General features: G+C 37.1%; 1 protein-coding gene across 5 annotated transcripts; it reads right to left on the bottom strand.

Annotated features, from left to right (window-relative positions):
- Positions 1–4,114: 4,114 nt before the first annotated feature.
- On the bottom strand, positions 4,115–87,270 carry Itgb8 (integrin subunit beta 8). 5 transcript variants are annotated; one of them, XM_069996125.1, is made up of 15 exons: positions 86,644–87,269; positions 58,782–58,864; positions 52,063–52,237; positions 39,650–39,896; positions 37,841–38,006; positions 37,148–37,306; positions 27,865–27,960; positions 24,303–24,392; positions 21,033–21,167; positions 17,265–17,670; positions 14,387–14,612; positions 13,152–13,261; positions 9,821–9,984; positions 9,602–9,711; positions 4,115–8,543 (listed from the first exon to the last, which is right to left on the bottom strand). In XM_069996125.1, exons 1-15 carry the CDS (start codon positions 86,771–86,773, stop codon positions 8,447–8,449), a joined length of 2,394 nt encoding a protein of 797 aa, XP_069852226.1. In that variant the 5' UTR covers positions 86,774–87,269; the 3' UTR covers positions 4,115–8,446. The 5 variants fall into 5 exon arrangements, 4 of the variants coding, with proteins under 4 accessions (XP_069852226.1, XP_069852224.1, XP_069852228.1 ...); XM_069996123.1 differs by having other exon boundaries at positions 58,782–58,867; XM_069996127.1 differs by lacking the exon at positions 86,644–87,269 and adding an exon at positions 65,361–65,411 and having other exon boundaries at positions 58,782–58,867.
- Positions 87,271–144,179: the final 56,909 nt, after the last annotated feature.

The raw sequence follows: 144,179 nt of genomic DNA on the forward strand, positions 1-144,179 counted from the left end.
AATGCTCAATAGGAAATGTACTCATTACCTTACTCATGCAACTGTAACCCCTCTGTACAGTATCTTTTCAATAAAAATATTTAAGAAATTGAATGCATTCTCACAGAACGATGTTTTCCCCTGGTGCAGTGACTTTTGGAATGGGCTTTAGTATTTCTTAACTATTTTCTTTAATATCCTTTGTAGAGCAAGTTCTCAAGTTCTCTAAACTTCTCTATACCTATAGTCTGGTGGTACAATTTTCATTCTTTAGGAAATGGTTTTTAAACTTTGATGGGCATTAGAACCAGTCAGAGAATTTGTTAAATTATAGCACATTTCTGGGCCTCATTCCCAGAGTTTCTGATTCAGAAAGTCTGGGCTGGAGGCCAAAAATCTACATTTCTAAGTTTTCAGGTGATGTTGATAATGTGGGCTGAGAAGTTACCCTTTACAAACCATGGACTCAGGGTATCCTATCGTTAAGTAGGACAAAATGTAGAAAAATACATTATTGATAAATTGAGATTTTCTTATGTAGATTATTATTTCTTACAGTTTAATAATGGCTAAAGTGAGTTTTGTAAGGAAGTTTTTTTTTTTCTGAAAGAAAAGTTTTCTTAAAGGGTTTTTTTCTGAAAGAAGTACTGAGCATATTAAAACTCCACCAAAGCAAGAGTATTTCTATCACAAATCTAGTCTGAACATTTTTTTCAGATTGGAATACAATTCACTGGGAGTCTGAACAATGCTGAACCCTCAATTCTAAATAATGCACCAGCCTAAGCCAGTGTTGAAGGATGAAAATTGTTGCGACACAAGGTGCCATTTACTTTTCTTCGATAGTTCATCTGCTTCTAGTTATGGGCATGACAATCATATATAAGAAATTACATTAAAAGAGATATCACTTATCTTTCAATTAAGTTTATTTTAACAATATTCAAAAGCGTGATCATTGACATGATTTTAAAAGTCCCAGATTTAGTTTTGTCTAGCCAAATATTTTGATAAAGTGAGAATTTAGTCTAAAAGTCATTGGCAAGAACAATTGGTTTGCAAGGCCAGACAGGAGTTTTATCCAGTTTGGAGAGAAGCCTGTAGTGACTTTTGGAGTTGGCCTTCTAATTCTCTTTGACTGGCTCCTTTGTTTCTAACCTTTGTGGAGCCAGTTCCTGAGTTCTCTCAAGTCCTTCTTGCAGCAGTAACTCAAGATCACTCCCTTCCTACTTCCAGATCTTTTCTTGCTTATGGAAAGTCCTCATGCTCATGTCACTGACTCTGACATGTTACAATTTGAAATGTCCTATTCCCTAGGGCGATCTTTTATTTATTCAGACCTTCCCAGGACCAACATTCGTTTCTCTGTACTTGTTCAAATCTATTCCATTCAGACTATTTAATCAATCTTCCTATATTGACTATTGAGATTGTTACCAGTATTTGGTACTTGGTATCATATCTTGCTTATTCTTTTCTCAATTGTATATTGAGAAGTTGTATGTAAGGATAGAAAGCTATCCACCTATTACAAATTTTACATCTTGGCATACAAAAATATTTGGTACTTTTTTTTTCCCAAAGAAAACGAACTCTTTTACAAGGTAGAAGCCAAACAAACTAATGAACTGTATGGTTAGATTAATGTTTACTTTAATTTTAATGTCCAAATATTTTTTATTTTTAAAAAAATAAACATGCACTCTGAATAACATCAATCAAAAAGTACACAGAAAAAAAGACAAAAAATAAGTCTACACATGAAAATGATTGTCACTAGGTAAATGTTATTTTCAATATTTTCCCACACTAGTCTTAAGTAGTATTTAATTTCAAATTAAAGTAATTTAATAATATTAAGTACTTCAGAGCACCTAATAAAATTTACAGAAGGTATTAGAAAGCATGAATCAATATTTAAAAATTATAGTTTACACAGTAAGTACATATCAATCAGATTAAATTCTAGTACTATCTCTTTGCTGTGTAAAATCTTAAAAAATTTTCCTTCCTAGCCATGGAAACTTGATATTCTTGGTCTAGAAATAAAGGTCTGAATAACCTAGGACCTTTGAGTTACTGCCTTTCATTGTCCCACATTGTATCTCAACGAGATTTTTAACATTGATGGATGAAGTCTAGACTCTGTTGCCTTTGGTTATGCTTTACTATTTACTATTTCTGCAAATCAATGCTGCCAGTCTTTCCTGTAAAACCAGCACTGTCTTCCATGATTTTTTTTTTTGTCATGGGGCTTGAACTCAGGGCTTGGGTGCTACTCTGAGTTCTTTTTGCTCAAGGGAATCACTCTACCAGGTTGAGCCACACCTCCACTTCCAGTTTGAGATAGGGTCTCATGGACTTTTCTGTTTGGGCTGACTTTGAACAGTGATCCGCAGATCTCAGCCTCTTGAGTAGCTAGGTTTAGCGGTGTGAGCAACCAGTGCTCAGATCTTCCATGGACTTTTAAAACTCTTCTAATCCTGGCATCAAAGTGCCCTTCCAATTTCATTTTTCAGGCTCAATCACTTCACTTTTCCTTTGTAGTATTTAGGCATATATATTAACTCTACTTTATTATCACATATGCTTTTGGTGGCATGAGGACAACTGTTAACCTATGGTAACTAGTAAAACCTATGTGCACAATGTATGGTCAGTTATTTATGGAAACACAATGAATCCTGCCACTTACTTAGACTCTTAGATATATTTATGTGAGATCCTAATTTCTTTACATCTCCCTTTTCTTATTTAGAAAATCAAGGATAAATGTATTTCTGTTGCTGCTGATTCAGTGAGACAATTGTATACATTGACTACTGCCGCGAGTGTGCAGATTTTCTGCAAGAAGGTCAAATGCAGCGATTTTATGAAGAAGGATAACCTTCCAAGGATTTGCCCTGACATGAACATTAGAGGTAAATGGGGAAATTCTGACAGCTTCAGGACAAGACGTCCTTTACTCTGGTCGTCTTAGATAGAAGGAAAAAGAAAGTGAGGACTGCAGGTGGTGGCACTATAGCCATGCTTAGGTACTATTTTTAGATACTGATTGGCAGTACCTATATTTAGTTGCAAAGGAATCTTGGATTTCAGTCTCAATTTTATACTTTGCTGAGCTTCAGGAGGTAGAGTCTCCTGAAGAGTCAGGGGAGAAATGGGGCTAATAACAGTCACAACAAAACCCGGACTGCAAGCCTTGAAAGACTGCAGTTCAAACCCAACTGGGTGGATTTCCAACGAAGGCCTGTGAGACTGATTTTCTCATAGATTCTTTCTGATCTCTCTAGCACAATCCTTCTGTTATTCTTTAGCTTAAATAAAGCAAAACTCACAACATAGAGATTTTAACACATTTGTTTAAATATGGCTTTAGAAATTACAATCGACGCTTATAAATATGTTAGATTTGTACTAAGGCTTAAACTATACATTTAATAGCAGAAGTCCATTGTAGGTAGAAAAGGTCTGTTTTATAAGTGTATATATGTATATATATACATATATATGTATAGATAGATTTATCTAAATCTATCTATATAGTTGTATATTTTACGCCCCCAAATTCAGAGTGCTCTACTCATTGACACAAGGACAGACATCCCAACAAAGATCAATATATAGCTTCTCTCAGAAGCAGCTCCTGTGTTCACCCTAGCATCAAGGGCGGTCTTCTCCTCTCTCTCTGTCCACAGCCACAGAACTGATTTCCCCCGCCCACCCCCAACTTCTTGGAAAGCTGAGGAGTGTATTGGAGCTCAGGATGCAAATGGCAAAGTAGAGCACTCAGAATTTGGGGGCCTTAAAAGATAAATCGATATAGATAGATAAAGATCTAAGTATAGAGATATATCTATAGAAAGATATATAGATCTCTCTCCATATATATGTATATATGTATATATTTAGTTCTTTGCCATTCTCTATGTTTCTAGAATTATGTTGTTACCAAAAGAGAAAATGACAATTAGCATCATTCCTTCCTCTTCATGCTTGGCTCTGCAATATTTTAGGTTTTATACTATGCAATGCACCCTGCCAACGATAGTACATGAGGATTACCACATTTTCTCGTGTGACAATGTGATGTTTGTCTGGCAGTTTTGAAGGTCATGAAACACATGATAAAGAAGCATTCTGTGTATTCTTAGGTTCTTGCATTTTTATTTTAAAACAAATTTCACATAGATTAAGATCTACTATTAAACAACATGGTACATTAATTAAATGCCTTGTCATAACTATTTTAAGCTCTGTTAGAAAAATAAACATCTCACAACAATCTACAGTGTCAGCTCTTTAATAAATACATAAAACAGAAGTTAGTAGTCAATCAGTTATGTGAACAGGTTCATAGTACATTATGTGAAATTATCATATTCTCAATCTCCATTGTCATGTAAGGCAATTTAACTTTATGTGTAGTCCAAAGCCAGAAATAATACAAAACATCTCCAGTAAGAATTTGTTTCCTCCTTATAGCTTTTGTATATTCAAATATTTTAATTTAAAAATACATTCTATATTAAAATTTTTTTACAAAGGCAGTACCTGTTAAATGAAACAAAATAAAGTTATGTCACTGATAATTTAAGAACATTTCTAATTATTTTTGCAGAGGTTTATAAAAACCTTAGCAAAGCAGCTGGCAAATGTAAAATAGTTTTAAAGATTTAAATATACACAAACTGAATTTCTATATTAATATGTACAAATTTGCACTTTTCATAATTTAGAGTTAAAATATCTTGCACTCCATATTTTCAATAGCATCTCTGTACCAGACTTGTCTCACAGTCACATTTGTCCGTGGGGCAATGCAAATTCAGTAAAGGATCTTCAGGCAGGTCCTATTTCCACCCTGATGGTCACAGTGGTTTTGTTATTCTGTCCTGTTTGGCAATTTTAACTGAAATGAGCGAGAGAAGCTAGAAACCCAATCAAAAGAGTTAGCTTACAAAAGTAAATTTTATTCAGAAAAGTATGTCAGGTAGATATAAGAGTAGTGTTGTTACTCTGTTATTTCATTAAAAGCTGCCCAGAGAGTTGAACAATTGTTTCACATGATTAAAATAACTTAAATATGCAGTTTTACAATCATCATTACATGGGGTTGGCAGGAAATTTATCCGAGCTGAGGAACATCTCAAATGAACAGAAAGGATTAAGACAAATAAGAAAAGCAAAGATCAAAGACAAGAGTTGTTTTCCACAAACTGAAAGTTGCATCATATTTTTCTCCTGTCATTGACATAAGACATACAAAATGCTGTAAAATCTATTGTGATGGTTTTCATGTAATATTTTTCCAGTTGATTAAAAAAGGGAGATGATTTTTACAAAAGAAAGGAATAGAAGGAATTTTGTTAAGAAAATTGTGAGAAAACCACCCATTCTTGTTAATTAAGATAGCTAGATAGCTTTGCTGAAATGACAAGTACTACTACAAAACATAAACAGAAGTTTGAAGCTTTCAAAAGTTCGGGATACACAGGATTTTAGCCTATATTCATTTAGGCTCCAAATGGAGTTGCATGTGATTCAGTTACACTGAAAATTAGCCTCCCACATTATCATGAACGAATTCACAAACATTGATAAGAAAAAGAATATCCCTACATCCATGACTGATTAGTTAAAATTGAATTAGTGTAATACTACCCAAGCTATACCTAAGTTGCCAACAAGTTCAAGAGACATCACAGCTATAGAAATGTTACATTTAAAATATGAGTGCCCTAGAATTACTGAGACACATATAGGGATATATATAACCAGCTGCACATAAGAAAGTTGCTATGGAAGAGTTATGAAAGAAAAGAAAAAGGAAATGATTTGAGAGAATGCTAGTTCTATATTCATTTGAAGAGGTTTGAATGGCATGAAATGGAGCTCTTTAGCCAATATATGTGATGATAGTTATAAATTAAATATCAAGAGTAAGAAAAATAAGAGTATGCACAATGATTGAGCTGTGTAATTGCATTTCATTTGCTGTTTTAATGAAAATGTATAGGTCTCAAATCCTTCAGAATGGAAAGCATTATGAAAACTTACAATTCTTAGCTTTTAATTGGTCTCTCAGATTCGAATGTATGTTAAAATCAATAAAGTATTTGGAGATGAAGGACATATTTATACCATTAAATGATGTTCATTTGTTTCACATTTGTTTCACAATGAGTGTTAGTAAGCTTGAAGCATTTGAGCAATTCCTTGGGCAAAGTAATCAAAGAAAACAAGAGTAAAGAAAAGAAGGAAAGGCTAGAAAAGTATAATTGACTTTACCAGGTTAGCAGGAGCAATAAGATTCTATAATTTTCATAGCTTATCATAAGATATTTCAGTGTTTTATGGATGCCCATTTCTATTCACAAGAATCGTTTCCAGAGAGATTAAATAGATATTACAAATACCTGTGATTTTATTCTTTGGTGAAGTATTGCATCTGATGCATCCACTATCTTTGATTTTTAAAAAATTTAATCCCCAGATATACTTATGGTTAATTTTTTTTAAACAAAAGTTAAATTGAACATTTGGGACAGATTTTCAGTGAATTCCTAAGTCTGCCAAAGAATGTAGAGGGCTTTATAAATAGTAGAAAATTCCAAACTTATAGCAAATTTCTATAAACATTTTTGCACTGCAATATAAAGATGTCTCAGAGAAAGAAGTTGCATGCAGCTTTGTTTGTGTGTGTGTGTGTGTGTGTGTGTGTGTGTGTGTGTGTGTGTGGTGTGTGTGTGTGTGTGTGTGTGTGTGTGTGTATAATATGGCACTTTTTAAATTGTTACCTACTTTAGGACCTAAAATATGCTTCTGAACCAAAAATGTTGTTCAAGTTCTTAATTTTTTCTAATAATTTAAGATTAGATTAGTCATGTTTAATATCAATAAATCTCAAAAGGCTCCTGTGTTCATAGTAGTTGAAAGTGAGCTCTATTTACATGTTATTAAATCTAAGGATACCCTGTATCACCTTTTAATTAATTCTAACTAGTCAAATAATAAGTCTCTCCTCACAATGCACTACATAATTATTCAAGTAAAATATAATCTCTAAACTCATTAAGAATTAGCTCTTTAAGAAAGGTTAAAAGGAAGCATTAAGAAATCCCAAGTTTAACTACATATCATCACCTAGCTCTGAAATTACTTCCTGTGGTACCAGTATTGGTCCATTTTAAGTTAGTGCAAACAATAATGGTTTGGAAAATATAAACCTTTGATTTTTTATGATTTCATTTTATTATGCTCTTTTGCTCATTACACAGGGAAGTAAGATTATTTTGTATAAACACTGTTATGTTCATTTTTAAATGATCAACATATTATTTCTACTTTTTCCTCTTAGTGACTTGTCAAGTATCCCTTTGTGTTTACCACAGAATACTATAGGTGACAGAGGATAAAATGCAATTTTTATTTTATCTTCAGTGACCAAAGCTTTCATTACACTTTCTTCTTCTTTTTTGCTTTTACTAGGGCTTAAATTCAAGTCCTTGCAACTTTGGAGATGCGTTTCTTTCTCATCACTGTTATGCTTCACTGCATGGACCAAACCTCCAGCCTGGACCTTTACTAGACAATTGGAGATGAAGTCACTTAGCCTTTATGCCCCAGGGGTTGGCTTCAAATTGAGGTCTTCCAGGTCTCAAGTCCCTGAGTAACTATGATTATAGCCATTCGTGCCTGATATATTAGCGACCAAAGTATTTTCTTACATAAGTGAATCACAGTACTAAACTAGGAAAACACCCCTAATCTTTTTCTCTTAGCGAAAGAAATGTAATTCAGTTTAACATCCTAATTGCTTTGTTGCAGTCTGGATCTATTGCATGTAGAACAATCTATGTGTTTTCAGTTCTCTTTAGAGGAGAATGGAAGTAAATCTTCATTATAATGCAAATATCTAGAATTTCACTGAGGTTCTGGAAGACAGCAAATACAGGAGGTTAGTTATTAGATCATATTTTTAAGTGAATTCTTCAGAACTACACACAGGACAGTTGGAAGTTAGAATTCATGGGTCTCTGTATCAGGGCTTCGAGATGAGCAGTGTACTACTCCAGGGAGCACTGGAGGTTAGAAGGGAGCCATGCGGGCTAGGATGTGAAGGAAGGATTCTCCTGTTGTTATGCCATGCTGCAGTCTCTTATCAGGAGGGGATGGGCAGAGAAACCTGGAAACCCATTATGAACCATTCAGTTTAACTTAATGTGCTGTGAAATTTTCTCATTCTCATATACTTAAGACATCAGTAAATCATACTTGCCAATTGAATGTTTAAAACTTCAGGAGGTAGCATTATATTGTGCAAAGGACCTTGTAATGAGAAGGCAGCTAATTTCTAATGTGGTCACTTTACTGCTTGGGTAGTTTTTTTGAGGGTTTTTTTTTTTGAGAAATCATTTAAAATTTCTAAACTCAGTTCTATGGCTAACTGCAAGGAGGAATTAGCTTATTCTGAATCCCTTACCTTATCACCTACCTTCCTCCAATTTTGTACTTTTAAGAACTCTGGTGAGTAGGGCTCAGTAGATTCAGGGCAAGAAGGTCTTTTGGTGCATGGAAGAGCAAAAAAGAATAGTTTTGCATTTGAGAAATGTTGATATCTACTTGAAATCAAGACCTAAGAAACCCTATTTAAAATATGGTATTTGACTAGAAGCAGAATTTCTAAATATCTTGTGCATTTCAGTTTACCAATTTCAATTCACTGTTAGATCAAATGAAATGGTGAAATCATCCAGTTTACCAGGTAAGAAGATATGAAACTCCTCATCTTCAAACAACAAACCCCTTTAGATTTAGAAGATACTTTACAGTGTCTTATTAACATTCAGCTTTTACAACTAGTATTCTAATAAAGTGACAATGTATTACAGGTTTTTATGGCAGTAGTAACTTAGCACTTATTAAATCCAGTCATCTGTGACATAAACATCCTGAAAGGAAGAAAAACAAAACATAAATGGCAAAAGAAGAGAAGGTTGGATTCAGCATCCATTTTCGAAAAGTGGCAAACATAAATACACATGCAACAAACTATACAGTTTCAAAAGCAAAACCCATTACAATTAAGACTCTGTCCACCTCTTGAAGGGGTGAAACTCTAACCATTTATTCATCTGACTGTTCTTGTCTAGCCTCTTCCAATTGTTGAAGTGTGCAGTCACTTCAGAATGGAACTGCCAGATTAGATACTTCTCACCTGCATGCTCGGTGCAGGGCTCACTGCATCCTTGCAAAGACACAGTGCTAATTTGCCTGTGAACATTGTGTCTCTCAAGGAAGCAGAAGAAGGGCAGGTATCTGTAAAGTGTAATCAGTGCTCTTCAGAATACCTACATTCTATGCTGCTCTAAATAAGTTATATATTACAGTAAAGTGCTACAATGACACTAGTCTTTAAACAGTAGTAAGACACATTTTTCTCTGAAAAATTCAGCAGCTAGGTGAGTCACATGACGATGATGATGCTTGCCAGCACTCAACCAGGAAGGGACACAATCTTGAACAACTTGTTTTCTCCTGTGACTATTTTTTAGTAGCAATTATTGTAAAAATCCAGTTTCCCATAGAATACTATTTTATCTTTGCTTAGAAGTTGCACCTGAAAGTCTCATGAGCATTTAGTTTGCTGATATCCAGTTTTATTTCTTCAGGTTTCTCACGTCGGTAGGTTACTGTTCTTGTGCAAACACTTTGTAGAAGCAATTTATCCTTGATGGAGAAGAAATAGTATTATTAATTAATTAGTAATTAAGGGCCTAAATATTGTAACTAGATCATAATGTACTGACTGCTCCTTTTTTAAAAAAAATTCACTAACCTTTTTTGAGGTGGGTGCTCTGTAATCTGATGAAGACTTGATTTTATTACTATTCCATTGTAGTATCACCTGTCTAACAATAAGGACTTTAAGCAACCCAATCAAGAATGTAACTATGAATATGATGAAAAATATTCTTAAGTAACTTGGAGTAGATAAGCATTCTGCAAGAGAGCAAACAAATAAACATGTTTAAAACACATCAAGGGGATAAATCAAACATTTCTATCAAGTCCAGGCTGCTTACACCTCAATGAATAGACTCAGAGATATTCACAAATCTGAATTTCTGAAAAAAACAAGGGACTGAAATTACTGTTGATTCAAAATAGTCAACTTTAATTTTTATTGCATATTTGTTATTAAGATGTTTCCAACAGAAAACCTTCCTTTGGAGAATAATCACAAATTATTGCATTATTTCTTTACAACTTGATTCTGTAATTACATTAGATGGGCTATGCCCAAGTCCTTTACCCAAAGGGGGAGTTTCTGTGTGTGTGTATGTGTGTGTGTGTGTGTGTGTGTGTGTGTGTGTGTGTGTGTTGTTGATGTTGGGCATTATGTCAAAAATAGCATTTTAAAAAGTTATTTCATGGTTCAGGGCTTTAGCATATGTTTCCTTTGTTACTCTTCTTCTTCATTTGCTGAATACCAGCAATGGAAACTACAGCAAATATCTATAGAAGCTAAATTCAGTACTCTTCTAATTGAAGCATAAATATTCCCTCTGAAAGCTCAGTGTAAGATTTCATTATTCTTACACATGGCTTCACCAGGAAATAGGAGTGTCCAATTTGGGAAAATACACAAAGCTCTTGCCTCACTTTTTTATTAATTGAATTTTTACTTGTCTGTTCACTGAATCTATTCTGCTTGCTTCCAAAATTTCATTACGTGTTTCTTTTCTGACCACAAATAAATACAAGAGAAAGCAATACCAATGCCATGGTGGGAATTGCAGCATGCTGAGACCTCTCTCTCTTTCAGCAACAGACCTTTGGCAAAACTCTCACTGGAAAATCTGCAGGCTCTGTTGTTGCCAGAGGTATCACCCTAATCTTAGAGGAACAAGGTTGCACAATACTGGGTATTTCACAGGAGTCATCAGCGGCTCCAGATTCATAAATGACTTCCTGGCCTAAAAAGGTATTGGTTCCTCTGCCCACTTCTGCAGACTTTGGGGACCTCATCTAAAAGTTGAAGTCATCCTTGACTCTAGAGAGCTTGAGAATAGCACTGGGTGACTTAGGTCCCAATTTTGAGTGATAACCAGCTATGCTCTTGAATAACGCAAAAGCCCACATGACAAAGACAAATGATCCTCTCCATAAATGAAGACTGAATAGAGATGGATTTCTTTTAATTACTTCAAAGGGAACTTGAGAAGAAGGTCAAAGACAGACCCCAGGGTTACTCACTGGAGTGAAAACACCAGGTGCTTGGCGTAAGACTTTTATGTTTATAGATTGTATGGCAGTGGAATCTGAGCTGGAGTGTTTGAAGGGTGATGGCCTTTGAACTCCCACAGCCACCTTCAGGTTAATGGCCCTCTTGCCTTTTGTCCTGATGGACTGTCAGGTTCCTTGGCTGATTGAGGCCACTAGACAGCTAGTGCAGATCTGATCCCATTTCCTGGCTTTTTGCCTGGTAGACTTAGCCAGAGAGACTGAAGGAAGGCTCTTTAAGTGTGATTGAGTGGATAGATAATAAGAGGTGCCTAACCAATGCCCTTTCCCCCTCTTGGCACAAAAGTTGTCAATGGGAAGGGAGCCCGCTAGCTACTAAATACATTTCAGAGATATTTCTAGCAGGTTAATACAGAGGACATTATTGTGAGTTCAAATTTGCATGAATTTTGAAATGCTGTAGAGGGTCAAACATTTAGCTCTGGCCTATGCTTTTCTTATTTTAGGACAGGCCAGGGCTTTTCTTAAGGAGCTTTAAGGAAATTCTGTTTGTAGCAACACTTAAGGGAGTATAGTGTTTACTTCATGTAATAAATGATATGTTGACAGTAAGGGCCCTATTTGTTATAAAGACTACTTGGCTTTCTACAGTGGTATTACAGTCCCAGCTGGCAGCATATGGGGCTGTTTCAGAACCAAATTCATTATGGGTTAAGATGAGGGTGGATACGAGGAAAAAGGAAACAAATCTCAAGACAAAGTTTATTCTGCTTTGACATCTCCCTAAGAGCTGGGATTTTTCTTCCAGTATGGAGGAGAGACTTGCAACAGTAAAAGTAGTTTCAATGAAGACAGTAGGAGAAATTTCAGTGACACCCTCATTTCAAGATTAATTTCTAATTCCTTCTATTTCTTACCTCTGTCCAAAGTTGGGTTCTGACTTTTGAGACTTAATAATTTCATGTATGTGTGTGCATGTTGGTAATGGGGTTTGAATTCAGAGCCTGGGTACTGTCCCTAGCTTTTCAGAGCTAACACTCTGCCACTTGAGCCATACCTCCACTTCTGGTGGTGGTTAATTAGAGGTAACAGTCTCACAGACTTTTCTGCCTGGGCTGGCTTCAAACTTGAACCTCAGATCACAGCCTCCTGAGTAGCTGGGAATACAGGCATTAGTCTCTGGTGCCCAATGAGTTCTAATAAAATTTTGTTTCTGAATAGTCTTAGCTTCTTCTCAGCCTACCTTGTGGTTATTAAGTGTAGTATTACTTTTTTAAATTTAATTTTATCATCAAGGTGATGTACAGAGGGGTTACTGTTAAATATATAAGGTAGTGAGTACATTTCTGGCCGAACTTGTGTAATATTTCTTACAGCTTAAAAAAACTCTTCCGCCTTGTCTTTCCCCATGTATGTATAGGTATATATGCATAGGTTATTTTAGATACTTTTTTCATCTTCAGTGGTTCATTTAATATCATATTTTCAAGAATGGTATTACCATCACCAGGAGCTGTGATAGAGTAGTAGTCTTGATGGAAAAACAAACAAACCAACCAACCTCAGGGTCAATGGCCAGGCCCTGAGTTCAGGTCCCAGTGTGTGTATGGTGGTCTTAGGGTTTGAACTTGACAGCTGGACACTATCCTTGAGTTTCTCTGGCTCCAGGCTAGTGCTCTACCACTTGAGTCACAACTCTAGTTCTGGCTTTTTTTGGTGCTTAATTGGAGATAAGAGTTTCATAGACTTTCCTGCCTAGGCTGGCTTCAAAGCATGATCCTCAGATCTCAGCCTCCTGAGTACTAGTGTGAGCCACTAACTTCCAGGTTTTCCTTTAACTTTTTTTTTTTAATTTTTAATTTTTTCCCTCTGATCCTTTCTATTGCTTGGTTAAGTGATTTGAGGATGAGCTTGTGGTTTACCTGGTATCTGGTCTGCATAGAGCTGCTGCTCTGCAAGAGCACATGAGGTTTTACACTGGTCACGTAGCGCTTGAGACAAATTGTGAGGGTGAAGGCATTGCAGACAGTTCCTGTGAGGGGAATTGAAAACAGTTATTGCTCTAACATGGTGGTAGAATACAGTGTTTTAAAGGACAAATAAAATAACAAAATAGTGAGGAGATATTTGAAATTTTAATGAGGTGCATCAGGAAAAAAGATAGCATTAGGATGTTGACATACTGCTTTTCCAAATGATTTAAACAAATTATTATGTATAATTTTAAAAAGTCCACTTGAGTTAATGATCTGATAAAAGTAAATATTTAAAAAAATCAGAATAAATCAAATAGGAAAATGAAGTAATATTTAGCTTTGTAATCTTAGAGCAGGTCTTGAATTTCACAGGAAAATTAATTATTAATTATCTAAAACTATTAATTTTACCTTATTTAACATTATCTTCCATTTATGTACTGTTGATTTATAAAGTGCTTCATAGCCATTTTATTATCATTAAAATATTAAAATTAAAATGCAATATCAATAGCTAACATTATTCTGTGATTACTATGCACCAAATATATTCTGTCATATATAAATTATTTAATTGTTTCACAGAACTCTTGTAAGGTATTATGATTACCATTCTTCTTTCAAACTAAGGCCCACTTTGACAACTTGTAGTGTATCAAACAAGTACCTAGGAAGGGGTTCCTATTTTCAGAAATTATTTCTGAAAATAACCTATGGGAGTGAATATGCAGATTTATTCTGAATACAGCTACCTAGTGGGCCAAAGATTAGGATCTAAGTTTCTAGCTCTTAAATTTCCCTATTCCATTTTATTTGTACCAGTTTTGGGGCTTGAACTCAGGGCCTGGGTTCTATCCCTGAGATCTTTTGCTAAAGGCTGGCACTCTACCACTGCAGCCACAGCTCCACTTCTGTTATTTTTGGTACTTAACTGTAGGTAAGAGTCTTACTGACTTTTCTGGCCAGGCTGGCTTCGAATCAAGATATTTGGATATCATCCTCCTGAGTAGCTAGGATTACAGGCATGAGCCACTGGTACCTCATTCTAATATTATCATTATTATTATCATTATCATTATCATTATTATTTGCAACTACTGAGATTAAGGAAGATAGACTAATGAAGAACCAAAGGCAGCCAGCCTAAAGGACTGCTTTGCTTGTGCTGGCATCAGTCATACCAGTTGTCACTGCAGGCTGTGGGACAGGTGGGGCAGTGTTCACAGAAGCGCCCGATGCTCCTGGGATCCGTGCATTCACACTTGCCACACACACAGGTGCCTCTCCCACTGCACACCTGGCCCTGGGAGTTGACACACTGCTGGGCTGATGCTGATGGGCACTGGCACCGATCCCCTTCCCAGCCAACGAAGCACTGGCATCTTCCTGCTTCACATTCTCCATGCCCTGCAACGAGGTCACCCCAGGACCTAAGTTACCATCACCATTGACTTTGCCACAAGTCCCCAAACCAGATTCCTATCTCTCCGGCAACAGTCTCAGTTGAATGAATAAAGGACGCTTTCTACAAGGTTAGACTAAACAATGCCAGGATTTAGGAGTATCTACATTTAAAGTTGTTTAAATGTAGATAATGTCTCCATACTAATATATTGTGCCAACAAATATGGAGGGAGTACTTTGATGTTATTCAGCACTTGATTTTATATTAAAGAATAACACTATGAAGAAGTTGAAGTAACATGTTACTTGAAGTTTTAAATTGATGACTTTTGGGTGTATGAAGGTGTGGGTATGCTGGTATTAGGGCTTGAACCCAGGGCTTCAACATTCAACTTCTGGCTTTTAGACTTGATGTTGGTGCTCTCTCAATTGAGTCACACCTCTACTCTTGGTTTATTGCTGATAATTGGAGATAGAGGTCTCACTGACTTTTCTGAATAGTCTGCCTTAGAATCACAATCCTCAGATCTCAGCCACCTGAGTAGTTAGGCTGACAGGAGGGAGTCATCAGTGCCCAGCTTTCAATGAATGACTTCTATAGTCTATTCCATTAGTCTTTCTATTGCTAATGGTAAGTTTAGGAGAGGATGGAACAAAGCCTCAGTGTTGGTCGTAGTATGTCTCATGAGAAGTTGAAAAATCCTTTCATATCCTCCAGATGTGACATGAGCTGTTCTTAGGTAGTAAATGAAAAAGAGGAAGATGACATGTGGGAGATAAGGATGGATGGGGGAAAGGATGGGGAAGAGCACTTATGTGAGCAAATTCCCTGTAGAAATGTTGGTTAAGCCTAATTAAATGAATTTTACACTGCAGAAAGTGCCAAAAATTTCATATGCCAATATGAAATAAAAATTTCCAAAAGAGGTACATTTTATAGGGTTACATAGTTTTTCCCAAGCTTATTTGACTACAGACAAAACAACTTTCTGTTTTCTTCTCTCCCTTCTTCGCTTCACCCTATCTCTCTCTTATTTCTGAATATCACACAGATTAGCTATCTCATACACTGTGATGGATGGCTCAATTTGCTACATGTAAAGCTAGTAAGTCCAGGCTGAATGAGCATCTGCCAAATTTTGCTCCCCTGGGCAGCCTGCATGCTAAATTCCAGCCAGCTGACTAGTGAACATGGTTTTTTTTTTAATTTCCAAAAGGGAGTGGTGGAGAACAGCATATCATCTCTAAAATTTTCACTCATATACAACATTCTACAACATCTCAAAGTGGATGCTCAGTTGCCTATGGGTCAGTAGTATTGTAAGCACATACATAGGTAGGGTCAACACATTTAGATTTTCTATTTCCCTGTAAGGACTGCGATTCTCAGTGAATTTGAAACTTTGCTCACAGATTGATTGCTATGCAGAATGATCACAGATCTCTTCCCAGTACAATAATATTTCCTTTCCTATTCAAATAAGTAGACAGGAACTGGAAATGTGGCTCAAGTGGTAAAATACGGATGTGAGCAAAAACAAAACAAAGCAGCAACAAGAACAAAAGACAACCAAGCCAGAGTGAGGCCTCAAGTTAAAGCCCCATGAAAAGAAAACATAAGTAGATAATTTCTAGTTCACTCTAAAGTCAAATACCTAAATTCTAGTCACAGCTGAATAAGTGCTTAGAATATAAGACATTCTATCTATATAATAAAATGGAAAGACAATTTGTCATAAATTTAGGTAATATAGACCAAGTTTAGCTTATACAAGAGTAGAAAATGTATTTTTACAGGTGTGTTATGACAGTGTTATGCTAATATTGAAATATTTTTTTTACTAAAAGTAAAATGTATTATATTGTCCTGGAAATACCCAAGAAGGAATGCAAATAACAGGTATTTTATTGTTAAACAGTATTTTGTTTTAATCTTCAAAAGTTGTCCAGAAAATCTGGACACTAGCCTGTAGGTGGCAGTAAGCTCAATTAAGCAAACAATAATAATAATAATCTTGTTTTTTTCTTTTTTTATGTCATTTGAAAACTTGATCCGTGTGAGGGTCAGGAAAACTGCTCTTCTAGATCACTAGATTCCTTACTATTTTCTTGAATTCTGTCCTTTGGCAATTTTGTTATTGATGGTGGTCTAAAAATAAACTGGAGAGGTTTAAATGATGGCACACTCACAATATCATCTATAATGATGCATTTAGAATTTTCTAGTGAATGGAAAGCATATTTGTGTAGCTCACTTCCTTTCATACTGACAGAAATAAAATTCTCTGAGCAAGCTAAAGGGAGGGACCACTGGACAGAATGAATCAGATGCATGTAGAAGAATACCCTCATTCTTCTAGAAAACATGACAACTCTCATCACTAGTTTCCTTTCCTGGTATAAAAATTTCCATAGCCAAGGCATCTATGAAGATCATAGCTTATTTTAGGTTTTGATATAGAATGATATTTGATGCACTCCAACTATAAAGTTATGCACTGTAGATCAGTTGCTGTGACTTCCCCGAAGAGCCTGTGAAACCCTGAGCCTTCCATTCAGATTGAGCGATGGCAATTTTTAAGACGGGAGCTAAAGACCCATGAGCACATAGGCAAGTGTGACAGTGATTAGTGAAAAACTGTGCATTGTACTCACCGGCGCAGAGACTGCCGTGGTGATATGGACAAGAAAAGTCGTCCTTCTCGCAGAACTGTCCATACACTTTGCCAAGTTTCATTTTGTGACATAGACACTTCCCACATACACAGACTCCGCGGCCACTGCAAACTGGTTGGTCCTTGTGTGACTGGCAGCTCTCAGACGGAAGCCGGTGTTCACTCAAGTGACATTTACTCTCATCACAGTGCAAGCACTTGGGATCCAGGAAGGCCTCATCCACACACTGCCTCTCAGGCCTTCTGCTGTCCTCACACTGGCAGCGGCAGCTTCTGTGTATGTGAATTTTAGTGGTTTCATTGAAACCAATGGGTTTTAGAATTGCAAAGCTTTTTCCTCCTGTGACCTCACAGTTTTTCATTGTGACTGTTACATTGAAAAGAACCTGTATTTGGGAGGGAAAGGAAATATATTTACATTTTTCTATATTGCTATCACTTATATCTGTTTAAGAGAGGGATGGGGAGAGAGACAGACAGACAGAGGCAGGAAGAGAGAGAAAGAGAGAGAGTGAAGGGGGGAGGGAGGAGGGACAGAGAGAATTGGGGCTTGAACTCAGGGCCTGGGCACTGTCACTGAGCTTTATTCTTTTTTTTTTTTTTTTTGGCTTAAGGCTGGCACTTTACCACTTGAGCCCACTTGAGCCACAGCCTCACTTCTGGCTTTTGGGAGTAATTGGTGGTAAGAGTTTCATGTACTTTACTGGCCAGGCTGGTGTTAAATCTTCATCCTCAGATCTTAACATTCTGGGTGGCTAGAATTATAGGAATGAGCCAATCAGCACCTGATATTGTTTAATATTCGAATCAATTATATACCATCTTGGAGATAAAATTTTCTTATGGAGATGAAATTTCTCCTTTTTCACGTAATTTATTTCCTAATTAGTAAATTTGAGAATTAGAAGAACTAATGATTGGAAGTTAACGCTAACCCAGCATTAAATAGACCTGATGTACCTGTTTATACCATTTTTGGTGGCTACTGTATTACAGAAATTGGGAAAGAACATACTACTTTCTGGATTCATCCTTAAAATGTGAGCTTATTGAGTATTTGGCACTAGGGACAGATAAAGCAAAGTAATAGGCGTCTGATCTATTGGTTTAATATCTGGAGGTGTTAAAAAATGAGTTTTCTTTTATTTTCCTTCTATTTTCCAGGCATCTGAGTAGATTTCACAGTCAAATTCAAATTTTAATTGATAAAAGCCATAAATGGAACAAATCAGAGGCTTTATGAGATATTACTCAAGAGAAAGAGGCTTAGATCTCCATTTCTTTGTTTGTTTTTGTTTTTGTTTTTGTTTTTGTTTTTTTTGTCCAGTCGTGGGGCCTGAACTCTGGGCCTGGGCGCTGTCCCTCAGCTCTTCAGCTCAAGGCTAGCGCTCTACCACTTGAGCCACAGTGCCACTTTCGGCTTTTTTCTTTTTGCTTATGTGGGCTGAGGAATCGAACTCAGGGCCTCAGGCATGCAAGGCAAGCGCTCTACCACTGAGCTACCTTCCCAGCCACTCTTAGTTTTTTTAAATAATTTTTATTTTTATTGTAAAGATGCTGAACAGAGGGGCTGCCTCTGTTAAGTAAGGTAATGAGCACATTTCTTGTTGACCATTGTTACCCTCTCCTTTGTTTTCTCCTATAATCTCTTCCCTCCCTGACCTCAACAAACAGACATTAAGATGTTTCAGTTGGAGAAAGTCAGTCAGAAATAAAGGCCTGCTAGGCTATCAAGACTTGCTTTTTTTATGACAGTATGGAGGTTTTTTTCTCCTGCCGATATTTCCTTTTTTGACTTTTTTATTTTGCATAAAATGATTGATTTAATATGTCTGTTTATTGACTCACTTTACTCTCTTTGTGTGTTTTGGCAAACAAGTCATTTATAACTTTGTTCACACTGAGCCAAATTTCATGGCAATTTTAAACTCCTGATAGCTAGGCATTTTGTTTAGAATTATATTGTACTAAATCATATTACACATGATTTAAATTATTTACAGCTAAACTTTCACATGTATTAGGAAATTGAATGATTTTATATAAAAATACAATTGGTGTTGAGGTTGAATTAGAAAAATAAAAATGTTTTTCATTTTAAGAAGGTTTAAGTACAGGATAATATGATCATTGCTACTAGAACAAAACTTGGGGGCATACACATTTAGGGGTCAGATGTCTTTTTCTGTGAGTCAAACTATATAGCTGACTTATTTGAAAGAAAGAAAAACATATGACAAGTAAAGGAAACCTAAGAAAGATTTTTTTGAAAGAAATTACTTAATTTTTTGTGTGCTAGAATTTTTTTGCGATTTAGTGGAAATTCAACATACCTTTTATAAACTGGTATAATCTGCCTTTCGAACAAAATCTAAGGAGAACCTACAGAATGAGATACTTGCAATAATTAAAGTGTACAGCTTGTGGGCAAAATCACACTGCCTACATATTCTAAAATTCCCAAGAGGGGAAATAAGAGGGGAAAATACATTCTAACTAAAGAGAAAGGAAAATTCTCTTTTATTCAATGTTAGAATCTTCGCACATTCTCTTTCAATCTCTGTTCTTTTTTTCCCACCAGCACGGCATTAAAATAATTACTAACATATGGAACCTTAGAGTGGAATAGGGACTAGAAATCTAGTTAAGCCATTCACTTAAAAATCAGGTAACTGAGTCAGACTCTGATGGCTCAGGTCTATAAATCCTAGCCATTCAGGAGTCTGAGAGCTGAGAATTACATTTTAAGTCAGCACAGACAGGAAAATCTTGAGACTCTTATCAAAAATTAATCAGCCAAAAGCTGCTAGTGAAGGTGTGATGTAAGTGGTAAGGTCCCAGCTTTGAATACAAATAGTTAAGGAAGAGCTTGAGGCCCTGAGATTAAGCCCCAGTATTGGTATATGCATTCACACATATATATATGTGTGTATGTGCGCACACGTGTGTGTGCGCACACATGCTCACGTGCACGCACGCATACACACACACACACACACACACACACACACACACACACACACACACACACACACACACACACACCAGGTAATAGGGAGCTCAACAGGTCAGCAACTCTCTGAGAATAGCTTCACCTACAAGACCTACAAGGACTCTTGTTAAAAGCCAGTTCTATATGCTACCCTCTATTGGACCAGTTTTGGGGAATCCCTGTTGCCCTGGGCTATTCCAGATGCTGCTCTAATCCAGGCCTCTCTTCTCTAGATCTCAACCCTTTCTAGCTAAATGACGTTACTTTTCCTTTTTGATTGCTCTAAGCACATTTCCTACCTCTTTATGAGTGCAGCAAGGCCATCACAAAGCAGAAGATTTTGGGTTCTTAGCCTTTCTCAACTGTTCTGTAGCTTATCATTTCACAGTTGCTCTGAGAATTAGTAGACTGGAACTGGATAGACTTATCATCATAATTATGGACACCAATTGCCTGAAGAGATGTGATTATTGCATCTATGCAAGTTGTTCCACCTAAGTTTTAAGTTAAAACTCAAACATTTAGTAAAACACATATTTATTTTTAACTTAGAAGTTTGAAGAGACCAGTCAATTGAGTTAAAGCACAAAGAAACTTTGGGGAGAGGCAATGCAAGTCACTTTGAAATATAAATAAGGTTCTTGCCATCCATAGTAAGAAAGCTTTTCAGAATGGTTGATTTTTTTTTCCTGGAAGAAAGCATTCATTCTAGACAACTTAATTTATTTTAAATGAGAAAAACACACAGCCACATACTTCATCATTGCTGGTCACATTTCCACAGCCAACAGCTCCTGGCTTTCTGGCCCCATCTGGACAGATGGCAGTCACGTTGAAAAGAACGCCATGTACCTGGTTTTCCACCTGAACTTTTACCTCTGAGATGAGTTTCTGCCGAGACAACATTTTTAAATTACAGATCCAAGTAGTTTCAAATGTAAGCCACAAAGTAGAGTCAAGCTTATTAAATCACTTCAGGTTTATTTTTTAACTAAATCAAAGTCTGTCTCTACAAAGGGATAAATAAAAACAGCATTTGCACACAACCACCTGATTATATTTGAAAATGTAAGAATTACTAAATTGTTAGATTACTTCCATTTAAATGGTTTTATTTTGTTCCATGCATACTGTATACTATGACTGCATTTGACTGTTTCAAAAATAATTCTCACCTAGCCTGTTTTGTAAAAATATTCCTTTAAAACCCACTGCTTTGTATATGTTATGATAATATCCAAATAAAACATTGGGAACATACATGATCACAAAGAGTACATTTTGACAGCTAAAAGATAAGATACTGCAATCCTAGCTATTTTGGAAGCTGAGAGGAAGAGGATCATAGTTCTAGGCCAGTCTGACAATTAAGTTCCTATGACTCCATCTCAATAGATGAAACCAAATATGGTGAATGGCACCTGTTAATCCAGTCAGCTATGGTGGGAGTAATTGGTCCAGGATGGCTTAGGGAAAAAGTAAACATCTCAGAAATAACCAGAGATGAAGAGCAAATATGACTGATGTGGTAGAGTATTCCTCTGCACACAAAAACCTCAAGTTCAAGGTTTGTGTTCAAGGTTTGAGGTATGGTACTCATGTATGGTACTACCATATATAAAAGGAACATACTTCTAACATACAGTTACTAAAGTAACATTTTAACTTCAAACACTGACTAAGGCAGAGTGCTTATGGATTTACAGTTGAAAGCTCCATTTTTGAGAAGTCACATCTACACTGTCAGCACAAGAATTACCTGACAGACACTGATTCATAAGATTCTCCAAGAATGGCCTACATCCCTACTGATTGCTTCTATCAATCATTTGTTCTAAGCTTTAATTCCAAAATAAGGCCTCCTACTATGATGAAACCAATCACGCAATTACTCACTCAGCAAACATCTATTTAATGTCTATCATGTATCAGGCACATGCTCATTTTTTCCAACACAATCTCTGAGTTCCAATGGATCTAGTTACTTAGATAAATTCTTCCATTTTATGCATATTTTGTCCTCCAAATCATTAACTTGTAAACAGGAAAAGAGGGAGTAGGGGTGGGATTTAAAATCCATGGAAACAACCCATGGAGACATTTAGCATGTGACAAAACAGACATGTATGGTTCTCATCAGCTGCCTGTGGCCATCTGCCTATACTGATAATTTTGTTTAGCTCTGGAATAATGTTCTAAGTATCCAAATGGCTCTTGACAGAGCAAAGATTCCCCAACCCAGAAGGAAAAAGTATGTGGCAATGTCAGAAGCAAAGTTTCCAGCAGCTTTTAATTTTTTACTTAGGTGATTTTACTGCTTTTAACAGCAATCATAAGAGACGTACTTACTGATTAATAATCAATCATGAAATTCTGAGGGTATATCCTTAGAACCAAATATTCATTAACGGCATTTGCATTAGGCAATACTGTCCCAATCATATGCTCATTTATCACCTAATAATTGAATCATTTTGATGAACTAATAGAAACAGATGTTGATATGAAATAATTCCTCTGAGGAGAAAGAAATATTTTAATGAATATTCTCAGCTTGTCCTTCTGAAATCCTGCTTCTGTTAAGATGGAAGCCAGTTAGGCCAATGTTTACGAGCAGTGTGTAAAGAAATATCTCTTAAGTTTTTCAGTTTGGGGATTTAGAAATGAAACTTTGCATATGAAGTTTAGCTTAAAAGTATTTAGACAGACTAAATTTTTCCTGATGTGTAATTCTCCAATGAATATTGAATTGTTTCAGTTGAACTGTGAAGACAAAATGAAAATTTGAAACTACGAACCCACAAAAATAAAGGAAACTCATATTGAGGAGACGGAGTTTTGTTGAATTTACTAATATTTACTGTAAGGCTAATCAGTGGGCTAACACACCCCATACCTGTCCTTCACACATATAAGGAATTCTGTTCTCTGTTTTCCATTGGTACATATAGTCTTCTGCAGAGAACACAAATGTCCAGAGACTCAAATCTAACCAGGTTTATATTGAAGACGATTAGAGAAGAGAGCTGGAGCTTTTCTAAATGCTTTGGCTACTCTTTTACTCTATTAAATTCTGCATGTGGGAAAAGGAGACTTTACTATAACTGGCCCCATCAATCAAGAAAGAATAAGGCATATTTTTCAAAACCATGCTAAAAAGTAAGAAAAGAAAAACAAGTGATATCACACAGCAGGAGCACTTGGGCATGGAATGAACACCTCTTACTTGTGACGTGTGTGACCATTGGGTAATTGGCTGCACTTTTGTGTTCCTACAAATACTCAATGGGAGTAGTAGCACCTGCCTTATAGGTCATCTGTGAGGTTAAATGAAGGCATGTATAGAAAGTGACTAGCTGTTAGCATGAAAGAATAGTCACATTGTTATAGCATTTATCATAGCCAGGCATGCCCCAGTTCTGAGAGCATATTATCTCCTTCTATTCTTTTCTCTGTCAGCCACTCTTCAAAGGACTCATGATAACAACATATGGCCATCTATTCAATAAAATACTGAATCTACTAAGGTGATTCTTTCAGTCAAAGAGTTTTGATGAAATTGCTAGGACAATCACATGATGGAACACAGTGTCCTTCACAGTCTTGTCAGTAATTATATCCCAAGGCAATGCATTATTCCCTGACATATTTCAACTTTTTAAAAACTGTGCATATCTTATTTTATGACATAGGAAACTCTGCTTTGTGGTACTAAAGAGCTTCCTGCAGTCATGATTTGGTGACTCATTGAGCATTAGATTTGGAAGGCCAAGTGGAAAACCTTTGATCTGAACAATTCACGGTCAGTGGCAATAGCCAGGTACGGAGAGAGCTGAAATGACTCTCCAAAACACTTTACTAGATCATGGCAAAGGCAGGGATGAGGGCTTAGGTCCAAGTTTTGAGTCCTATGTTCTTTCTACTACTCCTCTCAAAATAATACACCACCACTAGTTTGTATTTCCTCTAGAAGTGGGGGTTAAGAGATTATTTGGAGAAAAAATACCACATATGATATATACGTACCTTGTAGGCTTCGACTACCAAATTATTGAGATTTGCAGCCTTTGACTCTATTTCACCAGCAATGGTGCCAGGTAAAAGGGGTAGAAGATCCTAGAATACATATAAGTAATATTTACACAATGATAACAATAGGCGAAGGTCCAGTAATCAGCAAAGATTCAACATGTGGCAGGTAGTTATCATGGAAAGTGAGTCATTATATAAATGAAAAACATGATGGAAAATACAAGTAACCTAACAGGGTGGCCAACTGGTATACCTGGGATGTAGTGGTGTGTGGCTGCATGAGTGCATGTGTGAATGTGTGTGCATGATGATCTACAAATGTGATAGACATCAGTGGTCCCCCAAAGCCTTTACAAGTTTTTGAAAAGGCTTCAGAAGGCAAAAAATGGTGAAGTTTGGCAAATTTTTCTTCCACACAGAGGCTCACAATGTATATTTTCCAATTAAAATGTTCAAGATAGGCCAGCGATTTGGAAATTTCCCCAGCTTTCCCCCTCATAATTTAACTTAGACAAGGGTTTTATAGAAATGCTGTTCCATGGAATAACCTTCAGGTCATTGGAAGCCAGACAGGAGGAAAAGTGACCGTGGGGACAGCTCAATAATTCTGGAGGGGATCTTGGTATTTCTAGGAGAGCATGAGAGTGAGCAAAGGCTTAAATGTCTAGCTGAGAGGAAACTGGTGTGACTGTGGTACTCACCATAATGGAATCAGATTGGGAAAACCATGAAATCTACTTCTTGTGCCTCTACTCATAAGCATCACTAAGTTCCTGCTGTATGCCAGCTATACTCTACACATGAAGTATTTGGCATCTCCAGTCAGAGAGCTCACGTAGAGGGTTTTCTGATTCATTTCTTGAACTTTGATTGAGCACTAATTATATGCGACTTTAGATACGCTAACCTGCAAAGCCAAGTAGTTCCTATCCTTACATTCTCACAGATATTGTAATGTCTAGTTCATAAAACATTTGTATGACTCAACAGAGACATGCCAGGTCTGTTAGGAGAGATGTCCACCAAGCACTTCAGAGGTGGGAAAGCACTCACTGTTTCCTTGGGGAGGTTACTATGGGATCTGCCTTAACAGGTGAGTAAGAGCTTGCTGAATAAGAGAAAAATGGCTGCCAGAGATGTGTAGGAAGGAGAGTAGCAAGAATAAAGGAGGAGAATGTCTGGTGAGCACTTATACAGAGGCTGGTTAGAAGCAGGACTGGCAGGACAAGCGCAGGGCAGGGAACATTCAGGGAATGCAGCCAGAGTGTCAAGTTGAGGCCACATGCTCTTACTTGCCCACATGAGAGATTTAGTCCCCTCAATCAAAGCCTGCCCTCGGCATATTTTACTTAAGGGAGGTCTGCAGACATACTTGTGATTTCAATGGTTCATCCTGGTAGCCAGGTACAGAATGGATTGAGAGAAGGGGTACAAGACTGTTAAAATCCAGGGGAAAGATGGGTGAGAAAATTGCTGGGCAGTCTTTCTGGCTGTAAAACAGGCACAGGACTCTCAGTGGGGCTGCTCAGGCATGGAACATGCTGATCCTTACTTCTGTGCACAGTCTGGTTAATAATGGACCTGATTGTACAGTTTACAAAGGATTGAAGAGAACCAGCTAGAACTACTAACATTATTTTTTAAAAGTAAGTCATAGAGAAAGAGGAGGCAAGGCTATAAAAAGTCTCATCATGTTTGAAAGTCAACCATGAAGTTTAGAGGTAAAGAGAGCACATCATCTCCCTTAAAATGTCTTCATGTTAAAATGGGCATAATAAATACACTGACCTCATTGTTATAAATAACTAAGAGAATAGAAGTATTAGTGTTTCTAAACCCAATGTCTGATAATAGCTAACTACTCAGTGGGTGGCATCTATTCCTGCTATTATTAAGGTGCTTTTGGGCCATTTAGTGTGGACCAAGTAGACATTAATTTGTTGTTAAATTAAAATGTAATTTATTGTGACACTGGAAAATGCTTCCATAGGTTGTGCATTTGAAAGACAAGGGAATTAACTTCATTATGAATTTCCAAGAGAAGAAATGATATAAGTAAAATCGTGCTCTGGGATGGTAAATACAAGGTTAATTATGAGGTTGAACTGGTGAAAGGCACAGCAGCTTTGTGCAAATGCAAATGAGTTCACATATTTGTTGAGGCAAGATAATGAGTTTCCTTAACAAAGCTTTACAAAATAAAAATTAAAGGGCACTAGTCAGGTGCTGGTGGCCCAAGCCTGTTATCTTAGCTAATCAGGATCTGGAGGATTGTATTTTGAGGTTGGACCCAGCAAACCACACACACACACACACACACACACACACACACACACACACACACACACACACACACACACAACTAGCTAGAGCCCATCTCCAAAAAGCCTGTCAAAAAATAGGACTAGAGACCTGTGTGGCCAGGAGTTCAAATCTCAGTACTGAAAGTAAACAAATAAAAATAAACAGTACTGGAGCCTAGCCATTAAGAGGGATATAGAAGGTAGAAGTAAAGATAGTAAAGGAGATAAAGCTTCCATGTTTACAGTGATGCACAATAAATGTGAGGGCATCATGTTGCCATGGAAACTAAGAAAATGGAATTTCATGGGAGATACTAAAGAAACAATAGAAAACGCATGGGGAACCACTCTCTGTTGGGAGTATCATGGCACCCCACAGTGATCCCTCAGCACACATCTACTGTGCTGAGTCTCATCTGCCACAAAAGATTCTGCACACCACCGACATTCTACACAAAGGCTTTGGGCAGCCTAGACCAAAGCTAGATGTACAAACAGTATTGAAGACTGACACTGTCCAGCTTTAACCCACTGTAAGGACAGGCCCATACACCCCAGTAAAAGCAGCCTATAGACATAAAAGGTACAGACAAAAGTTGGGTATGGCAGCAGCTAATGCCTGTAAAGTCAGCTATCCAGGAGGCAGAGAGCAAGAGGACTGCAATTCAGGCTAACAGTTACCAAGATCTTATCTCAACTAATAAGCCAGGCCCGGTGGTATAGTAGGCACCTGTAATCCCAGCTACTTAGGAGGGATAGGTAAGAGGATTGTGTTTTGAGCCTAAGGCAGCACAAAACCCTATCTGAACAATAACCAAAGAAAAAACAGATGGGAGTGTGGTAAAGTGGTTGAACATTTAGTATGGGGCCCTAAGGTTAAACTGAAAACAAACAAACAAAAACAAACAGCACAGTGATGGAATGTGGACTTGGTGAAAAGCTTGCCTATTATCAACATATTGTCACCATATCAAACTGTGCTCGTGTGTATTGGCTGTAATTCTCAAGTAGCATTTAGTGTCTACCCTTTGCTCTTGGTCCTCCATTTACAAACATACAAAGAATTTATATCTAAATGGTAACAAGTTACTGTGAAGTATACTTTAGGTAATATAGCAATAAGCTTTGATTATACAATGTGTAATACTTCCAGAATGCTTACCTCTAGTTCTCATAACTATCCTAATAAAATCCCAACAACCCCCCCCACCAAATTAAATATTCCAATTTTTTAGCTTTTGGAATGAACATACCTTATACCAATGAAACTGCTTTCCTTGAACTGCAAAAATGACATTAATGTTGTTGTCTATTAGTTTGGCTGAAAGTTGGCCCAGTGAGGGATGTTCCTGTAATATATAATGAAATAAAGAAAGAAATGAAATGTATATCCAAACATTTATGAAGAAAATCATATGACTTAGATAATAATGTACTTAATTTGGAAGGGTTTTGGTTTAACTAGAGACTTTTAAATTCTTCTGCAGAACAACATCATAATCAATCAAATCTCTGCAAAAATCTATAACTTAGAAAAATGCAGCAGGATAGATTCTGCACAGTGCATTAGGCATCAAGACCTCTTCAAGATTAATACTGGATTCACAATAACATAATCAAAAGGTAATTTAATGCACTGATAATACAGGAATTTATTTCAACCAACAGACAGATTATTATTTCATTTTTCCAAGTACAAGTCCTACTAACTAATGACTTCCATTTAAAATAACAATGGTAATTTTATCTCTTTCCACTTGCCAAATTTTTAGCACCTATTTCTTTTTTTCTTACAGCTTCTAAGTGCTGTTTTGTTGCTTTCTTTTTTATGTTTTTACTGTAAAAATAGTATACAGAGGTGTAACAGTTACATGAGTAAGGTAATGAGTACATTTCCTATCAAGCATTGTTACATACTCCTTTGTTTTTCCTCTACTATCCCTTCCCACCCCATCTCCTCACCTCCCCCACCCCAAGTTGTAAAGTTTGTTTTCAACATAGTGTCTTGTACATCTCATTGTTACAATGGGTCAACCTGTATCCTTGTTTCAGCATTTTGTTATTGCCTTTCCCATCCCCAAATTAGAAAAATGTATATACAAGATGCATGGCACTGATGACAAATACAGTGAAAACAGGGGTTATACTGTGGGGGAAGAACATACAAGAGAAATTAAAAAATCACACAGTACATTTTAGATACATTAAAAACAATAGCAAGAAAGAAAAATCATGTCGTGTCCCTATCTTGGAGTTAATTCTATGCCTCCATCAGAAAGACTGACATTGCCCCATTTGTTAGGAAATGGAAAGACTTGAAAAATTACATTAAGTGAAGTAAGTCAGGCCCAAAGAAACATAGGTCCCATGGTTTCTCTTATTTGCAATAACTAGTATAAGTTTAGGACAAGAAGAAAAGGTCAAAAGCTATGTATACATGAGCATATAAGATGATGTTCATCAACTATATTTCTATAGTCTGTGATGGAAACATGTAAGGAACTTTGTTTTTAAAGTGACAAACCAGTTGTTTGCGGTTGGGAATCTGTAAATTTTCTAGATACTAGTGTGTTTTGCTTTATAGTTGTTTGGCCTTAAATTTAAGTGGGTTATTAAGGAAATAAAGAAAATTGGGAGTGATTTTAAGGCAGAATCAAAAGAAATAGTTTTATAAAAAGAATCAAAAGAAATAGCTTTACAAAAAGAAAAAAGATGAAAAAACTTGAAATACATTAGTGTCAATAATATTCTGAGGCAAAATTCATAAGGAATATTGAAGTGAAAATATGTTTGTGTATAAGTAACTATAAATGTATATCTCTATATTCCTGGACCCCTACATATATATACATATGTGCATATGCACATGTGCACATACACACCTGTTTGATTTATAATATGATATAATAAAACTCCTTAGCAGTAAAGCTTGTGCTCAGATCCCAGGTTTATTACTTCATGACAGTAGTGCTCAGTTCCATCCTCTGTAATGTGTGAATAATATCTACCTTTCTTTTCTTTTTTTTTAGTTTCTTTTATTTTATTATGATAATAATGTACAGAGAGGTTACAATTACATGGGCAAGATAATGAGTACATTTCTTATCAAGCATTATAGCCTCCTCCTTTGTTTTCCCTTCCCATCCCTTCCCATCCTCCCCCCTCTGCCACCCCCCCCAACCAATCCTCCCCGGTCCCCCCCCCCCCCACCAAAGTTGTAAAGTTTGTTTTCGACTTGTACTTCTCATTGTTGCAATGGGACCACCTGTATTCCTATTTAAACGACTTGTTTTTCCCCTTCTCCTCCACAAATTATACCGACATCAAATACAGTGAAAGAAGGGGTTATGCTGTGGGGGAGGGACATACAAAGCAACAAAAAAATAATCGTATAAATGCATTAGAAACAATTGCATGAAAGAAAAAAAAACCATTTGAATACATATCTAAGGGTTCATTTCCCTAACATCACCTTATCTGACCTTTTCTGCTTGACTCAGACATACACTAGATATTGCAAATAAGGGAAACCATGGGACCTATGTTTCTTTGGGCCTGGCTTACTTCACTTAATATAATTTTTTCCAATCCTTTCCATTTCCTAACAAATGGGGCAATGTCATTCTTTCTGATGGAGGCATAGAATTCCATTGTGTATATATACCACATTTTCTTGATCCATTCATCTACTGAGGGGCATCTGGGTTGGTTCCATATCTTAGCTATAGTAAATAATGCTGCAATAAACATAGTTGTGCTGGTAGCTTTAGTGTGGTCTTGTTTGTAAACATTTGGGTAAATGCCCAAAAGTGGGATTGCTGGGTCATAGAGGAGCTCTATGTGGAGTCTTTTGAGGAACCTCCATACTACTTTCCAAAGTGGTTGAACAAGTTTACACTCCCACCAACAATGCAGTAAGGTTCCCTTCTGTCCACATCCCCTCCAGCACCTGTTGTTATTAGAGTTCTTGATTTTAGCCATTCTAACTGGGGTGAGGTGGTATCTCAATGTTGTTTTGATTTGCATTTCTTTATGGCTAGGGAGGTTGAGCATTTCTTCATGTGTCTATTGGCCATCCTTCTTTCTTCTTCAGAGAAGTTTCTCTTTAAGTCTTTAGCCCACTTATTTATTGGGCAGTTGTTTCTTTGAGGATTTGCTGTTGGGGGATTTAATTTTTTGAGTTCCAAGTATAATATCTACTTTTCAAGACAAACTAACAGCAATAATTATTTTCATTTCCAACTGTGTGTGTGTATGTGAGAGGGAGAGACAGAAAGAGAGAGGAGAGAGAGAGAGAGAGAGAGAGAGAGAGAGAGAGAGAGAGAGAGAGAGAGAGAGAGAGAGAGAGAGAGAGAGAGAGAGTGTACTGGGACAAGAATTGAGGAGAAAGGTGCTCTCCCTTGGCTTATCTGCTCAAAGCTGGCACTTTTTACCACTTAAGTCACTGCTCTATTTCTGTTTTTATTTTGCTAGTAAATTGGAGACCTTTCTGCCTAGGCTGGCTTTGAATGGCAATCCCCCCTTCTATCCCCCCTGCCCCCCCAGTCCCTCAAGTAGCTAGGATTATAGTTGTGAATCACCAGCTCCCAATCTCTTTCTAACTTCGGGTTCAAAGTACAGATGAAAGATCCATCACTTTGTTACCATTTTTCTTGATCTTTTCTCACATATTCACTCTATTCATATTTTTCTTTGATACATGGAACGTATACAGACCTAATTCTCTTATGCTCTGTGCCAGTGGGAAGGCTAAGTGTAAGAAGGGAAACTTAGTTTGGAGCTGGGATGCAATTTACTGGTGGAGTACTGGCTAACATGTAGGAGATCTTGTGTTCAATCACTAGTATAACTCTTCTCCTTCCCCATACAAAGAAGTGAGACAGGGGAAGGGAGGGAGAGAGAGAAAGAGAGAAAGAGAGAGAGAGAAGTTACATAGTGGGACATGTTACAGGTACTTCTCTTTCTAGAAATGCTCTTCTAGTAATAAATGTGATTGTATAGAACAAAAAGATCATACCTGGACATCTCACAGTGATAATACCAAACCATTTGCAGTAGTCTCTGCCTGTTCTTTGGTGCCTAAATATGTAGGTCCAGGGTAATGTGACTGAGCTTAACTATTCTCCTGTGATTCAAGATCAAATTATTCCCTAGATTTTGCTCTTTTGGTCAGTTGTGGTTTTTTGAAGAGAAAATATTGATAAATTAAGTTGGTTAACCTCCCAGTATTGTGGCAACTCAGGAAAGCATTAATTAATAAATTAATTAGTAATAACTAATTACTAATAACTAATTAATAAATTAATTAGTTTTACTATATCCAAAGTTCTATGACCCACATTTTACATTTACATATGCAGACCCAAAATCGAAAGTGTTCTATTGAAAGAAATACTACCAGAGCTGAGGGTAGGGCTCAGAGTAGAATATGTGCTTACCATACATAAGGCTCTGGTTTCACCCCCAGGAAAATTATAGTCCATGTTCTTTTATTTAGAAATAAAATGATAGAGATACTGTCTGTATTTGTTATCATAGAAATAACAATTTTCTCCAGTTGCATGTAAGTGTGATGTGAAACCCAACCTATAAAAAAGTTTGGAAAACCTTATCACATGGGTTTGTAAAAGACACATTCTGCCCAAAGCAATTCTTAAGAGTCTAAGTTTAAAGTAATGGAAAGATTCTTATTCATTTCCATTTCCTGTGTGTGGAGAGCAGGACATGTTTCCTCTTCCTTTCCTACTTCTCTCTACTTCATTCTGTTTTACTAAACTAGATCCTTACTAGAGAAGAAGAAGAAAGTAGCAGAAGAAAAATAGAAATAGAAATTCTGCAAGCTACAATCTGATTCCTGTTCCTGCTAAAATACATAATCTGGCCAAGTGCCTGTGGTTTATTCCCTTAAATCCTAGCCACTTGGAATGCTGAGATCTGAGAATCAAGGCTTGAAGCCAGGCAGACAAATCTGGAAATGTTTGTCTCTGATTAGCAAAAAGCTGGAAGTGGAGATGTGGTTTAAGTGGTGGATTACCAGCTTTGAGTGCAAAAGCCAAGAAGTGTGAGATAACCTCATTTCAAGACCCAGTATAGGCACAAACAAGACAAAAATCCCAATCCAAAAGACTCACATAATCTTAAAAGACTTATGGCAGTTCATATATTACTAGTAAATTAAAGAGAATAAAAATATAAATCTAGCAATCTGGAAACATTGTTTTAATTTCAAAACCTGATTTTCAAATACTTTTGCTTTAACAACAAATAATTACAGTTTTCCTAGCACTTAAATCTTCTTAATTTTCAAACCCATTTATATTTCAAGAACATTGGGTTTTTTTGGGGAGGGGGCTGGCTGTGATTGGTCCTGGTGCTTGGTCTCAGAGTCTGGAACCTGTCCCAGGACTTTTTCGCTCGTGGCTAGAGTTCTACCACTTAATCCACAATTTCACTTCCTGCTTTTTTGGCTAATTGGAGATCTCACAGACTTTCTTGTCCAGACTGACTTCAAACCTGAGTAGTTAGTACTACAGACATAGGCTACTGGCGGCTGGCTATCCCATGTATTTTAAACTATCTGACGCTTACACAAAATTAATATGTAAAACATTCAAAAACCAATGTTTAATATGCAACAGCAGACACTGAAAAATAGGAGTCTTTTTCTTTAATTTCTTTTTCCTTTCATAAATAGGAAGTCATATTGACCAAAAATATATACAATGTGAATCTAGAATGCTCTAATTTGTTCAGAAGTGCATTAAAAAGTATAGTCGGGAATTTTAGGCTCAAAAGAACACATTTTTGAACCCCAGAAAAAAATCTGTTTTCAAAGAAAATTCCAAGTACCTTGAGGCTAATTTTTTAAAATTATAAATGTACAACAGATGTTGAGCATACCACTGTTGACAAGAAGCTTATGGATTAATAGCTCTTTCAGAAGCCCCTTCCCCTTTCCTCCATGAAGCATGTTATCTTCTAAGTATTTTATCTTTCATGCCTTTTATTCTGCTAGCAGAACACTTTCCCTCTCAGGCAGCTGTCCTGGGCTGGTGATGTCACTATCCCTTAAATATACCTCCCCCTTCCATCTACCCTATTAAACATTGCTGCCCTAGACTCTGAAAATCATTATTAGAGATAACACACATTTCAGGGCAAAAGGGAGAAGGAAAAACAGTATGCGGGGACAGCTGCTGAGTAATTAAGGCTGTGGGAAGTAACTTATAAATGTCTGAATGAGGAGGAGTTAGAAAGATTCTTTGGGAGCAATTTCGGTTTAAGAGATAATCCATAAAAAGAGGGATGGTAGAATTTGATGTAGACAGAATATTAATGTCTTTCTAGATGGACTGAAGGGAAGAGTACAAGATTCTCGTCATCTCCAGTAAAATTTGCAATAGAATTCTCTAAGATAATTTGGAACATTTAGTGTTGAACAATAAAGTATTTTAGAATGAGCAACAACTTGAGTTGGCAGCAGAGGTGAAAACCACAAGGTATATGCTGTCCATATGTACACATCCCAACAGCCTATTTTCTGAGTACATGACACTACAATGGTAACTGCAGTCCAGGGCTCCTCAATGGTGGACATTTTGTGCAGGATATCCTTTGTCCTGTGTGGTGGTCAGTGACATCCCTGGACTCTACCCACTAGAGGGTAGCAGCTCCTTTCGTCAACTCTAACAGCCAAACTGTCCTTACACATGAAACTCTGCCCTCATTCATGAAACTCTGTCCTCAGGAAGGTAAAACAGCATTAGCTGAGAATCACACTGGAAACAGAACATTTCTGGGCTCTGCAATTGCTAGCTATGTGCTGTCATTTGAATCTTAAAAGTGCACCAATGACCTCTTGTGTGTGTGGCTTGGTCCTCAACCTGTGAAGTTATTGACGGTGGTGGAACCTCTCAAAGGTGGAGCCTAAAGGAAGGACTTTAGGTCATTGGGACTGTGCCCTTAGAGGAGATGATGGAACCCTGGTGTATTTTTTTCTCTCTTGCCACAAGATGAATGACTTTCTTCACCCTGGGCTCCCATCATGATGAGATGCCAGAATCACAAAGCAACAGTGGCATCCAGCCACAGATTAGGATTTCCAAAGTTGTAAATCAGAGTAACCTTTTTCCTCTTTACAAGTTGGTTGTCTCGGGTATGTTTTTAAATGGTGATGGAAAGTTGACTAACATATTATGTGACTGTGATCCAGCCTCCATACCCATACAACAATCATGAAGATGATTATTTACCCTTTCGGACTTAATAGTGCACCAAGTGTAAAATCTGTCCACCATCATTCTGGTGGACATAGGAAAGCCAAATTAATGGTAAGTATAGGCCCATGTTATGATGTCACACTATTCGGTGTGTACTTCAGGTCCTGCTCTGGAAGAAAACATGACCGGAGCAAGGTACTGAGGCTTTAATTAAACTTTGTCTCTTATTAACACTGGTCTCTGTTCAGACAGTATAAATTGTGGATGTCAAACTACTTGTTGAAAGAAGGCATGAGCTAACAATGAGGCTATAGGGAGAGAATTAACAGGAGGCAAGATACCATTGGCATAGACCCAAATTCTAGCTTTTAAATAACCATGGGTTAAAATTGCTGTACATGGTAAAACAATTGCCTACCTTGACTATGAAAGTCTGCTGGAGTACTTTAGATCAGTTGGTGATCTATTTGAATTTTACACATGGAAACCATAGCAACTTCAGCATACTATAGATGCTTCTAATACTCTCATTTCCAAACCACGGGCAAGATAGCTTTGGGAACCACATACACTCACAAAGGTGGCACAGCACAGTTTAAATATTTTCTTTTTGTATGAGTACTGGAGCTTGAACTTGGGGTTTGGGTGCTGTCCTTTGGCTTTATCACTCAAGGCTGGGCCCCAACTTCATTTCTGGCTTTTTGCTGGTTAACTGGAACATCAAACCTCAGATCTCAACCCCCTCAACAGCTGAAGTCTTGAGCCACCAGTGCCCAGCAGAAATAGTTTAAATTTTGAAGAGAAGCAACACAAATGATATTTGCCAGGTAACTAGAAATGACAAGTTAGATGCAGCTTGCATGTTTAAAATGTTCTCATTTGGCTCTATTCCTCTAAATGAAAGTATAACTTTGCCACACTGGTGAATGTGAAAAATCAATGTGGGGAAGGAATATCTCTGACTAGTCTGATTATAAGATTTGAGAAGTTCTTGTTAAAAAGTAATTTGTTTGGGAGACATGGGGTGGGGGAAAGGGATGGTAGGGGAAAAACAAAGGAGGGGGTAACAATGCTCGATAGGAAATGGACTCATTACCTTGCTCATGCAATTGTAACCCCTCTGTACAGTAACTTTATAATAAAAATATTTAAAATAAAAAAGTAATTTACTAAAAATGACATGAAGGCATATCTAAATATTCACTTGTATTATTTCTTAACTAGTTAGAGTTGCTAGTCAAAAATCAAATAAGTTATTTGGACTTTGCAACTTTCAGTATTTCTTTGTCCCCAGGAATACCTTGGAAAGAACCTCTAAGACAAGCAGGAGCCACAAACTGAGAAAGTCTGATGTGTTCTAACATTGGGAGAATGTATAAATAGGTGCCAACTTCAGAAACAAGTGACGTTTTGTTGTTCATTTTCATATCTAGCATGAGCTAATGCTTCGGAAGATGGAGTTCTAAAAGACTGCCTTTAAAAATATGACCCAGAGCTTTTGTTAACCCTCGGGCAGCAATTCAGTTATCCCTCAGCTAAAGCAGAGACCCCCACAAAGGTACACTCCAGAGGAGGGAAAGAGAAACAAAGCCCCTTGTTTTGGTCCCCTCTCCTTCCCTATTTAGGTTTTAGCTATTAGACTGGAAAGATATCTAAAGATATCTGTTAGACTGCCAGACCAATTGCTATTTTTCAATCACTCCTTAACATGGTTATAGAGATCAACCTGTAGAACTAGTCTATTTGTACAAAGTGAAGGCATACTTTTGTTTCTTTTCTAGCTGCATGAATTACATAAAAATAAGCTATTTTTAGTTTTAAAAAATTGTACAGTGTCCTGTAGGTCATCAAAGAGTTATTTAGCTAGGCATTTGTGACTCACACCTGTAATCCAAGCTACTAAGGAAGCTGAGGATCTTGATATGAAGCCAGCCAAGGAAGGAAAAGTTCAGGAGACTCTTTGTCTATCATTAACTAGCCAAAAATCAAAAGTGGAGGTGTGGCTCAAGTTGTAGAGTACCAGTCTTGAGCAAAATGTTAAGTGAGAACATGAAGCCCAGAATCAAGTCCTAGTTCCAGCACAAAAGAAAATAAAAGAGTCATCTACTAAATTATCAAAGTCTTTTAGCCATCAATTTTGTTGAATATAATTTACAGACTGTATTGCTTCATACATTTCCATCCATGATTTATCCTGGCTTTCTGTATGTGTGGCTTCTCTCCGTAAGTTACTGGGACAAGAATAACTAGATTGCCAATTCAAGCTTGTGGATTTCACCGAGAGTCATCATTATGAAAGGAATCATTGCTACATTACCATGGTTGTTGACTTGATGTAGACATTGTTTTTCAGGTGGCAGTTTCCGTCATTGGGCACCACGATGCCTGCCAACTTGCTATCAAGAGCAAGATGAGATGTCTGATCTGTCATCACCAGCAGCAATCTTTTAGCTTCTTTTCGCCATCCAATGTGACTCTTGAAATAAACATGTATAATTAGACCTTGTACAATCACATAGATCTGTACTGTGTTCTTTGCCTCAAGAAAACAATGTTTGAATTGACAAACATGAAGCGAGGATATTCGAGGATAAGAGTTCAAAGCGGCTTGCTCAACAGGGTCCACAATTAACTGTACATGCTCTATTTCACCACTGTCATTGAGCCCACAGACTGCCAGTGTTGTACTGGAGGAAGCATCAGGACTCAAGAAGGAACATACGTGATGCATCGTGGGATAGCGTGGTTCTCCCGTGGGATGAACAGTCCTTTTGGATAGTTATGTCCATGTGCTCAAGTTGCTCTTGCCTTTTGTAAAAAATATTTTCCCAGTTTCATCCCTCCCATCTGTACAAAGTGAGTCATATGTGTGATGAGTTCATGGTCAGAGGGGTACATATTCTTCCAAGCTATGTTTCACCTCACAGACCAGAGAGAAAATAAAATCTCTTCATTCTTTCAGAGCATTGCATCTGAGCGCTCAAACCTTTATTGACCTGACACATCTTACCTCACACACAGCTGCCTGAAGCATGGCATCAAACCCTCCTTCAGGGGTATCTATGTTTCCGGAGATCTTTTGTCTGTGCACTGCTTTTTCAAACTCCGTGATGTTTTCTGTCAAGGATAGGACATGGATGTAGCCATGGGGAGGCATACAGTCTAAATTGTAGTCACTGTATGGGAAAAGAAATGCAAAGTGTGTTTTTCTATGTAAACTTGAGAGTTTCAGAACATAGCTATAATTATTCAGTTAAACTGAGAAAGAAGTAGGTATTGTTTTGGGGGGATAGGGAAATTTAATAACACAAAAATCTGAAAAATTAGAGGATGAATTTAATCTTGCTGAATACTTCTTTGGAGTAAGATATAAAGCCATAATGTTTAATGTTTCAAAAATGAAGATTAAATATATTTCATTAAATGAGACAACTAGGGATATTCAATGTGCAAATAAGGAGGAATGTAAGAATTTGGAGTAATTTCCTGTTACAGTTGGCCAAAAAACCATCTGAAAATCACATTTTGGGAAATATTTGTGAGAATTAACTGAACTATATTATTGTTTCTTACTGTTTTTGTTTGTTTGTTTGTTTGTTTTTCCAGTCCTGGGGCTCAAACTCTGGGCCTAGGCACTGTCCTTGAGCTCACTTTTGCTCGAGGCTAGCTTTCTACCACATGAGCCACAGTGCCACTTGTTGCTTTTTCTATGATTAATTAGAAATAAGAACCATGATCTTCAGACCTCAGCCTCCAGAGTAGCTAGGATTACAGGCATGAGCCACCAGCACCTAGCTCTCACTGTTTTTTTTTTTTTTTTAAAAACGATGTTTAGACTAGACTTACAGTGAGCTATTAAAATTCATGAAAACTGCTTTCCTGACAGCTCAAAATGAAGTGAGATCACCTTCAAGGGAAGGTTCAAGCTGGGCATGATGACACAGATTTGTAATCCCAGCAGTTGGGAGCCTGTAGCAGGAGACCACAGCTCAAGGTCAGCCTTGGTTACATAGTGAGAAAAAAAAAATGAGAGCAGAGGAAGTTGATAAAGTTGCCACTAGGAGATAAATCAGGTCTCTTCTGGTAAGATAGGTAGTTTTAGTAAGTTGGAATGTGTAGTAGAAGATGACCTGAGCAATTTATGGTAGCAGAAAATATGTTAAATTAACATGATTTATATAACAATAACTACACAGATTCATTTCTCTGAAAATTCAATATGCTAAAGGTGGTATCATGAGAGAACTTGTATATCTAGGATTTGTTCTCTTCCTGGTAGGACAAGTGCTATTTGGAGTCAGAATTGCAACATGGTAGGAAAAAAGGGCTCTTTGTAAATGATCAGTTTCTCCTCTTTTGATTCCCTCCATGAGATAGCCAGGCTTTCTTCATGATCATATCATAAAAATTTAATTGTGACAGAGATGGAGAGATAGATAATTAACATGATAAATATGTTAATTTTTGTCAGGCTTGAAGTCAATAATTTTGAAGCAAACCAAAAGGAGAAATTAGTAATTTCCACAAAGGTATTTGTAAACATAATAGCATGGTCAGTAGATGTTTATCTAGAGTTTATACCAATATTATTTAGGTTTTGTGTTCTGTGACAAAAAGTGAAGAAATAACATTTGAAGAAATAGAATATATGAAACCCGGGCTATAAAGAAAAGTTTTCAGATAGAAACAATTTTCTTGCTCGCATGCTTTGGATTCCAATTTATAAAACGAAATTCCATACTCTGGTAAATTTGTTATAGAAAAACTAGATGTAACAAAAAATAGTGATCTACTAGTATCCACATCAAGTAGCAGATACCTGCATTGATTATGAATCCTTTCTGGGTGGATGCTAATGTATGGTGAAACAGTTTTATCAACATATGACCCAAATCCAAGGCGGAAGTCATGGGAGAAAAATGCCATTTTTCTAGATAAGTCATTTCCAACAGAATTTAATTTTTCTATATTATTATGCATTGATGCTGATACATCAACAAGATAATAAAGATCCACAGGATATTTCTTCAAAGGGTGAATTTTCAGCATAAAATTAGCTTCAGCTCCTGGTTCAAAGAAAGAAAAGCATCACATAGTTTTTATTTTATGTATCTCAGCATGAACTGTTAATAAGTCACATTTCAGCATCTAGAGAAATTTACACATTATGAGACTTGGAACATTCTGAAATAATTAATTATCTATTTTTCAAAATCAGTTTCTTAGTTTCGAGTTCTATGATGGATTTCCCATAATCCTGCAGACTAGCTAGACTTAATAATAAATGCACTAGCTCCATACAAATCTAAGTATCGTCACATACACCTGCATTGCCCATGGCCGTCAGTAGTTAGAAAAGCTGAATGTAAAGCATCTGTTGTCTCCAGAAGGTATAAGGGGCTATGGGATGGGATGGTTTTATGCAAACCAGAAAAATTAAATTTTATCAAAGGCCTATATATACATATATATGTATATATTCATTCTTTTGGTTTAAGGTGTATTTACAGATGATGTGAAAACTCTGGTTCTGACCAGTACAGTAAACTTTAAAAATAGTGAATATATCATTATATCCAAATGATGTGGTAATTTCCTCAGGACAACTGTCTACAGTTTCCTATTTCAGTTCTCTGTCACATAATGGTTTCACACAAGGACCTCACTATGCCTTTAGGAGCCCAAAGCATTGGTATGTTTACTTTTATTTTTAATATATGTTGAAAAATGTCACTTATAGTTTGTGAATTTCACTTTAAAACTCTAAATCAAATGATTTTATGTCATTAGCTATTTTTGTCCATGGAAAATATTTTGAATGGGAAGTATTTAAAAGAAATAAATGAGTTGTATATGTAATTGGTAGGCCAATTTCCTTATTAAGAGAAACTTCTAATTTATCAACTCTTATTGTAGCAGTATTTTCCCTTAATTCATTCCACAAATTGTTTTTCTACTGAATTACTTAACCTATCAAAATACTAGGGGTTTACTGGCCTATAATACAACTATGGAAGGAAGAATGCGCTTCATGTGTAGGGAATCCCTTTAAGGTAATGCTCATCATTTTGTAGCTCAAGGATTTAGAAGGAGAAATTCAGCGTGCATAGCCCAGCTAAGCCTATTTTCTTTTCTCAATCTTTCCCTTTTGAAACCATAAATTCTGCTCCGTTTTGAGCCCCTGTGAAAAGTTCAGTTCCTTTGGAAGTGTTCTGCAACATAGGAAGGGAAACTAAATTTGTGAGAATGTTAGAAAATGGCACAGAAATAGGCTAGATTCATGAGAAATATACATACAGCACAGTTGAGGAGTGCAATTCACTTGAAGGGGCTTGAATTTCAATGTATTGGTCAACATTTAAAAATAAATATATAGTATATATGACAATACATTTTATATTTGGTATATATATGGTATATATAATATGTAAAATGTTATATAATAAGCATAATATACATATGAACTGTTACCTCAGTGCCTTCTGCACTGACCACATGGTATTTTTATTTTGGTTAATCATTGCCATGTATTGTGACTCTGTGTAAAGACAAGAGGTTATCTGCTTTCATAGAAGCCTTGCTAGATGCACCCCTTATTCAGCATACTGTGCTGGAATCTCAGCAAAAGTATGAGTTGGTGAGTTCAGCAAAAAGGCACAGTCTATGTAGCATCAGCAAAGGTAGAGTCCTTGGAGGTCTAAGCTATTCAGGGTGCTCTAACCAAATGCTGGTCACACAGGGAATGTCAGCAGACATCAGCTGTTCTTCACAGCCAAGTCAGCATTTTCTAATGTCATTGGCGTCAGCAAAGAGGAAGAAGCTGGGAGGAAGCCCTGTGAAAAGGTCAGGTATGAGACTGTCTATGCTGCTGTGGCCTAGCTTTGAATTTCCTAGGTGCTGGCCTTAGCACAGGCACCTGGGGCAGCTGAAGTTCTGAGTCTGAGCTGAGACATTGGAAGGACAAGCTGTCAATAAAAGGAGACAGGGAGCTTTTCCATACACTGGCCTTTTAGTACTTGCTGGAGAGAAGAGTAATTGCTAGACTTAACTTGTGAAGCCCCTAATATCCCATTAAGTTCTAGCTTTAAGTTGCCCATTCAAGGTAGATAGAGACAGGGTGCTTTTTAGATACCACCTGCTTTGTTTGTTAAAGGAGGAAACGGAAGGGTTCAAGCACAAATTACTAGGTCTTGTCCACGTAAGCTAGAGACATAGTCCACAATGTGCTTGCAAGCTGACTTTAGAGTGGGTTATTATATACAAGGGACTTAAAAATTTAAATATATATTTTTTATTGTAAAGATATTGTACAGATGGGTTACAGTTACATGAGGTAATGAGTACCTTTCCTATCGAGCATTGTTACCCCTCCTTTGTTTTTTCCCTACCATCCCTTCCCTCCCCACCTCCCCAACTCCTGCCCCCCCCAAAAAGCTGTAAAGTTCATTTTCAACATAGTGTCTTATACATATCATTGTTACAATGGGTCAACTTCTATCGTTATTTCAGCATTTTGTTATTTCCCTTCCCCTCCCCAAATTAGAAAAATGTATATACAAGATGCAAGGCACAGGAATCAAATACACTGAAAACAGGGGGAGGAGCATACAAGAAAAACAAAAAAAATCACATAGTACATTATAAGTACATTAAAAATAACAGCAACAAAGATAAAACCTCTTGTGTAAGGGAGAAAAATCTTAAAGACAGGCTTTATAGACAATTGGTATTACATAGTAACAGGTAGTAGAAATACTTTCTCATGGCAATATGGATAAGGATAAGGCTTCACTACATAAAACTTCTGCTTTCCTCATACTGGGGTGTAATCAATATAGAGCTAAAGGCTGGATGATATTAAAGAGGGCTTCATTACATTAGTAACCATTATGAGGTCATTATTGACTGGGTAATGACCAGTGTGAGGCAATTGGTGAAACAAATATCGTGGATGCTAAAGAAAGAAAGGAAGGCAAAGTTTGGTTGTGCCCATAGATTTTACAAAACTGGACTAAACTGATAAAAGCAAGAAAAAATAAACCTTGAATATTCTCCTAAAATATCACCCATTCTCTGCGAAGGTTTGGAAACTGCCTTTACAGGAACCCAGTACTGTGTAGTATTCGTATTCCTACTTTTTAAAGAGTAGCATACATTAAAAAACAAAAGTAGCATACACTCAGCCTTGCAATCAAATTGAAATCTTGTCAGAATCTTGAGGGAAGTCTACTAGTCTAGTCAAATAAAACACAAATGTTTAGCTGAAGAGAGAGCCCAGATTCACTGAGTCCTGGTGGCTCATATCTATAATCCTAGCTACTCAGCAGATTGAGGTTTGAGCATAAAGATTCAGAGCAATCCAAGGCAGATAAATCCACTCGACTCATAATCAGTTAACCAGCAAAAAGCTGGAAGTAAAGGTATAGCTCAAGTGATGGAACACTGGCCAGGAGTAGAAAAAGCCAAATGGGATTGAGAGGCCCTGAGTTTAAGTTCCAAAAGATCTCAGTTCCACCCTTATACTGAGAGTCTGAGATAAAGTAAATCCAAAAGTTGAGGATGATAAAAACTTTATATTTCCATTAAAAATTTCACACATACAATCAAGTAATTTGAGGCTAGACAAGCATCCAATGCATATCCTACAGAATTAAGAAAACTGAGGGATGACTAGGTAGGGGAGAAATGTTGAAAGAGATGACACTGATCAAAATGCACTGTATTTATAACTTTTGGTTAAATGGCAATTCCTTTGTACATTGACTGAAAGGTAATAATAATAATAATTTTGGGTGTTGGGTATGTTTGCATTCTGATTTAAGGAGCAAATTTAGTTTTTGAACTCCATTTTCAGTAATGATGTAAGGTTTATTTGCTATAATCTGGGATATTTTAGAGTTTATTATTCAATACGTTAGTTTTTTATGTAAACTCATTATACAACCACTTAGAAACTATATTGGACAAGGTGCAGAGACATGTTTCAGAAAGAGTGTAAACATGAGCTCAGCGTGGCACTGGGCATTATTTGAAGAAGTGTTATTATCCATTTTGAGGTCTTTGCTCTCCATTAACGGTCCCAGGGTTGTTTCCAAAGAAACTAGAGTGGCCACATGAAAATGAGATCAGAGCTGTCCTAACACACCACTAAACACTGCCTGCATTTAGGACTATTTCCAGGAATTTAGACCGAAGAAAGGAAAGGGAATGAATACATGAGTACTCTCCATTCTTGATCATTCTTCCGGCAAGAATAATCTTTTTTCTCCACACTTGTCCTTTCCAGTGATAACTTGATTGATTGATAAGGCAAATTTTAATCTGATGAATTACATTACTTTTCATTATAGATATGAGCCACCAGGACCCAGTGAAGCTGGGCTTCTTCTTCAGCTAAACTTTGAGCGTTATTTGACTGGACTGGTAGACCTACGTCCAATACATTTTGATCACTTTAAAGCTATCTATACTCCTCAAAGTATCAGCCATTATTCAAGATATATTCAATTGTATTTTCTCTGTAAATAAAGATAAACTTGGCCTGTGCATTCTATCTCACTGCTTTCAGTTGTAAGCCTGTAATGGGTTAACTTTTAGAGTTAATTTTAATGGAAGATCTAAGTCAATGTGCCCTTTTTATCTTACATAACTTTAATTAAAGATACTTCTGTTAACTTTAGGAGTTTGAAGATAAAGGGAAATGATTCCCTAGTTGTGTTTCTAGTATCTTGTTTCTTTTATTTTTATTTTTGTGCCAGGACTAGGGCCTAAATTAGGGGCCTGGGAACTGTCATTTAGCGATTTCTCTCAAGGCTGCTGCTCTACATCTTGAGCCACTTTCAGCTTTTTGCAGGTTAACTGAAGGTAAGAGTCTCATGGACTTTTCTGCTTTGAACTATAACCCTCAGATCACAGTGTCCTGAATTACAGGTGTGAGCCATCAGCCTCTTTTCCTTTCTGCTTTCTTTACTAAGCCCTGAAACCCACAAGTGATTTTCTAGAATAACAAATGAAGTGGTTTAAAGTTTTTCTTTTTAGAAAAAATTCATTTTTTTGTATCCTTGATTGTCATGATGAAAATGCATCTTCTTTTTGATAGCATTCAGGTAATGTGAATATCTTTAAAACATCATCAGGTTCTCCTAGTTGCAGGAACACCTGATTTTCCTTTGTTTTCATGGGATTTAAATTTCATCGTCTTAGCAATTTTAGGTCTTTTTCATCCCCACATTGAACAGGCCATTCTTACCATGAAACATAGATGATGACTAGTATATACCAACTATGAGGAAATAGTTACAATACACTATAATTTGAGGTTGACCATAACATTTCCTCCTTGATATTTATACATCTTGCTTTTCCCCCCTCCTTCCTTTTTCCTTCCTTCCTTTTTTCCTTCCTTCCTTCCTTCCTTCCAGCCACCTAAGAGCTAGGATTGCAGCCATACAGTGCAACTACAATACCCAGCTGGATCTAGAATTTCTGAACAGAAGACAGAATCAATATAATTTTAATCGTGTAGCCGTACTATTGACACATTAAAAGTTAAAGAGTTAAGAATCTGATAGATTAAATTTTTATTCATTTTTTTCCTTTTCTTTTGCCAGTCTTGGAACTTGAACTCAGTGCCTGGGCACTGATCCTGAGCCTCTTCGTGCTCAAGGCTATCACTCTACCACTTAAGCCACCAGGCTACTTTCAGCTTTTTCTGAGTGGTTTACTGGAGATAAAACTAAAACTAAACTACAGACTTTCCTCAGCCTCCTAAGTAGCTAGGATTACAGGTTTCACTACGCAATTTCTTTTTTTTTCTTTTTTTTTTGGGGGGGGGAGGTCCAGTCGTGAGGCCTGAACTCTGGTCCTGGGCGCTGTCCCTCAGCTCTTCAGCTCAAGGCTAGTGCTCTACTGCTTGAGCCACAGTGCCACTTCCGGCTTTTTTCTTTTTGCTTATGTGGTGCTGAGGAATCGAACCCAGGGCCTCATGCATGCAAGGCAAGCACTCTACCACTGAGTCACCTTCCCAGCCCCTCAATTTCTTATGTTTGATTAAGTTACAACATTTCAAATGAACTTTCTGTTATGCCACATCATCAACATGCATCTTTTCCCTTTCCAGCCCTCTTCGGCTTTTGCCTGGATCATTTCCATAGTCTCTCAATCTGTTTTCAACTCTTACTTCCCTGCAATCATTCTACCACTGTGTGTGTGTGTGTGTGTGTGTGTGTGTGTGTGTGTGTGTGTGTGTGTGTGAATATACATATATATATACATATATGTGCTAAATTATTTATGTTTTTCTCTGCTTTAGATTTGTCATCAGCTCTCTGTCAGGTGGCTAATGCTCAAGTTGAATCCAGATGGGTACATATGGCAGATAAAAGTTACTCATCATGTTGACTCTCTCTAAGCTCTAGCAAAACATGCTGCTTGTAATTCCCCATGTAACACTCCACACATGCTTTGCTTATATTCTGTTCTCTGCCTGTGGTATCCTAACCTCCCTTCCTTGGTGTAATTACTACTTCAACACACTGCTCAGTATTCTGCTCCTCCCTGGACGAGGCTGAGTAGCCTCCCTGTGTTGCCATAGCAGCTAGATCATACTAGCATTATGATGTTTACCATGTAATTACAAGATTCCAGACAGGGCATCTTTATCTGCTTTTTGTAGCTGAAAGCTACTACAGGCGATAGTTTATGTGGAATATTTAGCACAGTACTTGGTACAAAGTAAATATATAATGGGTTAGATATTATTCCCATCACTACTGGTAGATTGTAAAGCAATATTAGGGTAAAGAGCTGTGTTTTCACCTCTGAAGCTTCTGTGTTGGGCACATGTAGTTACTCACAAATGCTTTAAACACATTTTGATTCAGCATTTCAAAAAGCCCAGAAAGTACAACTTCCTCACAGTGTAGGGAGAATGTGGAAGCTCTTGAAGAGATTGGGGGTGTGGCCCAAGTGGCAGCGTACCAGTGGAGGCTTTGAGTTCAATGGAGGGGGTCAGGAAAGAGCATCATCTGGCCCTACAATGTTTACAATGTCAACTTGTGTTAACTCTAGAAAAGCTGTCTTTTCATGTCTATTGTAATTATAAAGGGTCAAGTCCTTATTTCCTTCAATTAACTTCAAAGGAAAAAAATGAGTCTGTGACACAGAATGAGGAAAAGGATTTGGAGGACAGTTAATGATGCTATCTTTGATGCTCTGGCTACAGCAAATGTTAGGTCAGTAAGAAAATTGAAAAAAATGTTCTACATTCATTAAGAAAGAAGCCAATTTATATTCCTTTTTGTTTGTTTGTTTTGTCAGTCGTGGGGCTTAAACTCGGCTTGGGCGCTGTCCCTGGGCTCTTCAGCTCAAGGCAAGTGCTCTATCACTTCAGCCACAGCACCACTTGCGATTTTCTAGTGGTTTATTGGAGATAAGAGTCTCACAGACTTCCCTGTCCGGGCTGGCTTTGAACCTCGATCCTCAGATCTCAGCCACCTCAGTAGTTAGGATTACAGATGTGAGCATTGGCACCCGGCTTACATTCCTTATATTTGGTTATGAGGAAAGTCCCCAACCCCTTGGCTTGAGATTGATTTAAAGTACAGATCCATCATATTTCTGAAATTTGGAGAAAGTTGAATGGCAGTGTACCATGTGTTGGAGGGAATTCAAGTTTCCATTTTTTAATTAAAAATTAAGGGAGAATAGGCATACTTGAATTTAAATTCAATTATACTATATTAAAGAAATTTTCCCTTGAAAGATTGAAATGAATCAAATGTGCAATATTTTCTTATATTAGTAAAGTATAGGCTATTCTAATCTTTATGTGGCATATGTATTTTGAGTCAAAATTAGAGAATTATCTTCTCTCTTCTATCATCCCTCAAACTTAATTTCATTATTCTTAGAGAATATTAATAGAATTAGTATTTATTATGAGATGGATAATTACTTTTTTAAAGGGACAAATTTAAGAAGTGAAAAGTAGAAGAAAGTATCTTTTCAACCTCATTTAGTGTTAAATTTCCAGCATAGTCTTACGAGCTTTCTTTAATGAATCTTGCCAACATGTGGTATAAAAATATCCATGAAAAATTAACAATTCTTCCTGAATACTTTGTTAAAAGTCATGGATTTTTATCAAAGAATAATGAAGTGACAATTTACAAATAAATCAAAGTTAATATTAAGGGCTAAACACATTTTACCCCTAGCTATTCTCTATAAGATTCTCTTAATTCTTGTATATTTGACACTAAAATTCATTGATTTTTGACTATTGCAAAAATAATAATGCCACAGTGAAAGAAAATTCGGTAGTTAATGTTAGTTACTTTGCTTGGGTTTTTCAGGTAGGTAAAGAATGATAATCCTATTTAGTCTTTTCATAATGTTTATAATCTATTTTTGTATCTGTCATGTTTATATAGGATTTTAATAAATATATTAAGAAAATATTCTGTAATATTAGTGCCAGTAATGAGCATTAAATTTTATTGAATGATTTTCAATGTCTATCTGTCTCCTAATGTGTCCTACCTAATTTGGTAAATAGATATTTTTTTAAATAAGTTAATTCCCCCAAATCAGTTACCTTTGGTATACTAGCTTAAACTCATCTGTTTGGTAGTACTGTTCTTAGCATAAGAAACCTAATTTGATTTGCTAAAATTTTATTAAGGATTTGGTAGTAGAATGATACCAACTTTGCAACAATTAGCAGTTACTAGGATTCCCCTAAACCTCTGAAAGAGTCTTTATAACATGAGGAAAACTTGTTCCTTGGCTACTTGAACAAGAATTGATTCTTGCCATGAAAGCATTTAGGCCTAATATCTTTAAAGAGTATCTTTTATTTTGTTAGTTTATTATTTTACTACAATAAACATTTTAGCCTTTTCTTAAGTCAATTTTAGACTTGCAATTTTTTTTTTACAGAAAAGTATCTAGGATAATCATAGATTTTTTAGGCTTAATAGTTTCTTGATGTTCTCTTTTTAAAGATTTGTTTCTATGATTATAGTTTACATAACTAGAGTTTGTTTGTATCTTCTTTTAATTAGATTTGCTAACAATTTATTTTCTTGAGCTTTATGGAGAACCAGCTTTTCATAGTGAAAGATAAATCTTGGATTTATACGTCTATTTTGCATTTTCATTTTGTATTTCAATAATGATGCTGTCCTTTTTAAAAAAAATACCAACTGCTCCCCCTTGTATTCTTGATAATTATTTTGTTTTGATGTTCCTTTGTATTGGTTTGATGTTATTTCATCTTTATCCATGCTATTTTAATAGTTAATGTGAAGTTTAGAATTTTTGTAAGAACACCTTCAATCATATTCTATATATTTTGATGTCTTCTGATAGTGTTACTACTAGCTTATGACTAGAATTTTGAGGGTTTTTAAAAAATTAAAATAGTGTTACTTATGGGAAACTTCTTAGTTTTGCTTTCATTTGGTATTTTTATTTATTTATTATATTGATTTTGAATAGCAATGCACTGCTCAAAGACGTTTACCTACAAAATGATTTCCATTATTTGGAACAGAATTTAGCTGTCTAAATTATGATTCACTTCTAGAAATATTTCATGCACTTGGAAAAATAATCTTTCACAATCAAATGATATGGACTATTGGTATCCCGTTTGTGGGCCGAAGCCTTGCCCCTAACATGACAGTGTTTGAGATCAGGCCTTTGAGAGACAATTAGTTTTGATGAATTCATGAGGGCAAGGTTCTCAGGATGGAATTTATAGTCTGCTTAGAACTGACACTGAAGATTATCTCCTCCCTCTCTCCCATGTGAGGACACATCAGAAAGATGGCCAAGCTCGCTGCTGGTGGCTCATGCCTGTAATCCTAGTGACTCAGGGGGCTGAGAGCTAAGGATCATAGCTTGAAGCCAGCCCAGGCAACAAAGTTTGTGAGACTCTTCTCACCACCAAGATGCCAGAAGTGGAGTTGTGCTTCAAGGATAGAGTGCTAGCCTTGAGCAAAAGCAACTCAAGAATGAGTCTAGGACCTGAGTTCAAGCCCCAACAACAGCAACAAAAACATAGCTTGTCATCTGCAAAAGAGAAGAGCCCCCACCAGGAGCCAAATTTTCTCATCATTTCAATCTTGGATTCCCCGGCCTTCTAGACTGGAATGGTTAGAACAAACTTTCTAGAACAGTGAGGAAATAAATGCTTTTTCCATTGTTTGTGCACCCAGTGTATGGTATGTTGTTATGATAGCCAGAGAGCCAAAAATATTGTGTACTGATTATTTCTAATTGCTCTATTATTTCATTCCTATTTGTTTCCTCTGCAAATTAAGAGCTGTGTTCTTCAAGTCCTAATATGAAGAATCTGTTGGAAGAAAATAAAGAGTGGAAAGGCCTCTGACATTCTGCTAGATTCTAGATCCCTATCTGGAAAGCTGGAAGAAGCATTTATGCTGACAATGGTTGCACTGGATAAGCACCAACTGTACTAGTCACAAGTCCAAGTATAACTGAGTTACATGCATGTTACCAAGTTTATACTGTTAAGGGGTGCTGGCCTAATTAAGACCCAAAGATTCTCCTGGACAAACAGTAGACAAGGAAACTAGACAAAAGCAGTGCTGGAAACATGCAAATGAATTAAAAAATAAGGACTTTTAGATATGGTCTAGGAGGAGACCCAGGTAAATTCATGAAGGCTGAAAAACTGGGAGTAATTTGCCTATTGACTAAGCCAGAAGTGGAGATGTAGTTCAAATGATGGAGCACCAACCTTGAGTGAAAATGCTCAGGGATAGTGCTCAGACTCTTACTTCAAGCTCTAGGACTAGCATACATTCACAAGAAAAAATTTCATAAAGAGATAAAGAAATAATTAAATGTGGTAGACAATCATAACAATAGGCTGCAAATTCAAATGCCATCCATGTGCAATTTATAGTCAGATTGTAGTTATAATTTCTCTCTCTTAAAAAACCTCAACTAACAAATTTTGTCCTCTTATTGTTTAAACGTTTTGCAATAGAAAGTGGCAAGAACTACACTCTTATCAACCTAATTACTTTGACTTCTGTGTCTCCTTTTCCAACTGTTGTTCATACCTGTCTATACCAGGCTGGGTCATTATTTCATTTGGTGAAAAACACAGTTTTAATATATCTAGAGCCAAGAAAAAAAGTGTATTTTGTTATTTATGTATTTATTTATTTGTTTTTGTAGGTCATGGTACCTTAACTCTGGGCCTGGGTCCTGTCCCTCAGCTCTTCAGCTCAAGGCTAGCACTCTACCACTTGATGCAGAGTGCCATATCTGGCTTTTTCTGCTTATGTGGTGCTGAGGAATCAAACCCAAGGCCTCATGCATGCAAGGCAAGCACTCTACCACTGAGCCACCTTCTCAGCCCCTGGATTTTGTCTTTCTAATAATCAAGAATCTTGGAGAATCAGTCCAGCACTTGGAATTCAATGAGGAGAATGGTTATTTAAACAACAACAACAACAACAACAACAAATGACAAATCAAGACCATTTACAATGAAGTAAAGGAAACTTTGGAACAATTTCATACTGCTTCAAACAATCTAGCTGAAAGTAGATATGTGTCTATCTTTACTTCCATTGTTTTATTTAGTTAAAAAAATGGAATTCTTTAGACCAGGAGAAAATAAATTCTTTCCAAATAAATGCTATAATATTTCAAGCTATGTAACATACTATGACAAAGGGGACTATTATGTAAGTATTAGAGGAAAGGTATATATTGATCTCAAAGGACAAAAGAGAATTTGCCTAAAATGCTCATAATAGTCATGAATTACAATTTTATGTTTGAAAAATTATTTACAAAGTCTCTATGTAGTTAGCTTAATTCCTATGTCCAATCCATCCAATAAATATTCATAGTGTTCTTCATAAATGCCCCTTTGGTTTGGAGAAAGTGTAATAAAACATGATTTTTTTTCTCTCATAACTATAATAAAGGAGGAAACAGCAATATTACAGTATAATCAGCTTTGTGATCAGAACGCTTAATTATAATGTCAGGTGGCCCTGTTTGAAGCCTGTCTGAAGTCACACAGCCAGCTATGAGCAAGAATTCTGATTTCTTGATTCTGTGTTCACTCTGATTTCTACTACAACAATACTTCCTGTCACATCCCATTAAATCCAAGCAAATTAATAGGAGCTCTGCTTTCAAAGTAAGAGTCATCACAGATTCATTTGAAAGTGGCCAAACCTGGTCGCAGTTGGATGGATACTTCTTCTGGAGTCACTTGAGTGTTAATTTCATTTTCACTTTCTACTATTACATGCACAGACGGGTTCTCTATAGAATCAGCTGAGCAGCCTTTGCGTATTAAATTGGAAACCGTATCACAACGTTCACTTCTTGATTCACCTGAAATGAAATCCTGTTTAAAAAAAAAGGAGGATCTTGATGTTTTTAGTGCATATTATCTGATAGTACCAAAAAAAAGACACACAAAGTAAATATTGCAAAGCAGCCATTTGTAGTACAGAACAAATTATGAGACTGTTTAAAATAGTTGCATGTTCCTAATAAGAATACTGGCAAATCTGTCATAAACAAAACTTTAATTTCTAAACCTCATTTAAAAAGAAGAAAATGAATTATTAAAGAGGAAATTCAAACCAAGCACTTTAAATGCTGTTAACTGATCACTGTAAAATTACACCAATGTGATACTTTCTAACTATTTGACTTGAGAATGACAGAGCCAAAAGAAAATTTTGCCAAAGTAGACCATTCATTGGCTCCAAATGTGAGACTCATATCTCAAAGGACTTCATTGGTATATTTATTATATCCTGTTTTGTTTGTAATATGAGAGGGACTCCTTGGAAATCATATGCTTAATTAAACACTGAAAGTTCATGAAATTGAAAATTGGATATCGAATTTCCTAGAACATAAAAGCACCTAACTTCATAGATGCCAAATTGCCTGTCAATAATTTCATAAAACAAAGAAGTTGTGTGTGTGTGTGTGTGTGTGTGTGTGTGTGTGTGTGTGTGTGCGCGCTATGAGTTGGAGATATGAAGGCTCCAGCTCAAATTCTCCTGACTTTGAACTCAATCTAAAATTTCAATATCATTTAACTTGGAATTAATGGAATAAGCTTAAAATTTCAATTTATTTTGGCTGAAAATAAAATAATACTTCTAGTTTTCATTTAACTATTCAAGGTTTTTTCCTAAGGGTAGAAAACTATTGAAAAGTAGCCAGGCACTGGTGGCTCATGCCTGAAATCTTACCTACTCAAGAAGCTATTAACTGAGGATAGAGGCTCAAAGTCAGCTCTTTCTGACATATCTCTGGGACTTGTATCTCCAATTTCCCACCAAAAAATCAGAAGTGGGGCTGGGAAAGTGGCTCAGTGGTAGCATGTTGCCTTGCATGCATGCGGCTCTGGGTTCTATTCCTCAGCGCCACATAAGCAGAAAAAGCCGGAAGTGGCACTGTGGCTCAAGTGGTAGAGCGCTAGCCTTGAGCTGAAGAGCTGAGGGACAGCGCCCAGGCACAGAGTTCAGGCCCCACGATTGACAAAAAAATTCAGAAGTGGAGGTGTGGCTCAAGTGGTAGAGTGCCAGGCTTGAGTAGAAAAGCTAAGGTAGAGCTCCTTGGTTCTGAGTTCAAACTCTAGTATAGGCACATGATAAAAGGAAAATCATTGAAAAGTTTGAGAATGTATCTTATCATGTGTAATGCTGGTCTAAAACATATGGGATAATTATTTATAAATACACTAAGTATTTTCTGAATGACTTTCTTGACAGTGGCAGTTTTTATTTAACCAATTTAACCAATCTTCCTTTTGTTCAAGTGATTCAGCGAATTGGAAACTAATTAATTAACTTCAACTAAAGAATATTGATTGAATATTTACTCGGGGACAATAGTTACACACTGAAGATATGAAATGGTATGGGTTGACTAGTGACCTTAAAAGCAATCAACAAACCATTGAGGAATTCATCCAGTAAGCAAGCAAACGTAATTATCGTGGGAATTAAGCATAGGAGAAGGATATATTGTCTTTAGGTTAAGGAGTAAGGAGATCATCAAGTTTAACTGGACATGAAAGCTAAAGATGAGGTCACTGACTAATTACAAATAAGGACATCTCTGGCACCGATGAGCTGTTAGATGAGATGATGGGGGGGGGATGACATAAAAAATTCATACAAAAATTTTGTTCTTTCCTCAGTTTAAAACAGGCTTTGCAAACAAGGGTCAAATCAAACAAATGGAGCCCTAGGCCTGTTTTTATATGGTCTGAGCATCAAAAAATGCTTCAATATCTTTAAAAGATGTATAAAGAAAAATGTGCCATCCAGACAATATGTGACCGTGATGACTGAAAGTATACTTTTCTTTGTGTCCATCTCCAAGTGAGAGGTCAGGTCATATGTGAACTTAAGGTCACAACAAATATTATTGTACTACATCATTTCATATGTTACTATGTAAGTTTAGAAGCTTTTTAGCTTTCTATTTCCAATCAATTGGATATGATAAACTGGAGTTCATGGTGGAGATGCCTAATGTCATGGTCAAACTGGACATTGTTCTTAAATTTCAAATATAGTTCTGCTTGAATACTTAATTACAAGCATACTTAAAAGGTGAAAGGGAATGTGTCATTCTTCCCAATCAAAATTTTCAGGTGTCATTGGAGCACTATAGAGACAGAAACATTATAGGTGCTTTGTGGTTAACTATGGGAGACCATGGTAAGACGAGGAGATACAGAAGGTGAGGTACATTGTATCCAGTTCCTCAGAGAAAAGTGGCTAATAATTTTAGGGCATAATACCTGTCATGTTCTCCCAGTATACCCTAGGCTAGGTGAAAACTCCTGCTTTTTCTATGTATGAGTGTCACCGAACGTGTCTGGCAGTATATAATTCATGTTTGTTCTTATTTGCTCATTCTTGTCTAGCATGACATGTCACACAAGGCCATATGCATTTTACAGATGTTAAAAAACACAAGATTTTTGAATCATAGAAAGAAAATAAGGGTCAGATAGCTCCCTATTTTTTCCCAGCCAGCTAGGGAGTCTGTTATTTGTGTAACAAATGAAGAAAAAGGAACGATGGTTAATTTTACCGTAAGTGTACATCAAGCTATAATGCCACGTGACCTTTAAATGTCAATTGGTTTTGCTGAAATCAGCAAAATATTCTCAATTATTTTGTAATGTCTGAATCAGCATGGCTGTTTTTACCCCACTGTGAAACAAAGGCAGGAAAACACTGCCAATTGGCCAATTAGGTTTGAAAAGGGAAGAAAAGAGCAAGGCATCAAAATCAAGAATGGAATGTTGTCTCTGCCCAATGTGGCCTACTTTCCACTTCATATAAAAGAAAGCAATTTGAAACCGCACCCTTTTAATTTGGGGTATTTTGTGTCATTTTAATTTCTTATAATCCTTGTATTTCACTTTTTTTTACAAGGAAAAACACCAGCAAATTTATATTCCAACTTTGTGCATCTAAAACCAATTGAGAATGAAAACCTTGGGCTGAAGTTACTTTGGCTGGCTGTTCACCAGTTGTTATTTTCATCCCTTTAAGATAATAATCTGAGTATAAAAATAAAACAAATGGTTTTTGTTGTTGTTTCATTTTGTTTTGTTTTCCCCTCCACTTGTCTTTTTTTTTTTTTTTTGGTCCGGTCGTGGGGCCTGAACTCTGGGCCTGGACACTGTCCCTCAGCTCTTCATCTCAAGGCTAGTGCTCTACCACTTGAGCCACGGCGCCACTTCCAGTTTTTGCTTTTTTTGCTTATGTGGTGCTGAGGAATCGAACCCAGGGCCTCATGCATGCAAGGCAAGCGCTCTACCACTGAGCCACCTTCCCAGCCCCCCCTCCACTTGTCTTTAAAAAATATTTTGTTGTAAAGATGCTGTATAGAGGGGTTACCGTTACATGAGTATGGTAATGAGTACATTTCTTGTCGAACATTGTTACCACCTCCTTTGTTTTTCATCCCTTTAAGATAATACTATGGGCATAAAAATAAAAGAAAGTTTTTGTGTGTGTGTGTTTCCTCCCCTACTTGTCTCTTATGTCTGAGCCTTTTTTTTGGGGGGGGGGTGCTGGTACTGGGGATTGGTCTCTTGATCTTGCTTGTTTTTTGTTGTTGTTTTGCTTTGTTTTATTTTTTATACTCAGGGCTGACATTCTAGCACTTGAGCAACATCTCTACTTCAGGTTTTCAACTGGTTAATTGGGAATAAGAGTCACAGATTTGTCTTCCCAAGATGCCTTTGAACCATGATTTTCAGATCTCAATCTCTTGTGTAGCTAGGATTGAAGGCATGAGCTACTGCCTGATTGCTTGAGTATTTTTTACTTCTATAATAGCAACTTGCTTTGAAGTGGAAGAATTCTATCACATTCCTTTGGACAATGAATGCCCTTCATGTTATGTTTTAGGATAACTGTGCTCTGAGACTCCCTTTGAAACTACAAAAAAAAAATTTTTTTTGAAACGACAAAATTTTTAATTGACTTTTTACTTCTGGTCAACTTTCAAAATTATATAAACAGGATTATTTCATGGCTACTTTTTTCTCATTATGAAGATTAAAAAATTCTTTTTCCTAGGAAGTGGCGCTGTAGCTCAAGTGGTAGAGCGCTTGCCTTGAGCTGAAGAGCTGAGGGACAGCACCCAGGCCCAGAGTTCAAGCCCCGCGACCGACAAAAAAAAAAAAAAATTCTTTTTCCGTCCTTCCTTTTCCCTCCAGCCATGCTGCCTAAGAAACCAGAGACATTTGTCATATCTTAGAATGAATGACAGGTGATCTTCTAACACTTTCTAACACAGCTTGCTTTCCAGTGGTGTCTAGTCAGCCACAGGGAGAGAGTGGACAGCTCCTTCTGTTAACAATGTGGACAGTGACCGGCACCTAGCACTGTGTGCTTCCTCTGAAGTTGTGTTATTAACACTACCTAAGTTCTTTACAGTTAAAAGTCCCACATTTTAAACAATGCCTGTGTATCACACCCTTCCCACATTATATCTCCCCAATAGTGTGGGGCAAGTGTCACGAATATTTTCCTCTTAGCAAAAACAGGAATCAAAAATTATGTTCAAGGTTTACCAAGTTAGAAACTGATGGAATTGGGATTTGAATCCCATTTTGTTTCTCTTTAAAGCCTGATTTTTCAAACTCTCAAGCCTACTACACTGAGTATGTATAGTAACAGTAGCATTTTGAGACAAGAGCAGCTAGGTGAGTTTTTCAGTGTTTTCCCTGAGATCCACTATGAAGGAAATGGCCTTCAGTTGACACAGGTTGCTATCTACTCTGCCAGCAGCTACCTTCCACACCCCCTTCTTCCACAGTAACCTATCCCTCTGAATACCCCAAATCACTCCTTTTGGGCAGGATTAACACTTATTCTCAGACCTATGAATTTTCTGACTTTTGGTATAGATTACAAAGATGGAGAAAGAGTCCCTTTGTACCCAGATGTAACAACTGATTGCTAAATGTGCTTCTGTGCTATCTGTTCAAAGTTTCTCCTAAACTTCTGTCATTAAGGCATGCAGCAGCCAAGGCTGGGTTAGCACAAGCCTCAGGGCCAAGTGGCCCATTAAACCAGCAATGGAGTAGTGGTTTAGGATCAGGAAATAGCAAGTCATGAAACATTTCTTTCATAGTAAAACCTATATGCCAACCCCAAATTCAAGATTTGTAATAAAAAGATGCTCAAAGAATGGAGTTGATTTTGTCTTGTCTTTGGAACTGATGTGATGGGATCCAGAAACTGGGATCTTCTCTGTGGTGCTGTCTGGCCATGAGGGCTGATATCTGATCACTGGTGCAGCCAGAGGCATTTCTAGGGGGTTTCAGACTTCCCATTATCCAGATTGACTTTTAGTCATAGCTGCTGTTTGGTGAATTTCTCCCTTACTTTAACCTTGACTTGCTTCCTTTAAAAAAAAAAGTTTCCCTTCCTTGACTACTTTTAGGTTTCTTTCTCTACCTTGAGTAGACAATGGACAAACAGGAACAAGGGAGGGTGGAAATATGATGGTGAGTGCAATCACTGAGCTAAATCAAAAAAAGACAAAACCTAGAGATTTATGTCCATGTCAAAGGGCCTTTAAAAGCCTGTCTGATCCAATTTCCAGGAGCTACACACTTATGCAAAATTACATAGGAAATCTTATAAAGAAGAAAATCCAGTTTAGTAGATGGCTCTTTGGTAAAACTTATGAAATATAGCTATCTGTGATTGAAGGTCTTTTTTTTTTTTAAAGAACTCATAAATAAATAAAAGTCAAGAATGCTTTACTTAGAATGTTTTCATTAAGGTTTGTTTCTCTTCAAAAACACAAATCCTGAATCATAAACACTTTCTGAGAATTTCCCAGAATTTAATTGTATACTTTCTTATGGCCAAGATCAGCCCAAATTGATGCAAAGTGTTAAGAAATGGAAATTACTTAACTTCAAGTGTTTTAAATAAAAGCATATGAAATGCACCAATGAATTGTCTTGCTTATCTTTACTAAACAAGTATAAGGGACAAGCCCAATTTGGGTGTATGCCTCAAGCTACAGCAAGAATTTTACAGCAAAGTCTATCAAACTGTGAAAAGTTACTACTTGCATTTGCCAATTTTCTCTATAGCCAGACAGAAAACATAAACTGGTTTCTATTTTATTTCAAAATTTTCAAAAGTATAAACTGGCTTGTAGTGTATTTCCAAGTTTTCCTTATAAAAAAGTTACTCGATTATATATTCAGCCAGATGTGCTGTTTGCAAGCATCAAGCCAAATAATTTCCTGATGCTCACTCAGGATTATCTTTCCTTTTCCTGATGCACCATTAAGGCACAGAATATTAGTGCAGTGAAATCATGCTAGAGAGACAGTCACGCATAAGGAAATAAGAAAGAAAGGAAAGGCACACCTTCTGAACACACCATCCACATTCTGGACCCAAGGCAAGGCACCTTGCACACGATGCTGCATTTGAAGATACACATCTACTGTCTTCTGAAACAGAGGATAAGAGGAACCATTATGGTTTATTTTGAAATTAGGCTGTGCATGCAATTCTTAGCACATCTTGTAAATGAAATAATATGACCTTTTATTTCAGTACCTGTCATCACATAATGTATAATTTCTTAAGAAATAGTTAACTTGCACTCAAATAGATACCTAAATAATGACTGGTTCTGTGAAGTTGGGAAAATGATTAAAAATGTGATTTTAGTCAGATTTTTGGGGCTTTGGCTTAATTTTTTTCTGCAATAGTAAAGGATCTTCCTTATTCTTTAGTGCACTGAAGTCTAGTATTTCATTTTCCCTGAGCCATGTTGGTGTTTCTCTGGTTCTAAGGTTTTCTTATAAAAATGAGCATATACAGATATAAAGTCAATTCTCTATGTTGATTCATAATAAACAAAGCTTCTGAGAAGTAGTCTTGATGGACTTCAGGTAGAAGTGATTATGTTTCTGTTGGTTATTTTGATGTGAACAGAACCAGACATAATGGCATTATTCAGTATTTTAGGAGTATAGTAGTTAAACAGAACTGAATAAGTTAAGTTAATCCAATTTAATTTTTTCCAATTGGATCACATGAGGAACATGAATAATAATTTACTTTTCCGTGGAATCCTGTGCTGGACTATCTTCTTTTTCTTTTTCTTTTCTTTTGTCAGTCATGGGGCTTGGACTCAGGGCCTGGACACTGTCCCTGAGCTCTTTTGTTCAAGGATAGTGCTCTACCACTTTGAGCCACAGCACCACTTCCAGTTTTCTGGTGGTAAATTAGAGATTAAGAGTTTGCTGGACTTTCCTGTCTAGGCTGGCTTTGAACCACAACCTTCAGGTCTCAACCTCCTGTAGCTAGGATTACAAGTGTGAGCCACTGATACCCAGCTTGAATATCTTTTAATACTGTAGTTATACTTGGAAACTACTTGCATTTTTCATCTACTAACTACTTAAACTATTAAAACAAAGTTCAGTATAGATTTATATACACAAACTACAATCTAGAAAGAGTCACGCAACATTTTATGTCAGGTTTTAATGGATTGACCCCATGTGTGCTAGAGTTTATCGTTTAACAATAGGTATATGAAGGCCACTGGCAACCCCAGGCTGATTCTATCACTCAGATTCACAGTATATGAGGCAAGCATCCAGGTTCTAAGTCATTCACAGTCCAGGTGAGGAGAGAACCCAGTGAGGAGCACAGAGTGACTTTTGAAGTTGCCATGGGAACATGGCAGCAGTTGCTTGGCACTCTGCTTCAGAGAGGTGCAGAGGAGTGAGGGAGGAGGGTATCTTTAAAGATGGTACCCTAGAGGCAGTGACATCTGGGAACTCTCTTCACCATTTCATTTTGGGTTTTTAGACCTGTGTTTATCTCTTTAACAGTGTAGCAGTCATTCAAGAAAAGTGTGTACATCTGTGTATGCAACCACATATGGACAATGGCAATTGAAAGGGATAGGGATCATAAAACTCCCATTCCTTCGTTTCTCTTTTTCTTCTTCTCTTTCAATTTTCCCAAACAATCTGGAACCCAGGATAAAAGCAGTTCTGACTTGGATGTGTCATACCAGGGTGTTGGCAGTGGGCCCAGAGGACAGAACCACAGAAAATGGTGCTAAATACAAGAGAGGCCTGGCAGTGAGTCCCCTGCTCTGCATTTCCCCAGGTATGGTTTAGATTAATTGGAACACATTCTTCCTCAACCGCTCTGGTGATCTATTATTTACACTCTATCCCCTGTATTCTGTCTTTTTGTCCTCAGCTTTTTGACAATGTTCTTATACATTTTTTTTTGAAAGTTCTTCATTTGTGTTTCCAGATCTGGCCTAAAATTCCAACAACTAAAAATAACTTATATTATGGGCTTTCTTTACTACCAGCTTGGCCATCTACATCTGAAGAATCTCTAGCCTAAAAAAAAAAATCTTCCATCTGGCTTAGTCTTCAAAAACATAAAAACTGCTTATTCCTAAAATATTCAGAAGAGTGAGTGACCTTTGCAATTTTGTTCCCAGAAAGGAAACCAATATAGGTCTAGAAATCAAGCAGGCTGGAAAAATGCTATGGTATGAATGATTCCCTGAAAAACATTTGCTGAAAACTAGTCTCCAATGCAATAATAGTATTAAAAGGCATGACCTTCAGGAAGTGGTTGGGTTGGAGGCTCCTCCTTTGTGAACAAGATTGGGCTTTTAGAAAAGAGGCAACCACACAGTGGTTGGCCCCATTTGACCTTATGCTTATTTGCCATGTGAAGGCAGAAGGTACTCAGAAAATATTGAGTGCCAGCACCTTTATCTTATATTTCCCATCCTCCAGCACTGTAAGAAATATATTTCTTTAAATAATACATAAATTACCTAGAGCCAGATAATTAGTTGAAGCAAACATGATGGAACCTAACTTGACCTTTACAGTCCACTAACTTTGACTCCACCAGAATATGGAGTGAATTCTATTTCAGTTCAGAACTTGAACAAGCCTCTCATTCATGGATAGGATTTTTGCATTGACAGTTACAAATGTAGAATTGTGGAAGGAAAGCTGCAGAACCTAGGACTTTGGTCTTGGTTTGTGATGGTTATTGGATCCTGTCTTGTTACCCCAAACTCAAGATCTTGCTTCTTTAGCACACCTGAGCTATAACAAATTCCCAGATACTGCTTTCTTTCCTGTATATTATCTTTACTTTAGAAAGTGCTGGTGTTAGGCTTTATTCTCAACTTCAGAAATCCAAGGATGATAACTGAGATGCATAGAGACTTGGTTCTGTCCAATATATACCACTTTTCAGGGTTGGCATTTCTCAATCAGCACTACCGGACTAAAGATCCTATAAGTGGATGTGGAGGAGGTAGCCTTCCTATTCCACAGAACTGCAGGAAGGCCATAAATTGAACTCCAGGGGAGCAGTGTCAGGCTTTATTTCTGGAGAGTGTCATGGTTACATTTCACAGAAGGCATGCCAGATACACTCTGACATGCATGGTTTTGAGGAGTTTCTTTTTTTATTTTAAAATATATAAAAGATTGAAAGATTCAACATGTAAATATGACACCAATTATGGCAATTCTTGTTACTGGATAGACAAATTATTAACAGTATTATTAACATGTATTGAGAATCCTCTTCCTTCTCCCTCCTTTTATACCCCTCCCTCCACACACACATACAATGTATCCTTCTGTGGGAGTAGAAATCTCTAACCTGACCACATATCAGTGCACCACTGCTGTTTACAGACACTGGCATTTGTCATCAGCTTCTGGAGTCGCTCAGCTCATTTGCCTCCCATCCCTAAGCAGGGAAGTGTTTTTCCTGGGATGGTTTCTTAGCAGCCCGTAACCTTACCCTGACAACTCATTGAGTGTAAGTCTCAGTGGCTCTTCTTTCCACACTGAGGCTATAATTGCTGCTTGTTCACCCATTTATCCAGAGACCTTGTACTAAGAATCCTGATCTTTGTATTTTAGCACTGCATGCTACGACAAATGGATATTTATTGACTCTAGTAAAAGTTTTTAACAAAAAACTAGAAGGATAGTATTTTAAACTACAAAACTTTAGAGATTTTGTGTGTGTGAGAGAGAGTTATAGGGCTTGAACTCAGGGTCTGGGTGCTGTCCTTTAGCTCTTTCACTCAAGCTACCACTCTACCACTTTAAGCCCCAGGTCCACTTCTGGCTTTCTGGTGGTTAATTAGAAATAAGTTTCATGAACTTTACTGCCTGAGTTGGCTTTGAAGTGCAATCCTCAGATCTCAGCTTCCTGAGTAGCTAAGATTACAGGCATGAGCCACCTGCACATGGCTGGCGTTTTTGATTTTTTGTTTTTTTTTAAATTTTTTTGTTTTATGTCTTTTTGAATCCTGTGCCATTAAAAATGTGATTCCTTGCCAGGCACTGCTGACTCCTGCCTGTAATCCTAGCTATACAGGGGGCTGAGATTTGAGGACTGTGGTTGGAAGCCAGCCCAGGCATGAAAGTCCATAAGACTTTTATTTCCAATTAACCACCAAAAACATGAAGTGGAGCTGTGGCTCAAGTGGTAGATTGCTATTCTTGAACTAAAACACTCAGGGATAGCACCCAGGCCCTGAGTTCAAGCCTTAGGACTGTCACTCACATACATACATACACAGAATGATTCCATCATAGAAATCAGTAAAGGACTTAGCCTGCTGCCAATTAGTACACATATACTAAATGATCCAATTCCTTGCCCTATGAGCAGAAGCTGAGCTGGAGTCTTACTTTTTCTCATTATGTTATGTAACAGAGATGACCAGGTAGTATCATGGTTACTAAATGGTTCCTGGCAAAGAAACTTCCAAGCATCCATGGTGTTTCCAATTACTAGGCTAATTATTTAACATTTCTAGTTGGGCACAGGTGGTTCACACCTGTAATCCTATCTACTCAGGAGGCCGAGGTCTGAGGATCATGGTTCAAAGCTAAATCAGGAAGAAAAGTCCATGAGACTCATCTCCAACTAACCACCAAAAACCCAGAAGTGGAGCTGTGGCTCAAGTGGTGAAGCACTACCCTTGCACCCAGTCATAATTCTGAAAAGTAAATAAGTTAAATAAATACATCTCTTAGAATAACTTCCTTTTCTTCACATTTTGCAATGTAAACATTGACTGAAGTTGACTAATTTTGGTTTCCCAGAATTAGTTGTCTGTAATACATGAAAAAATGACCTGTACAGCTGCTTGTCATAAAAAGATAGTAAATAACCATCAACAGCAGGAAACAGCACACAACTACCAGGAAATGTCATATTCGGGACACACACTTCCCTATTTTTGTTTCAGATGTTACCATTGATTTAGCTCATTTTGAGTACATTTAGTCAATAGTAGTGAGGAGAAATAAATGTACAAAAATACCCAAACAAAAGAGAAGAGCAACATAAAAAAACAAAAAAACACCCCTTCAAAATTAAAACAAGGCAGCAGAAGTTTCTGTGTTCTGAGGGGAGGGAAAGGGAAAAAACAAAATGCTTAAATAAGGATACAGGTTGACCCATTGTAACAATGAGAGGTACAAAACACTATGTTGAAAACTAACTTTACAACTTTGGTGGGTGGGGGGTGTAGTTGTGGAGGTGAGAGGGAAGGGATGGTAGAGGGAAATCAGAGGAGGCAACAATGCTCAATAGGAAATGTACTCATGACCTTGCTCATGTAACTGCAACCCCTCTGTACAGCATTTTTACAGTAAAAAATGTACAAAAAAAGTTCTATAAAAGTTTTCACCACAAACCTTCAATATAATTTAATTAATCCATGTAGTTTTTATCTGGCAGAAGGTACAAATAAGATCAATAAAAAAGATAGGCTCCGCTGGGCACTGGTGGCTCACGCTTGTAATCCTACCTACTCAGGAGGCTGAGATCTAAGGATTGAGGTTCAAAGCCAGCCCGGGTAGGAAAGTCCATGAGACTCTTATCTCCAATAAACCACCAGAAAAACCAGAAGTGGTGCTGAGAGCTTGCCTTTAGCTGAAGAGCTGAGGTACAGCACCCAGGCCCAGAATTCAAGGTCCACTACCAAAAAAAAACAAACCAAAAAGATAGGCTCTGATATTCACAAGGTTATCCTAGATTTTCCTATGACTCAGTAGGAATGATTTGTGAAGTACACTGTTTTTATCTAGGCAGTATTTCTTCCCTAGTTGAATTTAGTATACAAATTAAGTAAAGCTTGAATAATTGTATAAAGCTACTTCCTTAAAAAAATCAAAGTCCACACTGGAATCACAAATACATATTCTACTGTGATAATACGTTGTCAAAAGCTAGACACATTGCTTACATGTAATTTTAGAATATAATTTTGGAATTATTAATTTATATAAAGTATATATCTTATCAATTCTACAGCTACTTTCAAAGTAGAGAATTCAGATTACTGAAGCTATTACACAAAAATTTAGTATACAGTATCATTTAATATAAAACTTAAGAAAAATTAAACTTAATGTGTTCTAATCACTTGCAATTAGCTAGTTATGCCAAGCTTTTATTTGAAAGTTGATAAAGATGCCTACAGAAATAAAAGGAAGGGTAGGGCATTGGTGGCTCATGTTTGTAATCTTTTCTATGCAATTAGGCTGAGAACTAAGATCTAGGAGAAGTCCATAGAATCTTATCTCCAACTAAATAGCAAAAATCCAAGTGAAGATGTGGCTCACGTGGTAGAGCACTAGTCTTGAGCAAAAAAAGTCAAGCACATGAGACTCTTGGTTCAAGCCACAGTACTGGCATTAAAAAAAAATAAAACTAAACAAACAACAAAATCTTCTTTCTTTGGATAAGGGGATCTGAAGAATGAAAAAATACTAGCTGGTTAGTATTTCAGAATGATAGCAAAATAAGGAGAGTGAGAAAATGGTACAGCTATATCCATCTCTTTTTGTCCTTAGGTCTACCTTGGCCTTCATAACTAAATATGATAGAAATCACAGTACTTACTAGCATTTCTCATTTGCTGTTTTACTTAGTGTTTTCAATAGAGGAAATGTGACCTCAGTGTTGAACTATACAAAGAAGTATAAAGAAGTGTTAAAATGATGATAATACAGCTGTGTTCTGGCTTTATGCAGACAGGCATTGGCTGGAGGCAACTTATTGGAAGTGGAGTAGATGGGAATGGGCTGGAATGGGTTGGCCTCTCAGACCTTTCTGACTTAGGTAATTCCTTGGGTTGGAGACTCATTCTTCTAAGAAGGTGACAGCAAACTGTTAACTATAAACAGTCAGAACTCAGATGCCCAGGGGATGAGGACTCTGGTCCTGTAAAAGAAGTGTGAGTAGGAGGCTATCCATAGACTACAAAAGCTATCCAATACTACTAAAATTGCTATTTGTCTATCTGCTTTTACTGACCATATCTTAGATTTGTTAAAGGTAGCATTGAAAGGACCTGGAATGCCACACATTTCAGTCTGCCTTGTAATGCTACTAGTTTATGACTAATTGTGATAGCTAAGATAAAGCCAAAGTTGGTTAACAGGGTTTCTGCTACAGATTCTTGAAATAGAAGTTAATTTGCTCTTTGCTTGCCTTGCTTCTTCCAGCCTGATACATGGATGTGATGTATTAATCTACAGCATCTATATTTGGACCTGAGAGAACTTGTCTCATAGACACCAATGGTAAGGACACATAGATAAAGGGACCCAAGCCTTTCATACTATCTCGGTGTACCTGTGCAGAATGACCCTCAAAACAGCACTTAAACTACAGCAATCTTATTCAATTCATTTTTAAGAACCTTTCTTACTAGAAGACTATACAATTATAAACTAACAAAATTTCAATCTCGTTTTGGAAGATAAATGAGGAGAAAGACACCAGGCAGGTGCTGGTGGCTCACGTCTGTGATTGTAGCTACACAGAGGCTGAGATCTGAAGATCAAGGTTCAAAAATCAACCTGGGAAGAGTCCATGAGACTCTTGTCTCAAATTAACCAGAAAAAAAAAACCCAGAAGTTCAGGTGTGCCTCAAATGGTAGAATGGCTGCCTTTAAGAAGTAGAGCATTCACAAAGAAAAGATGAGCTTTTTCATACTGATTTGGTTTCCTTTCTACTGGGAAAGTAAGAATCACTAGGCTGTCAGTTTATGTGAGGATAGATACTTAAACATATTTTATGAGTCTAATACTTGGTACATCTCAGCATCTAAGTTGAAGACAGTTTGGGAACTTAATTACTAAGGTTCTTGTAGACCTTAATTGCTTATACTTTTAAGTAATCTTCATTTCCAAAACCTATTGATTTCGAAAAGTAATATAATGTTTGCTTAGTGAGATACCTTCATATTAATCTTGCTGTTTCAAAAGTGTAAAACAAACATAGCCACAGTGATATTATATTTTTGTAATCAGGTTTTCTGATATTGCATAGTCCTACTGATTTATTTGAAAGAAAATCAAGTGTCTTTCTTGAAAACTGGATGTAGATAAGAAGATACAGAGTTAATACTTTATAGTGGCGGGGGGGGGGGAGGTGCTGGGGATTAAATTCAAGTCCTCATGCACTGAACATTCCTGTTCATGTCTAGTGCTCTACAACTTGAGCCATGACTTCAGCACAGCTTTTTGCTGGAGTCTCAAGGATTTTTCTGCCCAGGCTGGCTTCAAACTGCAATCCTTTGATTGAAGCTTTTTGAGTAGCTAAGATTCCAGGTGTGAGCCTTAGGCATACAATGGAAATAACATTACTCTTATCAGATTCAGAATCACTGTATTCGTTTACATTCTCTTGCTCATGTCTAAACCAACTTTCAATTCAGCACATATTCCTTTTGCATCTAAGTCTGAGTAGTTCCTTACTGAGTAGAACTTCCTTATTGTGACAGTATTAGGAAATAACACTAATCTGTTTTTGCTTGTTTAAACCAATTCCCTCCCCCCAGTCTGCTTTTATTATTAGTAACCTTTAGGTTTCATAGACAAATTTCAACCTTCTCTTTATGTAGCAAATAATTCATGTAGTTATAATAGGGTTTTACTGGCATAAAGATTTTTGGAGAACAAGGGGGGAAAAATAATACCTTTCTACTCTGGGCAGGTTAGGAAGTGTCTGGGCAATGCTTACACATTCCCCTGGTCTGTCCTGCCCTCTTTGGGGCAGTTCCAGCATGAGTCAGACTTTAAATGGGTTGGAATGGCATAAATCAGAACTTTATTTCATGATGGGATTTGCAAGAAGAACCACCGGGCAGCCACAAATGACATTCATTTGTGTTGAAATTGGTCACCACAAGAAAGTCAGATGGGATCATATCAGAATTTTTCATTGTAATCCATTTATCCAGTTTTCCTTTTTAAAAAAATCTCTGGTTGTAACATGTGTTGCATGCCTGCATAATTTATGTTTGACCCTGGGTCATGTACCTTGAAAGGGGAACTATTCATGGTTATTCTAAATGCACAGAGTTTTGATGGTGTTTAATAAGTGGTATTAAACAACAAGGCAATTTATGTGGTGGTTAGAAAAAATTCTGAGAGGAGAAAGAACCCCATATGTTACCATTAAAGACATCTCTCCATATACAGATTGGCCCAGATTTGGTTTGAAGGAGAATTAAGTATAAAAACATAATGGCACATTGTTTATTTTTAATTCACACCCCTTGTATCCTTGTATGTCTTGATGTCTTGATATATGCCATTTGAAGTATCAAGCAGATAAAAGGGCATAAAAATTATTTGTCCTCTAGGTATCAATGGCTTATTCCTGTAAGCCTAGCTACTCAAGAGGCTGAGATATGAGGAATATGGTTTGAAGTCAGTCTGAGCAGAAAAAGTCCATGAGACTCTTCTCTCCAATTAACCCCGCCCGCCCCCCCCCACAAAGGCAGTCATGGAAGTATAGTGCTAGCCTAGAGTGAAAAAGCTCAAGGACAATGCCCAGGCCCTGTGTTCAAACCCCAATAATGACACCAAAAAAGGGGGGGGTATTTTTCTAGGCTATGAAATTTCTTGGGTGGGCCAAATGGTCATACAATGTACAGCCTGAATAGTGGCTGAAGGGGTCCAGTTCTGTGCTCACCTGAGCACATCAGTTTGTCTTCTGATACTTCCCTGGTGGAAATGTATAAGAACGTCAGAGACATTCAGGAAGCTATATGGCTTTTCTCTCCATAGCTGCCCTACTTCATACTTAGGACTTCAACATCTCAAGACTCAAGGAGAGTTCCTGAGGCCCCTCTGAGGTAAATGCTGGTTAATGCTACATTTGTCTAACTTGGAAAAGCAATATTAGGCATGTGCTTTGTTTCTTGTTTTGACTGGAACCTTTCCATACATTCCAACTGTCCTGTTTATGAGGCACACTCCCTTTCTATAAAAGCCAAAATATTCACCAGTTTCCCACTCTGTTCCTCTAAATAATGTTTTCAATTCAACACACAAGATCCAGACTTCTGCGGGGCTCTTCCTCCTTTCCCCTCTTATTCTGGGCAGGTATGGATTTTCTTTCTTCTATTTGAATAAAAACAAGTTTTTTTAATAATAGTCTTTTTCATGCCAAAAAATTAAATATGTTGATTTTTAAAATGCCCCAGGATAAACTGAAGTTTTTTCTTACACTGTATCTTTTAAATCTTGAAAGTTACACTGCAGGTATGCGCTTGATTAATGATAAGGTACATGGCAAGAAATTTAGCTTTAAGTAAAATAAATATATAAATAAAAGCCAAAGTAATTTTTAGCTCACTTAGAATTTGACTTTCTTCCTATTACATTTCAAAGTTTGAATAGCTGAAAAAATACTGATACTACCACTTGAAAAATCAAATGCATCTATACAATAGAATAAAATTAGGGAAAATAAAAAAAACTAATGAATATTTGCCACATGATCATTCTGTGTTGGGTGCCTTATCAAGCACTTTATATGTATTATCTCATTGAAATTTATAAAGAACACAAAGAAGAAAGCACTGTCTTGCAGAAAGCCCATTTTAAGAGATTAGGAGCTAAAAAGTCCAGAGAGGCTAAATCTCACCCCATAAGTAAATGGCTAGTAAATCCAGGGATCAAGTTTGAACCCAGTTCTGACTACAGAGCCCTGTATTCACAATGACATAGAAACAATTTTTGCAAAATATAGCTAAAAACTCTTTAGTGTTACTATTTTGGTCCTCTTATTCATCCCTAAGTGATGACTCAGTAATAATCCCGAGTCCGCCAAGGCGTGTGTATGTGTGTGTGTGTGTGTGTGTGTGTGTGTGTGTGTGTGTGTGTGTGTGTGTTACTAGAGATTGAACCCAGGATGTCACACATGGTAACAAGTACCTCACTACTTGAACCCCAGGAAGATAATTCTTCAATACAAGTAGTCTGTCATTACTTTCACTATCATCCAAATAATCTCATTTTCTCACTGTAAAAGCAAGGAAATCCTTGCTTTTTTTCCTCCCCAGCATAAGATCTGCCAGGGAAGGCCCTTGTGCCAGTCTTGCTGAAGTCTCTGGGATCTTACACCCAGTAGGGTTATTCTGTACCTCTCTGTTTAAATATCTCAGTACCCCTTTCAAAATGCATTTCATTTACATGCACAAGGAACTGGAGTTTTAGCGTGGAAGTCCTAGCCTGGGCTTTCCACTGAGCTTATGGAGCAGATTGGCTGGCAATTGGTCAACAAGAGGGATGGGGGAGGAGGAGCAGCTCTTTCACAACTGTGCTTCTCCAATGTCTTGCCAAGGAACCTAGGGAACAGCACTGAGCTGCATGCTAATTAAGAAGAGCCACCTAAAGTGGTGTTCCAAGTTGCTGTTTCTATTTGTGAGTTTCCAGTTATGCCTTGGAAGCCAAGCCTGGAAGGTAACTTGTTCTTGTCCTAATCCTGCTTAGTTCACTGACCTTGGCTCTAACCTTGACTTGGTCGTGGAGTTCTGGGCAGGTTCCGCTTCCTGGCAGATGAGGTAGAGAAATTGTATTGGCTCTTTAGGCCTGTGATCATTCACTGAGCTGTGACAATCATCCAGAAAGCAGAGTGTGTGTTAAAATGACCTGATTGGCGGACAACATTTGATTTATAGACACAATTCTGTTCACTTATGGGACTATTTTAATTGATAATAGGCTAGGTTTAGTTTAAAATGCCACCCCCTCAAATCCATTGTGCATGATATAGAATGATTATTCAATTTTACATTTAAAATGTTAGCAAAGCGATCAATCAAACTAGGGGGGATGGGAGAGAATCTCTGGTACTACAGCAGTTATTTCACAGATGTGTGTATGTCTATCAACACCTTCACCTTAAAACAGATAGTTGATTATAACAATACAATTTGCTTATGAGTAACATTGAAAATTAACTTAGATGGAGCACTACTCGTCAAATAATCAGTGCATTTGTGAAAAAAATTTCCTCCTGATGGTATACAGAAAAGCACTAAATTGAATTACATAGTTTTCAAAAACAAGCCACATATTATGTAAGGCTTTTGGCTTAGAGATCACTTAGTAATTAATTTCTAACTAATTTACATGTCATCTTTCATTCAGATTAAGAGGTAAATTACTCAGATGCTCTTTCCTATGGACTGATATTAGTTGATGAGATGACTTGAAAATAATAACTTTTTAAATTAAAAAAAGAATTTATAATTGACTTGGAATTTCTTTCAGAGTCTCAGCAGCTTGGAAAATTGAACCACTGGTAGTAATCCTAATGTAAGTTATCTTAGCAATTAGTATTATCACTAATGATACTAGTCTGGCTTAAACAGAACTGTCTTTATTTTATTTATTTTCATTTATTTTTTTCATTTCATTTATTTTATTTATTTGCTTATTTATTTGCATTGTGTTTATTTGTAAACCCAGGGATAACTTCTATTATTTGCTGGTGTTTTTTTAAAATTTACTAACAAATGTTAATTTTATATTTTGTTCTCTAAATTATGTATCCTCAAGCCCAAGAATAAGTCTAAATATTTATTTTTGTCTAAAATTTATATGATTTGGATGCTCAGGCAAAAGGAAATTCTGAATTGAAATTAAAAGATGTTAACATTACTGTATTTCATACAATGTACATAATCTTCTAATACTGAATTCCAGGTTGTCTACTTGCTAAGTAAGTGCTCTACCACCTAAGCCTAAGCCATGCCTCTGGCAGTTGAACTTTTTCAATTATTCTTTGTCCAATTTTATTTGATTGGCTGGTATTTGAAAAAGAGATATATATGATATATATACATATATGTACATAGATGTAACATATATGTGACAGCAGAATTCATCATTTTTATGATTTAACATTGATACTCTATTTTCAATACTCTATTTCCAGATTTCCCATGCACTTCCCAAGTAGTCCAACTACTGTTTTCCCTTTATTATAACTCAGCTATACTCAGAGATCCTTGACTCTTGGGGAAAAAAAAAATATCAAACAGGGCTTTATTGTTCTCCTGGCTCTCACTGGCTCTAGCATTAGGCCTCCGTCACACCTGCCATCAACACTCTTCTATCCTTCTATTCCTCACTCCTCTACTCTCCTCTATTCCATGTTTACAGTTGGGATTGATATGCCTATCTCTCTTCATTCTTATCAACTATAGGTGCTTTCCTAAAATTCACAATGTATCATCACCTTGTTTAAAGTTGTTCTGCCTTTGCCACCATGCCCAGGACTCTGCCTCTATCATACAATCTCTGAGTACAGCAGACACCATGGTATTCTCACAGGTCATGAGGGCCACAGGTGAAGAAATCATGCCAAGTTCTTAGACTTGAAAAACTGAAGAGAAGCAGAGTAAGTGACAAATTCAAGAGGAGGCAGAGAATGGTGAAGAAGGCAGGAGACTAAGCAAGGATTCTAAAACATAACACTGAAAGTTAAAAGATGCAGATTAGACACAAATAGTGAAGCCTAAACAACAGGCTGAATCTTAGTGTCTGCAGCTGCCTTGTGGATCTTTAAGTTTACAAAAAGACTGAGTCTTGTCCACATTTCTTTCTCACTTCACCTAGGTCCTATACCTTAGTCTTTTTTTTTTAATCTCTGATTGAATTACCATTATATTTTTGTCACACTTATTATTATTTATTATGTATTATATTATATATTATATATTATTATATTTATTCTTCTTCTTAAACTTTCAAAAGTTTTTATCAAATCTTCCCACTTAAGATATGACCATAATGTGGCTTTGACTTCATCTGCATGCATTTTATAGAAGTCACTAAAAAATAGACTATATGGATTGTAAAACTGAAGTACTAAGAATCCTCCATTAACAAGGCTCTAAACTCTAAAATTTTATGAAAGGAGAAGGAAAACAAAAACTAAGTCTTAACAATGATAAGACTGAGGTTCTTCAATGTATCAGAAAATATTAGTCCATCTGTCTGATTCAGAAATCTATAGTACTATAGCTCTAAGATTCAAAGAGGCCTCCCAGCCTCCCATCACTACTTGGTACCTGGGATTCAGATGGACCCTCAGGGGTAGTTATCTTGCTACATAGAACCTTCTCTGATCCCAGAGCAGCTAACCTGGTGCCATATACACTGAAGATGTGCTGAAATATTTCCAACATTGATTAATACATCCATGAGGCTTTGCAATTCTCATCCAATGATAACTATGGAACTTCTCTAAATACCAAATGAAAGACAGAAAAGAATACATATACATCTGAAAAGAGAAGGAATAGAATGCAAATGGCCACAAAATTTAATGAAATAAAATGTTAACATTCATATGTACTCTGGGTAACCAGAATTCTTCTTATAACTGTCCTTCACCTCCTCAAGGGCAGCTCTGTTAGTATTACGAAAAGCTCATTGGTTAGAAGGAAGAATTGGAAAAGGGTTTAGTCAAAAGAGGAATAACATCATCATTTGGGGGTAGAGAGCAGAATTTCCACTTCCTTAGGAACTTTGAAGTGTAAGGATATTGATGGCATTTCTCCATCCATATATGTTCTGGCAATTATTTAATACCTGTCATTAAATCATAGCATTGTGTAAGATTTCAAGGACACAGTCTCTGTCTGTGTAAAACTTACAGGGGAACAGCGCAACCCCATATAAGACAAAACCTTAAGAGGTGTACCATGAAAAGGAACAGGCAGGGCATTATGGCTCAGATTACAGGAAAATGTCACCTCCAGGAGAGATAAGGAGGGTCAGAGAAAACTTCCTTGAGGAATTTCCTGCATCCTTTTATTACATGATTGCATCCTTGTTCTGCCTGGCTTCCAAATATACCTTGTCTGTGAAAAATCACACCATACTGTTAGGATGCTGTGGAGGGTCAGTCTGTTCAGGTGAAACAGTAAATTGACAGATAGCAGCAATCTGTTCCTACATCCTTCCTACATCCAACAGTTTTAGGTTTAAGCTTTGCTGCCTGAGCCCATTTCATTCTTATTCAGCTCCCTTGTCTCAGATCTTTTCTTTTCCAACACTTAAGGTCCCTTTTAAGATGCAGCCCTATTGCTTCTGCTAAAGACTCCCAGTTGGCTTTAAAGCTATGCAATCAAGTCATCTTAGAATCTGCAATGCAGGAGCTTCTGTATCACCATCTACACTGTCTCCCTGCCTTCTCAGACTGGTGCTGTAGATCCACTGATTCATGCAGCGATAGATGTATTTATCTATCCTATCAGGGTTTTTGGAGGCTCCCCTTTACTCTCAAATAAATGACCTCCCAACCCTAAATGGAGTTTTTCTAGGTTTCTGTGCTGTGACCATTGATTCCTTGCCTTCCAGACACTCCTGAAGCATCCAGATCTCCACCACGCTTCCCTTTTGCTAGCTAACACATTAGAAAAGACGTGGATAAGAGATCTCTTATCAAACCGGGCACCAGGGACTCATGCCTGTAATCCTAGCTATTTAGGAGGCTGAGATCAGAGGACTGTAGTCCCATGAGATTTCTACCTCCGATAACCACTCAAAATCCAGCAGTGGTGCTGTGGCTCAAAGTTGTAGAACACTAGCCTTAAGGAAAAATAGCTCACAGGCAGAACCCTGGCCTTGAGGTCAAGCCTCATGACTGACAAACAAAGAAGATATCATATATGCCAGGGGAATGTGTGTGATTGGCAATGTTCTCTCAGATTCTTGAGTTTCCTGACAGTCTTCCAGTGTTCATGCTACATCTCTTGTGATCTTTTGGATAGAAGAGATTACAGTATATCTGGGCACAATCCAATAACCTGGATTCCTATGACTAACTCATTTGGACCCTCTTGGACCACTTGCTATACAGTAGTCTCATTCTCAAGGCTCTGGAGAGATTAGTTAGCATGGCTGAAGGTAAAATTCTTGGGAACACAAAGTATTCCAAGGAAAGCCAAATCGCAGAGCAACACTATGCTGGAAAAGCAAGCTTACAAAAGTTAAGTTAATTTAGTATTCTTTGGGAATTTTTTTTTAGAGCATACAGTTTCTTGCTTGTCAGTCAGCTCCCTTCATGAAGATGTTCAAGTGGAAAGTCTAGTTAGTAGGTCCTCTGTCACCACAGCAGCATTACAGAACTTGAAGACCCAGTTCTGGAGGTTTATGTAGCTGAATAGTCCTTTGAGTTAGAAGTATCTAGTTTGTTCAAAGGACCAGGAACACTTACATTCCTCGTATGTGATTTCTTTTTAATTGAGAGGAGAGGATGGAAAACCATGCCAAGCACTGATAGATCACATCTGTAATCCTGGCAACTCAGGAGGTTGAGATGATGAAGATCTTGGTTTGAAGCCAGTAAGCAGGAAAGTCTGTGAGACTCACCTCCAATTAAACACACACACACACACACACACACACACACACACACACACACACAGCTGAACGTGGAGCTGTGGCTCAAGTGGTAGAGAGCTAGCCTTGAGCAAAAGTGCTCAAGAACAGCACCCAGGGCTCTGTATTCAAGCCCTAGGAGCTGGCACATTTAAAAAAGGAATTATAGGACTGGGAAGGTGGCTCTGTGGTAGAGTGCTTGCCTTGCATGCCTGAGGCCCTGGGTTTGATTCCTCAGCACTACATAAGCAAAAAGAAAAAAAGCCGGAAGTGGCGCTGTGGCTCAAGTGGTAGAGCACTAGCCTTGAGCTGAAGAGCTGAGGGACAGCGCCCAAGCCCAGAGTTCAGGCCCACAACTGGCAAAAAAAAAAAAAAAAAAAGGAATTATAATTACCTAATGTAAGAGAAAAAAAAGTTCTTGGAACTTTATGCATGAAATAAGAAGGAAAACAGTGATGTCTCTGAGATGAGGCATTTAGTCAGAAATGGCACTTTTCAGCTTTTGCCTTCAAAATCAAACACATCTCTGGGAGGCAGAAGGTCTCTGACTTTTCATTAGTGGTCCTAAATCAGTTTTGACTTGAACAGTTTGTCATCGGATAATCTATCTTTAGGGAGCAGTGAGAGTTGAGATCAATGCTGCATTGACCTCCAGGTATTCAAGGTCAGCCCTGGATACTTACATTACCAGTCCTATTTAATCCAGTATGGCATGTGGGGCAGCATTCTCCATCCCTAGGAATGCAATGCCATGCTACCTGCAGACAAGCCTGCCCCTCCCTCCTCCTCCAACATCTCAGTCCAGCAGATGTCACCAAGTATCATGTGGTTTGAAAGTCTCTCCTATGGCATCAATATGCTACGTCCTCTAAAGTAAGGTTGATGCTAATTCCATTTAGTCTTTCTATGTCTATTATCAATCACTAAAGTCCAGCTCTGCGATTTATAGGTCTGTCTGCTTCAGAGCTCTTATTGTAGCACTTTGCAATAAAAACCTTGACTGAAACACTTAGGACATCTGAAACGGTAGCTTCCTTTTTGAAGTTTGTCGATTTGTTTGTCTTCAATGTTACCACCTTCCGGATGGTTCCAGACCTTGGGTTCCATCCATGATTTGTTGAGAGTTCTCTATTCGCAAATTATGATCCACTGGTATTCAGTTCACTAAAAATTCAAACCAAATACATAGGAAGACAATGGAGCAGTACCTTGGGAGATGTGCCTTGTGCCTTGGACTAAGAGACCAGCTCCATCCTTTTTCTGCCAACAATACAAGTCTGTTACAATGAGTTCTTTGTTTCCAACTAGAACATCCAGTTCTACAGCAGTTCCTGGCCACCCCACAACTTTCCTGCCTTCTTTGTTCTACAGCAGTCAGTGAATACCTTACATGATTAGGCATAGCCAGCCTGGCCTTTTAGCTTCCCTTACAGGCAAATAAGAAAGATACTCCCCCTTGTTTGGCACTTTTTAAGGTACATTCTGTCAACTCAGTTCTTATAAAGGAATTTTGACTTCTGAAATCCCTTAATGGTATAGTGGTTACTCTTTATTCTATAAGAATCAAGTGTCCTACCCAGATCCTTTCCCTACTTAGGACATATAACAATTATCTAATGAATTAAACTGAATATATGACACTCCCTGAAATCAGGAGAAATGCATGTATCTAGGAAAATACTTGCAGTTCTGTTTCCAAGGAGATGATCTTGGAACTTCATACATGTGTGCACCAGCTGTGGCTCCATTTAACATTGACATATCTTGGAATATCTATGGATAGGGGTGCTCCATTGATTCCTGACACCTGTTTGAGACCATGGTCAGAAGAGGGCTGGAGCTGGACCAGTGAAAGCCAGGATAGAAGGCAGTCCATGAAGGTGATTCAGAACGCTGAGTCAAACCCACATAATTATGAATTTGGGATCCATTACTTATTAGCTAAGAGAACTTGAAGTTTTTTAACCTTTCTATAATTAGCTTACCTATAACACGGCAGTGATGGTGTATAGCTGAGAGGGCTAGAACACTAAGGGACACACTATTTCATATTGCATGTCTAAGAAGAGGCTTGGCCTAAAGAAGTCCTTTGAAACATTTGCATATTGTTATTCTTTCAACTCTAGTACAGTGTGGTCATAAAACTGTAGATACTTTAAGTCTGAGCTAATAGTGACTAGCTGAATTAGATGTCTTTTTCTTTGTTTCTTTCCTTCTACATTTTTTTTGTTTCCTCTCCTCCCACCAACTGTTGCATTTGTTTTTAAATGACTACAAATTCCAGTTTGTATAATTTAAATAGAAATCAAGTTAAAATCAACACTGTGATTACCTGATCAGGATTACTTCTCATACTTACTTACCAACAATGAAAACAAGATTACAGAAATATTTGAAGCAAAGAAAACTTCACAAGATAAGATACAAATATACAATGTCTCTGCCAAATAATGATGGTTAAATGTTTTGAAGGATTTATATAGGCTGGGCATCCTCAGGGACACACAATATGAGAGAGACAGACAGAGAGAGACAGAGAGAGAGAATCTTAAAGTTCCAACTCTCTGAGCTATATACTGTTTGTACCATGTAATAGGGAAACTAACGATAGAGAATAACTTCATCAAGTTCTTTTAGCTATGAAGTAATGGACCCAGAATTTACAACTGTGTGCATTTGTCTCAGCATTTGAATCACCATCATGAACAGGTGACTGGAGTTTCTTCCCTGGCCTTTCAGGATCCAGCTCTAGCCCCCAACTATAGGTCTCATTAAGGGTAAGGAGTGAGTGGAGCACATCCATCCACTGATATTTCAAGATTTATCAATGTTAAATGGAAAGCACTGCTGACCACATGTGCATGAGGTCTCAAGGTGCCAAAGATTTGCCTGGAAGGATCAAGGTACTGCTTTATTGAGTGGACTGAACAAGCAAAAACAACAGTCTTTCATGGTGCAGCCCAGTTTTAAAAGAAAATGCTATTTCCCTGAGTTCAAATTCTGGTAAGGCTTGGAGCTGATCAGACTTATTTGCTTAGCTATGCAATTTTAAGCTACTCTCAATGGTCCTCACATCATTCAAGGATCATTTGCTCCAAATGATTTATTAGGGCCTACTGTGTGCCAGACATTTGAAAACAATGCAGACAACAGTCCCAGTGTCTCTCCACAGGCAGGTCACTGAGGGGTTGGAGGCAGGGAATGAACAAAGCACAGAGAGATAAGCATGCAGTGCTTTGGGAGGTAGCTAAATGTCCTATGGAAGATACCACAGGTAATGGGAGCCATGGGCAGATTCTGAGTACAGAAGGGAGATGTGGCCAGTGGTTTAAAATAAAGGGATTGTATAAGAAACTTATATAATAATGGTGCTTTCAAGCTTTCTCCAACTAATGGCTTCGTAATAAAAGACAGGAGCATATCTAAAAAACTGTTGCAGTTAAGAGACCTGTTAAAACTGTTTACTTTTTTATCTAGTATTAGCCCCTTATTTATTGCTTTATCACCCCTTTGCTGAGTTATAACTCTTTTTCTACCTAGCCCTACAGGAGAATTTGATTATCTTCAGTAGAAAATGAAGAGGATATCTCAATGCAGTGATTAGCTTGAAACCCTGGATGTATATTTACTTCTCTGCTTTCCCAGAAGTTAAACTGTAGAAAAGATTGTGGACCATGGAGACAAAGAGTTAAAGAAGTTTAAAGTCATCTTATTGGAACAGTCTCTGACTCCTGTATGCAAAATAGCAGCCTGCCCTTGGTCTATTCCATCACACACACACATGTACACACACAAGCATGTGCATATACATGTGTCCTTCTTAATTAGAACATAAATCCCACCAGAGGAGTACTTTGTCCTGGCCTCTTCTGTGTTCTGAGTGCTTGGAACTTAGCATCTGATATCTCAGCATCAGGTGGCTGCCTGATGTCATTAAGAATGTCATGTCATTAAGCCTAGGATAATACTGGAAATGCTAAGGTTCCGTGGGATACCTCCTGCTACATGTGGCTAATCACTGCAAACTCTTACAGCCTAAAGAATACTTAAGTTAAAAAAGTTGTTTGGGGTAAAAACAGTAAGCATTAAAAAATATAATGTATGATACAGTGTATGATGTAGTGGCTCCATTCATTTAGGAACTTGATTAGTCCTGTGTGATTGCTGGCCTGATTAGAACATGAATCTGTCCTTCTGAATATTTTTGACTGAACTAGTAATAGGCTCCTTAATTGAGAGTCTCCTTTTTATTTTATTTTTTCTCTCACAAGTCATACACATCGTTGACACATGGGAAATCCAATGTGCTACAGGGAGGCAAAGTTTTACCCCCGTGTGCTCCCCACAAAGCCACATGTTTTCTCTTCCTTTCTCACTCATATAGAGACATACTTTGAAAGTGAGCTGAGAGTATCTGGGAGCTTCCATGGAAAGTATGTGGTGACCAAGCTGATAACTAGAAATCAGAATCTTCCCCTCTGGTTTCTCTGAGGTGGAGGTGAGGGGTAGGGGGACGAGGACAAAGTTTCTACAATTATCCACATTACAGTGGGGAGCCCAAGGAATAATCAGGCAAGGCCTGTGTGGCTAGTTCTGTGTCATCTGACAGGTCATGCTGACTATGTGACATCCAGTAGTTTCTCAAAGAAATTGCAAGGCAGTACAATGAGTGTAAATCCTACCTCTTCTCACTAGCTATGCATGAGTCGGCAAGACATTGTATCTCCTCTGGCCTTCAGTTTCCTTGCTTCTAAAACAGCAATTTGAATTCCAATTTTATCACAGAGTTATCGTGAAGATTAAATGAATATGGGTAGTAATTTTAGCCGCTGTAGGGTATAGAAAGAGAATTAAGAAGTACTATGTACATCTTTAGGGGTTATAAATCCTAAAATCTCCATGGAAAGGTTATACTTTTGATGATTTACAATTAGGTAACTTACTTAAGAAGTTTAGTTTGTAATCATTCAGTATAATACAATGTACCACAAATTAGCATGAGTGTTATTTTTCTATAGATTATTTTTAATAGCCAAGGTGTAGTTGATAGAATGTTATTTCAGATGTAGTTTTGGAACTTGCAAACAGCCTCATAGCTTTCTGACGACAAACTTGACACGTGCAGACTTGATAGAGCAACAGGGACTAGAGTTGTGAGGACAAGAAGGATCGAGCAATACAAACAGTATCAAATACATAGTTGTCAGGTTATTCAATTAATGTATATAAACCACAGATTTTATATCAGTTACTTATTTGTCAGCCTCAACAATACTCAAAGGAAAGCATCACAATGGCAGAAGATATTGTTTCACCAGGACTTTTAAGGTGATCTGAGCGCATCTTTACTTAACACAAAGAAGACTTCATCAAAGGCAAATAGCTTACTGCTTTTTTATTTAAGAAAAGTGGATGGTGTTTCCATAAGGCCAGGGCCTATTTATTAAAGTTTAAAGAAACTTAGATCAAAATAGCAGCCACTGTCATCTAGTTAAATGTTCAATAAAAAAGCCTAAAGAATATTATAGAGCTAGACTAGGAACTAAACTATTTATACCTGTATATACCCAATTTACTTAGTGGAAGCAGAACATATCTAAACTCTTAAGCGACAAACATGAGATTATCTTAAATGCTCTATTTTTCATATGGCAATATCATTTAAAAGTGAGCACAGGAAAACTGGAAGGACAATATATTGTTCTATCATGATATTTCTCAGATCTCATGGAACATCCAGAGACAAAATTTATCTGCTTAATAGCCTGCCTTAGATCTTAAAAAAATTCACCCTCTTTTCTGTGCAATATCTTTTGACATCCATTGCCTTGTTATAATGCTAACTTATTTTGTTTTCAGTCTCTAATCAAGGCATAATTAACTTGACAGGCATATAAATGCATGAGTAAATGATATAAAACTTGCACATATATTTAAAAAGTATCAGTTGGTAAAAACCGTTTTGAGCACTTTATCTATCTTGTTAGACCTCCTTTTTAGGGATTATACAATTACATCCCTGAAAAATATTCTATACTGTTTATAATTTTCCAACAAAACATGGATTTAAAAATGACTCAGTTTTGATTTTAAGTGGACAAGAAAAGTGGACACATTTAAGTGGACAAGAAAATCACAGCAAAATTGACATTATTAGAAAGCATTTTTAAGTTAATGTTTGAACTAATGTAGAAATATTTTAATTATTTTTTCCTTTAAAATATAATACATCTTGGCTCTCAAGTTTATCTGTTAGAAAGAGAGACCTGTCTTGATAAGAACAGAGAATCATTCTGAAACTTGAATAAGAAGAGATGCCCTAATTTGTTCTTTTATTCTTCAACAAGTGTGTATTGGAAGTCGATATTTTTCAAAGAAAGAGAATGAAGTACATCTCCTCATGCTGACTTCTAGTTTGGGGGTTGGGAGGAAGGAGGGACAGTAAGAGAATCTAAGAGATGCTAAGGGTTATGAAAGAAAGAGATACTCAGGGCTGACAGGAAGACAGAGAAGCTCTCACTTATAAGGCAATATTTGAATAGGTGCTAGGACGAAATATAGAAGGAGTCAGCAACAAACCTTAGAAAAGAATACTCCTGGAACAAGGCACAACATATTCAAACTGGAAGTATAGGGTCAGTTATAGTGGTGCATGCTTATAATCCCAAATCAGGCCAAACCAATCAAAAAGCTAGTGAGATCACACTTCATCAAGTAATCACAGTGTGGAAGTATGTGTTTGTCAGTCCTATAACAATACAGGCATGGATATGAGGATCACTGTTTATGGTTGGCCCAGGGCAAAAATGAAAGACTAGCTGAAAAATAACCAAAGCAGAAAAGAATTGAGAACTTGGCTTATGTGGTAGAATGCCAGTTTACCAAGCACTGAGGCCCTGAGTTCAATACCAGTATTGCATAAATGTGTCTATACATGCATATGTATATTTACGTATGTATACATCGGTGTACATACATGTTATATATACATATGTATATGTACATATAAAATAAGATCATGTCTTTTGAATCCAAGATCTAGAAAGTTACTGGAACATAAGGAGAAAAGGAAGAAAAGGAGGAAGATAAGAAAATAAGGCCATTGAGCCAGCAGGAAATAACTTATGTGGGATATTGAAGGGTATGGAAGGGTAATCTCAATTTGAGATAGATTTTTAAAAAAACTATGTGGAAGATAACTAAGTGGAAGAGCAGCAGAATAGACCTGATGCACAGCAGAAACCAGCTGTTCTGCATCAAGGAAGCCATCTAATAGGTTTTTCAAGGTTTGGGGAAAAAATGGTTTCATAGACCTGAGCCATGGCTGATATATAAGGCATAAGGGCTGTGAAATGTATCGAGACACAAGAACTAAGAAAGCCACCAAAGTTTTAGTGAACTACCAAGAGGTTGACAAAAGTGGGCCTGTAGCAAGCCTGAAGGAAAAAAATTGACATTTAGTTTTGAATACATGGGAATCATTTTTTCTTTAGACACACAGTGGGGACATTGGAAAGGTAGTTTTCAATGTTCTCTGGAGATCCAATAAGAGATCAGTGAGGTGTCAGCATAGAAATGGTGTTTCAATCTCAAGACTGATCAATTTATGTGAGAACTCAGTGTAGTGAAGAGAAATTGAAAGGACTGAAGTCGTGGGCAGTTCCTCCTCTTCTGTGTACATGGCATGAAGAGGAAAGCAACATCAGAGATGAAGAAAGAGCTAAATCAAGAGATGGTTTGAGGAGTGTTTCAAAGGAGGGCTCAGTCTACATTGTCAATTGAGAAATAGGCCAAACAGGATAAAGATGAAGAACTGGCCATTAGATATGCCAACAGCAAAGTTATCAGATCTGGACAGAATGGAACTGTGGAGGTGGTATGGAAATCCTGGCTGCAAAGACTCAAGGACTCTGTTCAGGACTTACCACAAAGGGAGAGGGAAAAATAGAGAGATTCTGTAGCATATATGAGTCATATATGAATCTTTCTAATTGAAACTTTAACAAGTATACCTGTTAAGATTCCACTGGAGGGGCTGGGAAGGTGGCTCAGTGGTAGAGCGCTTGCCTTGCATGCTCAAGGCCCTGGGTTCGATTCCTCAGCACCACATAAGCAAAAAGAAAAAAGCCGGAAGTGGCGCTGTGGCTCAAGTGGTAGAGCGCTAGCCTTGAGCTGAAGAGCTGAGGGACAGTGCCCAGGCCCAGAGTTCAGGCCCCACGACCGGACCCAAAAAAAAAAAAAAAAAGATTCCACTGGATTAAAGTAATTAATGCTTCTCTTGGGAAGTAGATTTATTTATGTAATTATTTTTCTTCTTCATTCAACACATATAGCATAAGAAATTGTTGCATATACCTATTTTTAAGAAAAAAAAATCTTTCCCTCATCTTGCACAATTCCTTCTTCTGAAGATTGTAACATTTGTGTGGCCTTCAATTTCACTTAAAAATTAATGCTTTGAGATTAATGACAGTGTATTTTTCCTTCCAGGAGTGCTTCTGGGAGACATTTATTGAAATGTTTCTTAATAAACTTGCATAAGGGATTTTCTTGAAAAGAGTTTAATTGGAGGAAGGACACGAGCTGGATAGGAGTAGTAATAGGAGGTAAGAAACTGGTCTTGAGAGTGGATAAGGGAGAAAGCCAGGTAATGGTATATTCTCTCTGCTTCTGTTTGTGTTCAAAATGCCTATTATGTAGTATTAAAAATGAAGAGACACAAGGATCATTACCGTGATTAACCTGAAAGAATCCATTGAGTGATAACATTTTAGATAATATGTTCTAAGGATAAGAAGACATTAGGGGACACAGAAACTTTTCTAGCACTTTTCAAATCACATCAGCTACTTGTTTCCATAAACAGGGCAAACATAAATTACTTTTATTTTGTACTGATTCTAAAAGTGTCCTTCTTGCTTTAGGATAGGCTTAATAGTGATTTTTGATATTTTAACTGTAATATCAGTCTATGGAAATTTAGATAACAAAAGTCTTCCTTATGGTTAAAAATAAACCAATGTAGAATGGTGGCACTATTACATTACTTTTCAAATATTAGCCCTACGTATTCTTTGTTTTCTAGTTACTCAATAACCATTTTATAACATTTTTGTCATTAACACTAATTGTATTTAATTGTTGACCCTTTCTTCCAGGAATAGTTACAAAAAAGGCTGCAATCTTCTTTTTGTACATGAGAAATATTTACATTTTATTCACAACACCTGCCACTCACTATACTAAAAGTCTATATATTTGAGACCTATAAATTCTAGTTAAAAAATCAAATCCAGCAATATATTTTTCTTGGGAAGCTTATGGTCTCTTTTGTTGGGATTTACTTCTTTTAACATTTTCTTGGTGTAAACTATGGTGCATGGGAGCAAGATTTTCTTTGTAATTGATACCTCAATGTCTATTCTGCTGTAAGCATCTAATTTGTACTGTGAAAACATATAATTTAAGATTTGTAGCTATATAACAAAAGTATAACAGTTTGCCCTGATCTCTAATTTTCTGAGTTATATTTACTATAATTAAAATTTTTTGCATGTTTTAAACTGCCATGCAAATCAGTATGCATCAGAAACCTTTGTATATTGACAGAGACTGGGAAAAGGATGCCTTGTTCTGATTTCAGATAAACATTCTTTTTCAGATCTGCAGGTGCAAGGCAGGCCATTCATAATCCTTGTTTTAAGTCAGTTAGAGTTACAGATGGAATACAGCACTACTACACAAGAACTCAATTCATTTTTACAAGCACAATGCAGGTTTTTAATAAAATGATTGTTGTTAGTAAATTCTAAAGGCAAGTGGGACGTTTTACTTTGAGTATTAGGAACAAAGTATGCTCTGTTGACATAGTGTATGTTTACTAAATCTAGAAAAACACTTTGTTACTTATTGAAACAGGATGGAATTAGACTTGGCAGAAAATCGGTTGCAACAACTATATGTTCCATTTAGGAAAGAATTAATAATGATGATTACTTTTTCCCTTGGTATTCTGTTTCACTTATTTCAACATCAATATGTAGTCAGGAAATAAACCATAAGATAAAAATTCACTCTAATTGACCCAGTTTCAGGTAACTCGATAAAACTCCCTAAAATAACTATTAGATCACTATTTCTGCAACAACTAAAGGAAGTTAGTTTTATTACCAACCCCTATTTATAAGCCTATGACTTGACTGTTTTAATTAGTTGTTACAGGTAGAGACTTGACACATCAATTCAAAAAGTAAATTTTAGTCTGTAAAAAGGTTACAACCATTGAATGTACTTGTTAATGAATTACAACTATTCAAATTATTAATTCAACTTGTCTAGAGTCTTGTATTTGCACAAATAAATATTTGATCTCTATGAAAACAACATCCTAAATTGATTGTTAATACTATTATTAGTTTTGTTTTATGGCTTGTTTAAAAAAAGTTACTACCTTACATTTGACATTGTATCCACCAATCAAAAATACTCTAACGGGCTGGGAAGGTGGCTCAGTGGTAGAGCCCTTGCCTTGCATGTATGAGGCCCTGGGTTCAATTCCTTAGCACCACATAAGCAGGGAAAAAAAGCCGGAAGTGGCGCTGTGGCTCAAGTGGTAGAGCTCTAGCCTTGAGCTGAAGGGCTGAGGGACAGCGCCCAGGCCCAGAGTTCAGGCCCACGACCGGACCCGAAAAAAAAAAAAAAAAGATACTCTAAGCCCTTCTCAACTGCTAGACATGAAGCTTCTTTTGAGACTTAGGGAGGGCAGGTGTTGGCCTCACTTAGCCAATGGAAGAAGACTATAAACTTTGTAAAAAGGACTGAGAACCATCAATGTTGTTTGTTTCCAGAATGAACTCAATACAGATTTCTTTCTAAAGAAAACAACAACTACAAGGTACAGTGGTAGTAACTTAAAGCCCAAGCATATTTAATTCACTCTATTAATGAACTCTATGATAGGAGAAAGTGGTAGGTGCCATTTCTTTTTTCTTTTATAGACTAAAACAATGGAAGACACATTCCTATTATAAACCAGCTCATCCACAACCTTGAGTCGATTTCAAATGAGTAGCTTGTGGGCCCAAATATTGGAGAGAGGACCAGCACAAACGAGTACAGGATGTGCCCTCAAGGATGTTCTGGAACCTTCGAAACTGGCTAATAAAAATCCAACCCCTCCTTTCCAAACGCTTCTCAAGAACTGCTAGCCCAGCACCGGGGTGCAACTTCCAATGTGTCCTAATATAGTTAGCCCCTGCTGTCACTGCGAGGCGAACATGCTCAACTCCTGACCTTTCTTGAGGCCACCTGCATTTGAGGAAGCTGCCCCACAGCTGACCTCCTCCTGGTCTCAGGAGTGACTGAGATTGACATCTGCTACTTACCTGGCTGGAGCATCCCCAGCTCTTCCCGTATCCCAGGGGGTAGTGGGGGGTGGGGGGAGGAGTGAAGGGAAACGAAGACAAGAAAACAAATCAAAACAACTTACCACTTCGGCTCAGTCCCAGAACAAGTGAGAACACCCACGCCGCCCGGAGGAACGAGACAGGACCTCGCTGGCAGTTTTGCAGACCGACAAATGCAGCAGTCAAAAAAGCCAGGGCCGAGCGGCACATCATGCAAAGCAGCCCGCCCCGCGCGCGCTGCCTGGCGGCTTTCCTGCGGCGCGCTCGCGCCTCGCCTCCGGGGCGCACCTCGCGGGGCCCGCGGGCCGAGGGTCGCTAGGACCTTTCCCGCAGGCCCGGCTGCTGGATCCCACGGTTCCGATCAGGAGGTGCAGATACGTGGGCCTGGGCACCGCTCTGCATTTCAGGGCCCTAGCGGCCCTCCCAGCTCTGCGAGGCGAGACCCACGATCTTGGAAGGAGGGGGGAGAGGGAGGTGGTGGAGAGGGAGAGCGAGAGAGAGAGAGAAAAGGAGAGAGTGAGAAAGAGAGAGAGAGAGAGAGAGAGAAACACCTCCTAAAACAGCCGAGGGCGAGCCGCCGCGGCTCCACAGTCCGCACTCCCTCGGACAAAGAAAAGAGCTTTTGTTTTCTCTCCAGCCGATGGGGCTCCGCTGCATAAATCAGCTTAGCGAAGAGCCAAACACAATCAAACCCAAACAAAGCCCAAAGCTGGGGGGGGTGGGGTGCGGTAGGGGGGGTGGACGGGGGTGGGGAGGGAAACCACCCTAATGTAATTCACTGGGTGATGTTGCTTTTGTGGGAGGGGACGCCTCGCCGGGCGCGGGGAGCGAGCGGGCGAAGTCGAAGGCGCATCCGTCGGCGCGAGCTCTTCCACAGGTGGGCAGCGAGGCCAACTCCACGGAGTTACAGCCTGGCCGCCTGCTCACGGAGCAGCGGGCGAGGACCCGGCCTCCAGCGTCCCGCTTGGCGAGGAAGGAAGCCCCGGGGTGGCGGGGGGGGGGGGGGTGTCGTGGACGGGGTGGGGTGGGGGTGCCAGCGGCCGCTGGGAAGGAGGCTCCGGGCGCTCCTTAGACGTCCACAGGCATCGTAGGAGACCTCGCCGCGTCCTGCCGGGCGGGGAGTGGAGCGCACGGCAGCTAGGGAGGGAGAGAAAGAAGAGGTTCGGCGGCGGAGGTCGGGGAGGTGCGGGAGCTTCGTACCCAGGTCCTTTCGGCTCCCAAGGAGCTACTCGAGCGTCCCGCCGCCCAGAGCCCCGGCAGCAGGCGCGCTCGGGGTTGCACCCGGTGAGGGGTGCGAGGGAGGGAGGCGAGAGTGATGATAGGTGGGGGTGGGGTTGTTCTGCCCTGTCCCCCGCACTCTTCCCTCCCCCCACCCCAAAAAAGGGTTCCTAACCTGCTGGTAAGCAGGGCGCGCTTCGGGGCCTCTCGTTGCTAGGAAACCTCCCCACGCTATAGCTGTAGTGCGCCTCGCCCCGGTCGCCTGCCGGCTCGGTGGCTGCCCGGGCTGCACGCAGGACGGGCTGGGAGCAGCGTGGGCGGGACATTGGTAAGGCATGAAGTCACCGCGGCCCACACTCGCTCTTTGTTTTGCGCTCTCTCTCTCTCTCTCCCCCTCTCTCTCCTCTCTTTCCCCCCTCTCTCCCCCTCTCTCTCCTCCCCCCTCTCTCCCTCTCTCCCTCTCTCTCCCTCTCTCTCTCTCTCTCTCTCTCTCTCTCTCTCTCTCTCTCTCTCTCTCTCTCTCTCTCTCTCTCTCTCTCTCTCTCTCTCTCTCTCTCTCTCTCTCTCTCTCTCTCTCTCTCCAGACTCCTTTGGATCTGAGGTTGCCATTCCCAAGCGTCCACGAGAATTCCCGAGGCGTTCACTGCGCAACGGGAATCTCAACGATGCATTCCCTTCCCCGCTGAAATCCTTGCACACCCTCCAATGCTTGCCCAGGGAGAGGGGGGTGTGGTGAGGGAGTCGCTCAGCCCGGCGGCAGCTGCGAGCTACTCCAACTTCGCACTCCCCCCCCCACCATATCCTCCCCCCCCCCGTGCTTTGTGCTCCTTTGTTCGGGGGTACTCATTGCCCTGCAGCTGTTGCACGTAAAGTTTCTCCCCCCCCCAACTCTCTAGTGAAGGAGAAAGTGGTACCTTGCACACTCTGCTTTCAGTGTTAGGAGTGCACCCTCTTGTCCCATCCCAAGGCTGTCCCGGGTTTCTCCAGCTCTTGGAGAGTTGGATGAGTCCTTGGTTGGGGAGGGGAGGCTGTTCCAGGAGCTACTGGCAGAGATTTCCAGCCGCTCCTTCTAGAGCTTTCAGTCCTTGGGCTGGACAATCTTGCCTTTTCCCAGGGTCTGTTAGTGGTTCTGGGCTTTTGCTGAGTGTAGTCTTTTGACCTTAAACGTCAGACCATCCCAGTAAACCGAATAAAGAAGTTACAAACCGCAGCAAAGGAGCGACTGGAGAAGCCAAGGTGAAAGGAAGAGCATTTTCACCTGCTTGGAAGCTGAGACATTTAGGTGCAGGCGTGGGATGGTGGTTTGTGGGACAAAAGGGCGCAGCGTTCCTGCTGGGGTCTTGTCTCTACTACTGGAAGCTGTCAGAGGAAATCCAGGTCCTAGGATTGGAAACCAGAACACCCTTTCCAATTTGAGACAGGGTGATGATGATGGTTCCCCTTTTTCTTTCTCTCGGGGCTGGGTGGTTTCCCCATCTTCAAGTCAGACCTCTGATTTTTCCATTTGTACCTAGGGATGTCTGCTACAGAGCACTGGCCTCTTACAGGCATTAGACCAGGTCAAGGTGAATGTGCAGGACTTTCCCTTCTTATTTAATAGTTTCAGTCTCTTCCCTGGGTTTAAAAAACACAAGCAAGGGGTAGACTCTTTTTTTGTATTTTTCTTCTTTCTGTTTTCTAATTGTTAATCAAGTGAATGGAAAGTACCGGGTTAATAAACCACAACATGGAAAACTCCCCCATTTCAGGTATGGACCACACACACACACACACACACACGCACACACACACACACACACACACACACACACACACACACACACACACACACACACACACACACACTGCTTTATAGACCCAGAATTCCTGACTTGTTTAATTCATTCTATACCCGTGTGTGTGTGTGTGTGTGTGTGTGTGTGTGTGTGTGTGGTGCATGTGTGTGTTTGTGTGTTGGGGCTTGAACTCAGGGACTGGGCTCTGTCTTTAGCTTTTCACTCAAGGATCATGTTCTATTACTTGAACCACACCTCCACTTCCAGCCTTTTGATGGTTAAATAGAGACAGGAATCTCACTGAATTTCCTACCTAGGCTGGCTTCCTGAGTAGGATTATAGGTGTGAGCCACCACTAGGTGTCCAAAAGGCTGGCACTTTTGAGAGATCAAAGGCATGCTCCATACATTAAGGACTGATTCTTGGAAAAGAACATTTCCACCATAGGAACTGTGCTCTAAATAGGTAGCCAATCCATCCAAATCCTTTTTCATTTTCTTTCTTTGGTTAAAGTTTCAATATCTGAGAGTTTGGTTTTAGGAGTTTTAAAAGGGAAGGGTTGGAAAGTAGCTGGGATAGGGGTAAAAATTTGAAAATCTGAATTGTCCTCCAGTTCAAGATCTGATTAGTGATGCTTTATTTGGGCAGTTTGTCTTTTTTTCCCCCCAGAGTATAAAAGTCATTCAGACCTAAGGACTGCAGCTACCCTTGTTGAGACAGTGCAATGTTTCAATTAAAACAAACAAACAAACAAAAACAAATCAAGTGAGGTGCCAGTAGCTTATGCCTGTAATCCTGGCTACTCAGGAGGCTGAGATCTGAGGATCATGGTTCAAAGCCAGCCCAGACAGGAAAAGCTGTGAAACTCTTTATCTCCAATAAACCATCAGAAAACTGGAAGTGGCACTGTGGCTCAAGTGGTAGAGCTCTAGCCTTGAGCTGAAGAGTGGAGGGATAGCACCCAGGCCCAGAGTTCAAGACCGATGACTGACCAAAAACTTAAAGCAAAACAGAAACTGGATTATGGTGGCTCATGCCTGTACTTCTAGCTTCTCAGGAGGTTGAGATCTGAGGATTCAGATTCACAGGTTTGAAGCCAGCCTGAGCAAGAAAGTCTGTGAGATTCTTGTCTGCACTTAACCACAAAAAAGCTGGAAGTGAAGGTGTGGCTCAAATAATAGAAAACCATCTTTGAGTGAAAACACTAAAGGACAGAACCCAGGCCCTGAGTTCAAACCCTAAGACTCTCACAAAGAAAGAGAAAAGAGAAAGAAAGGAAGGAAGGAAGGAAGGAAGGAAGGAAGGAAGGAAGGAAGGAAGGAAGGAAGGAAGGAAGGAAGGAAGGAAGGAAACTAACCAATTCTCTTATTCCCCCAAGAATATGTATGTATGTACACTACACTGTAAAGTGACATCCCATAAAAGTTTCATGACATATTTTTTATTGTGAAAATACCATACAGAGGGGTTACAATTACATGAGCAAGGTAATGAGTATATTTCTTATCAAGTATTGTTGCCTCCTACTTTGTTTTCCCTTCCCATCCCTTCCCATCCCCCCCTGCCTGCCCCTCTCACCCCCCTCCTTGCTCCAAAGTTGTAAAGTTCATTTTTCGACATAATGACTTGTACATCTCATTGTTGCAATGGGTCCACCTGTATCCCTATTTAAACAATTTGTATTTTCCTTTCCCCTCCCCAAATTATACCAACATCAAATACAGTGAAAATAGGAGTTATACCTTGGGAGAGGGGCATATAAGCAACAAAGAACTCATCTTATAAATATGTTAGAAACAATAGCAAGAAAGAAAAACCATTTGAGTGCTTATCATGGGTTTCATTTCGCCTAACATCAACTTATCTGACCAGTTCTGCTTGTCTCAGACTTATACTAGTTATTGCAAATAAGGGAAACCATGGGACCTATGTTTTGTGGGGCCTGGCTTACTTCACTTAATACAACTTTTTCCAAGTCATGACATATTTTTAAAATCTAACTCTTGATGCTGATTGTAAATTACAGTTACAATATTAAACAGAATTAACATGTGCAAATAGGAATGTATGCAACTGAATCATCAGTAAGGACTATATTAACTTTTTATAGCTCTATATTGTTAGATGTTGATATATTCTAAATAATAAGGTAACTGCATAGGGAAGGCAATAAACTGAAGTGCACATGTTTTCTTCAGAAATATTTGAAGCCCCCCCCCCAAAGAAATATTTGAAGCCCCTTAGAAAGAATGAACTGATGCCACATGCAAAATAATAAAAATATAATAATAATATTAATATGTCAGCAAGTCAGTATATATAGGCTGCAGCTCCTCTAGTTATCAAAATGAAATATGATACAATGTCTAAGATATTAGGCTGTGATCCTATAACTTACAAACAGGTTATTGATACAGTAAGATCTATAAAGATAAAGAAAATTCTTCTGAAATCCTGCAAAACATGTGTTATTTCTTTACAATAAATATGACTAATGACCTAAGACCAGATTTCTGTTTGCTTCTAATAAATGTCACTCATCATCAAAACTCATTGTTTTACCTGCAAAAAAATGCACAGAATGTTGTGAAGAATGATAGTATTATCTTCATGATATGACCTAAAGAATTTGCCAGAGGGGGAAAAAATCTTCAAGAACATGATGACTAGACTAATTTCTGTTTTTCTATTGTTTTGCTATCTCCCTTTGAAGTTTCTGACAGCTAATATTTTATGATTTGTGGTAATGAGAGAAAATGAAATTAACACAGTACATCTAAAAATAACAGTTTAGCTATTCATTCCAGCCTTTCTAGCGTCAGATTTTTCTTGAGTTGTTAATCAGTCATAAAATTAGATGACTCGTTCCTTCTCTACTCCTTTAATCTTGAGTTTTCACTAATTCAGTTCTGGGGAGAATGAATAAGCAAGCCACTGGTGGGTGGCTGAAGTGATGCCTGAGACACTACTGCTTTTATCGAGTATGCAAATTTTAACCTGATTTTGCTCAAATTATCAACCTCACAGCTGCACCCACAGCCATGTTCTTATTCTAACACTATATCTTCTGAAGTTTAGCTTCCACACTGTAGTGGACATTGATATCCACTGGTATATTGTTCCAGGGAATTGTCATTGAGAAAACACACCCATGCTTATGATGCATTGCATTACATTACTATTGTTTTGCAGATACTTGATGCATTTTCCCAATATGCTGCTCAACTTCCACTAAAGACATGTCTCCTTTCAACAGATCAAAAAATTTCACTTTATCCCTTAAGTTTTCCATATTATATTTTACCTTGCTTTTTTTTTGACACTATTTACTTTTTCAGAGAGCATACTGTCAGAAAATTAAGGGTAGAGAAACAGCAGTCACACAATGATTTGAAAACATGACAATTATAGAACTGAGAGCTGATCTGCATCAACTGAACTACATAATTTGGACATAGAAATTCAATGTTTTGTTATTTACTTTTATTTTTTATTTTTTACTTCACTTGGTCAAAACCATGTGTAATGAATCCAGGATGAAGACAAACTTGCTCTAATAGTCCTTATAGTAATTGTAGAGATACAATAATATTGAAATAATTTCTCAGCTGTGTGAATTTTTTTTGACTCTAGTCTGTACCTGATGCTATTAAGGGGTTTCCACTGTTTGACTCAGTTCACTTTGTTGCACATAGCTTAAAATGCTACAGAACAAAAAGTCCCTTGATTGCAGGAGCACAATTTTACTTTTGTCTGAAATGTTCCTCGATTCGAGAGGCAGAGGGGTATAATGACCCCATTTCCTTTGCTTCTTGTATGGAACTAAGTTTGAGCCTTGTACCATAAACTGCTCCATTAAAAATAACAAAACAATTTTCTAGAAAGGTCAAAGTCTCAAAAATGTCAGGTTGCTATACTTTTAGATTTTACACATCCCTCCTGAGCCACAAAGAATGCTCTTCCTGGACCAATCTTAAACAGTAGAAGAAATGATTCTGTCTCTCAGCCTTTGAACAAAATGGAACCCTTTCCCCCAAATTTCCCTGTAGGGACAAATTCTAGTTGCATATAATGATAACTGGTTCCAAATGTATCTTGCTGGCTGCCTTTCCCTCCCCCACTTCCCTGCTCCCTGATATTTCCATGTCTCTGGGTCTTCTTTTGAGTAACCAAAGCTAGGGCAAGTAGTAAATGTGACTAGAAAGTCACCTTTAGTATCCTGCATTTGCAAATTTGAATTTTACTTTTGTCTAGCTATCAAGCAACCATAATATGAAAAGTATTAGGGCTTTGGAGAGAGAGAGAGAGAGAGAGAGAGAGAGAGAGAGAGAGAGAGAGAAAGAGAGAGAGAGAGAGAGAGAGAAAGAAAGAATGTTTAATCTAAGTTTGAATCTCCTCCCTACCAGCTACAGATTTGTGGACAAGTTGTTTAATATCTCTGGACCTCAGTTTATTCATTTACAAAATGATTGCTGATGCAAAATAGCAAAATTGCATATTAAGATGAGAAACCACTAGGCTTCTTGTAGCATGGGCAAAACAAGGACAGGACCAAATTCTGTCAAGAATGTAGAAGTACAGAAAACATCAGCACCATCATTCATTGCTAGTGAGAATATAAAGTTGAAAGCCTCTGTGGAAGACCCTTTAGTAGTGTCCTAATATTTGAGGGGGAAACTCTGGGAAAGTGTGACATTGTCCAAAAAAGAAACATACTCATTACCAGACTTATGAAATGGTAATCTCTCTGTGTAACACCTTAATAATGACAATAAAATTATATTAAGCAAGTCAATGTTTCAGCAATCACACTGTTTATTTATTTATTCAAAAGATATTGGAAACTGGGGATGGGAAGGTGGCTCAGTGGTAGAGTGCTGGCCTTGCATGCATAAGGCCCTGGGTTCGATTCCTCAGCACCACATAAGCAGAAAAAGCTGGAAGTGATGCTGTGGCTCAAGTGGTAGAGAACTAGCTTTGAGCTGAAGAGCTAAGAGACAGTGCCCAGGCCCAGAGTTCAGGCCCCATGACCGACGCCCCCCAAAAAAGATACTGGAAACTATATCCACACAAAATTTGTACATGGACACTTAAAACCAGGTGAAATCATAATTGTCTAAAGTTGGAAGCAATAAAGATGTCCTGGAATGTGTTACACTTATACAGATATTACATAAATGCTGTTTTCATTATACCTATGAAGATAACATAATGAATCTCACCAAATACTATTTGAAAAAGGAAGAAATTGGAAGGAGATTAGGTATATAATAGATACAATGAACTTGTTGACAATACAATGCACACATCTATTGAATTATCACAATGAAACCCTCTTCTGTTATTAATGAATATCACCCATAGTTTTTTTTTTTACAAACTATAGTTTTCAAACAATCAAGAGGGGCTGGGAAGGTGGCTCAGTGGTAGAGCGCTTGCCTTGTGTTCATGAGGCCCTGGGTTCGATTCCTCAGCACCACATAAGCAAAAAGAAAAAAGCTGGAAGTGGTGCTGTGGCTCAAATGGTAGAGTGCTAGCTTTGAGCTGAAGAGCTGAGGGACAGTGCCCAGGCCCAGAGTTCAGGCCCCACGCTGGACCTCCCCCCCCACAAAAAATGCCTGGCAAACCAGGTATATTCACCAAAAAAGAAGAGCTATCAAACAATCAAGAGCAGCTCAGAATTTTAAAAAATGAACCATAGAAACATGGAAGAAGCTTAAATGTATATAATTAAGTAGAAACAGACAACCTGGAAGAATCACATAGTACATGACACCAACTAAACTGGCAAAGGCAAAGTGGACAAGGCAAAACTATGGAGACAATAGAAAGATTAGTGGTTTGCAGCTGTTAGGCAAGCCGCAGATAAGAACAAGCAAAAGAGATAGTAGTGTTTGTGCAGTAAAAATAATTGTACAATACTACTTACCATTACATGGTTGTCTATACCCAAAGAATGTACAACAGGAAAAGTGGGTCCCAGTATCAGCTATACTTAATGACATAGGTAGCTTCACTCTCTACAACAACCATAGCTCTGGGGTATGGGATGTTCATAGCAGGGGAATTTTCTATACACAAGGGAATAGATATGTAAGATTTGTAAGAAATATATAAGATTCTGCTTTTTCCTTGATGTTGTGTGAACCTAAGGCTGCTCTCAAAGTTAGTCTACAGAGCTGAGCACCAGTGATTCATGTTTGTATTCCTATCTCAGGAGGCAGAGATTTGAGGAACTTTGAAGACAGCCTGGGCAGGATAATCTGTGAATAGTTTATTAGAGATAGAGTCTCCAAAACACTACTGAAAAGAAGTTAAAAGTGGAGCTGTGGTTCAAATGGTAGAATGCCTAGCCTTGAGCAAAAGAAGCTCTAGACAGAGTCCAGGCCCTGATTTCAAGCCCCAGGACCAGCACACACACACACACACACACACACACACACACAAACACACACACACACACACACACACACACACACACCCTATTCAATAAAACTACTGTGAAAATCAAGAAAGATTATTGACAAAACATGTTAAGATTCACCATATATTATCTCAAGATTTTTTTACTATGATAATTAGGGTTATTTCATTTCACAAATACACACAATACTTATTTCCAGTTTTGCATGTTGTTAAAAAACTCTATTCTTCATAGGTTTGTTGAGAATATAACTTTTCTTTTTGGCAATGATGTAATCCTTTGGCCACATTTATAGATGTAGTAACATGTCTTTATGTATGTCATTCTAGGATCCTTAATAAGAATCAAGTTTCATGTCTTGTTAGTCAAACAAAATTATTGTGTTATCTTTTCAATCTGAAGTCATTATTTAACATTGTGATATATAAATAGTGGATAATTTCACATATGGTCATAACAGGGTTGTGTATAATTCAATATTGCTTTTTGATTACAATTTAAAATGTTCAAACATACATACTTAAGAAGGAAAATAGATATGTAATAATATTAAATGTTATTTCCTTAAATGTATAGTAGTTTAAGGGGCTTACAGCTGATTCTCCCATAGAGAAATTTCTGCAGACTTACTTTTTTTCTTTTCTAATTTAATTTTATTGTCAAGGTGATGTACAGAGAGGTTACGGTTACATACATAAGGTAATGAGTACATTTCTTGTCAAGATATGAAAACAAGAGGTTTTTTTCCTTGTGGTTTTTTTTTTTTTTTTGTCTGTCATGGGGCTTGAACTCTGAGCCTGTGGGCGGTCCCTCAGCATTTCAGCTCAAGGCTAGCCCTCTACCACTTGAGTCACAGCACCACTTTGGTTTCCTCGTGGTTAATTGGAGAGAAAAGTCTCTCCGACTTTGCTGCCTGAACTGGCTTTGAACCGCGATCCTCAGATCTCAGCCTCCTGAGTAGCTAGGATTACAGGCATGAGCCACTGGCACTCTGCTTGTTTTTAATGTACTGTGTGAAAGTTTTCTTTGTACTTTCATTTTTTTCCCAGTTAGCCTTATCCCCTTTTGTCACTGTATTTGATTTTGGTATCCTGTGTATATATGTTTATCTGATTTGGGGAAGGGAAAGGAGACAACAAAACGGTGAGACAAAGGACAAAGGGTGAACCCAAGCGACAGCGATAGTCACAAGACATGTTGGAAATGAATTGGGGAGACAGAAAGTGGGAAAAAATAAGGGAGGGGGTAACAATGTTTGACACGTTTCTGCAGACTTTCTAAAGACAACATCTCACCTTTGACACGTTTCATCTGTGTAGACACAATGGTATGTGGGCTGATTTGTACATTGTTCCATAGCTAAAGGCTGTTCCAGAACAGCCCGTTCTGACTCAACCAGCCTGTGACTACATCTCTCCTCAGCATTTTCTCATGATCACATGGCCTCTGGAGAGTGGAGTCACCATGAAATTTAAATTATTCTAATCAAATTCACATGGAATTTTTATACTTGGAACAGTGCCATTTTCAGACCCTTTCTCTAATTTCAACATTACTTCATGTTTCACCTTGAAGAATGTGACCTCTTGACATAGTAAGGAAGTACTTTATAAATTAGGCACAGGATATTCAATTTAAGCATTCACTTAATAAACATATAAATATTTATTGAACATTTACTATGTGTAAAGTGATAGGCCTTATGGAAAATAAAAGCATCAATGAAATCTAATCCTTTTCCTCTAAGATGTTAGAATCTAACTTGGAAAAAAGATGATTTGGTTGCTAAACTGGTAAAAAAACAAAAAAACAAAAAAAAAAAGATTGCTCAGGAATAGTCCGTAATATCAGTAGTGCTTTAATATAATGTAAAACATACCTTAGATAGCAATGGAAAAAGATAAATAAGTTTACAATTAGTGTTGGGATAATTGTCAGATCTTCAGACAAGATAGTTAATGTAGAAACTTTCTTTATACCAAAATACATTTATGATGAATTAACTGGCTCAGTGTAAAATGATGAGACCATTTTTTACTGCTATATGTAATAAAATTCATAAATATTATAATCTATTCAATTTAAAAAATTAATAAATTTTGTTTTTTAAACTATGTGTTTACAAATATTAGAGAAAAGGGCAAAATGTAAACATATATTACATTCATACGTTCATAGACTGGAACACAGTCTATCTTCTCCTGATGCACATTATGGGAATGATAGGGAGTGCAAATGCTTAAAGATATACGGGAAGAGTTTAGCTTCATTAGTTATCAAAAATACTAACAAGAAATTTAATATTGTATATATATATAAATGTGTGTGTGTGTGTGTGTGTGTGTGTGTATGAGAGAGAGAGAGATAAAGTTAGTTCTGTGGCCAGCTTTCAAGGCTTTGAGCAAGAGACACTCAGTTTGCATATGCTTGGCTGGCACTCTACCATTTGAGACTCCAGTGAGCATTCTTCTGGTTATTTTAGCCTTGGACTTTTCTATTCAGGCTGGCTATGAACCACAATCCTCTAATCTCAATCTCTAAAGTAGCTAGGTTGCAGACATGAGTCACCAGTGCCATTTTTATGCAGCAAATGTTCAGATTTCTGAAACACAGTACTTAACAATAACAATAGATGACTGAAATGGGAACTGATTGTTGGTATAATCACAAATTTTCACTAATGTTACTGCAATCTGTTGCCGAGATATAATAAAATCTTTAAAATAGTTGAAACAGGAATCTTAAGTCTGAAAAGTCAATCTTCAAATGATTAAGTAATATAAGAAATTTAATGCCCATGAAAATGCATTTCAATGTGACATAAAATTACAACAAAAGATGAAATGAATATTTTTGGTTATTAAAATTTTTTTCACTTAACACTGGTGGCTCACACTTGTAATCCCAGCTACGCAGGAGACTAAGATCTAAGGACTGTGGTTCAAAGCCAGCCTAGGCAGGAAAGTCTGTGAGACTCTGATCTTCAATTAATCACCAAAAAGCTGGAAGTAGAGCTTTAGCTCAATTAGTGGAGTGCTCGCTTCAAACAGCCTGTAGTCTCTGAGTTCAAACCCCAGAACTAGCACAAAAAAACAAAGACAAACAAATAAAAGTTTCCGAGCTAAAGTACCCAAAAATATTATACATTTTTAAGTGTATCCTAGGTTTTAGTTTTCCTTTTTGTATGTAAATGTTGGCTGTTCCTGGATTTTGATGATCTTTCTACTATCAACACTTAAATTAATATTGGTTCTTAAAGAAGAGATCATCTCTTTAAACTATAAACACGATCATCTAATCCTTTGCATTAAAATATATAAATGGCAATCTACTGATCACACTAAAAATTCCTAACCATACCAAGAGTCCCCAACTTGTTGTGACTTGGAGGATGACCAATTTCCAAAATCATCATGACTACCCTGCCCTTTACAGCTATTTGCTGCTCCCTGAATTCATCATGGATGTCCCTATCGCTTCCCTGTTAGTCACACTGATTTGGAAAGAAGTTTTTCTCCACATTCTGCAAGCAACTTTTCATTTCCAATATAGACATCATCAACTTTAAGTAGCATAACTGCCTCTCTCAGGTACATTTATCTGTTCTTAAATTATCCTTCCCAACAGTGTGCTCTGTGTATATTTCTGCTATGTTTTTCTCTCTCTCTCTCCCTCTCCCTCCCCACCTTTCTGCTCTGTGTGTTTGTATGTGTATGTGTGTGTGTGTGTGTGTGTGTGTGTGTGTGTGTGTGTGTGTGTGTGTCTGTCTGTCTGTCTGTCTGTCTGTCTGTCTGTCTGTATTTCTATACTGTGGCTTGAACTCAGGGCCTCAGACTGTCTGTTGGCTTGTTCAAGACTTGTGTTCTACTACTTGATCTTTACTTCTTGTTTCCTTTTTTAGTGCATAGTTAAAACAGTTAACATTTCTTCTTTCCAGTTTCTAAGTTGCTACAAGCATAAACAGTTATTTAATTCAGTACTAAGTCCCCAGAACTCATGACAACTCTAATCTTGCTTATAGTTGCTTTAAAAATGTCATGTTCATTGTTCTTTATTAATCAAGTATTAGAGAATCAATTTTCTGACCTTTCATGAGGGAAAATTAAAAAAAAAATGATCGAAGGAACATAGTATCTGATGGATAGTAATGAGACATCATGGTGAAAAACAAATCATTAAAAACACATTCCTATATGTGTTTCCCCTTCAGTAATGATGAGTCATTCCCAGCAAGCTGGGCTATGTTGTTACAGAAAAGATGTCACTTGAGGACATGACCTTGGACTTCAGCAGAGAGGAGTGGAAGCAGCTGGACCCTGCAGAGAAACAAAGCAGTTTGAGATATATAGCCGTTTCTTTAGTGTGTGAGCAAAGAGAAATTGGAAATCTTCAATGAATATCCTCAAGACTGTGTTTCTCCTCCTTAGACCACTGTGGAATATCAGAAGTATGCCCTAGATTTATTATTTTTTTGTTCATTCCTTTTGGGTGCTTTTGAGATTACTAGTTTACAGATTATATAAATCCTACCTTGAGAAGGGTGAGTGAATACAGTAATATTCAATTTGCATCTGTGAAAATAGAATCGGGTGGGGCTGGGAGAGATAGGAGAGAATGATGGAAGGGACAACATTGGTCCAGATGCATTGATTTATAAACTGATATGTTGAATTGTACAATTACTTCAAGATAATTAAATAACAACAACCACAACAACCTTATATAGATAAATTACCACCACTGCCACCACCACCAAAATCTTATTTTAGGAAGATATCTACAATTTTGTTTGTTTTTTGTTTTGCTTGGTTGTGGGGCTTGAACTCCGGGCCTGGGAACTGTCCCTGAGCTTTTTTGTTCAAGGCTATCACTCTACCACTTTGAGTCCCAGCTCCACTTCTGGTTTTCTAGTGGTCAATTGGAGATCAGAGTCTTGTGGAGCCAGGCTGGTAGCTCACTCCTATAATCCTAGCTACTCAGGAGGTTGAGATCTGAGGATCACGGTTCAAAGCCAGCTTGGGCAAGGAAAGTCTAAGAGACTCTTCTTTCCAATTAATCACCAGAAAACCAGAAGTGATGCTGTGGCTCAAGTGGTAGAGGGCTAGCCTTGAGCTGAGGGTCAGCTTCCATGCCCAGAGTTCAAAACCCATGACTGACCAAAAAAAAAAAAAAAAAGAGTCTCATGGATTTTCTTCTCCAGGCTGGCTTTGAACCATGATCTTCAGATCTCAGCTTCCTGAGTAGGCAGGATTGTAGGTTTGAACCACCAGTGCCCAGCCTATAATTGTTTTAAGGCACTTACTTCTTAGTAAGTCTCCTTAGTATGGCCTTTATCACCTTTCACTGAAATTTCATCCTTTCTCCACAGTGTTTGAAGAGTTTTCCCTCTGAAATACAAATCCAAACTTGTGATCCTTTTTCAAAACCCTTTTACAGTTCACTTCATGCTATTACCCAAACTCTTTCCTGGCCAGGAAGGGGACATTTTAGAGGCAACAATGAAACTCTGGACATTCTGGCCCCAAATCACATTCCCAGTGCCCTTTTCTCTTAAATTCCCCTACTTCTTACCAATACCATCTACCCAAGGCTCTGTAGACTGGAATCCTGACTTTCTGCTAATACTTACTTTCACTTGTCTTTTCTAGGATTCATTGTCAGCCAGAGAGTTTCCCCCTCCTTTTTTCTTTGTTGTCCTGCTTGATCATCATGAATTATTTATTTTCACTTTGTTTTGCATTTACTTTTGCAGTACAGTGTATCAAACCCAAAGACTTGATCATATTAAGCAAACACTTTTCTATTGCACTTTACCTTCAGCCTGACCAAGAATTATTTCTAATGCAAAAAAGTCTTTCCAAATTCTGATCTTTCTTCAACTTTTGAGTCATTAATTTTTTTCGCTAAAAAGTGATACATTTTTAGTTTTTACATGGGTGCCAGTGGCTCCTTCCTATAATCCTAGTTACTCAGGAGGCTGAGATCTGATGATCATGGTTTGAAGCCTGCTCTGCCAGCAAAATTCATGAGAGTCTTATCTTCAATTAACAACCCCCCCCAAAAAACAAACAGAAGTGGAGCTGTGGCTCAAGTGATAGAATGTTAAGCAAAACAGCTCAGACACAGTATGCAGGCTCTGAGTTCAAGACCCAGGAGAAGCATACACACACGCAAAGGTAATTGCTTTTAATTATAAGAAACTTGGAAGAATTATTGCATTTGCTTCGTGACTTTTGTTTCATTTTAATGTATCTGTGTTCATACTGAATGTGTTGTTTTTGTTATATTCCTCATAAATATCTTCCTATGCTAAGAAGTAGTTCATAACAGATAATATTTGCTTGCTGGATTTTATGCAGACTGGATTGTGGAGCTGGTGACCTGATAAACTATTTCAATTTAGCTCCTGAGTCACAAGCACTTGAGGTTATCTGCAGGGAATGAAGTGGAAGAATAACTATTCTCATTTTGCTCTTTTTCCCTTCTCAAATTTCCTGTTAAAATGCATCATTGGTAAAGTTTATCCTGAAGCCAGATGGGGTAGTGGAGTCAAAGCCTGAGAATGAAGAAGGCTAGCTTTCCAAGGCAAGAGTAATTGGTGAGAGAAAGCAATGTAGAAAACAGAAGTCACCTGGTTTATCATGGGATAGAATTCACACATTTATATATAGCTTTGGCTGTGTTCATATTAACAATGATTAGTGCAAATGTAAACATCTTTGCATACACTTATATTCAAATTTCTGAATGCTTAAAATTCTTTACTTCAGAAAACTTCAGAAAGTTATGTAACCGAGTGAAAGATTAGGGACTCTCTTGATATCTCTGATATTTAATACCCGAAACTTTATGTTTTCCCACAGTTTCTTAAGAATTCATTTTCCATTCAGGAAAGTACAGAATATATCCTAAGCACCAAATTTTAGAAAAAATTATCTGACAATTAATGAGAAGAGTTATAGAGTTGTTTTGATTAGGAGGAGACTTGCTGGTTTAAAGTCAGAAAAATTCAAGGACACTAAATGACCCAGAGACAGAACTTAGTATTTGATGAGAAGTTTTGTCCAGATAAGATTCCAAACCTGGGAAAAAGTTTTGTACTCTGAAGTGGTTTTTTAGGCTACACCGCCAGCAGGAAACAGAAAGAAAAGTCAAGCTGGTATTCTAAGATCTGTATGATAGGTTTTTTGCCTTTTTTTTTTTTTTTGTCTATACCAAGGTTTGAATTCTGGGTTACTGCTTCCTAAGGTGGCACTCTACCACTTGAGCTATATCTTCAGCCCAGCTTTTTGCTGGTTATTTTAAAGTTGGAGCCAAGGAAACATTTCTGCCTAGGCTGGATTCAAAATTCAATCTTCCAGTCTTCAACTTCCAGACTTCTAAGAGAGAAAACTTGCAGCTCAAAGTATAATTACCGTGTGACCCTCCTGTGGGGCTATGCAGCTTGAAAGTAATTCGAAACACCTTATGCTATCTTTGTAAAACGGCACACGTTGTTAGTTAAGGGTGATAGGAGGAAAACAGATCTGCATATGAGGGAAGATAACTCAGAAGAGTCTAAGGAAATCTAGATAGATAAATAGAAGCAATCAGAAGCACAGTTCTGACATTTAAAGGCAAAATATAAAGAGATTTTACAGATCTGGGAGTGGAAATAAATTCATCCATTAAGTATATCCTATGTGCCAGCAACCATGTTAACATACACCATTCATTTTGTCAGGCCTACTATTACCACCATTTTCAGAAGAGGACATTAAGTCTCAAGAGATAAAAAAAAAACTTCCCCAACTCATCTTGTAAATGATGGAGTCAGTATTTAAATGCAAACATTATCTTCACTTAAAAACCCTTAATTGTAACTGATCATGACTAAAAAATATGGTAGAATACTGTACAGCTAAAGTACTCAATTATTTCAGATACTCGGTGAGCATAAATGTATCATGATAGATTCCAGTTTTGGTTTCAGTGGAGAAGAATAAAGCAGAAGTCATAACCTAATAATTATTGAAAAATCTACTAAATTGTTGTTTTCCTTCGATAAATACATTTTTGAAAAGAAAAAGTTTGTTTTTTGCTTCATTACTCCAAGTGTAATATTATAATATATTGTGAAAGTCCATTGTTGGGATGAAATAGCACATTTTTCTGTTATAATAATTATAATAATAAGGCTATCTCACATTTTACCCTTTCTACTTATCATTTTTATTCTTTGAATGAGTTGGGTTTCATCTGCTTATTATTTGAGGCAGATGACAATGCATTAGCTTTAGGAGGAGCAACGTATGTCCTTTTAGAAAAAGATGATCAGAGCCTCCATCCTTCTTGCTGGTAGTGGAATATTTTACCGGTGACTTCTGTCATTATTCTGAGTGATATAAATCATCTTAATGACAGGATTTAGTTTTAAACTAAAATTAAAATTATCATCAATTATTTTTACTATGAATAAAATTGAAGTGTGAAGTCCAGAAAACCAACTATTTTTCTCATTTATTTCTTAGGTAATTAATAGACAGTGTACTGAAGATAATCGAGTTCATGGATGAGAAGTACATAGCTGATAGAACACATTGTACTGAACTGGCTGTTTACTCAATGATGCTGTCTACAGGTTTACCAAGAATCAACTAGCACAAGTTTCTTCCATCCAAAGTAAGTTCAGAAAAAAATATGGACAAGTCTGGCCAGGGATAACAATCTAAGTATAGAGGAACATGTGGGAACAAAGGTTCTGAGTAAGGGAGTGAGAGAAGGTTAGAAGTTTCCACTGGGATCTGTAGTTTTGCCTTCTAAGCTTCTCTAAAATTCCTTTCTAATTTAGGAGATATAATCCAAAGCAAAGGAGGTGGGCCCTATAGTTCTCATGCTTAGGTACATATTAGAATGACATAAGAAGCGTTCAAACAAAGGATAGTAGCCACTGCTTTCAAGGTTAGAATCTTGAAAATTGGGAATTGAGAATTTATCATTAGAAAAAGGTATCCTAGTTTGTAGCCATGGTTAAGCATCACAGACTTACTTGTCTTAGTCTGTTTTTGCTTTAAAAAAAATCTTTATACTGGGTAATTCAGAAACAGCAGAACTTCATTGCTCACAGTTCTTGAGTCTTGGAAGTATAAGATAAAAGTATCAGCCAATTTCGAGTTGAGCACCCTGTAATGATTTGAAGATTAGCTGGCCTCCACAGGCACAGGCTCATGTGTTGGGGCTTAGTCCACAGATGGTGGTGCTGTTTTGGGAGGTTCTGGGTAGGAACCAGCTGGAGGCAATGAGTCACAAGAGATGAGTCCTGGACCAGTGTTGTGTCCCAGGCCTTGTCCTATATCGTTCTGTATCCTGTCGACCATGAAGGAGACAGCCTCTCCCACTTCCACGATGTCCTTTCCAAGCACATGGTGTGAAATGATCATGGACAGAACACTGTAAACCTGTGAGCCAAAATGAACCACTCTTCAAGTTGTTTACATCAGGCACTTCACCTCAGCAATGAGAAAAGTAACTTAATACATGATCCCATTGGGAGGACTTCATAATCACCATATTTCCCAAAGGTCTCAGCAATCAAGACCATCCCAGGGGAGATGAGGTTTCAACACAGGCATTTTGAAGGGATACAGACCTTCAGAAAATATTGCTGTACAAGTTACAAATCCTCATGGATAATCCTCCTCTATCCCAAATATGTACCTATAATTCCTTTAACTCCTGGCTTGAGTCCAAACTTACATGATGGGGAAGAAAATCTTGGACAAGAGCTAAGTTGCCCACAGTTATGGACCAGATCCAGGTTAAAGTTTCTCAACACTGACATTCTCCATGTTTTTAATTCTGTCACAATTGACACTTCATGAATATCTTTAAATGTCCCCATACATTCCCAGATATCTTGTGAGGGAGCTTAATAACTTCTGGCTGAGAATTATGGATCTAGGCAGTTTCTTAAAGCAGCATCCAGGGAGTTAATCTTGCCTGACACTGGACCTGAAGATTTAGATAGAAAAAAATAATAAACCCTTAAAAATGCAAACTGGAATGCTTAAAGGCTTATCTGAGCCTTACATTTTTATCTGAAGAAGTTGCTAAAGTGTTTAAAATTAGTTCTGGTTTATCTATTGCTGCATAACAAGCCACTATAAAACTTTAACTTAGGTCAGGGGCAACATTAGTTTTACTTACAAACCTGGAATTTGACCAGGGTGAGGTAAGAGCGCTCATGTTCATTCTACTGAGAGTGACCTAAAACTGGGGACTGGACATCAGCTGACTCATTCACATGTCTGAAGGTTGATGCTTGGTTGTTGATGGGGATTTCAGGAGGAACTACAGCAGAAAGTTACATGGCTTTCTTCAGTCACAATATGGTGACTGAATTACTAGGGCCAGAACCCCAAGACAAGCATGTTAAAGTTTGATTGCATAATTGCTCTTTGAAGTCACGTAGTATCATTTTCACTCTAAGTCCAAAGTCTGCCTAGGTTAAAGAAGAAGCTAACATAAATTACACCATTTCATGGAGAAACATCCATGTTATCTTATAGGAAGAGCGTATAGGATGATGTGTTATATACTGGAAAATAGACAATGCAACAAAAGCAAATCACTGTAGATTTCTTACCCACAGTTTTCACAGTACTATCTATAGATTGTCTTAAGAAACACTTAGAATAGTTAGTTTGGGAATATGTGTTTCAAATGCCAAATTTTGTAACTCTCTGAGATTTTCATTTGGCAGTTAAGATCAGCCACGGAGCATCTGGGATCTGGTTTTTCAGTAGGTTTCCTGATAATTTGTATGTGTGCTAAGAATGTTCTTTGTTTATACAAATGCTTCAATCATTTACATATTTCCATTACATACTTACAATTTTTTTTTCACAAGACAAAGACAAGGTAGATATGGAGACAGCTTTGAGAAATGTTTTGTGTTTTTGTGTTGTTACTGGGGTTTGAATTCAGGGCCTAACACCCTTGATTAGGTCTTTCACTCAAGGCTGGTGCTGTACTACTTGAGCCACATCTCCACATCTGACTTTTTGTTGTTTAATTGGTGATTGGTATCTCTTGTATTTTTCTGCCACAGTTGGCTTTAAACATCAGCCCTCAAGATCCCAGACTCCTGAGTACCTAGGATTACAAAAGTGGGCCATTAATACCCAACTGAATATTTTGAAGAGCCATTTCTAATTGTTCTCTTTGGTTTAAAAATATGCATGTTAGTTCTTAAAAGATACTTTGAAAATTGTGTTGCAGGGTACAGTTTTGTGGACGTTTGAGTTGTTTGAATTTCTGGTCTTATAAAAATTTTAAATGAAGAAACAGAAACAAAAAATGACATTATAGTATCAGTCATGATATTTGGAATTATCTTTTGAATCAAGTTTTATGTCAAATTTTATATTTTTGTTATGTTTGAAAGTTTTATATATCTTATTAAAAACATTATTCATAATGATGTTTAAGTTGTAACAACTTTTGTAGAAATGTTAATATAAATGGTACTGTGAATTCCATTTACAAAGAGTATTATGAAAATGTGGGAAATAATATGCTACTACAGAAACATTTGTTTGACATGAATGTTGTTGGCCAATAAATTCCAGTGAACAAAGATACTTGATAAATCAGCAGATGTAACAAAAATAGGCTTTGTTCAATCAAAAATTCATACTCTTCACTTGGAATCTCATTGCTACTAGTATGTATGAACATATGATAATTAAATTCTCAGCTTCTAGCAAAGGAAACAACACTTTGAGTGGGTCAAAGCTGATGTGACTGACAGGTACAATGAGAATTCACAGCCAATAGGCTGAAGAATGACATTACTTCAAAGCAGTTTGCCAGAAGAGGGAAACCCATTTTAAAATCTCATTTTTTTACTAGTAGCATGATAAATCTCAGTTTTTATAAAGATGAACTGAGGGGTTGACATTGATCAAGATGCATTGCACTTACAAATTAACACATTGAATTGAAATCCCATTGTACAACTACTTAATAATAATAGAAAAGAAAATAAATATATTCTATTGTAGAGATTAGGGGCATGTTGAAAAACTTTAGAAAAAAATTCTTTGGATGTGTAAAATAAAATAACCTTTGGTGTTTCCAATAGGAAGGTTAAGGAGGGTGGGTGAATATAACCAAAATGCTTTATGTACATGTATGATAAATGGAACAAGGGAGTTTGTGGAGATTGGTTTGGAAAGGGGGAAGAGAAAATGAGGGAGAGTGGCTTGTGTGCATTTACGGACATGCCAAAATGAAATTCCCTTGTACCGCTAATGGAAATTAATACAAATGTAAAAAAAAAATCCAAAGCTAACATCCAGCAGGATGCACTGTATTCATAAACTGCTTTGTAGAATGGCAACTCCTTTGTATACATATTTAAAGATTATATATGTGTGCATTTACATATATATGCATATATACACATATTTATATATACAAACTCAGAAAAGAATCTATTTTCTGCAAAAATTATTTTTGTAGCCATTTCATTTGTAGAAGCTATTGCTGCTTCTTTCTTGTTAGAAAAGTTTTTCATTCAATTAAGACATTTTTCCACAATGCCATAAAGCACTCAACTAAATTAAGAGTTTTATGTGTAACATAAAATCCAATGTAGAAATATAAATTGAGTGTGGAAAATTACATCAGCATTTCAAAGTGATGGTGATGTCAGCAAATGCTAACAAGCTGGGAACCCACTAAGTGGTCATGTGATCTATCACCAAGTGGTAGCTTCAAAAATCTATCTAGATTGTGTTCACTTCTCTTGACTTTCATTGCCATCACCTTTGTCTCTGATATCACCAGTGTTATCATTTCTCTCATCTGCATTCCTCTAGTAGGGTTCCATATCCAGATTATCCTTCCTCTAAACAACCATCAGATCAAGTGGATTCCTTCTTTAACTTGTTATTGTGGCTTTCCATTCTTTTTCAGCTAAAAGCTAAGTCCTCTCTGCTGGATTTCAAAACCCTGTTTGATCTGGTTCTTCGTTATATCTCTAGTTCCCTTAGCCTTCTCCCAATATGTTGGATTTTGCATGTGCAATTCCTGCTGATTGACTTGTTCTTTCTTTCTTTCTTTCTTTCTTTCTTTTCTTTCTTTCTTTCTTTCTTTCTTTCTTTCTTTCTTTCTTTCTTTCTTTCTTTCTTTCTTTCTTTCTTTCTTTCTCTCTCTCTCTCCCTTTCTTTTTCTTTTTCTCTTTCTTTCTTTCTCTTTCTTTCTTTCATTCTTTTTTCTTTCTTCTCTCCCTCCCTCCCTTTTTCTTCCTTCCTTCCTTCTTTCCTTCCTTCTTTCCTTCCTTCCTTCCTTCCTTCCTTCCTTCCTTCCTTCCTTCCTTCCTTCCTTCCTTCCTTCCTTCCTCTCTCTCTCTTTCTTTCTTTCTTCCTTTCTTCCATTCTTTTTTCTTTCTTTCTTCTCTCCCTCCCTCCCTCCTTCCCTTCTTTCTTCCTTCCTTCCTTCTTTCCTTCCTTCCCCTCTCTCCCTCCCTCCTTCTTTTTCTTTTCTTTTCCCTCCCTCCCTCCCTCCCTCCCTCCCTCCCTCCCTCCCTTCCTCCCTCCCTCCCTCCCTCCCTTCCTTCCTTCCTTCCTTCCTTCCTTCCTTCCTTCCTTCCTTCCTTCCTTCCTTCCTTCCTTCCTTCCTTTCTTTTTTGGCAGAGAATATGGAATAGAGAATTCCTTATTCTTCAGGTCTCAGGTTAAATATTGTCTTCGTAGATAGGTGTTCCTGACTTCTTTACCTAATGAAGGTCTACTCACCTCAAAATTCTCTATCACAGTACGTTATTCAGTTTCTTTGAGCCATATAATAGGGTGATTGGTTATTTATTTTCAACTTTCTTCACAAGCTTTATTTTTTTGAAGACTAGCCTGGTGAAGACAGTGGTGGATGCTTGGCATAAGATAAGAATCTATGTGTGGTGCTCTAGAAATAAAAGATTAAATATACAAAACCTATAATGACAAGAATAAAGATAGATGCTCTGTTCATTTAAAAAATTTGCAGAATTGATAATGGACTGTTTATTATCGTATCATAAATGGCTTTCTTATAGTCTAAGTAGCTTTGAGATATTTGACTTGATCAGTCATGTTCTTAGAAGGAGAAATAAAGGGAATAAAAATCAAATATAGAAAATTATTTTGACATTTGTATTTGTGATCAAATCTAAAGAAACATCAGATACTAATGCCCTACATGAAATCTGAGGAATTTAACAAGTGCATTACTCTCAGCAGCAGCAGAATAAATATGAGTTTAAATGAGTTTTCCTTAGGAAAGTGGATATAAAAATACTTTGTTAAGCTGCTTCTAGATTTTCTCAGAAGCATCCAATTAATGGTAATTGTAATGCAGAACATGATGGAAAAGAAGCTATTCTCTTTTATCAGTAACCTGTGCATGCTTCCTGCAGTTAAATACCTTGACTTAAATATGTTTTTTGTTTTTAAAGTTGGCCCAGGGGTGGGATGGTATAAAATGAGGAGACACTACAAATCTCTTGAATAAACAGGGAATTCCAGAACCACTAAGAGTTCCTAGTTAAAATTTCTTTTTAACAATGAAGATATTGATTAATAAATACTTTTCAAAGTAGACACATGATGCACATTCAAATTAATAAAAGCAAAAGGCCATACTAAAACAAGTATCTTTATCCTATGCTTACATAGAAACTTATAATGACACAGACAGAAATTTTGTTGTGCAAGGAATGCACAGTAGGTCTCATGTAAAAATAAAACAAGACAGAAACCTTTAGGTGGCGACCAAGAGCTATGGTTATGAATTCCTTACTCAGCTTTTATGAGAATTTATGATCTTGTTTAAAAGTGGCCATGAAAAATAATCTATTTATTTAATCCATACTAATTTGCTGAAAAGCAAACACAAAACACCACAATTAGGTCTCAAAATGGATCTGAATTTTAATGTCATGAAATAATCAAATGTTAATTCTGATTCAGTTGACAGTTGATATATTGATTATGAGTATTGGCTACAGAACTAGTTCTGGTAATATAACTATATTAATATTGAGTTATGGGATTGATTACTTTTTGTAATAAAGATTATTTTTTTGTTTCTAAGCAAAACAGTAGTTTTAAAGAAGCCAGACCCATCAATAACTAATCATAAAGATGCCAGCATAGTCCCTATGTTTCCTGTGCAGGAGTAAACTCCAGGTAAAGTTGATACTGGCCCCTGAAATAAGGTTAGTTATGTAACTCACAACTGCCACATCAGTTGCAGGTATAGATTCTGACAATATCAGGTTGTTTCATGGCTGGATAATACGTCATACTGTACATATTGCATAATTCGTTTGTTGGTGGGCACCATAGTTGATTGCTTATGTCAGCACCGTTGTGAATAGTGTTGCAGTACAAATGGGTATGAAGATATCACTTCTAAAGTTTATTTCATTTCTTTTAAATTGACACACAGGAGTAGAATCAATCTCTGTATATACTACAGATCTATTTTTAGCTTTTTGAGGAATCTACACACAGTTTTTCATAGTGGCTATAGCCATCAACATTTCTACCAACAATTATTTGCTAGGATTTTTTTGAGAATTTCGGCATCTATATTCACCAGGGAATATTGGTCCATAGGTTGTGTAGTGTGTGTGTGTGTGTGTGTGTGTGTGTGTGTGTGTGTGTGTGTGTGTGTGTTTGTGTGTGTGTGTGTGAGCCCACTTCCACTTGAGCCATAGCTCCACTTCTGGCTTTTTATTTTCTTGGTACTTAATTGGAGATAAGAGTCTCATGGACTTACTTTCTTACCCAGATTGACTTTAAACTGCAATCCTCAGATCTCAGCCTCCTGAGTAGCTAGATCCATAGTTTTAACCATTGTGTTCCTATCTAGTTTTGGTAACAGGTATTTCTGGCTTATAGAATGTGCTTAGAAGGGTTCTCTCCCATTCATTTCTAGGGAATAGTTTGAGAAACATTGGTACTAATTCTTCTTTTAAAAGTTGGTAAAATTTATCAGTGAAGCAATTCAGTTCTAGAATTTTCTTCTTGGGAACACTTTTTAAAAAATAACTGGTTTAGTCTTATTACTTGCTATTGGTCTATTCAGGGTTTAAAATTTTTATACTCTCTTGCTTCAGTGTTAGTAGGTCATGTATCAAGGAATTTTCTATTTTATTTCTAATATGTTCTATGGTTGTCCAAAATTAATAATTGGAACTTCTTTTGCCACTGGTCATGTCTCCTTTTCCATCTCTAAATTTATTTCTTTTGTTGTACTCCTCCTCTTCCTCCTCCTCCTCCTTCTCCCCCCTCATTATTATTCTTGTATTCTCACTCTCAGTCTCAGTTTATTGAAGGTTTGTCAATTTTATTTATCTTTCCAAAGAACAATTTATTTATTTCATGTATCTTTCTTTGAGGCTCTAATTTATTTCAGTTTTGATCTATAATCTTTCCTTCCTTTTATGACTTCAGGGCATTGTTCTATTTTTCAAACACTTTGAGATGCATAATAAGATTGCTTATTTTAAATCTCATTAAAATAAACATACTTTGCTTTTTGTCATAACCACAGGTTTGATATGTCATGTTTCACATAATTTTTAAACTTTCCTTCTGACAATCACCGATCATTATTCATTCACATGATCTTCAGCTTCTGTGTACTCATTCAATTTCTAATGATTTTTCTGCTGTTTCTTTCTAATATCATTCTATTGTGGTCATGAAAAATTATATGATTTCAACATTTTAGAATTGTAAAGAGTTGTTTGTGGCCTAATATGTAGTCTCTTCCAAAGAAAATTCCATTTGCAAATGAAAAGAACATATTCTGCAGCTGATGGGTTGGATGTTCTGGAAAACTGTGTGAAGTTCATTTGATAAGTATTTTAACTTCAATGTTTCTTTGTTGACTTTTTTTTATCATGATCTATCCATGAGGATGAAGAATTGAAATCCTCTACTGTTATTGTATTGAAGTCTATTTTTCCACTGAGGTCTGATTTTAGATATAAAATATAATATACTCTGACATTGGGTGCAAATAAATTTGCAGTTGTTACATGTTCTTGATTAATTGAGCTTTGGATCATTGCGTAGTATCTTTCTTTGTCAACTTATTCTTTTGTATTGAAGCCTATTATTTTCAGATACAGGTACACCATTTCTTGCTTGTTTCCAGATTTCATTTGCTTGAAATATCATTTCCATCCTTCCCCTTTTAATCTGCATGTTATTCTTGTTGAAATGCCATAATATGTTTTGGTATCAGAGATCCTAGCATGACTTTCATAGTTATCACTATGTTATGAACTTGATTCTTTTTATAAGGTTTTCTGTGTTTTGTGCTACCCAGTTTCCATAGTAACATGTTTGTTCCCATGGAGAAAAGAAAATGAAGATGTAAGGTATTGATTAAATCCCATAGTTAAGTTTGAGAGATGCAAACTTCATTCGATGGATTGTTCTGAGGCTTTTAAGGAAGACAGAAAGAACAGAAATATATCTAAGTTTCAAGTTCCAGCTCAAAGCTAAGAAAATACTTCTGATTCCTTTTGATTTGCTAAATAATGAATCATTGCTAGTGTCATTAGTAACATTTTTTGTGCACACTTTTTCCCAAAACCAATTTTTAAAATTTACTTTTTAGAGAAAAAGGGCCTTTTAATTGGCTTGCTTGTTCTTATAACAGTAATTTGAATTTTTCTTATTTCAAGAACTTAGGAGATTTTCATGAAATTATCTAAATTTGATTTTTTTTAATATGCTGAAGCAATCTGACTGTGAATAAGTCAGTGCAAGATTACTTTGAAATCAAAACAGACTTTCCCTTTTTACTTTCTTTTTGTTCTTAATGTTCTGCATTTGCCTGGCCTACTTGTTGGTTGTTCGTGGCAAGTACTACAGATTGCAAATTGGGAGAGGAAGTGAATTCAGCTGCTTTGGTTTAATAAAACAAAAACTGATATCTTTAGTTAAGGTTGACACCACTTTGCCAAATTCCTAACTGTATTGCAATAGGACTTTGAACAGGGGTAAAATAATTCACATCTGCTTGCAAGCTCCATTTAGGTGGTATAAACTCCACTTGTAAAGGGCAAAGGAAAAATTCCCAGGTTTTGGTGGCTCTGTGCTCTGTTAGCCACTTACCCTAACCTTTCCCCCTCCCCACTTATAATCTGACACTTGCCACTTTCTGTCTGATGTTTGAAGCTCTTCAGCTTTTTTTGTGTGTGTCTCTTTCCTTTAAATTCTGGCATCTTTTTCCTCATAATATCCTGCTGTTCCTGCTCTACATCTTGTCATCTTTCCTTCTGGCTTTATTCTTGTTTCTTATTCTCTTCCCTTTCTGGCAACTAGGTTTTCCCTATTATCCTTACTTTCAGTCTGAGTTCCTGACTATTTCTATTCTTGGTCTCTTTCTTCCTCTCTTTGTACCCCTTCCTTTAGAAGTTAATGCATTTTTCCATGTTTATTACTATTATGATTAACAGTAGTACTAATATTTATACAAACACAAATGCTTTTTCCTTTTATTAAATTCTGTGTGGGGACAAGAACCATTCCTATAATTTTATATTGGATATTCCATATAAGAAATAGAGTAACAAAACATTACACAACACTGAGTCTTTGTCTGATACTCTGTGGGAATATACCTGGAAATATTTTTTAAAGGATTAGTTGTAGTGGGGAAAAGTTGGAAACTAACCATTATTATATGGTGGTTTAGTATATATTATATATCTCTTAGTATATCTATTCATATAGATAGATAACTAGTGTGAAAGAGAGACTACGGAAATAATATTTATTTTTTGTTTACTTATATAACTATATAGTTAGCACAAACATTTAAGTTGAACATCAGCCATGCTGGAACATTCTCCATCTTTATCTAGAACTCTGTGTATAGTTGGGTTTACTTTATAATTCTCACAGAAACTCTGCTATCAGTTTACTCATCAGATGGAAACATTTTCTCCTCTGCACATGTTTAATTATGTCTGTTTTTTTCCTTTCTAAAAATCACAAAATTGAATGTTTCAGAGTTCAAAGGAAATTTAGAGAGTATCAAGTTCTCTTTTATTACAGAGGAAGATGGTTATAGAGACGATACAGAGTGACCACAATTTTTTCATCACATACATCCTGGGAGTCAAGACTAGAGCCATCTGTCTGGATTCTTGGCCTTGAAAATATCAGTTTGAAGACATTTATGTTAATGTGAAGTATGTCTTGTTCTAATTTTATTCTTAGATAATTTAGCAAATGGTCAACGGACAGAGCCCATTTCTGGGTAATTCTCCGGGGAGCAGGTTTCTCTGTAATCCAGTAACATCATACATAATTGTCTCCAAGGAGATTTTACCATCCCAGTCAACTTTCATGGTAGAAAAGAAACTGTTCAATGCTACTGTAACGTTACTACAGTATAACTTGGGAAGATTGACATGCAGTAATGAAATTAGTTTCTTAGATATTAACATGCTAACCTTCCTTCTTGTGACAGTTGGGAAAGTTTCATTATTTTAGTCATATCTATTGAAACTGGGTTTATTGATATGCAACCTACACTTTCCCTTCTCTACTTTTTTTTATTACTCAGCACCAAAATTTAGTTGTAGTTTTTGTTTTAGTATTTAAATTCATTTCTATTCCGTGCCTGAATCAGGAAATCTTGTCAAGCCATTGCAAACCATGTTGTTGTTCTACTTAATTTCCCTTGTATAAAATTCTAAAGCCAATGTTGAAGAATGCATGCTACCCAAATGAACAAGAATTAAATTAGGAATACTTATTACAGAAGCTCTGTTTAATTGGAAGCAAATAATGGAATTTACCCCGTTATCAACAGGCCTTCTCTGAAAATGGATACCAATAAATCTAGAGAAAATGAAAAGTTATAAAATTCAGAAGAGGGAAGACTTGTTCTCTGGGAATTTCTTTCAACACATAGTGGAGTCAAGTTCTTTTCTGCATAAATGGGGAAGCAGAAGTCTTAATTTGAGGTATTGTCTGTAACTCAGTACAGCCTTTTGATGGGCTTGGATTTCTTTAGGCAATACTTGACCTAAGGGCCGAACATCATATTAAAATATGTTCTTGAGCTGCTAGAAATTATATTAGTGTTGGTTCAATCTATGAAGTCCAAGGTTGAGGCCTGAGGAAGAGGAAAGTTCAGAGGAATCTGACCAGAGTGTGGTCAAGAAGAGAACTTTGTTCACACCTAGAGAAAAGTACTTGGGTGGGTCCCTGAAGACTTCACTTACATCTGTTATTTCTTAATGGAGAGTTTTCCCAGCAGAGATCATGGGGAAATGCCTGGGGACACAGTGCAAGTCCTTTACCTGGAGTACAGTTGATGTGGCTTGTGGAGTAGAAGAAATGAGAATGAAATCTTTGGAAGTAGGATAGTGTGGGATACTACCCTATCATTTTTGCATTTTATCTCACAGTCTAATGCTTCTCTCATGGGGACTCATTTATATATGACATTTTGGTGGTCCAAGTATGAAGAACTAAGTCATTTTATCACACGATAATTAGAAATTCCTCTACTTAACTTCAAGAGACAGGTTTAAGTTAATACTTTTTTACATAGTACTGCCAATCAGCCTTGTAAATGAAGTGAGAATGAACTTATCCTAAAATCAGACAACACTGCTTTGAGTCAACTTTTTGAAATGCATTTCTGTTATATTGAGAATCATCTTCCATTTTAATAAGCAACATGCAAGTCTCCTTTCAAACCCACATGTGGTGGTAAAGCGTGGAGTTTTTTAATTTTTAAGTCAGATATTAAGGATGGCGGCAGAAGAAAGAGTTAAGATGACTCCTCATTTCAGAGCTTCTCGAGAGGAATGGTGGTGTCATTCACTAAGACAGGAGTTATAGGAAGTGAGCCAGAGAAAGAAAAGGAAAATAAAAGCCAACATTAAGAAATGTCTTTCCTATCATTCCTGGATGTGCAACAAAGTTTATTTTAATAAAGCTCTCACAACTTCTCTACTATCCAGCCAACAAAAGCAGGCCATAAAAACCACCTGATCCTCTGCAAACCTGCCTTCTCACAGCCTTACCATACCCCCAACATGCTGTAGTGGCTCTGAATTGTCAGACATTAACCCTGAGGATATTCTTAACTCCTAAATATGGTGTTGGTCAACTTTGGTCTTGACCTTAAATTTCAGGGCTATCCTCTTAGGTTCTTTTGAGCCATTAGAGTATTATACTCACCAGAATATTTGGTCTCTCATACCTCAAAACCTCATCTATGGCAGTAAACAGCAAGCTTGTATTTACCTCTGTGTTTCAAAAGATGATCGGAGCCCTGTATGGAGCCTTATACTTGAGTACTGTTGACTATTATTACAATTGTTTGGAGCACAAATGTCCCCCCAAGATCTGTATGTGAAAGGTTTCTACTAGCACCCAGGGAGTTGCTATTAAAAGATAGTGAATCTTTTCTTCTTCTTTGTGTGTGTGTGGGGGGGTGCAGGGGGGGGCCGGGGCGCACAAGAGGAGGCTTAAATTCAAGGCTTAAACTCAGGGCCTGGATACTATCCCTAAGCCTTTCTTTTTTTTTCTTTTACTTTTCCTTTCTTTCTCTCATTTTTTTCTCTCTCACTTGAGTTTCCCTTGCCAGCTTTTTGGTGATTAATTGGAGATAAGTGTCTCCTGAACTTTCCTGCAGGGAATGGCTTCCAATTGCAATCCTCATAGCTTCTTAAGTAGCTAGGACTATAGGCATGAGCTACCAGTGCCCACTGGTGGTGGGATCTTTATGAGACTGATCTAGTGGAAGTTTTCAGATCATTCCACGATTGTCCTGAAAAACAAGACCTCAGCTGTGTTTTTGTTTTATTTTGCATTCTGTCTCAGGATGTAAATGGTTTTGTCTGACATGCTCCTGTTACCATGTGCTGATTGAACACAGACCTAAAAAAGCAATGTTCCTGCTTGGTCATGGAGTAAAACCTCTAAAACCATGAACTGTAACAATCCTTTTCTTGGAAGTTGATTTTCCAAAGTATTTTGTTGGAGTGGTGGAAAGCTGATCAGTGCTGTAATATCAAGCTTTGTATGTATCATGCATAAAATTATCCAAAATCAGTATTACTCAGAGATTTCTTCTTTTGATATCAGCCAGTCCTACCCATCTATTTTTTTTATTGTTTTGTTTTGTTTTTGACCTACAAAATTTTTTAAATCTTTTTGAAGTAGAGGATTTTGTTTCTTTTTCAGCATCTTTTTTGAGGCATATCTTCTGATATACTATACTTTATCATATAAAATAACTGAACACCAACTCTAAGAAAATGGATTTATCCTGATGAATCCCCATAGTGAAGTCAGGCTACTGTTAAATAATCTCATTTGACTGTCTCAAGATGAGTCAGAACAGCTAAGGGAATATTTAAGTCCAAGAGCAGATCATCATGTTTTAAATTAATCATACTTTTTCATAGTCAAATAAAAAGTATTTCATGGTTTCTCATTTTAAACAATTTTAGAACTTTTGTTGCATTCAGAGATACCTTATATTGGGTACATTACATATAATATATGGAGGTATAATTAAAACTAAGAATAAATATAACTTTTTGTGATAACTTATTTTATTCAGCTTACTGATAACTTTTGTTAAGTCTTGAAAATGAATTGAATTTATATTTTTAAAAAATCCAATAGATTTTTTACCTTTTACAAATAAATATTTTTGTTATTCATTTTAACATTATACACTTAACACTTCCGTTTTAAAAAAGGAATGAACCACTTCCTCTGTCTGGGGCATGACTGTGAGTGGTAAAAGTATAGGTCAAATGGTATATTAGTTAAGATCATAGACATTTGTTATAGTACAAGATCCACATTCGGTTTCAGATTTCAGTCTTGAAAAATCTGGCATTATTAAGACAAATTAATGCAAAAATGAAGCATGTAGTATGTAGCTACTTAACTGTCCTTTATCACTTGTTGCAATAGAAATAAGTAATAATTTTATTATTAGACTTTTAGAACTCTCATTCTATATAAGGTCTACAAGGAGACTAAACTCTTAATAAGGTATTCTTTCTGCTTAATTGTTGATCAATTTGCATATGCAAGAAAAAAGAATATACTGGACAGTGTGAAGATATAGTATTAATTATACAATATAGATGGTGTTACAATAATTCAGATGAGAAATGACAATTTGAGTGAGCAACTATAGACATGGAAAATGGATTTTTGATCCCTGTGACAATTTTGTCTAGGCAACGTCATTTACTTCTTGCATAGATTGTATAATCTTCTACATAAATACATAAAGGAAAAATGTATCTATAGTGTATTGAAGTGAAGATATTTGACTAACAAAGGTAAAATTTTCCCTGAGCCTTGGGATTGGTGTATACAAACTGGGTCATCCATTGACCACCACTGGTGGATGAAGTAAGGGCCTGAATGGGCAATTTTAAGTAAATGTGGACAGTTCTATACTAGCCACTCATTTTTAAGAGATTGGAAAACCAGAGAACTAAACAAGGAAAAGTCAGAGAGGTGAGAGAAAAAATGATGGTGTTCATAAAAGCTAAACAGTAAAAGGATTTCAAATATGAAGCAATATCCAGTGGTTATGAAGGCAGTGTTAACTTAAATAACTTAGTTTCAGTAGTCAGGCCAGAAGTTATACTGTGGCAGGATGAAAGAAGAGGAACTAGTGATAGGACTGATAATTCTCTTAAGGAACATGGCTGGGAAAGATAAGACAATGGTACCAGACTAGATTTCACTTTGAAATTGCAAGGAGGTGAGCAGAATTTCCTTTCCTTTTTTCTTTTTCTTGTTCTTCTTTTGTTTTTAATGGGCCAAATGAATTACAATAGTAGTTTGTATCCAAGAGTTTTATATTCTGTAGATGAGTTTATTCCTGGAGTTTTCTAGATCACTTATATACATTTGTAAATAGGATGTGGAAGTTGCAGCTGAGGTTGCAATCTTTGGGATAGACAATAATTTAGTAGCTTTGATGTAGGACAGGGAAGGATGCTGGGTAGCTGAAGATGAAGGCGGTGGGTCAGATGTCAGTGTTCTTAGGATATCTTAGGAGCTTGTCTGAAGATTAGAACATGAAAGCAGTAGGTCTGGGTAAAAGAGCAGAAGGCCAGATAGCATGAGCTTAAAAGTATAAGGGCTGGGGTAGGAGGGGGCTGAGAAGGTGGCTCAGTGGTAGAGTGCTTGCCTTGTATTCACAAGGCCCTGGGTTTGAGTCCTTAGCACCACATAAGCAGAAAAAGCTGGAAGTGGCGCTGTGGCTCAAGTGGTAGAGTGCTACCTTGAGCTGAAGAGCTGAGGGACAGTGTCCAGGACCAGAGTTCAGTCCCCATGACCAACAACAACAAAAAAAAAGGACAAGGCTGGGTACCAGTAGCTCACACCACACTGTAGTCTTAGCTACTGAGGAGGCTGAGATCTGAGAATCATGGTTTAAAGCCAAACCTATGACTCTCATGTAAACTAAACAGGAAAAAGTCAGAAGTGGAGTTGTTATTTGAAACATTCCTTAGTAGGACTTATGAGAAAACCGAAAGATGCTCATAAGAAACCTGAGGTCAATGAGATTGCTGAGGAATGACTGTTTCTATCTCGTTCCTCAAAGGAATTAGCTGAAATTCCCCAGTATCCTCCTCAAACAGAGTAAATCCCTTTCACTTCTTTTTTTGTTGGTCATGGGGCCTGAACTTTGGGCCTAGGCACTGTCCCTAGGGATTCAGATCAAGGCTAGTGCTCTGCCACTTGAGCCACAGCGCCACTTCCGGCTTTTTTTCTGCTTATGTGGTGCTGAAAAATCTAATCCAGGGCCTCATGCATGGGAGGCAAGCACTCTACCACTTCCCAGCCCCACCCTCTCACTTCTAAAAGAGAAGCATCAGGGATTTTCCAGAAGAAAACAGAATATTCTATGTGTTCCTTCACTGTAGTTCTTAAAGAAAGAGACATAACGAATTCCTTAGTCCAGACATTCTGCATTTCATATGTCACACTAGAACATATACCTGGTCACCACAGAAACTATGTCTGGGTATTTTTTTATTCAAGTGTTATGTATTCATATGCACGTACATGTGCTTGTGTGTGTTTACGTGTGTGTGCGTGGGTGCGTACGTGTATATGTGTGGTGTTATTGAGACTTGAACTCAGAACCTTATCTTCTTGTTTTTGCACTCATAGTTGGTGCTCTACCAGTTGAGCCACATTGCCATTTCTATGTTTATGCTGGTTAATTGGAATGAAGAGTCTCATAGATGTGCTTGTCTGCTCAGGCAGGCTTCAAACCACAATCCTCAGATTTCAGCCTCCTAAGCTGTTAGGATTCCACTCCCCAGCCTTGATGTCGTTCTTAATGATGAGACCCTAATGTGTTCTTCAAAATTATACGAAAATATAAAGTCCTTTTCAGATTTGATTGAGGAAATACTGGAAATACTGCCAGACAAGGAAAAGCATTCTTCTCAATTGGAGGAAACATACATTTATTGTGTTTGAGATGGAGAGTCATAAAAATAATGTATGCAAAGAATGTGAAAAATACAAAAAAATGTTCAATACATTTTCAACATGTGTACATTAGTCTATGTCTTTCCTTTGTGTGTGTGTGTGTGTGTGTGTGTGTGAGTCGTGGGGCTTGAACTTGAGTGTTGTCCCTGCACTCTTCAGCTCAAGGCAAGAGCTCTACCACTTAAGCCTCAGGGCTCTAGTGGTTTATTGGAGATAAAAGGCTCACGTACTTTCCTGCCAGGGCTGGCTTTGAATGGTGATCCTCAGGCCTCAGCCTCCTGAGTAGCTAGGATTATAGGTATGAGCCACCAGTGCCTGGCTTATGTCTCTCTTTAAAGTGAGACATAAAGTATATTCAGAACCACTGAAAAGAGATTCAAACTTGTATAAATAAATGATAGTAGGACAATAGTCCTGAATTATTTTCAGGCTCAATTTAGGATACATACATACATACATACATACATACATATATATATATATATATATATATATATATATATATATATAGTAGGAAAATGGTATGATTATACATCCAGAAATTAAAAATAGAATTATCATATCTTAGCAATTACACTTGTGGTATAAACCTTAAAGAATTAAGACCAAAGTCTCAAAGAGATATTTATATACCCATTATTTGCATCAGCTTTATTTACTGTAGTTAGCATGTAGAAGTAAACTGAAGTGTTTATTTATGGAGGAATGGATGAAGAAAAAAATGTGTCACATACATACTATGAAAACTTTTCACCCATAAAAGAAAATGAATTCTGGCCATTTACAACAACTTAAACAAACATGAAGGATATTACACTAATTAAAATAATCCATTGAGAGGGCAAATGTCTGATTCCACTTATTTGATGTACTTATAGTAGTAAAATCACATAGAAAATTAGAAAGATTGTCAGAGGATGGGGAGAGTAGAAGGGAGAGTTGTTTCAGTTTTTCAATATGATAGAATTTTGATGATGGATAGGGAGCTGATGGCACACGAAAATGAATGGAATTTATATTGCTAACCATTTATTTAAAAAGACAAGATAGCAAATTTCATGTTATGCATATTTGACCATACTTGAAAGCAACTGAGAAAAGTTATATTTGGGAAAGAAAGTGAAGAATATAGATACAATATATCTTTTTATTAATAAATATTTCCTTTAGAATAGCTAAGAACAAACATCAAAGGTCAGAAAGATTAAGGAACATTGCCCTGAAAAAAATGTATTATTAGAAATGAAATTAAAAACCTCTTAAAAATAGAGAAAGAAAAGGAGAGGACAAAGGACATAGATTACTAAGAGAAAAATAAAATGGTTAGTTTATATAGTCTTATGGGAGAAAGCTGTCATAAAGTTCGTTAATTTCATTTCAATTGAATTTCATTTCTTGTCAAGCAATCCTTTCTCTGTATGAACAATAAATTCTAATATAAGAACATGGAGTGAACATGTCCAATGTTGAGTTGGTATCATTGGATAGATATCATGGAAGCATAAAAGATTGTTAGAGGGCATGGCAGAATTCAAGGTTGAAAGTGAAACTTGTATTGTTGCCAGCATGGAAGAAAGAAAACTTTCAGATAGAGGAAAGTCTAGAACAAAAAATAGGTGAACTAAGTATACATGACAGACATTTCTGGATAGTTCTACCCTTCTATAGTTACTTCGTAAGTTTTGTTTCAGGGTCTGGGGGGTGGTGGGGATTTTGTTTTGTTGGACCTTTCTGACACTGGACCTTTTGCTTGCTAGGCTTGGCTTGCTCAATTGCTCATGGCTGGTGCTCTACAACTTGAACAAAGCTTTCTGCTAGTTAATTGGAGATAGAGTCTCATAGATGTTTCTGCCCAGATGTCTTTGAACCACACTCAAACTGGATCTCAGCCCTTTAAATAACTAGAATTATAGGAATGGACCACTGATGCCCAGCTATGCAGTCAGATTTGTAAATTAAATTTCAATAACTTTAATTGGTTCTTTTCAAGGATAATGTGAATGAAACTATGTGATAACATAAGACATACATCCATCTGTAACTTAGGATACTTCTATTTCTATATTAATATCTGAATTTATCTTTCAATTTATATTTTAATCTTTTAATTTAAATTATATTTATATTTAAATATAAATATGAGGGCCTTTTTTTAAAATCCTAGGCAATATTTCGCAAAGAAATGCCACAACCTAAAAATAAGAGAATCAAGAAGGGAATATTTTAAATATTATCATGTAAGGGAAACAAAAAAATTGATTATAAGTGAGCCAATCATAAAATCATTGTGAATTAAAGATGATTTTTAGAGACATGAAATAGAAGTCAAACCCTACTGGGTTTGAAGGAATTAATGAAAATAGTGATTATAAATTTATAATACATTAATAAAATATTGGAAAATTAGTGGTTAATATAAACATAAAATGGGTAATAGTTTTTGCAGAAGGACAGTTATACATTTAGATATATAGAGATATATCTATATATGTGCATATGGACATTGAAAATAGAGATTTTTTAGGATAAATTGCTAGTTGGAAATCTTGAAAGATATGATATAAGCTTGGCCTATCTGGAATAAAGAACATTTCTTCCTGCAAAAGCATGAAATCAGCTGACGTTTGGAAGTCTAGACATGTGAAAGAAGAAACATAAAAGGGCTGCAAATGTGGCTTAGTAGTCAAGCACTTGCCTAGCATGCATGAAGCCCTGGGTTCTATGCCTCAGGACCACATAAACAGAAAAGGCAGGAAATGGTAGAGTGCTAGCCTTCAGCAAAAGAAGCTCAGGGACAGTGCATAGGTGAGGAGGAGGAGGAGGAAGAGGAGGAGGAGGAGAAGGGGGAGGAGGAGGGGGAGGGGGAGGGGGAGGGGGAGGGGGGAGGGGAAGACGACAATGAAGGAGATCTGAAGATATGCATGCTTGATTACAAGATGACAATTGTCTGTGAACTAGGAGGCAGAGCTGTTTGAGAGTGAAAGCAATAATCCTAGAGGTCAGAGGTGGAGATTTGGGACAGTCCCTTGTAGCATGTGAAAGGGAGGTTACTAGGAACAAACAAATGAAAATGAAAGGATAATGAAAACCATTAAGTGTCTCTAAGTTACATCTGCTTTCAGGAACGACTCTGAAAGTACAAGTACTTCATCCACACTGACAAAACCTAATTTCCAAATTCTAGATAGAAACAAAAACTACTTTTTTAAAACTAGGGTTACTATTTGATAGTAGGGTTTGAATTCAGGGGATCAAGTCCTTTTGCCTTTATTTTTGAGACAGGGATTATTTAAGATATTATAATAAACAATCCATTATGAACTCTGCAAATTTTTATAATAAATAGATCAACTATCGTTATTCTTAGTTACATGTAGATGTACACAGTGTACTTGTCATTATAATGACAAGCATATTTTTTGTATATTTAGTCATTTATTTATAGAACACCAGGCATAGGTATCTACCTTATGCAAAGCATCTACCACTGTCAGTATTGAATCAGAGGGCACAATAATTAGGGCTTTTGTATCCTAGAAAGAAGTACATACAGGATGATGTGTGTAATTAAAAAAATTATTTTCTTTCTTTGATAATCTGGAAGTTAGGTTTAACTGTGCTTCATATGTCTCAGGTTCCTTTGACGTTAGTCTAAATCATTAGCATTACCAGTTATTGATTGTTTTGTTTTTACATAAATGATGCTCTGGAAGCATACCTGTGTTTCTTTACAGCTGACATCTGAGACACGCAGAGAGGTCTAATGTTTAAGACCCTCTTCTTAGATCAATATCTGACTATCTCTTCATCATGGAAGAAATATGACAATTGATACAGTGTCAAAAATCAAACCTCTCTTTTTAATTCAGAAAAGAGTATGGTGCAGGTACATTAAATACAAAATTAAGAAGACACGGCTTACAAGTTTGTGACTTCACTTCAAAGTCACCTAGCCTCTTACAACCTCACTTTTGTCATAATTCAAACAAATACGCGTTTTCAGGATTGCAGGGTAAAGGCTGGATGTATCTTTGAAAGCTTTTCATAGATGTAGGAAGGTTGTAGTATTTTATGATCATATTTACTGATATTTAGTTTCAGGAGTTTTCACTTTAAGAACTGAGCCTGTGGAAAAAAAGTCACACTAAAAATTCAATGTCAAAATTAAAATTTGAAATAAAAATATTTCAATGATTTTTGTACCAAAAAATGGAAACTAAATATTCACAAATGTTAGTAGTAATTCTTCATAATCTAAAATTTCAAAAGTAACCAAAACCTTAATTTAAAATTGGCCATCTGAATAGAAGGCTTTGCTGACTTACCTTGTTTCCCTAAAGACCATTGAAATAACAAAAAGTATATAAGCAAGTGAATAAACTAGTAGCTACTCTAAGATATAATAAAGACCACTAGTAGTGAAGAAACTTTGCAAATTAGTACAGTTTTGAATTGAATCTCAGAGAAACAACAAGAAAACACACTCAAATAATACCACCCATAATTACATAGAAAACAGGACAGGTAAAAGTAGTATGGGTGAATAATTTTCCTCTGATGTGTATGAGAGAAAGTCTCAACTTCTAGTTGACCAGCACAGGATGGCATTTACTCTCTGAATATTCTCAAAATTGAGAGTACGTTTTTAAGAAAATGTAGTTTACTGGACATGGAAAAAGGAGGAGAGGTTTTGAGGGCTTGTAATGAGGAAGAAGAGTAGAAATATGTAGGGAAGGCCATCTATCAAGGAATCAGGTTCTGGGGAGAAACGGTCTAGCTTTAGAGACTGTCAGCTTTGTACTATAGTATTGGCATTTTGTTCTAGGATTTTTGTTATGGAGGGTTGTGTTTTACAGTTTAGGATTTCAGCTACATTTTTTTACCTCTAAGGACCAGAAGCTAGTAGTTCCCTCTGCCACTCACCAATTGAGACAAATAAAAATATCTCCAGACATAGCCTAGGAATAAAACTCACCCCTGTCCTTCTGAAGTTGAGAAACACTCACCAAATAGAGTAAGTTGAAAAAAGTTTCATTCACAGTTCATTTTTTTTGTTTGTTTGTTTTTCGTGTGTATTTCTGAAGAGAAGCTCACTGGAGAATGCTGAAATCAGGGAAATACTTTTTCATTATTTCTCCTATTACTATTCTTTCCTGTACATTTCTCCATCTGAACTCCAATAGAAGATTGTGGAAGGTACGTTACATTGACCACATTGCCTATGCCTTCTTCTCATGGTATCTACTTCTTTTGCTTTAACTTTTGAAATGTATTCCATCCTATCTTTTGGATTAACTTAGTCAACTTTTATGTCAAATGATCTATTTTGGTAAAAGTGTTTTTATATTTAAGTATTCTTACTCTTCCTTTTTCTGGAGCTACCTTTCTTATTTCGTGAATGTAACATTCTTCTGAACCCTTGTGTGCACCCTTATGTGATTTATAAAGTTCGAGAGTGCCCTTCTGTTTCATGTATTATTTCTTTCCTTTAAATGTATATGTTTAGACCTTTGGTTTATTCATCTCCATCTTTCTTGGGCAGGCTCTTAGTTCCTGTTACATAGTCTATGGATCTTGATTTCTTCATATTTTTCACTGAGTGACTAAGATGACTGGGAGTCAGAACATAAGCATTTTCCCTACAGTTATATACGTACATTTATGTCCCAAGAGGACTCTTATATGATGACGACTACCTACCATAGGCATGATGTTAGGGAGGGAGAGTAGCCTTGCATACATACTTTCTTCCAGGAGTGGCAGGCACAAAGCAAACAGGTAGTCTATGAGTTCCCGCATTAGTGTGTGTATGTGTATATTTTAAAGACAACAAGGACTTTACTTGGAATGGAGAGTTTGGATATATATCATTCTCAAGCCAAGTTGTATTTCCTTTTAAAAAATAACGTGTGTCGGGCTGGGAAGGTGGCTCAGTGGTAGAGCGCTTGCCTTGCATGCCTGAGGCCCTGGGTTTGATTCCTTAGCACCACATAAGCAAAAAGAAAAAAGCCAGAAGTGGCGCTGTGGCTCAAGTGGTAGAGCACCAGCCTTGAGCTGAAGAGCTGAGGGACAGCGCCCAGGCCCAGAGTTCAGGCCCCATGACCAGGCCCCCCCTCCCCCCAAAAATAAATAACGTGTGTTCATGCACTATACTTGTTCTCATTTTTGTTTAGGATTTGCCTCTTGGGCATTGTTATGCAACCCATGAATCCATTCAGAAAAGATCTTGGGATGGGACTTGTCTTTAGAACAGATTATAAACATATCCTAGAGGGAAACACCAGAAAGCTGATAGCCTGGAAGAAGGGGGAATAAGTAGTTTTATTCCATTTCCCCTGTAAGGCTATCCTTAGTTAAATTATCTTTAGTCAATTACTTTAGCTAATTAATTTAAATGCAATTATTACAAAGTAATGTGATTAATTGCCTACTGATCCATCAATTAATTCATTCAGAGCTTGGAAGAGTTTTGGGCTGGAGGTTGGCTCCAGTCTTGGCAAGCATAAGGCCTTGAGTTCAGACACTAGTATTACCAAAAGAGAGAGAGAGAAAGAGAGAGGGGGGAAGGAGGGAGGGAGGGAGGGAGGGAGGGAGGAAGGAAGGAAGGAAGGAAGGAAGGAAGGAAGGAAGGAAGGAAGGAAGGAAATAGAAAAAACAAGTCTGAAAAGAACTGAAATGTGAGAGAAATCTGATTGTCACCCCATTGATGACTAGAGTTGATAGAGTTGATTGAGTAGAGCTGACTGGCTGGGTGGGTATCTCCTTATCCATTACTTCTCTATGTGCATCACTCCCAAAACTGTGCTCCATGGAAGACTACCACCCTGATAAATGGGGACTATTTCTCAGTCAAGGATGTATGAGCATCTGCACTGCACTAAAGAAGCTCTCAAGATCCATTTGTAGGAGGGCATAATGCAGTCAAACTTTGGAGGACTCCAATGTCCAAGGAGTTGTTTAAAAAAAAAAAAAAGAAAGGAGAATTCTTTTCTTAGTAGTCTACAGACTGTGAGTTTCTTATTTTTGGTTTCTCTACTATCTCATTTATTTTCTATTTACAGAAAGGCTTTATCATTTTTGGTACACAGCTGATACCTTGTCTGGTGGTTTTAATCTGTAACTATTTTCCCCCTATGATTTGAGTTTTGTAGAAAAGGTTTTTAGTGATTACAGTTGTCTTGAATAAGGCAGCCCCAGGCAGATTTCCCATGGTCTTGGACCATTTCTCTCATTTCAATCTGTGGAACCTTATCTCTGTATCTTCCTTGATCTATTACTTGTGGTTGAAATGCTAGATTACTGTGGTTGTTGTTGTTGTTATTATTATATTATTTTGTTGTCATGGGTCTTGAACTCTGGGTCTAGGCACTGCCCCTGAGCTCCTTCAGCTCAAAGCTAGCGCTCTACCATTTGAGACACAGTGCCACTTCTGGTTTTCTGGTGGCTAATTGGAGATAAGGGTCTCACAGATGTTCCTGCCTCAGCTGGCTTTGAACTTCAATCCTCAGATCTCAGCCTCCTGAGTAGCTAGGATTACAGGCATGAGCCACCAGCACCCTTACAGCAGGGTGCTGTAAGGCCCATGTTAAGTTGAATTTCCTTTAAAATCCAACTCTATTGCCATTATTCCCCTAAATTAATTATTATTTTCTCAACTGAATGAGTATTACATTGCTTTGCCATTCATCATACTCATATTTCTTCTTGATATTCTTTTCTGATATATATATTTTTTTTTCTCAAAGAATTTGTCATTTGGAGACAAATGTCCTTGAGAATTTCTGAATATTTATTATTAAAAACCCAATTCCTTATTCCAAAGTTCTCCTCATTACATATTTGAAAATATCATAGAATTTCTTTTAAGATCATATAAATATTTTGTGTCCTATATCTATTTTACAATTTAAAAATTACTATTATAATATGTTTATTTTTATCTTATAGTTGTTAAGTTTTACGATTACTAAAATGTTTCTTGTGGATCACAGACAAAAAGAAAGACTAGACATTCAGTTGGGCTGATTTAGCCTCATTGAAAACTTGTTTTAAAATTGCCAGGTAGTTCTAAACTCTGTTCTTTCTGGTAAATATAAAAATCTCCATAGACAAATATAATTAAATTTGAAAGATGATGGTAGTGTGTAAATATAAAAAATGCTAAAAAGTTAAATTTATTATTATAATGTGTGAATAATCTCTTCTAATAATGAAGGCTTAATTATGCCTTTTCTGGACCTCGCAACACTCTTGGGAGTCTGGAGATATTTCAAATCTATCATAAATATATTTATCCCCAAATGAATAATGCTAATAGTTTTTTACTTCAAACATTTACCTCTATAACACGTTTTTTTTTTCCCAACAAAGCAAACAGATAAACTTCATTGCTCAGAGCTTGACATCTTTCTTTACCCTTTCTATCTTTTCTAGTCTGTGTTTTTAAGTCTTTGTGTCTGTTAAGGTTTTTAAAAAATAGGAAGTGCAAGATAAATAAAGCTCTTGAACTGGAAACAGATTTTTTAAAAAAAAATCAAAGAAAACACACAAAAAAGTCAAAGCAAGCACCCAATTCCAAGCCAAATATGTAACAGGAGTATTTAAACACACTTTAAAAATCAATACACATCTCCTAAACCTTGTGTGTAAAAGCGAAAAGCTTCACTCCTCTCTGCAGTGACTAAAGAGGAAAGAAAACTACTCAAGTGTTGGATTTGTAATTTCTTCTACATTGAGGTTGAAATGAGCTATATGAAGTTTCCCAAAATCTGGGAAATATGTTTTTCTGGGAGGTTTGTCTCATGAGTAGTTTGATTGACAATTGATAGAAACATTATGCTTTCTGCTTGACCAAGTATTTTCCTCTTTATTAACTTACTTGGTCCTATAGATAGAACTTCACAGTAGCAGACGAAATGCAAAATGAATATTATTGGATTTTTACATTTGAAGAAACAGATTCTTGGATACCAATGTGAGTTATATATTTAACAAATTACATCAGAGATGTTAGTCTTTATCTGCCTACCCCCCTCCCACCCATCATACTGGTTGATCACCTGATTTTACCTTATGAGGGTCATGACTCTATCGTCGCAGGTACATGAATCTATAGGTGGATGAACTGTCCTTGACAGGTTAGTTGTGACAGACTCTGGGCGAAGAGTAAAGAGAGAAACAATCACATTTCTTTCCTAAAACTTTAGAATCATGGTATCAATCATTCAGAGTTTAGGCTTAAAATGAATTAGTGATAACATGTGGACCTGTTGCCCTACTGATAGTGATGAAGAGGAACGAGGAAAAGAAGATGACCACAAAAAAGCTATAGATCGCACATGCTTATAACATAGAAAAAATGCAACAATCAAGGTAATTGTTAAAAGAATTACCATGGTTTCTATACTTGTAGTTTCAAGTACAAAACCCCCAATCTACTTCAGTTTGTGTCCATAAGAAGACTAGTAAAATATCCAGAAATCTTTTCCTTTTGAGTTAGTTTGAGTGTGAAGTTTCTGCTTCTTGCAAACAAAGAGACCTCCAGGGGCAAAGATTTAGTTTATTCACTGACTGTTACACCTTTACTTGCCTGGACAAGGGTGACAAAGACAAGCAATACTACATAACAAAATAAAGCAATGTTATATAAGCAGAATTCCTTGGTAAAGACTGAAGTCAAAGTTTTTGTGCAGTTGATGTTAGAGAAACAGAAATTGTTTTATTAAAAAAAAATAGTATTGAAATTGAGACAATAAAAGCAATCCTAAGTGTTAAAGAGTTGGCAAATATGTAATGCCTTTCACTGATTTCTTATTGTTCTTAAATTACCCAGAAGAATGAATTGGGTCAATAATGAGGCTGTGAGAATGAGTCATATTTCAATTCTTATACTTTGAGTAATTATGCCTTAGGAAATTGAAGATTTTGAGGCGCATAAAATACAATGAGGATGGTCTAGAATTTTAAAAAAGTAAACATTTGTCCTCTCAAAGCAAATAGAATAAGAGCTGGTAAGAAATCTTAGCTTTTCTATTCAGGAAATTTACTGAATATTCATCAATGAGTAGATTATGTACAAAAGCAACAACACTTCAAATACAAAAATAAAGAGCTGTTTTGATTTGCATTTCTTTTATAGCCAGAGAAGTTGAGCATTTCTTAATTGTGTCTATTGGCCATTCTTATTTCCTCTACAGCGGAGTCTCTCTTTAAGTCTTTAGCTCACTTATTAATTCGGTGGTTGTTTCTTTGAAGATTTGTTTTTGGGAAATTTAATTTTTGGACTTCTAAGTATATTTTAGCTTTGAGGCCCTTACCTGTTGTATGGCTAGTGACATTGAGAGTCCACCTCATCCCAGTTAGAATGGCTATAATCAAGAAATCTAATAACAATGGGTGCTGCAGGGGATATAGCCAAAAGGGAACCCTACTGCACTGTTGGTGGGAGTATAAACTTGTTCAACCACTCTGGAAAGAAGTATGGAGGATCTTCAAAAGACACATGGAACTTCCTGATGACCCAGCGATCCCATTTCTGGTCATTTACCCAAATGATTGCAAACAAGGCCATACTAAAGCTACCAGCACAATTACGTTTATCACAGCATTATTCACCATAGCTAAGATATGGAACCAACCCATATGCCCCTTAGTAGATGAATGGATCAAGAATATGTAATATATATTACTTATATATAATATATATATATTACTTATATATAATATATATATTACATATATATATAATGGAATTCTATACTTACATCAGGAAGAATGACACCGCCCTATTTGTTAGGAAATGGAAAGACTTGGAAAAAATCATATTAAGTAAAGTAAGCCAGGCCCAAAGAAATATAGGTCCCATGGTTTCCCTTATTTGCAATAATTAGTATATGTGTAGGATAATCTTATAAGATAAGCAGAAAAGGTCAAAAGGTATGTATATATGACCATATAAGATGATGCTAAGTTAAATGAACCCCAAGATATGGACACACAGGTTTTTCTTTGTGTTGTCATTTATAATGTACTATGTGGGGTTTTTTTTTTTGTTTCTTTTGTATGTTCTTCCTCCTATGGTATATCCCTGTTGTCACTGTATTTGATTCTGGTGTCTTGCATCTTGTATATACATTTATCTAATTTGGGGAGGGGAAGGGGAATAACAAAATGCGGAAACAAGGACACAGGCTGACCCATTGCAACAATGAGACTTACAAGACACTATTTTGGAAATGAATTTTACAGCTTTGTTGGGGGGGAGGTGAGAGAGGGAAGGGATAACAAAGGAGAGGGTAACAATGCTCAACAATGCTCAACAAAAAATGTACTCATTACTTTACACATGTAACTGTAACCCCTCTGTACAGCATGTTTACAATAAAATACAATTTAAAAAATAATGAGTTCAGTGACTTGATTTTATGTCCTTTTCCTGGAATAAATTGAATTCAGTTTCTGGATTTTCCCTAAGATTCCTCCACCATGTATTAAAATATCTCTTGGTAAAGTTTCTGGGCTATTTTTACAAGATGTTTATTTATGAGTTAGATTCAGCACATGCATATTAATAAGTACAGGACAGAAAACTTTGTTCTCATGTCAATTTTACAAAGAACGACACATCTTGGTTTTAGTCCTAAAGTCTCCTCCCTGAGTCTTCCTAAAGACTTTATTGTACAAATGAGCCAAGGTTAGGTTCTGAAATTTGGGGTTTCTCCCTGATATTTGTGCTAAATCTGATGAAATCACTGATATGTTACTTTTCACAGGTGTAGTTTTATAAGAAAATCTCATTGTAAATCAATCCATGTTCTATTATTAAATACTAACAAAATATTAAGTCTATTTGTTTTTTGGTTGATCATGGAGCTTGAACTCTGGCCCTGGGCATTGTCCCTCAGCTCTTCAGCTCAAGGTGAGCACTCTAGTTACTACTTGGGCCACAGCGCCACTTTGGGTTTTCTGAGTTGTTTATTGGAGACAAGAGTCTCAAGGACATTTCTGCCTGGGCTAGCTTTGAACTGTGGTCCTCAGATTACGGGCATGAGCCACCCATGCCCAGCTAGCCTATTTGTTTTTTAAAAATGAAGGGACTTACAGTCAAAGCAATATAACAAAAATATCTCTAAAACCCATTAATCTACAATAAATGGACCAATCAATTAGATATATTTTTAGTTGTCTTTATGGACTACTGAAGAATCCATCTACATAGTCAAAGCAAGGAAGGGCTGGGCTATATATAATGAGTTAGATGTAATTTGCATCAATATTAGGAAGTAAGCTAAGTTACATATAAAACTAATCCACATAATCAACCCATATAATTTATATTCAGAGCTTGCTAGGTCTCAAAAAGTTGCTGAAAGGATCTTTATTTGGGAACACAATTGGTAAACAATTAGTAAACTTTGAGAAAAGTTTAGGACTTAAATTCAAACTCTCATTCTGTAAAGAAAACTCTGTAACACTTGTTTACTATAAATCATAACATTTAGAATCTGAGAAGTAATGTAACTTTGAAATAAATTATTTGGAGAAGTATTGTATATTAGGGAGAGATCGTTTCTTACCCTGCCACAGTAAGCTCTCCCACTTGTCTGCCTTTCTACTGTGTGCCTTTGCTTCTTTACCCATCAGGAGGTCTGTTTTCCATTTGCTTGAATTTGGACTTGTGATTTGTTTTTGATTGTGACTTCCAAGACTTAGTATTTAGGAGGCTTGCCTATTTTGTTTTCACTCTTTTAGAAATCAGCCATGATGTAAAGAAATTGATGCTGCACTCTTACAAAACAAAATCCCAAAAATATGTGGAAGGAGGCTTTTGAGAATAACAAAGGAGAAAAGAGTTTTCTCAGCCAATAGCATCAACAAATGCTTGAAAATGAGAAGGAAACCATGTTGGATGGTCCAATCTTAGCTCAATTTCCAGCTAAGCATGGCCACATAAATAACTACAGCCAAAATTACTGAGACAGAAAATCAACCCACAGAATTTCAAGAAATGAATGATCACTGCTGTTTAATTAACTTTGGGAATAATTCATTATGCAGCAGTAGATAACATGCAGATTTATTAAACCATATCTAAATTTTTAAGTGTGAGGAAAGGGAAAATATTTCAAAAGAGTAAAATTGCAAATTACAGCTGGGAGACGTTGATATTATACTTAATGAAATACAAGCACAATGCATTCTTTTTTTGGTGATTAAATGAAGGGCTGATTTGCCACCAGTTTTCCTAGTTTTATGGTATATGTGTACAGACAGTAGTTTATAGAATGCATTTCTGTACTAGTGTTTAAAAAAAGTGTTTTTTTTTTGGTCAGTCATGGGGCTTGAACTCTGGGCTTGGGCGCTGTCCCTCAGCTCTTCAGCTCAAGGCGAGCGCTCTACCACTTGAGCTACAGCGCCACTTCTGGTTTTCTGGTGGTTTATTGGAGATAGGAGTCTCACGGTCTCTCTTGCCCGGGCTGGCTTTGAACCACGATCCTCAGATCTCAGCCTCCTGAGTAGCTAGGATTACAGGCGTGAGCCACCAGCGCCCAGCTAAAAAAAGTTATTTTGAATTTTAAAGCAGTATGACAAGACAGTTGAGACACATAACCTTTGACTGATGATAATATGGATATATTTCCTAAGTATTTGTATATAAAATCAATAAAATACCAATTTACAAAGGCATATCTAAAGATAAGAAGGGATGTTTAAAACTTATGAACTTTTGAATAAAAATAATGTGGTTAGTACCAGAGAAAATAAAAAAGAAAAGAAAAGAAAAAAAACCCACCCTGTTATTTGCATGAGTAGAAGGACAGAATCCTCCATCTTTCATTTCTTCTGAGTTTTTTAGCAATAAAGACCTTTCTAGATTTTTTTTTCCCAGCATGGCAGAGTTCTCATTTTTATTCCCTTCCTCAAAGGAAGCAGTTAAGAAATCCATGGGGCTCCCCGGCCAAGGGATATAAACCAGGACCCCTAGAGAAATGGGGACACCCAGTAGGAATTTACTTTCTTCCCAGGGGTTATCCCTTCCCACCTGGGGAATACCTAGACTGTGACTTTCCTAAGTTTAAGCAAGTGAGGTGGTTGTGGACTTATGTGGAGTTTTCTTTAATTTGTGATAGTGAATAACTGTTCAGGATAATGTAAATTTTGACCTTAATACTTACTTTTTGGTTCCATCACAAAATCAATGTTACGCAAAATCTAATGTCTAGCTCTGATTTGTATCTCATTTAGACCCAAGACTTGGGATAGAAGGCAGAGTGGAAGAGAATGAGAAGGAAAGCAAAGGAGAGAGAAAGAGAGAGGGAGATGAGAGAGAGAGAGAGAGAGAGAGAGAGAGAGAGAGAGAGAGAGAGAGAGAGAGAGAGAGAGATGGGGCGAGTAGAGTGATTAGTAAGTAGGGAAATGAATGAGCAACTTAAGTTTAGATATGAGTTTAGATTTTGTCTGTTAGGTCACTTGTAATGTGTTAAATAATTGTGCATTTCTTTGCCAAATTCCATAAATATGGGTTTGAAACAATATGATTTTTAAAGTATATTATTACAGAGTTGTTTTGTGGCTTCATCATGAAATTCTGGTTTCAAAACCAACACAAAAGCAAAGGTTCTTAGCTAAATTGTGAGATTTCATCTAACCCCAGAAGGGGAAACCAAGATGAATAATTCACCACAGAAGAAAAATGAATCTGCAATCTGTAATATGACCTAGCCAAGGAAAGTATCAGATGTATTTCACAACCTGTCACACACTAAAGGACATACAGTCAATGGATTTTTTGACCACATATTTGTTGAATTTCTTGTTTCAAGTTTCAAGATGAAACATTTTCTCACTTTTCTGATATACTCCTTGAAACTGAAAATACAGTGCTTTGCCTTTATTTGGCATATAAAGAGACACATTCTTAAGAATTTATATAAACAAAATTATTCTAACTGTAAAAATTCCCAATGCTTAACTATAGTATAGTTTCTTAAAATATTCTTTCACTTGGACTACAAACTTGGAAAGAATATTCCATTGATATAAGTATAACTATAAATAACTCCTTGTGCATATTTATGAGCTTAAAATTCCTGATATTATGACTGGCTGTTTCATGCATATTGATTTAACTACCACATAATACATATAGGAAAGGGAACCCTTTTTGTAATAAAGTTAGATTTTTCTTTTTGCAATATTTTGGATTTTCTCTTATGAATTGATACTTTTGTTAAATTGCTTTTAGATGTAATTTTGAGCTTGAAAATTGTTTCAAGACAAATATAAGATTTAACAATTGTTGATATTTTACTGCATTTATATTACATGTGGGTGCATGGGTATGCATATGGCATGACTGTACATGCCAGTGTGTATTTGCATGTGCACCCATAGTAAACATAGATATGTATGCAAATATACACATATTTTTGGAGAATTTTTGAGTAAAGACTTTTTTTCTCTCTTTGCTACCAAAATCTTCAGAGTAGGTTTATAAGAACCAGGGCATTCTCTAATATAGTTATAATGCAGTGATTGAAATAAATGGATTTAGCATGAAAGTAATATTTTTAATATCCAGATTCCATTGTCAAATGTTATAACTGGTCCCAATAACTTCCTTTCCAATACTTATTCCTTTCCCTGGGTCCAATGCAGTATCATGCATTGCATTTAGGTTTTTTGTTTTTTGGTTTTTTTTTTTTTTTTTTTTTTGTCGGTCATAGGGCTTGAACTCTGGGCCTGGGTGTTGTCCCTGGGCTCTTCAGCTCAAGGCTTGTGCTCTACCACTTGAGCCACAGTGCCATTTATGGTTTTTTTCTGTGTATGTAGTACTGAGGAATTGAACCCTGGGCTTCATGCATGCTAGGGATGTACTCTACCACTAGGCCACATTCTCAGCCCTCAATTCTCATTTTTGTTCATGTCCTGAATGTGGAATTTTGTTTTCTAAATTTTTTTTTTTTTGTCAGTCGTGGGCTTGAACTCTGGGCGTGGGCGCTGTCCCTGTGCTCTTCAGCTCAAGGCAAGTGCTCTACCACTTGAGCCACAGCACCACTTCTGTTTTTCTAGTGGTTTATTGGAGATAAGAGTCTCATGGACTTTGCTGCCCGGCTGGCTTTGAACCGGATCCTCAGATCTCAGCCTCCTGAGTAGCTAGGATTATAGGCATGAGCCACTGGTGCCCAGCTTGTTTTCTAAATTTTATCTGATCCTTTTTGATTCTATTCAGTTATATATACTTTTTACCAGAAAAATCACAGAAGGGATGTCTTTCTTACTTCATATTAAGAAGTACTTTATATCAGTTTATCCAATATTTTTTCCTATAAATTAGCAGCACATTTAAGCATTCACCCTATCATCTCCTTGGCTCAGGCCGAAATTTTCTTAATAGAGACCCGGAAACACAACAAATCAAAGAAAGGTTGAACAAATGGGATTGCATGAAGTTGCAGAGCTTCTGCATGGCAAAGGACATAGCTAGCAAGATCAATAGAAAGCCCACAGATTGGGAGAAGATCTTCACTAGCCATACAACGGACAAGGGTCTCATATCTAAAATATACTTGGAACTCAAAAAATTAAATCCTCCAACAACAAATCCTCAAAGAAACAACTGCCCAATAAATAAGTGGGCTAAAGACGTAAAGAGAAACTTCTCTGAAGAAGAAAGAAGGATGGCCAATAGACACATGAAGAAATGCTCAACCTCCTTAGCCATAAAAGAAATGCAAATCAAAACAACATTGATTTACCACCTCACCCCAGTTAGAATGGCAAAAATCAAGAACTCTAACAACAACAGGTGCTGGAGGGGATGTGGACATAAGGGAACCTTACTTCATTGTTGGTGGGAGTGTAAACTTGTTCAACCACTTTGGAAAGCAGTATGGAGGTTCCTCAAAAGACTTCACATAGAGCTCCCCTATGATCCAGCAATCCCACTTTTGGGCATTTACCCAAATGTTTACAAACAAGACCACACTAAAACTCCCAGCACAACTATGTTTATTGCAGCATTATTTACCATAGCTAAGAGATGGAACCAACCCAGATGCCCCTCAGTAGATGAATGGATCAAGAAAATGTGGTATATATACACAATGGAATTCTATGCCTCCATCAGAAAGAATGACATTTCCCCATTTGTTAGGAAATGGAAAGGCTTGGAAAAAATTATATTAAGTGAAGTAAGCCAAGCCCAAAGGAACATAGGTCCCATGGTTTCCCTTATTTGCAATATCTAGTATATGTATGAGTCAAGCAGAAAAGGTCAGATAATGTGATGTTAGGAAAATGAACCCTTAGATATGTATTTAAATGTTTTTTTTCTTTCATGCATTTGTTTCTAAGGCATTTATAAGATTATTTCTTTGTTGCTTTGTATGTCCCTCCCCCACAGTATAACCCCTGCTTTCACTGCATTTGATGTCGGTATAATTTGTGAAGGGGAAGGGGAAAAACAAGTCGTTTAAGGATTCAGGTGGACCCGTTGCAACAATGAGAAGTACAAGTTGTCATGTCCAAAACGAACTTTACAACTTTGGTGTGTGTGGGGGGGATTGGGGGGGGCAGGGGGAGGCTGGGAAGGGATGTGAAGGGTAAACAAAGGAGGAGGCTGCAATGCTTGGTAAGAAATGTAGTCATTATCTTGCCTATGTAATTGTAACTCCTCTGTACAGTATGTTCACAAAAAATAAAAATACAAATTAAAAAAAAAAAGAATTCACCCTATCAGTATGATTAATTTGGATTCATGGTTTCTTCTTATTATATAATAACAGTCACTATAATAATTATTTGTTCTCATGCTCAAGTCATTGCAGATTGAGCCAGTGGAGCCTCTTCAGACTAGTTTTATTATCTTTTTACTATATAAAAATCATTCTTGAGATTTTGTTACTGTCTGCCACAAAATATACTTTAGGTTCACGTTACCTTTCCTTTCTTCTAGTCTCCAAATCAGTCATCTCTCTGCAAAGCCACGATTGTATTTAGTAGCGAGTATTGTTTAGAATTCAAGATAAAGCTACTGGGTGCACTTCTTGTCACTGGAGCCTTCTCAGAAAGATGAAGCTAAGTGGGTCACTGGGGGCTCATACTGCAATCCTAGCAACTCAAGAGGTTAAAATCTGAGGCTTGTGGTTTGACGGGATCCCAAACAGTAAAGTCTGCGAACCCTTATTTTCTAATTAAACAGCAAAACAAACAAACAAACAAACAAACCTGGAAGGGGAGCTGATGCCATAAGGTGGAGAGCACTAACCTTGAGTGATAAAGGTAAGGGATGGTGCCTCAGCCCTTGGTTGAAACCCCAGTAGGGCACAAAAAAAACGAAGCTAGAAAATGAAGTTGTGTGTGTGTGCGTGTGTGTGTGCAGCTAAATGTCTATACTCCACTTTTCTCTAGCTCAGACTCATCTCCTGGCTTTCTCAGCCCATTCTGGTGTTTCTAATTCTAGTCTGGCTCCCATGCTACATTTAATTTTTCTCTTTGCATATATGGAACTTCCATCTCCAACTGTGAGAATCCCAGCTCTCATGATACGTAAGATGTTTACTTATTGGCTTAAATGCAGGAAATACTTAGGATATTTAAAAAATACTATTTATTATTATTTTTATTTAAATTAAGTATATACTTTATGTATAATTAAATTCTTAAATTTCTAGGTAAATAATTTGAAGGGTTTTGATAAATGTATACTCTCAGCCAGCCCTTGTCAAAATGTAGACTATTTTTATTATTCTACAAAATTTCTTTATGTGGGACAGTGATATAATACCCAAGAAAAACAACTTAAATAAAGACATATTTGGGCTCATAGTTTCAGACCAAGATCATCTGGTTCCATTTCTTTTGGTTTGAAAAAGGAAGAATAAAATGACAACACAAGAAGGAACTTGCTCACCGTGTGTGTATGTGTGTGTATGCATGTGTGTGCACACGTGCGCGCATGCATGTGGGGGGTGGAGGGAGGGAAACAGAGAGTGTGGGGAGACAGAGAGGCCAGGGAGGCCAGGGCAAGGTGTATTCCCTAAGGCCATGCCCTGAGTGACCCCATTTCTAATTTCTAAAATTTTCTACAACCTCCAAATAAAGCCATCAAATTATGAGCCCATCAATGTATTAATCTATCAGTAGATCAATAAATAATAACAACAATTCATTGTAGACTTTGGTTGCCAAGCATAAAGCTGCATTCAAATTCTTTTCTTTCATATATAACACCTGAAAAGAATAATATTGAAGTATTGATGAACAAAGAATCCTAAGAAGGTAAAAATGACGACTAGAAAATGTTTCTGGTGGCAATGAGTAAAAGAGCTAGTGTTGTTATAAAGGATAGGATGAGTGAAAAATATAAACATTATCTTCTATCAGATTATTATATGAAAAACTCAAGCCTGGCACTGGTGTTCCATGCCCGTAATCATAGCTACTCAGGAGGCTAAAATTGAAAGATCATGATTCAAAGCCAATCTAGGCAGAGAAGTCCATGGAAAAAGCCAGAAATAGAGGTGTGGCTCAATTGGTAGAGCACCAGCTTTGAGCAAAAAATATTAAGCAAGAAAGTAGAGGCCCTGAGTTCAAGCCCCAGTACTGGCATTAGCACAGAATTTTAAAATTCAACCTTTTTTTTTGTTTTGGTGAGCATTATTCAATCAATAAATATGCCTTGTATAACTATGAAGCAGAGTCTAGTTTAATATAACAGGAGATAGTATGCCAAATTACATTATTGACAAACCGTAGCAAGGGTTATTCAGTTTTGTTATAGTTTAGAAAGGAAATGACCTTCCTAAAGGTTCATGTGTGGAAGGTTGGTCCCTAGTGTCAAGTTTAGAGATCATGCCTTGGAGAAGTGATTGTATCCTGGGGCCTCTGACTTAATTAATTCACAACATAATCCACTCATGAAATTATAATTTGAGGGCATTATTGATAAGCTAAGAGGCAAGGACTAGTTTGAGGAATGATGACACTGAACAAGTGTTCACTTTAAGTGTTTGTCTTTTCTCTGCCCCCTTCACTTTCACATTCTCTGCTTCTTGGCTGTGAGGCCAGAACCTTTGCTCAGCCCCTGCTCCCTGCCATGACTCTCTACCTCACCATGGTTGGTAAACAATGGTGCTAAATGGCCATGGACTGAAGTCATGAGCCAAAGTAAATCTTTCTTCCTTCAAGTTGTTTTCCTCAGATAATTTGTAACAGGGATGGAAAACTCACACAAATCGGGATGCTGAGAAGAAATTAATTTTTATTGGCTATCTAGCAGAGGGGCAGAAGAGAATCAGGAATCTTCTTTCATTGTGATAGAAAAAAAATCATTATAACATGAAATGGCTTGTAGCTTTTGACAAGAGAGATTAATTGTGGAAGGAAGGGTGCTCATACTATTTTCTGTGCTTTAAATGTACATGAAAGAGATAAACATAATGGAAGTAAGTAAATGTCAGCAAGACCAGTACTAACCTAGTCAAACACTTTCAAATTATGCTATAAAAAATTGTTTGTACTCAGCATAAATTCTTATTTTTTAACATCTCTAAAAAAGTACTTAAAACCATTACCTTGAAGAACTGTTCAGTTCCTAAAATTTCAACCATGAAATAAATCCAGGCTTAGCAGAGAGCTAAGAGTAAGTGATTTCTACAGAATTGTTGAGACAAGATGTTTTAATCATCTTCCTAAACTTCAGTGTTAAATGTATTTTTGTGGTATTTTAAAAAATGTTTTACAATTGATAATCCATGTTTGGTTTCATGTGCTAACACTCTATTAATTATAACATTTGATTACCTTATTCTTCAAACATGCCAGATAAAGTTTACTTAGCTCTTCTTTCTTTTTTTAACCTGTCAAAAAGAATTATCCAACAGAGTAACATCTGCTTTGTATTATGGCATGAGTCACTACCTTTCTTCACTTCCCCAACCCAATATACATACTCTCATGCACCCATAGTCATTCATGCCATTGCTATTTTCCTGTTCTGTACTTACACATACATGTGCATACCTGTACACCTATCTAGATAATGGTTACATAGTTTGTGCATACATGTGATTGTGTGTGCATGCTCATGTATGTGCACACGACCATATATGTCATATGGAAATAAAGGCACTCAGACAAAGAGAACTACAAGCAAGACTCTCTCACATAATAAGCCTTGAAAATTGCTGAGAATTTAGTACTAAGCAACATGTTAATACTTTACATGGTTTCAAAACAGCCTTTTCATTTTCTTTTAAAAATCTCGGAGCCAATACTGTGGTTGAATTAAACTTTGCAATTTTTTAAACCATTTTACCACATAGTTAAAAATGACATCTAATTTTTACCTCCTTTGTTTCTAGATTGATTTTACCTTCCTTATTTCCATATTCTCACAGCACACTTATTTATTGCTATACATGTGAAGAACAATGATGCTCAAATGGGTATATCTATGTCCCTGTAGGATACCTGTCAAAGTCCACAGACATTTTTAGTTGTCATAACTGTTCAGGCATTCCTAGGACAGAACAGAGACACTGCTCACACCCTACAGTGCAGAGGGCAGGCTCCTCTTAGCAAGGGAATTATCTGGTCTAGTTCATTAATACTGATAAGACTGAAGAAACCAGCTTATACTTATATTTCAAAGACATGTAAACATTTGTGTGTGTAAACTCACACAACTATTGTTCTTTATGGTTTTCTGTTAGATTGTTAACAGTTCTAAGAATGTTCTAGGACAGTCCTAGGAGGTTTCTTAGACTTGCAAAACACATCATTGTATTTCCAATTGAGGTAATAATATTGCCTAATTGTCCTTGTCATACAACTATCTATCATTAGTAGGTGCTCAATAGTTTTATGTGTGTATATGTGTGTGTGTGTGTATACATATATATGTGTATGTATACATATATAGCCACACAGAAACATACTCATATATGTAAAAACACATGTTTGGAAAGAGAAAGCAGTTATGAACTCATCTTTGTCTCTGTCCAACTAGTCTGACTTGATCTGTGTGACGTTGGGAAGGTGACAAAACAACTAGCAATAAATGGACAAGCTCCCTGTATATTTCATTTACTACTTTAAAACAGCTTGAGGCCCTGAGCTTCCCTCAAAATTATTAGCAGGCCACACATTGTGTGTGTGTGTGTGTGTTTAAATTTTATTTTATTGTAAGGGTGATGTACAGAGGAGTTATAGTTACATAAGTAAGGCAATGACTACATTTCTTGTCAAACATTGTTACCTCCTCCCTCATTTTCTCCCACTTTGCCTCCCCCTCCCAATGCCCTCCTCGACAAGTTGTAAAGTTCACTGCCAATATAGTGTCTTGTGAGTATCTCTGTTGCATCGGCTCATCCTTTGTCATTTGTCTCACCATTTTGTTATGCCCCTTCCCTTCCCCAAATCAGATAAACACATATGCAAGACACAGGGTACCAAAATAAAAAACAGTGACAGCAGGGGATAAACCAAAGGGGAAAAATAAAAGAAAGAAGAAATAACTTCACACAGTATATTAAAACAAAAACAAAAACAAAATGCTATTTCCTTAACTTGATTTTGATTTGCATCATTTTATATGCTCATATGTTCATAGCTATTGAGCTATTGTGATCCTCTGTAGGACT

Source organism: Dipodomys merriami, unplaced genomic scaffold, assembly GCF_024711535.1.
Source record: "Dipodomys merriami isolate MVZ:Mamm:240054 unplaced genomic scaffold, mDipMer1.0.p SCAF_5, whole genome shotgun sequence".
Classification (NCBI taxonomy): Eukaryota; Metazoa; Chordata; class Mammalia; order Rodentia; family Heteromyidae; genus Dipodomys; species Dipodomys merriami.

Bases quoted from the DNA above. Each gene is read 5' to 3' on its own strand.
- Itgb8 (XM_069996123.1), bottom strand. From the start codon at position 86,773: ATGATGTGCCGCTCGGCCCTGGCTTTTTTGACTGCTGCATTTGTCGGT. The intron at 17,671-21,032 runs GTATGTGGCTGT...TCCCAAATACAG, and splicing joins ATGTGACCAGCAATGATGAA to GTTCTTTTCAATGTAACAGT. The intron at 13,262-14,386 runs GTATGACTGATG...TTCCCCTCACAG, and splicing joins ACAGCCTGCAGTGACAACTG to GAACTGTCTGCAATGCCTTC.